The sequence below is a fragment of the Toxorhynchites rutilus genome, chromosome 2 (genome assembly GCF_029784135.1).
Source record: "Toxorhynchites rutilus septentrionalis strain SRP chromosome 2, ASM2978413v1, whole genome shotgun sequence".
Lineage (NCBI taxonomy): Eukaryota > Metazoa > Arthropoda > Insecta > Diptera > Culicidae > Toxorhynchites > Toxorhynchites rutilus.
The window spans coordinates 81,516,719-81,660,382 of record NC_073745.1 but is presented as its reverse complement, the minus strand read 5'-3'; the positions used below and the strand labels follow the sequence as shown (position 1 = coordinate 81,660,382).

General features: G+C 38.6%; 2 protein-coding genes across 12 annotated transcripts; one reads left to right on the top strand and one right to left on the bottom strand.

Moving 5' to 3' along the window:
• Positions 1–22,567: 22,567 nt before the first annotated feature.
• LOC129764893 (hyaluronidase-like) lies at positions 22,568–108,662 on the bottom strand. Of its 11 annotated transcripts, none has more exons than XM_055764504.1 (8): positions 108,515–108,662; positions 87,715–87,969; positions 53,563–53,855; positions 53,329–53,468; positions 46,755–46,936; positions 45,860–46,067; positions 22,982–23,070; positions 22,568–22,918 (listed from the first exon to the last, which is right to left on the bottom strand). In XM_055764504.1, the coding sequence occupies exons 2-8, from the start codon at positions 87,825–87,827 to the stop codon at positions 22,801–22,803; spliced, it is 1,143 nt and encodes a 380-aa protein (XP_055620479.1). In that variant the 5' UTR covers positions 87,828–87,969; positions 108,515–108,662; the 3' UTR covers positions 22,568–22,800. The 11 variants fall into 11 exon arrangements, with proteins under 11 accessions (XP_055620479.1, XP_055620474.1, XP_055620483.1 ...); XM_055764499.1 differs by having other exon boundaries at positions 87,715–88,045; positions 108,515–108,647; XM_055764508.1 differs by lacking the exons at positions 87,715–87,969; positions 108,515–108,662 and adding exons at positions 102,354–102,480; positions 107,927–108,485.
• On the top strand, positions 60,157–61,540 carry LOC129764892 (AP-1 complex subunit mu-1-like). Its single transcript, XM_055764497.1, has 3 exons — positions 60,157–60,201; positions 60,266–61,267; positions 61,331–61,540. Exons 1-3 carry the CDS (start codon positions 60,160–60,162, stop codon positions 61,523–61,525), a joined length of 1,239 nt encoding a protein of 412 aa, XP_055620472.1. The 5' UTR covers positions 60,157–60,159; the 3' UTR covers positions 61,526–61,540.
• Positions 108,663–143,664: the final 35,002 nt, after the last annotated feature.

Below are 143,664 nucleotides of genomic sequence, written 5' to 3'. Positions count from 1 at the left end.
GTACGTTTTGGGATTCATTTAAACGGAATGAGGGTTTAATTAACTTTGATTCATTGGTGACCCAAGTGTTGAAACGCTGAGGTACCAAAACAGATTACGTTTCCAATGCCATTAAATCATACGTTTCTTCACCGACACATCAGCCTTGTGGACTCATCGACAATGACCCACTGGGTTCGAATGCAAAATTGCAGTTCATCAGCATGAATACTTGAACTCCTTGAGAAGCTCGTCACTAAGCAACCAGACAGTGGTTTGGTGACTTCGCTGCAACAAAAACCCCCTTCCTTTATGCACAAGATATATCACAGACGGACGGAAGTCTGTGTTGGCGGTAATAATCCATTTAGAGCGTTATTCAGCGAATTGTGGCACTCATTATGCGATGACAAGTCCTGAGACCTGACACCGGAAGATTGAGCGCGAAAACAGACGCAGCGTGTTGGAAAGTGACGAGTCAGCCGTAGCGTATTTCTGTTTTGTATTCATGTATGTGTGTGTGTGCGGGCACATAAATTTACAAGTTGTTTTTGTTTTATGTTGATGTCTCGGCTCTGCGTGTTTCTCCACTTCGGTGATGATTCATCATGAGTCAGTTGCTCGTAAATGAGCTGTCGGTTTTTGTTTTGGTGTATTGTACGATGAACACTGTAAAATTGTTGGAAATGTATTTGGTAATTTAATTTGGCCAGAAAATTATACAAGAGTAAGGGAAAACAGAAAATTCACATGATGCCAAATCAGGTAAAAATAGGGTGATTCGTGATTCGACGCACTATCAGAAGAGCCTTGGATGTCCCGCGATTTCTAATTCTACGGGTCGATTCTGTTTGTCAAATGCTTCAAATTTCTGATATAATATTTTCCCCATAATACTAATATTAGGTTGGGGAAAAAGTAATCCATTGTTTTGGATGAGATTCTAATTTTTTTTTCTAAATTTGGCATGCACATGCACCGTTTTGTTCTAAAATATGCTGCCATCCTAAAGGTAACTTCATAATGCCTCTCTCATAGAAGTCTTGGGCCTTATTGGAGAAAACCCTAGCAAAAGATGTTAACAATCTTCTCTTCATTCCAATATCTTGTCACTCAGGAAGTTTGACAATGCGAGAAAAAGGTGGTAATCACTTGGTGCCAGGTCCGGACTATATGGTGGATACATTAACCCTTTGAGGCACAGAGTTTTAGAAAATAAAAATACCCATGTTGCACAGAAATTTTATACCATTCAAAATTGAAATAAATTAGTGTGTTTTTATTGATGAAGATATACAATGATATAAATATACAAAAATACATAAATATTTCAATTGTGTTATTTGTTATAAGGTGGGACTCTAATAGTCTCACCGTGCAGCATGAGAAGAATGCTAAATGAGCATGCTCGTGTATGATATTTATTAAAACACATATTTTTACGAAAGCACAGCGGTACTTTGCATACAGTACAAAACCATAATGCGCAAACCTCATGTTTTTTTTTGTACTGCATAGCGCACATTGTCTACGACTGGAACGTATCGGTTGATGCTTTGAACCTTTTCTTCTAATTTCTAATAAAACCGTTGGTTTATATTTACTTATTTCTACTGGTAGTGATTTGGATTTGGATATATTTTTATTTATCAATGCTTGTGCGGTTCCTTCCTTGATCTCATCGGAGAAGGACGTGTTTTTCTTTCGCTGCAGAGTGGAAAGGAAGTATCAAGTTTTTTTCTATTACTCTTTTGCTACCTATTTAAAAAAAAATTGCGTTTTTACAGGTATACATACTCGCCAGCACCCAGGATCTAAACAGGGCACCCATCGACTACCTGGACTAACATCGTCACCGGCTTGCAGTCAGCTACCCAGCTTGTTGGAGTTACTCTTCGAAAACAGGTAGGCTAAGTTCTGCTTTTTGTTACCCTTTTTTTTTGCTTTTCCTTCCTGTTGTTATCTTCTCATTAACAAGAAATTAATTTCTTGCTTTCACAATGGAAGTGGATGTTACTAAACACCACAGTCCCCCTGCCCCTCCTATTGTTAATAATGAATCAACTACCCCGGGGCCGGGGAACTCCGATCCACCATCAAAAACAGCTCCTCGGATTAAGTCCTATCCTGAAGATTCCGATTGACCTTACCATGTTTATTTTCGCCCCCGTCAGAAAGCTCTGCGAATTTGGACAATAGCCAGAGAACTCAAAAAGAATTTCAGCACGGTCGATTCGATAAAACTTATTAGACAGAACAAGCTTCGCGTGGTTGTCAAAGACCGCAAGCAAGCCACTGAGATTACGCAATGCAAACTTTTCACGCAGGAATATTTTGTTTATATTCCTTCAAAAGACGTTGAAATTGATGGTGTCATCACCGACTCTAGTCTAACGTGTGATGAAATAGTAATATATAAGGAAAAGGTCGATTCAAGAATGCTAGTATTGATCATTTGAAGATACTTGCTTGCAAGAAATTGCATTCGGTATCTCATTCCGAGAAAGGGAAAAAGTACTTCGAATCAGGTTCGTTTCGAGTAACCTTTCCCGGAAAAGCTCTTCCACAATTTGTGGAAATTGAAAAGGTTTTGCTTCCGGTGGGCCTTTACGTACCTAAAGTGATGAGTTGTATGAAATGCAAGCAATTGGGGCATACAGACTCCCACTGCAGCAACAAGATACGTTATGCAAAATGTGGGGGGATGCATGAGGATAAATCATGCTCTGAAGATGCCGATAACTGCATTTTTTGCAAAGGAGAAGCTCACGATCTTTCTGCGTGCCCAGCGTTTAAATCACGGGAGGCAAAAGTTAAGAACTCTCTCAAACAACGATCCAAGACGACCTATGCTGAAATGCTCAAAAGGGCTGTGGCAAAAGAGGCCCCTAGTCCTGGAGCACAAGAGAACCCTTATGCAATTCTGCCAACCGATGATTGTGAAAATTTTACTTCCATTGAAGAAGCATTCATGTCAATACCGGGAGGCTCAAGGAAAAGAAAAATTTCTGCTCCTCTTACTCCTCCGACTCCTCGTAAGAAGCAAGAAAACGTTAAACCAATTGAGAAATCCTCTGGAAGTGATAAAACTCCAAAACAAACACCTTCAAAGCAAACACCTCCAAAGCAAACACCTCCTGGTTTTACTTCCGCGAGAACACAAAAAGACGTGAACACTCCGTCCGGGTCTTCCAAAGCTGGGTTATTTTCCCTTCCAAGTATTGCGAGTCACATTCGAGATGCTTTAAACATTCCCGAGCCCCTCAAAAGAATTATCGTTAGTTTGGTTCCTGCATTGTTTGCATTCTTGACAGAAAAATGGCCCCTCTTTGCAACCATTTTCTCACTCGATGCCTAATTGTTCTATAAGCGATATAGATACAATTAAAGTTATTCAATGGAACTGCAGAAGTATTAAACCCAAAATCGAATCGTTAAAATTTTTAGTCAACAATATAAATTCTGACGCAATTTGTGAAACATGGCTTACCCCGGACGAGGACTTGAATTTTCTTGATTTTAAGATTATCCGTTTAGACCGAAGAGACTCACACGGTGGCGTTATTTTGGGGATCAAAAAATGCCATTCCTTCTATAAAATCCCATTACCATCGCTTCTAGGAATCGAGGTAGTTGCTTCTCAAACCACAATAAGGGGAAAAGACCTATGCATTGCTTCTGTATATATTCCTCCCAGAGTTGGAATTTCACGCAACCAACTCGATGGAATTATCGAGATTTTACCTAAACCCAAGCTAATCTTGGGTGATTTCAATTCACATGGTGTGGCCTGGGGGGCATTCTATGATGATAACCGTTCCTCAATCATCTACGATCTATGCGATAATTTCAATTTATCAATTTTTAACACTGGCGAAGCTACAAGAGTACCCAAACCCCCTGCAAGAGAAAGTACACTAGACTTGTCACTCTGTTCGCCTTCTTTATCGTTTGATTGTATGTGGGAAGTAATCCAAGATCCTCACGGTAGCGATCACTTACCAATCCTTGTTTCTATTGCCAATGAGATGTGTCCACAGAAATTGGTCGAAGTTGTATACGATCTAACCCATAATATTGACTGGGAGAAATTTGCTAGTATTATATCAGAGAGCATCAATTCGACTCCTGAACTTCCACCTCTCGAAGAATATGATTTCATTGCTAGTTTGATTTACCACACTGCCATTCAAGCTCAAACGAAACGTTTCCCTGGTGCAAAACTTCGCCGACGCCCTGGTGCTCCTTGGTGGGACAAAGAGTGCTCGGATGCTTATTTCAATAAATCCTCTGCTTTCAAAATTTTTCGCAAAAATGGCTCAATGGAAAATTTTGATAAGTATGAACTTTTGGAGACCAAATTCAAAAATCTTATTGGAGCGAAAAAACGCAGTTATTGGCGACGATGGGTTGAAGAGAATAACTTTTTATCAGATACGCAGTTCGGTTTTCGCAAGGGCAAAGGGACAAATGATTGTCTCGCGTTACTGGCTTCCGAAATTCAGACGACCTTTGGTAATAAAAAATAGATGGCTTCTGTTTTTTTATTAGACATTAAAGGGGCGTTTGACTCAGTATCTATAAGAATTTTATCCGATAAACTCCACCACCATGGATTTTCACCAATTTTAAACAACTTTTTGTTTAATCTGTTATCCGAAAAGCACATGCACTTTTCTCATGGAAATTGTGCCGTTTCTAGGACTAGCTACATAGGTCTCCCTCAAGGTTCTTGCTTAAGTCCTCTTCTGTATAATTTCTATATTAATGATATAGAGTATCATCTTGCAGATGGATGTACTTTGAGGCAACTGGCAGATGATAGTGTTGTATCCATATCAGGTACTAGAACTATTGATTTACAAAGACTGCTGCAAATTTCCTTAAATAATTTATCTACATGAGCTGTGAAGCTAGGTATTGAATTTTCAACTGAGAAAACAGAAATGGTTGTTTTTAGAGATGAACCAGCCTTTGGCTGAAAATCTCTTTAATAAAGAAAGAAAAAAAAAAAAGAAATGGTTGTATTTTCTAGGAAGCACCAACCTCCCGAACTTCTGCTTCAATTGTTCAACAAAACCATCGTTCAATCCACAAGCTTCAAATATCTTGGAGTTTGGTTTGATGCTAAATGTACATGGGGAAAACATATTGCGTATCTGAATAAAAAATGTCAACAGAGAACAAATTTTCTCCGGACAGTTACTGGAACATGGTGGAGTGCTCATCCAGAAGACCTAATACGGCTGTACAAAACTACAATGGTTCGTTTTGTTTCCGTTCTGCTGCTAAAACCCACATCATTAAACTGGAGAGGATACAGTATCGTTGCTTGCGTTTAGCCTTAGGGTGCATGCAATCAACACACAACATGAGCCTTGAAGTCTTGGCAGGTGTTTTACCATTGCAGGTTCGGTTTTGGGAACTGTCATATCGCTTCTTAATACGAAACGAAATCATGAATCCATTAGTAATTGAGAATTGTAAGAATCTTCTCGAATTGAACCAACGGTCGAGATCCATGGATCTGTACTATCATTACATTTCTCAAGAAATAAAACCTTCAGCAGACATCTTCAATAATGTTAGCTTTCCGAACTTTTGCAGATCTTCTGTTGATTTCGATCTTTCTATGAAGGACGAAACTCGAGACATTTCAGATCATCATCGATCATCGTTAATCCCTAATATTTTCGCTTCAAAATATAACCATATCAATTCTTCAAGAATGTTTTTCACTGATGGTTCAAGAATCAACGGATCCACTGGTTTTGGTATCTTTAATGAACATTACACTAGCTTTCATAAACTTGAAGACCCTTGTTCAGTGTATGTTGCCGACCTGGCTGCAATATATCATGCAATTAAGACCATTGAGTCCTTACCACCTGATCACTATTTTATTTTCTCGGATAGTCTTAGCAGTATACAAGCCAATCAATCCTAGAAACAACAGACGAAAGCATCATATTTTCTTATTGAAATTAGGAATGCGAATGCATTGAATTTTCTTGTTGATAAAAGTATTCGAATCACTTTCATTTGGATTCCTTCCCATTGCTCTATTCCTGGTAATGAGAAAGCGGATACACTCGCAAAGATGGGTAATATGTAGGGCACAGTTTTTGAAAGACAAATAGCGTATCGGGAATTCTTCTCCATTTCCTGACAGCAGTCACTCACCAGTTGGCAAAACCAATGGAACAGAGATGAGCATGGGAGATGGCTATACTCTATTATCCCCAAAGTTTCAACGAAGGCCTGGTTTAAAGGGTTAGATCTTGAGAGAAATTTCATTAGAACTATGTCCAGATTGATGTCCAATCATTCCGCGCTAAATGCGCATCTCTTCCGCATAGGTCTTGCTACTAACAATTTATGCAATTGTGGTCAAGGATATCCTGACATCGAGCATGTTGTTTGGTCATGTAATGAATTTAGCAATGAAAGAATTAAACTGGTTGCCGATTTAGAGGCTCAAGGAGTACACTCACGCATGCCAGTTCGCGATATTTTAGCTACCTAATTTTATGTTCCCCATATATGTCTTCCTAAGAAGCGCTAATGTTATTATTTAGGTCGCATCTCCTACTCCCACTGTCCATTCTCCCTTCCTTTCCTATTACACAAGCAGAACTTAGTACCCGTTGAGATAAGATCATTACAGGAGCTATTAACATAACAAGGAGGCACTCACTACCAAAGGATACCGATGCTATATCAACTGGCGATGTAGTTTTTACTACCCACCACAGGCACTGTTCAAGACAAGGATAATACCGACGAGGCAACGAAGGAATAAATTATATATTTTTTATATTGCACTGTAGTTTTAGCTAATTAGATTTGAGTTATGTATGTTATGTATTATGTAGTTATAATATATTCAAATAGTTTTAAAATGTATTGCTTGAGGGTGGCTCTTTATCTACTTGAGCCTAATTAAATCAAAAAAATGCTTGTGCAACAAACCCTTCAGCATCCTTCAGCAAATCCTTGACCTTTGAATTTTTTAATGTTATATTTTTATCCAATTGATTGTATAAAATATATCCGTTAACAACACTCGCGTCAAGCAAATAAAACAACATACGATGCCACCATTTTCTACTGCGGCGATCAAGACTGTAACTAGACATCATTTGATTGAATTTATCAACGGCATTCATATTATTATTATTATAATCCGCAATCAATGAAGTACAAGTAATGGGTATTCTAATTCCCTGACGATTTTTTCTCTGTACTATGGAGTATTGATCTGGATTGTGAAAATTTGAAACAATGATAACTTCTTTATTGTCCACCCATTTAGTGGCAAATCATTTCCGTATCACTTACTCATGATTCATATTCTCCTCGATGTTTGATATTTTTACTAAACTTAGGCAATTTTTTTCTCGTTTTATTAATTACGCCGCAAGAATTAATTTGTTTGATTTCGGGTGTTTTAGTTTGTTTTTTTCAACTTAGTCATCAAAAGCGGATCAGTTTTGGTACATTTAAGAAAATACTTCTAAACGTTGATAGCCGATTTAAAAAACTCATAAAAAGTGTTCATATAAAATTATGAAAAATCGTGTGGCATATGATGAAACCGTTAACTGTAGATACCCATATTGATGGGAGTTTGAGAAAGTATGTAATCTACAATTTTGTAGCGGCCGCCATCTTGGATTTTTAAGATCATGGAATACGCAGTTTTATAATGACTGCACAGATAAAGGTGTGTTCCAAATTTCAGATCCATCGATCAACAGTAGGGGCCAAATTTCTATTGATGTGGGGCAGCGCTACAGACGACAAACACGTTACATATAAACATACAAGCTCAACAAAACCGTTTAAAAAGATGCCAAGTCAATAATGTTAACATTTCTTTGCTATCGCGCTCTTCTTCACGGCAGAATGAGCGCACTTTTCACATTTACATTCACTGTCAGTTTTACGCATGTTCCAGTTGGATTCTACCAGTTTCTTTCCTCAATCCAGTCAAACATTTAAGGGGGTATTCTAGTGTAGAAACACGAACTGCGGACGTTTTTCCGAGCTACCAAAAATAAAACGAACCGTATTTTTACCATCCATTATATCATTATTTATTCATCTACCTATTAACAAAAAAAAATTGAACGGAAAAAATAATCATAATTAGAATAGTAACAAGCTGAAGTGAAGGGGTTCAAAAAAAAACCCCGTTGAATTTACCTTTTACTAAAAAGTTCATAGTACTTCTACCAAAACTCATCATTATAATATCAGATTATTTTCAGACACAATTCTCGTTCGAGATCTTTCAACCATTTGCAAATAACATGTTTCTCCGTTACATGGAATAAATGTTTGATACAGAAAATATTATAGAATAAGGACAGACCCCTATTCTCCCCTTAGAGAGAGGGGAGGAGTGTCTATTCACCATAGATACGTTTCGTGCCCCTAAAATCTTCACGTGCCAAATTTGACTCCATTTGCTTGATTAGTTTTCGAGTTAGCATTAGCATTAGCATTAGCATTGAGCAAGTCGCACAATATCGTAGGTGGTACAAATTCAGAACTGTTAAGTTAAAAACTAAAAATGATTGATAATACCTCTTAGATGGAAGCATGTTTTCTCCAACAGTTGAGAATGGCCACGTTCTTGCAACTGCTAAGAAAGAGGAAGGAATGTTAGTTCAACATTTACTTAAGAGAGATGCAGAGAACTCAACGACCTCACATAAATGTCTCGGGAGTTTTGGAATGTGTTAGTAGTGAAGGTATGCCATACGATACACTCAGCCGGTGTTACTGGCGTAGCTTTTAATAACTGATACTATAGTTGAACTTGATAATTACTATTACTGTTACTATTACTATTACTATTACTATTACTATTACTATTACTATTACTATTACTATTACTATTACTATTACTATTACTATTACTATTACTATTACTATTACTATTACTATTACTATTACTATTACTATTACTATTACTATTACTATTACTATTACTATTACTATTACTATTACTATTACTATTACTATTACTATTACTATTACTATTACTATTACTATTACTATTACTATTACTATTACTATTACTATTACTATTACTATTACTATTACTATTACTATTACTATTACTATTACTATTACTATTACTATTACTATTACTATTACTATTACTATTACTATTACTATTACTATTACTATTACTATTACTATTACTATTACTATTACTAAATGCAATGTACATCTAGAAACTTTATTCATTCACTTTATTCACATCAGCTCTGAACAATCCATGTTGCCGGTCAACATGTCAAACACAAACAGGCGTTGGGTTTTCGTTCGCCTTGACTGTAGGGTTTCAATATCGATCAGTCTACAGCGGCTTGCATAACCGGGGAGGTTAGACGGATCGTTCCAGGGAAGACCCCGTAGCGCGTAGCGTATAAAGCTTTTCTGCACTTTCTCAATGCGTAACATTTGCGTTGCGTGATAGGGAAACCACACACAGCTTGCATATTCAACGATACTCCTTACTAGGGAACAATACAATGTCTTCAGCGTGTATGGATCCTGAAATGTTTGTGAGTTTCGGCGAATGAATCCTAGTACTGCGAACCCTTTCGCGGCGGTAGTGCTGATATGCTCTATCTCATCTACACAGCTGATCTCCCGACCGCGCGTAACTTAATGACTACAACATTCGCAGATGACACAGCTATTCTCAGCAGTCACAAAAACAGAACGATTGCTTCACGGGATCTCCAGGAACACATAACGGTCGTGGAAAAGTGGCTTCAAAAATGGAGAATTAAAGTAAATGAAACAAAATGTGTCCACGTTACGTTCACGCTTAATAAGAACACATGCCCACAAATTAAGTTCAATAGATCTGCAGTACCTCAATCGAATGAAATTAAATATCTTGGTGTACATCTAGATCGTCGTCTAACCTGGAAGAAACACATAGATGCGAAGAAAACGCAATTGAAGATGCGAGCAAAACAAATACATTGGCTAATCGGGAGGAAGTCGAAATTAAAACTAGAGTTCAAACCAGTGTCTTAGAATATCAACAAATATTCACGAGTAACGAATATGATTTTATTTCAGTTTAAATGACTTTTTTCAGCTTGAAACACACTTCCCTCATTATATTGATGACAATAACAAACGAGTTCATTTTGTTCATATCGCTGAAGCATGAACAAATTTGCTATAATGAATGAATGCGGCATTGAGTGGGGTTTATAACTTCGCTGTTATTTATACTTCAAATATCAAAAGCAACAAATTGATATTCATCGCATTCGAAATGATATTCGTTCTGGCAGTGAATTTTCCAAAAACGGCATCTGGCAGCTGCAAAGCATCACGAGCTCAGAAATCTTTGGATAGAGACAAGCAAAAACCGCTTACGATCCCTAAACGATGTATTTACTGTATTGCAAGCAGCAATACAATAAAAATTCGAACTAAATAAAAATCATCCGCACACAGCAGCCTCAGGTTAAAAGTAAACAACAGCTGATATTCATTTAGCTAAAATGAGATTCAATTCTGACGTCTCGAATTATCAATATAAAAATGACACTGGGTGAAAAAATAACCTTCAAGACATATTGAAGAACAAAAGTTCATTTGCTCATATTTACTGGTTGTTGATTTTCTTTGGAGTATATAGGATTTCGATGCAACCTAGTCCGAAAATCTATGCATTTGAGCTTAGCTCAGCTTCAGCAAGTAATATCGAAATCATCGAAAGAGTACAAAATAAACTGCTAAGACAAATTACTGGCGCCCCTTGGTACATCCGCAATAGTGTCATACATCGAGACTTAGGGATGGCGACGGTTAAAGAAGAACTTCATAAAACGAGGAGGAAATATGCGGAAAAGCTGAAGAATCATCCAAATCCACTAGCAAGGCGACTCGGTCAACCTATGGTAACACGTCTGAAGAAAAAAACCTTAATTATTTGAACGTGATCAAACGTTAGTGTTGTGCTCCAGCACACATGTGAAATTTTAACTGTAAGAATTGACAACAAACGTAATACTTGATTATGTATAACCAATTATTGTTATTTCTACATTATGGAAGATTCAATAAATGTATGTATGACAAAAAAAATATAATAAACCACAATATAACATAATATAATAGAATATAATATAATATAATATAACAACAACAACTGTCAGCAAAACCGCCAAAAATCGAAAAATGCATCCATTCAAAAAACCCAACTACATGCCCACAAAGCACCCCTCCCCTCCTCCGATAAAACACACGAAGAGTTATGCAAAAATTTGTATTTCATTTGTATGACAGCCCATCCTAAGAGAGGGGAGAGGAGTGTGGAACCACCATAGAAAAATTTATTGCACCCAAAAACTCCACAAGCCAAATTTGGTTTCGTTTGCTTGATTATTTCTCGAGTTATGCAGAAATTTGTGTTTCATACAGTGGTAAACATTCGTTTAGCCGCATCCTATTTTTCCTCAACATTTTTAAAAATTGCTCTTTTCTTTGTTCAGTTTTGCTCATTGAAGACGATTATTGCGTATTTTCATCGAATTCATTGTGAAAAAAGTAACAATTCACTTTTTATTTTCAAAATAATTCAAATATGTGAAAGTAGGGTGGAAATTCGTTTAGCCTCACCTTCAAATTTCGATAAAAAAATGATTGTGCAGCAACGAGCTCAATCGGTAGCTTATCGGATCACTTTGAAAATTCGATTTGGCATCGGGTCAAATAGCTTTTTAAACTCGAGCGAATTCAGTATCTTTGTCTCCGTATCGCGTTGGGATGTATGCCCTCAACGCATACCATGAGTCTCGAGGTTTTGGCAGGCCTACTCCCACTAAAAGATCGCTTCAATTTATTATCTCTTCGGTTCTTCATCCGGTGTAAGGTTATGAACCCATTGGTGATCGGAAATTTTGAGCAGCTGATCGAGCTAAATTTTCACTCCGGATTCATGAGTTCATATCATGAATTCATCTCCATGCAGGTTGATCCTTCTTCGTATATTCCCAACCGTGTTTGTTTCCCTGACTACATCAATTCCTCTGTGCATTTTGATCTGTCCATGAAGCAAGATATCCATGGATATTCAGATTACCAACGATCGAGGATCGCTCCAACGATCTTCGATGAAAAGTATGGGGGTATCAATTGCGATAATATGTACTTTACTGATGGGTCCACTATAAACGAGTCCACAGGATTTGGAGTGTTCAACGAATTTTTTAGCACCTCCCAAAGTCTTCAGTTTTCTTGCTCAGTGTATATTGCTGAATTGGCAGCAATTCTTTGGGCGCTGGACAGCGTCGCCTCACGACCTGTTGAACACTATTACATTGTAACGGATAGTCTTAGCTCTGTCGAAGCTATCCGTTCAGTGAGGCCGGAAAAGCACTCGCCGTACTTCCTTGAGAGAATACGAGAAATTTTGAGTGCTTTATCCAGACGCTGTTATGTCATTACCTTTATCTGGGTCCCTTCACATTGCTCCATTCCGGGTAATGAGAGGGCTGACTCATTAGCAAAGGTAGGTGCAATTGAAGGCGATATTTATCAGCGTCAAATCGCCTTCAATGAATTTTATTCTTTAGTCCGCAAAAATACCATCGCTGACTGGCAACGCAAGTGGAATGAAGATGAATTGGGCCGGTGGTTTCACTCGATTATCCCTAAGGTTAGCCTCAAACCGTGGTTCAAAAGTCTGGACTTGAGTCGGGACTTTATTCGCACCTTCTCCCGACTCATGTCCAATCACTGTTCGTTAGATACACTACTCTTCCGTTTCAATCTTGCCAGCAGCAATCTCTGCGTTTGTGGCCAAGGTTATCACGACATCGAGCACATTGTTTGGTCGTGCGAGGTGTATCTGGTCGCCAGATCGAATTTAAAAAACTCCGTTCGGGCCCGAGGAAGACAGCCCAATGTGCCGGTGAGAGATGTGTTGGCTCGGTTAGACCTTGATTACATGTCCCATATATATGTTTTCCTTAAAGCTATAGATCTTCGTGTGTGATTGCCCCTACATCCTTATACCCTCCTTTCCTTCCTTTGCGGGTAATTCGTCCCCTTGCTATAAATAGTAGAATAAGTTGAAACTTCTCCTAAAAATATGTCACCCTTCTAAACTCGAGTACACCGCGAGTAATCGGTTTTCCACCTTACTAACCATAGATGTAAGAAAATTGTTTATATATATAGTTTTAAAATTATATTTAAGAATTCGGCTCCTTTAAACTTAAGTAACTGAGCCTGTAAAAATAAACGAATTAAAAAAAAATTGCTTTTGAAGAGTTACCAAATCGATTATAGCCAAACACTCCTGTCGTCCGCTTGCCTAGACCAGCCCGGCCAAGATTCCCCATAGTTTATCTATGGGATTGCAAGTGGGCCATTCAAGAAACGGAATATCCTTCTCAGCACACCATGCCTCTGATTGTTTCGAAACGTGGATCGATTCAGTATCTTGCTGAATAACGATGCAGCGTTATTCTCAATATGGCCAACCAACTCGTCCTCCAGAAATTCAAGATACTTTACGGAGTTCCTTCGGGTGGAGATGAAACAAATGGGAAGCTTGCTGTGATAGGAAAAGGCACCATCAAACTTCCGCCCCAAAGTTTCACTTCGATCTCACGACATGCCGTTGACTTAAATTGTACCAATAACAACTGTAACAGTCCGGGCCATTCAAGTTCCTTTTTTTGCTAGAAAACATAAATTTCGCCATTCTAGTTACCATTCTATGTATTATCGGGCGAAATTGAAACGGTTCTGCTTATGGGTGGCGGTCACTTTCAGATTTTCTTGAAGATTCTTCCACTTGATGTTTGTCTGATTCGTTCATGATGCGGAATGTCGTTTCTTGGTTGTTTCGTTTTTTATTTGGCCTATAAGACGCAAAGTAACTTTGGTTATCCCTTTTGTAGGTTGTTTTATCCCATATTTCGGGCCCTTTTTCAAGAAATTCCATACCACTTTCTCAGATCGACCAATTTTTGTTGCAATCTAGTGATTAGAAAACTTTTCTTCTTTGAACATCTTTTTTAATCTTCTACTCCACTTCCTTCAATCGAATACATTCCGCTATTCCTTTAAATTATACGTGAATCACTAATTTGATCAACTTCTTATGTTGCATATCTAATATTTACCTTGTAAATTGAACACTCCGAGGCATTTTTTCAAAAAAATCAGATAAAGGCTCGTTGATTATACGAAAACATGATTTTTATGCTCTGCGGCTAAGCGTATGTCTCGGGGAACCACATTAGAAATGTTTCTTCCCCATAAAAACTTCACATGCCAAATTTAGTTCCGTTTGCTTGATTAGTTCTTGAATTATGCGGAAATGTATGCTTCATTTGTATGGCAGCCTCCCTCCCCACTCAGAGAGATGGGAGGAGTGTCTTTTCGCCATAGAAACGTTTTGTGTCCCCTAAAACCTTCGCATGCCAAATTTGGTATTTTCTTGATTAGTTTTCGAGTCATTCAGAAATTTATCTTTCATTTGTATGACAGTTCCCCATTAGAGAGACGATGGAGTGTCTTACCTAAATGAAAACATTTATTGCGCTCTAAAACCTCCATATACCTAGTTTGGTTTCGTTTGCTTGATTAAATCTCGAGTAATGCAGAAATTTGTGTTTCATTTGTATGGTAGCCTCCCCTTCGAGGTGGGGGGGGGGGGTGGTTGTTAGAATGTCTAACCACCATAGAATCATTTATTGCACCCTAGAAACTCCACATGCAAAATGTGGTTCCATTTTCTTGATTAATTCTCGAGTAATGCAGAAATTTGAGTTTCATTTGTATGGCAGCCCCCCCCCTACCCCCTCAGAGAGAGGGGAGGAGTGTCTATTCACCATGGAAACGTTTCGTGTCCCCTAAAACCTTAGCATGCCAAGTTTGATATTTTCTTGATTTGTTTTCGAGTCATTCAGAAATTTATCTTTCATTTGTATGACAGCTCCCCATTAGAGAGACGATGGAGTGTCTTACCTAAATGAAAACATTTACTGCGCTCTAAAACCTCCATATGCCTAGTTTGGTTTCGTTTGCTTGATTAAATCTCGAGTAATGCAGAAATTTGTGTTTCATTCGTATGGCAGCCCTCCCTAAGAAAAGGGAGAGGAGTATTTAACTACCGTAAAACATTTATTGCACCCTAAAACCTTCACCACATGCCAGATTTGGTCTAGTTTGCTAGGATAATTCTCGAGTAACGCAGAAATTTTTGTTTCATTTGTATGAGAGACACCCCCTTGTATGAGAGACACCCCCTTAGAGAGGGGGGTGGAGTGTTTAAGCATCATAGAAACATTTATTGCACCCTAAAACCTCCACATGCCAAATTTCGTTTTATTTGCTTGATCAATTCCCGAGTAATGCAGCAATTTGTGTTTCATTTGTATGGCCTTTGAGAGGGGGGAGGAGTATCTAACGACCATAGAATCATTTATTGCACCCTAAAACCTCCATATGCCTAATTTGGTTTTATTTGCTTGATCAATTCTCGGGTAATGTAGAAATTTGTGTTTCATTTTTATGGCAGTCCCCCCTTAGAGAGGGGGGAGGGGTCTCAAACTATCATGAAAACCTTCCCCGGCCCCAAAAAGCCCTACATACCCATTTTCAGCCAGCCATAAGAATCAGCCAGGCAGACAGACAGACAGAAATCCATTTTTATATATATAGATGTGATAGAGAGATGTATACAAATTGTATTAATATAAATTCGGCATAAATCGGTTCAGTAGCTCAAATTCTACTATAGTTTGTACGCCAGTTTGAAAAAACTAGTTTCGAGAAAAACGCGTTTGAAGTTAATTGTTATGGCCGTATTAGATTAGATACCGCATCACTAAAATGGATATAACTCGATAATTAATGGAATTTCTGAAAAGATATTACGATTTTCGCTGTTCTTGAATGCCTAAACTTTAGAAATATGAATTTGTTTTAATTTTTTTACTTTTCTAGGCTAGAAAACTGCTCTCAACCTTAAAATGTTACAGTTTTTTAAAAATATTATCCGGTTTTATCCAGTTTGTTTTTTTTTGTTATTTTGTTATTTTGTAAATTCATAATGTATAAGTATTATCCCTCCCTCACCCTTTCTCTCCCTTTGGAAACTAGGGAAAGAACTTTTTTTTTCTGAATATAACCTCAACAAAACAGAGAATAAAACAGGCTGGAGAACATTATGATGAATAGCTAGCTACGGAAGACTGCGTTTCTTTTCACGGAAATCAAAAGAGATGAATTAAAAATAAACGAGAATATAAAGTTGGGATATAAACAAAAAATGTACGAACAGGTTAAAAGAAAAAGTGAAATCTCTAGGAAAACGCTTTGTCCATTTTCCGTCTGCCATGCAAAGGGAGAAAGGTGCCTTAAACCATGAACTGCATGGTTCATGAACCATGCTCTTTTGCATTTGTTAATTCTGGTCGATTCAAAGCCAATCGTTCTATGCAAATGTGGCAAACTGGCCTTGTCGCAAAACAAACGTCAACATGATTCATCCGTATTCGTGGAGCAATTGACTCTCTATCTCTTCCAGGTAGGCTCGAAATCAATTCTAAACTGTTTAAATTTGAATGAAAATTATTACTGGATGTCGTTTAGATACATAGAAGACATAGTCCTGACCTCAACTTAAATTTTATTTCATAAATATCCACGCATTTCCACCAAAACTTTATCCAAACTACTTTAAACTTTATAAAATCATTAGACACAATTTTCCCCACTTGCAGAGAATGTATTTACATAGAACACATTTGATAGGAAGAGCTTATTTTTCATTTCAAATATTTGTCTTAAAAGCGTGTTTATTCCACCTGAAATTCGTTCTGTATGAAAAACGCACGACGGTTGAATTATTTGAATATAATTTATACGAAAATCACGATTGAAAATTGTGCAGGTAGTTTAAATTTGTGGTTATATGAAACATATCAAACATATAGAGGTCGGACTCCATTATCCGGAATATGGATTATTTTTTTCACTCCGGATAATCGAATCCTCCGGATAATCTAATCATTAAACAAACTATTTTTTTCTCGGTAAATTTAATATAATAATGATTTGCACTTATTTATTAAACAGTTTTATCCAGCTTGGCTCGTTTGTTTGTTTGTGACTTTGTAATTTTGTAACTTTGTCGGTAGCGCTGTACCACATTAATAGAAATTTAACCCCATTCCTGTTGATCGATTGATCTGAAATTTGGAACAAATCTTTATTTCTGGTGTAATTATAAAACTGCGTATTCCATGATCTTGAAAATCCAAGATGGCGGTCGCTACAAAATGGCGGATAATACACATATTTTCTCAAAATCCCATCAATATGGGTTTTCCCAAAACCCCCTCAATATGGGTATCAAATACTTGACTAGTAGAATGTATAAATCCAATATGGCCGCTACCACAAAATGGCGCATATATTTTTTTTTTCAAAACCTCATCAATATGGGTATCAAATGAAAGTGCTCGACTAGTAGAACATAGCAGATCATGAAAAATCCAAATCCAAGGTGGCCGCAGTCTCCAAAAAACGCATTAGTTTCTAAATACTTTCATTTAGCTTGAACTGTTTGTATGTATGTATCATTAGTATACTTCTCTACAATAAAATTATTGATTTTTTTTCGATTTTTATTTATTACCTAACTTTCTTTGGAATATTTTGATGATGTACCGTATTCTATTAGTCAAATAATTTCATTTGATACCAATATTGAGGGGGTTGCAAAAAAAAACATAATCGACCATTTTTTTAGGGTGACCTTTTCGAATTTATGTTGTTCATAATATACTGTATTCTCCATATTTTAGTGGCGGTCAAATTGAATTTTCCAAGATCATGGAATACACAGTTTTAAAATGACAGTAAAATTAAAGGTATGTTCCAAATTTCAGATCAATCAGTGATCAGGAACGGGGTCAAATTTCAATTAATGTTGAACAACCTTACAAACATTCAAACATACATACAAACAGGGCAAGCAGAATGGCCATTTTGGATTTACATTTTTCATAAATAAATGTGTTCTCCTAGTCAAGTCCTTTTATTTGACGGGGTTGACGGGGTTCTGATAAAATATATAATCCGCCATTTTGTAGTGACCGCCATCTTAGATTTGCATTTTTCATAAATAACTGTGTTTTACTAAAGGGTGTGTCACATCAAATTGCATCACGGAAAAAACGCTGTAGAAATTCGCCCAGTAGACCGATCCTTTTGAAAATTTTAGACAGTAAAATAAAAACTATTAAACAACTTTTGGCATTTTCTTTTTATTCATACTTCGAGCCCAAGCCCGTATGCTCGCACCTTCCTCTTTACCCCGTCCATAAGGTTCTGTACAACGTCAGGTTGTAGTTTTTTTTGAACAGAAATCCATTTTCTCTTGAAGTCCGCCTCCGATTTGACAACTTTTGGGTTCTTCCGGAGGGCCTGCGTCATAATCGCCCAATATTTCTCTATTGGGCGAAGCTCCGGCGCGTTGGGCGGGTTCATTTCCTTTGGCACGAAGGTGACCCCGTTGGCTTCGTACCACTCCAACACGTCCTTTGAATAGTGGCACGAAGCGAGATCCGGCCAGAAGATGGTCGGGCCCTCGTGCTGCTTCAATAGTGGTAGTAAGCGCTTCTGTAGGCACTCCTTAAGGTAAAACTGCCCGTTTACCGTGGCGATCATCACGAAGGGGGCGCTCCGCTTTCCGCAAGAGCAGATCGCTTGCCACACCATGTACTTTTTGGCAAACTTGGATAGTTTCTGCTTGCGAATCTCCTCCGGAACGCTGAATTTGTCCTCTGCGGAGAAGAACAACAGGCCCGGCAGCTGACGAAAGTCCGCTTTGACGTAGGTTTCGTCGTCCATTACCAGGCAATGCGGCTTCGTCAGCATTTCGGTGTACAGCTTCCGGGCTCGCGTCTTTCCCACCATGTTTTGCCTTTCGTCGCGGTTAGGAACCTTCTGAACCTTGTATGTACGCAGGCCCTCCCGCTGCTTGGTCCGCTGGACGAATGAACTTGACAAATTCAGCTTATTGGCGACATCCCGGACCGAACTTCTCGGACCGCGTCTAAACTGCTTAACTACGCGCTTGTGATCTTTTTCACTAACGGAGCATCCATTTTTGCCGTTCTTCACCTTCCGGTCGATGGTTAGGTTCTCGAAGTACCGTTCTAGTACTCTGCTGACCGAGGATTGAACGATTCCCAACATCTTACCGATGTCCCGATGTGACAACTCCGGATTCTCGAAATGAGTGCACAGGATTAATTCACGACGCTCTTTTTCGTTCGACGACATTTTTCCAAATTTACGAAAAATTGACAGTGAAGCATGGCCAACGTGATCTATACACTCTTATCTGATTATAAGCGAAAGCTGAAGATATAATTCCTAAAAATTAAATTTCTACAGCGTTTTTTCCGTGATGCAATTTGATGTGACACACCCTTTAATCGAATCCCGGATAATCCAGTATGACCTGTACTACATTTGTATTTTACTTTTGCACGTATGAGTCTAACGACGAATCTATCGACAAATAATATATGAATTCGTTCAATCCGGTGACAAAAAGAACTAAAATCAAATAAGAATAGTCCGGTAATGATCTTGTGCATTATATACAATAAGTATTCCACGTCACTAATATTAATTTATACATTTCATTGAACAATATTCTAAAATAGGAAATAAGTCACTTGTAAGAAAAAAGATACTCCTATACTCGCGTCGTTGTCTCAGCCCGGAGGTGGTAAAAAAAGTGACACACGTCCCCTTCGTACCAACACATCTCTGCTTCTTCTTTCTTCTTATATGGCACTAACGTTCCTAGAGGAACTTCGCCGTCTCAACGTAGTATTACTTGCGTCACTTTTATTAGTAATTAGTTGAGATTTCTATGCCAAATAATACGCCTTGAATGCATTCTGAGTGGCAAGCTCCAGAATACGCGAGACCACGGTGAAAGTCGGAGAAAATCTCTTTGACGAAAAATTTACCCGTACCCCTGGCATACCAACACATGCAATACGCTAAACGATGACAAACGACGAATAACGAAGCTAGAGAGAATCGTAGAGTCGTAGAGTTGATGTTATCTGAGGAATGGACGAATAAATGATGTCTCGGTCTCACAGACCTATGCGCAAGTATAGGAGGGTTAATCACACTGCCAAGCAGTTTTGCGACGATTTGTATCATAAAATAAATCAATTATTGTTTTACAGTAATGTTCGAGTGGTGCTCCGATGATTGGTTAGCTCATGGTTTATTCTCCCATTTTATGAACTACTAATATTACAACTTAATATTACACGATGATTTGAAGGAAAATCTGTTTCTCATGCGTTGGAATTAGTAAAAAAAATCATTTCAGATAAAATAAAAAGGTTTGACAGGATCCGATTTTCGTCCAGTTTTTTTACGAGCACCCCACAAGTTTTTTGAAAAATATTAATGGCAACCCTGATGAACAATGGAAAAAAAAATAGAGAGGGCTATGTGCAAACCTCGACTGCATTGTTGGCGTAGGACTACGAAATTATTTTATTCAATTCGTTTGTTTATACTTCGGATTTTGTTTCGGTATGTATCGACACTTTAGTAGTAAATTTTGGTAACCCTGAAAAGAGCCGTTGAAGATGGTGATTGATGATTCAGTCTTGCCTACGCGCGAATAATACACAAGTCGGTCGTTTGTCGCAATTTATTTCTCTGTGTCAATGGTCCTTTTCGTATTAGACACAATCTCACTCACAACCAGACGGCAAATGCAAATCGACAACTGACGTTGTCAGTCAATCAAATCCTGATCAAAATGGTCCTCACATCTAATTCTTATTCTCATTTTTTCAACAGTGCGCAAACGGGAACCGACCGAATTACAACTGTTACCGCGGGATCGCTTGGGACAGCTCCCAACATATGTTTAGACACATTTGAATACGCAACAAGGAAGGGGCACTCATGCGAGTGAGCAAATTTGTGAGTCAATTCGCGGAAGCCAAGTAGTGTTCGCTGGTTTGCATTTTACGCTCGCCCGTGACGTGACGTGACACCACTGGAATACACGAGGGGTGAGGAGGTGGACACGGGATTGGAATCCTCCCGCACGCGGAACACGGTGTTCGTTATTTATGCATTCCAAGCTATTTCGCATTCTTCAACCGCTGCTCCGGCTCCCGTTCGCATGGATATTTGAATAATGCAGACGTTCCTTACTTTTTCACGCTTCCGCTTGCACTTTTCCTCCCACGAATGGTTTTCTTTGAGCTTGAGCAAGTACAAAAACACATATACCGTTTTGACTACTTGACGGTGGTGGGAGTGGCGGACAGGCCGGGGTGGGGAATGAAATCGTATGAATAAGGATAAGCAATCAGATCAGCGAAATGGAACATAAAATCACGCTTTGTATGAGCTTCACTGTCGATCAGAAGTTGTACATCCCGAAGGAAATGACAGTGGGCTTGATATCATGTGTTGTTTCCTATTAGATAAAATCACTTCTCGAAATTGTCAATGATATATAAGGAAGAGTTTTTTGCCCGATTCTCTGGATGTTCTTTTTTCTATAGAAGAAGGTAACTTCTCTTCGTCTTCGATCGAAAAAACGAAGCTGAAGTGGAAGTTTCCTTTCTTGCTCCAGTGCAGAATTATACACGCTTCCTGGGAGCAGCAGTGATAGCACACAAGCGGTCGGGATTACGGCTTAGCTATTTCTCATCGAACGCTGCCATCGGCATGCTTTCGCCTCCTTCCGGCTCGGAGATTAATTCCTACTTTGATCTACAGTATACGTCAAGAGACTGGCAGTTGGAATGATAATTTATTATCCAATCAAGATTGGGCTCTCCGGACGTCACAAAACCACTCAGGGAATTCTTGTTAAAAAATGACGTTTTTCCCGCCATCACACGATGGCAGAGACGTCGAAAACAATAGTGATTGGAAAATTCGAATGGAATCGTGTTTTCCTCCCCAATGGGACAAAACAAATGAGAGAGGAAAATGCCATGGTACCGTGCGGGGGCGAGATAGGCCTACAGGCTAACAAGTGGATTGGCCGAAAGTACACACTCGTGATTATCCTCCGGCACGAAGCAGGCGAAAATGGAAAGCGCATCAATTTTCAAGGATTAGTAGAAAGTGAACGAGTCGACGGGTTTCCGCTCCGATGGGCTGCCTCCGATGCCAATCGATGGTTTTGTTTTTTTCAACCACCACCAACATCACCATTCGAGCGCTGAACTAGTTCCGCTCTGCCAAATTCGAGAGCTAAGGCGCAATAAATCACAACAACTCACTTGAGTCAAGTTTGTGCGCCTAATTGGCATCTGATTTCGTGGAAATTTCCTGTGCGAGGGTGATGACGCCTAGCTTCGGGAGAAAATCGATTCAGCGTTGAACTTTTCCAGTGCAACATCCTGTCTCATTACAGTGTCACTTTTCTGACGTTCGAAAGAAGTCCATAAGTCACTTAGGTTATTTTGGGATTTCTTTTCGTTAGAATACCACCTCTTCATTCCATTTCGAGACTGTATTCCTTGAAACGTTTGCTGCCAATAAATAAAGCCTAGTTTCTTAACTCCGAACGATCTAAAGCTAGATTTGGTGATGGGGAATGTCAATCACATGCTGCCCGGGCATTTCTTCGAAAGCGCTCCGAATGTGTCTGCTTACGTGTGGTTGGTTTCGTGCTACGAAAAATACTGCCAGTTTTGGTTTGGTTGGCGTAGAGGTATGTGGTGCGCGCTCCATGCTCTAGAATGGGAGATCATCGGCCATTCGTAGCCCCTTGACGTAGTATCGCTGCTGGAGGGAATGTAGGATCGGACCCAGCGTGCTATCCAGGTAGGTTTTAAAATCGATGCATTTTTGTCTGAAAAAAAGTTTGTGTTAGCTTGGCGGATTTGGTTGCTGTCATGTCGCGGAGATGATTTACCGTGAATTGAGATCGTAGGAGCTTCCCCACAGGATGACTCCGCTGGATCCGAACTGCTTCATCGCATTGAGTGCGTTGATCCAATCGGACTGTAGATTAGAAGTAAATTGAAATAAAAAATGTTAAAATGTATAGAAAGAATTGGCAATTACTAGTTGAAAAAGTATTAGCGTCTGAACTTTTCGTCCAATCCAATATACAAATTGCATGTATGACAAAATTAGTTTTTTATCAGGTAAACTTTTTTTTGGGATGGGGATCGAACGCGAGAATCTCGGACACACCAAAATAATGCAATTTATTCATTTTATTATCAAAATGACAGTGTATTTAACAGTGTTAACAGTGTATTAAATCACAATAGGCGTTTGTTGGATAAAACCACTTGATCACATCATGGCTTCACTAGAAGAAGCGCGTCCTGGAACGATGCTACACACTCACGATCATAATCTACACCGAAAGTTAATTTTTAGCACATGGTATGGCATCCCTATTTATCACACTAACACTCCTATACTCGCGCATTGGTCTGTCGGACCGAGAAATCAATGATTCGTTCATGTCTCAGAAAATATCAACACTACGACTTTGCGATTCTCTCTAGCTTCGTTATTCGTCGTTCATCATCGTTTGGCGTATCGCATGTGTTGGTACCAATGGGACGTGTGTCACTTTTTTAACACTTTCGGTCTGACACACCGACGCGAGTATAGGAGTATCTTTTTTATTATATTCTAGAATATTGTTGAATGAAATGTATAAATTAATGTTAGTGGAGTGGAGTATTTATTAAATATAATGCGTAAGATCATTACCGGACTATTCTTATTTGATTTCAGTCCCTTTTGTAACTGGATTGAACGGATCCATATATTAACTATTCGAATTTCACTTGTGGAAGAATTGTAAACAGTAAACTGTAAACTAATCGGTAGCTTATGGTAATTTTTAACAGTTACAGTTTCGGGGATATTTTTTTTTATAATGGACAATATCGACAAGAAAATAAGAAAAAGAAAAGGAAGTTCCTAGAAATCCTTTTATATCATCTTTTTATGCCCCATCTAAAAAAAGGGATTAATTCTTAGTTTACCAAGAAAACAGAGACAAAGAATATTAGAAATATGCAAATTTTATATTCCAGAACCTTTATCATCTGGTAATTATCCAGAAGGTCGTTATACATTCTTCTCTTCGGTAAAAGACCCGAAAAACACGCAACAACTGCATCAAATGTAAAAAATATGTTTGTTTCGAGGATGCAGTTATGCTATGTTCTGATTTTTACTCCAATGAAACCACAATCGATTAATACGTTTTTATGTTATTTTATAGCTCTTTATACTTCAATGAATTATATTCAGTTGCTTACTTTTAATTGATAACAGTGAAAAATTCGAATTTCGTTATTTGGGTTGGAGTATCATAAATTACTGTATTTTGAGGAGGCTGAATTGGATGGCTATTAGAACATAATAAAGACGAAGAAAACATATGTTTTGGAGTTATTTCATTCAATCATATTCTCTTCTTCAAATAAATTTCAATAAAGCCTGAAAAATACACAATGGCAACATTACAGAGAAGTTCAATTTTCGGTCTGTGACACCGTGCGCGAGTATACGTGTTATGATTTTGCACGCAAGTACAGGAGGGTTAAATGAGCTGAAAAATAACAGAAAATGTTCTACTCCCCAATACATGTATATCATTTGTATAATATATATGCTAGAGCCAATATGAGCGAACGAAACAGGAGACACATTTAAATGAAGGCATATGGAAGCTTTTCGTATAGTTTGCCAAATACACAATCCAGACAGAGAAAGATATATTCTCGTTCATGTTCTTCTTTATACTCTTGAAAAACATTTTCCAACTTCATTTTATGATGAGGTGTAATATTATCCCGCTTCTATATAACAGCACTGGCAGCTATGTGGATAGCGTGATCGTGTGAACTAGCTTTGCATTTCAGCCGGCCTTGGTTCGATCCCCATTGACGTCGCATGAATTTATTTTTGGCACAATCCCAAATGAAATGAGAAAAGAAAACAGAAAGAGATGTCTGCTCGCATACAAACAAACTATTTCTAAGCTTTTAAAACAGCTCATCATTTGCGCATTTGACCCTCCAGCACACGAAATGGCTTCATTTCTGCTAAAGATGAAATGTTTTCTGCCAAAGCTAGTTTGGGTGTAGAGCTATATGCTGTTGAAATATCCCAAATCTACGGTGTGTAATGTCCTAGATCATCGACAAAAAAGTCTAAAGTTTTTGACGTAGAAACAGGTCACGTTTTTATGAAATAAAGTTAACGTTAATAACTATTTTTGCCGCGAACGGATTTACATACTAAACGAATCGGAAATTCCGTAAGATTTGTTTAATATGCTATACATTAGAATCCACTAGTTTGTAAATGGTTAAAATTCATGAAAACATTTGTTCTGTCCATTTGTGTGCTTTCCCGAACAGAGCTGTCAATAACGAGCAACTTATCGACGACGAACGGAGGGGAAATCATAGGATTTAGAGTCTCCGTGAACAAAGAAAAAGCAGAAGAATGAAGGGGAATACTTGCCTAGAGTATAAACAGTGGATCTTGCTGAGGCAAACTTTCATTCGGCATCGGACTGTTGAGCAATCCAGTTTACTTTGTTTTCGCTGCGCTTCAATCTAAGATTGGACTCCACGAATGGTAATCCAACTTGGATATCGTCGTTTGGTTTTTCTGTTCGTTTTTCGCGTTATTCTTATCGTGTGTTTTTCTTTCGCGTCATAAATTGGACGCTTCGCGTAGTGTGTGATGAGCAAAAAGAAGAGGAAGGCAGGCTCGAGCCCTGCAAAAAGCGAACGCATTGCCAGGGGCAATAAAATTTCGAGGCAAGCGTCATCTAATGATGCACGCGATGTTGGTGTAGTGAAAGGCGCTCGCACTGAACCGAGCCTTCGCGAGTGTGACACCGCATCGAACAACAGCGAAGAAGGCGATTTCGGCGCGTCGGTCGAAAATGAAGGTGGTCGCTCTTGACAAACTCATCAGCGAATTCGCATCGATGGGTGCTACAGCAGAGTACAAGCTGTGTGGCATAATTTAGTCTTTTTCCAAGCAGTTAACATCGTTTGTTTTCCGTCATCATAAGGGTTTCGTTGGTGCCTTTGAGAATGCATCAATGCATTAAACTGACGTTATGGCGAAGCAGGCGTTAAGGTTGTGCACCAAAAAATTATTTGAGGAATACCAAGCATATTGAATGTCTTACTGGAATGTTATTAGTTATTTGGGTTCGCGTGCCAGTCGCAAAACTGCCTTCAACTAGGATTGCATTTGCGCTAATATTGATCATAATGAAGCATTGCTACTGTTTTCGACGTCGTTATTATCAAAATGAGTTTATTTCGCTTGTTGTCACCAAGAAAGTAAATGTCGTTCTGGAATGTTGTATGTGATTAGGTTTCGCTTGCCAGTAGCAAAACTTCCTCACCTGGATTTGAGAGCTGTGCTTCTCTCGAGCATGAGAAAGTAATGTAACTTTTTTCGAAGCCAGTAATATTAACAGAAGTATTTCTTTTGAGAATAGCGCAAAATGATGAGAAGTATTTATATTCCTAGTAGTTTCAAGCCACCAATGTATGGCTCTGTATGAATGCTATGGCGAACGCTTGTTTGGCGCTTGGTTTACGTTGTACGAACGATGCACCTCTAATCGCACCTCTATCCTTTGAGGCAATACTAAATAACATGTAGCATGATATTTGATACTTGCACCCTAACTTACGTATAGTTTAGCTTGTTTTATTTTTATTTTAAAGGGTTTAAACTACAAAGTTCATTCGCTTCTGGAAAAAGGCCAATCAATCAATGAAGGGTCGTGGGATAGAACCCACAATCGTTCGCATGGTAATGAAACTCAGGTAAGCTAAAAAAACGTTTTTATTCAAAACTAGCTGACCCAGCAATCTTCATTCCGCCTAAAATTTATTTTTCGTTATCACATCCACGTTTTCTCACCAAGCGCTGTTCATGGGTCCAATCGCAGAATCATTCATTGATTGATTTTCTAATCTACCCTTTGAAAATTAACTTTTACTATAAAATTCCTAGTACATCTACCAAAACTCGACATTATAATATCAGTTTATTTTCAGACACAATTCTCGATCAAGATTTTTCAACCACTTGCAAATAACCGGTTCCTCCGTTACGTTACATGCTAAATTTGGTTTTATTTGACTGATTAAATCTCGAGTAATGCGAATTGGTGGTTCATTTGTATGGCAGAACCAGCCACCCCTCCTTCCCCTTAAGAGAGGGGGAAGGAGTATCTAATCACCATAGATCCATTTATTGCACCCTAAAACCTCCACATGCCAAATTTCATTTCATTTGTTCGATTAATTCTCGAGTAATGCAGAAATTTGTGAATGGCAGCCCTCTCTTAGAGAGGGGGTGGAGTGTCTCACTACCGTTAAAAATATTAATTGCACACTCAAACCTCCATATGCCTAATTTGGTTTCATTTGCTTGATTAATTCTCGAGTAATGCAGAAATATGTGTTTCATTTGTATTGCAGCCCCCCCTTAGAGAGGGGGGAGGGATTTCAAACTATCATGAAAACCTTTCCCGGCCCCAAAAACCCCTACTTACCAATTTTAATGTCGATCGGTTCTGTAGTTTCCGAGTCCATTCTTATATCATATTCTTATATCAGACAGACAGAAAGACAGAAAGACAGAAAGACAGAAAGACAGAAAGACAGAAAGACAGAAAGACAGAAAGACAGAAAGACAGAAAGACAGAAAGACAGAAAGACAGAAAGACAGAAAGACAGAAAGACAGGAAGACAGAAAGACAGAAAGACAGAAAGACAGAAAGACAGAAAGACAGAAAGACAGAAAGACAGAAAGACAGAAAGACAGAAAGACAGAAAGACAGAAAGACAGAAAGACAGAAAGACAGAAAGACAGAGAGGCAGAAAGACAGAAAGACAGAAAGACAGAAAGACAGAAAGACAGAAAGACAGAAAGACAGAAAGACAGAAAGACAGAAAGACAGAAAGACAGAAAGACAGACAGACATCACTCCATTTTTATATAGGGGAAAAGGGGGGAATATGGACCACCTAAGCGAATCGTCTAATATTTCCAAATCAATACGGTCTAAATAAAAAATATCACATTGTCACTAAGCTACACTTGTTTTCTCTCAATCAATAATGTTTAATCATTATATCAAGCATTAAACTACCAAATATATCATAAAATAAAAGAGATGATTTTTGGACATTAAAATTTGATGCGGGGTGATTTGGTCCAGTGTGTGTTTCATCGAAAAAAACATACTTATGTTTATGTAAGGTATTTTGGGATAATGTTACAATCAGTAACAATGTTTTGGGATCGATACCAGGTGTCTTGGCTAGATTCCAGACCAAAAAAGTTGGATTGACACCATCTCGAATTCTGCATGAATCTTTTCACTGTTGGTCGAGCATTTTCAAACAGGTTCGATGCCTGGTCAAAAAAAATCCGTTTTTGATGGCCTGCGTTGCTCTTTAAAGCTCCTCCTTCTTCCAGCGTTGTGTGCCCATCCTCTTTTTGTAATTCAGCGGTATCTGGAATCAATTAGACCAAAGAAAAACCTCAAATCTGTAGGACCAATTCACCTCACACAACATGCATAAATTAAAATGCAATTAATTTTATTTATTGTTATCAAACTTACAGTTTCACTGCATCAAATTGTTCCTCTTCTGTAGGCGAACAGAACTTTACTGCACAATACACGAAAAGTTTGTTTAATCAGCGGGAAAAATCTTAAAACCACGATCGGAAAATTTAAATTTTTTGACAATCAAAGTGCTAGCTGTGTTCATGCTACCATTTCCTCTCACCTGTCGAATTTCACCAAAGTTTTTTTTTTACGTTAGTTACACACGGTTCATTAATGAAAGAAGATAACATTATAAAAAATCCAAGTTGAGCCGTACTTTTGAGATAATTGGGTGGTCCAAATCACCCCGTATGTCCAACTCACCCCGTGACAGATTGCGGCCGTTTGAAAAAAACAACTTTTCAGTAAGATTTATTTTTTTTCAAAATAGTAAATTTTTTTTATTGGTTCCTGTGATAGAGAGATGCATAAACTTTTTTCGCATCAAATAGAAATAAATCAGCCTAGTAGCAGCAAACCGTGCTGGAAACTCTTCAATTGTTGGCATTATTCACCGTTCTCGCGAAATTGTGTAAATATAATATTCTCATTATTGAAAAAATAATAGTATATAAGTTAACGACGAAACTGCAAACCCAACTTGGAAACAAACGCCAACCGCCCCAAGCGTGTATCTCGCTTCATCAGCAGCATCAAACCTCCCACGAATAAACATCCCGTCAGCAACGCGGCCAGCCAGCCAGCCAGCCGTTCAACTATCAACGAATAACGCACAATCAGATATTCCGTCAACAAGGTGTCATATTCCGCCAGCTACCCAACTATCGATGGAATGCGCAGCGAGACCGTTGTATGCTTAGTTTAGTAAACAAGATTAGGGAAGTTATAAAAAGGCTTCAACAATTTGAATAAAGAACATTATAGTAGTAAACGTCGAGGAACGTAGTCGAGTAGTTTTTTTAAAAACCCCGAAAGGCCATCAAAGGTCTTGATTGGCGCAGTCGTGCGGATTAATCTCGTGTTTTCGAATCGCAATCGAGCGCCCGCGAGTGAATATCGTGGACTTGAATTCGTTACCGAGAAAAATCCGCGAACCGAAAGATAACTTTAGTGAACCCCGAAGTGAAGTGTATTTCCAAAACGGACATTGAAACAGCAATATAAGTGTACTGGAGCTCTTGGATCCGAGCGAACATCGGAAATCAGGTAAGCTTTTCCCATTTTTTAGAAAACTAACACAAAATCAACTGTGAAAATATTAAAAATAAAAAAAATTAACGAAAAAAGTGATTAAGCGTTGTTAACAAGTGTCAAAATATATATTCAAATTATACAAAGCGAGAAAAAAAATTATTGATTGTGTTCTAGTGCTAAGGAAAAATTAAAAATAATTAAAATGAGCCATCTTCACCAACAAGTTGCCGATTTGCAACAAGAGTTGGCAAATCGAGATGAATTAATTCATCAATTAAGAGTTGAAGCGCAAGGCGCTGCCGAAGCTGTTAACGCAGCTCGAGCAGCACAAGCCGAACACGCAGCGCAAGCAGAACAAGCTGAACAAGCAGCGCAAGCCGCGAACGAAGCCGCCGCCGCCCAGGCAGCAGCAGCAAACAATGTAATTAGAGGACAACAAATTGAAAGTGTCCTCAAATCCCTACAAACACCGCAAATTCTCCGGGACCTACCGTCTTTTGACGGCAATCCCGTAAAACTTCACTCCTTCATACGATCAATCGAAAATCTCATCCCAATAATTGATTCTGTGCGAGGAACAAATATGCACACTATTTGGACCCAAGCCATTAGATCAAAAATTGTCGGTGATGCCGATAACGTTTTAGAACTATACGGCACAAATTTATTTTTTTTTTTTTTTATTAAATCGTTTATTTTTACAGGCTCAGTTACATAAGTTTAAAGGAGCCAAACTCCTATCTGTATTGTTACAAGTATATATATTCATTTTTCATTAATTCTAGTGTTAATGAAGTAGAGAACCGATTACTCGCGGTTTGCTCGAGTTTAGAAGGGTGACATTTTTTTCAGGAAAAGGAAGGGATATAAGGATATGTTGACAATGTTCACACTCACATTCATCATACTCAATTCTTAAGCCTATCTTACATCTAACATGTATTTACATTTCACCTTATTCTATTGTTAGTAAGAAGGGATTTAATTTCTCGCGAAGGAAAAGGAAAAGGAAAATATAAGGATATAAGGACAATCACACACGAAGATCGATAGCTTTTAGGAAGACATATATTTGGGACATGTAATCAAGGTCTAACCGAGCCAACACATCTCTCACCGGCACATTGGGCTGTCTTCCTCTGGCCCGAAGAGAGTTTTCTAAATTCGATCTGGCAACAAGATACACCTCGCACGACCAAACAACGTGTTCGATGTCGTGGTAACCTTGGCCACAAGCACAGATATTGCCATCGGCAAGATTAAAACGAAAGAGTAGCGCGTCTAACGAACAGTGATTGGACATGAGTCGAGAGAAGGTGCGAATAAAGTCCCGACTCAAGTCCAGACTTTTGAACCATGGTTTGAGGCTAACCTTAGGGATAATCGAGTGAAGCCACCGGCCCAATTCATCTTCGTTCCACTTACGTTGCCATTTAACGATGGTATTTTTACGGACTAAAGAATAAAATTCATTGAAGGCGATTTGACGCTGATAAATATCGCCTTCAATTGCACCTACCTTTGCCAATGAGTCAGCCCTCTCATTACCCGGAATTGAGCAATGTGAGGGGACCCAGACAAAGGTAATGACATAACAGCGTCTGGTTAAAGCACTCAAATTTTCTCGTATTCTCTCAAGGAAGTACGGCGAGTGCTTTTCCGGCCTCACTGAACGGATAGCTTCGACAGAGCTAAGACTATCCGTTACAATGTAATAGTGTTCAACAGGTCGTGAGGCGACGCTGTCCAGCGCCCAATGTATCGCTGCCAATTCAGCAATATACACTGAGCAAGGATTCTGAAGACTGTGGGAGGTGCTAAAAAATTCGTTGAACACTCCAAATCCTGTGGACTCATTCATAGAGGACCCATCAGTAAAGTACATATTATCACAATTGATACGCCCATATTTTGCATTGAAGATCGTAGGAACGATCCCCGATCGATGATAATCTGGAATTCCATGGATTTTCTCCTTCATGAACAGATCAAAATGTACAGAGGAATTGATGTAGTCAGGAAAACAAACACGGTTGGGAATATACGAAGAAGGATCAACCTGCATGGAGATGAATTCATGATATGAAGTCATGAATCCAGAATGAAAATTTAGCCCGATCAGCTGCTCAAAATTTCCGATCACCAATGGGTTCATGACCTTACACCGGATGAAGAACCGAAGAGATAATAAATTGAAGCGATCTTTTAGTGGGAGTAGGCCTGCCAAAACCTCGAGACTCATGGTATGCGTTGAGGGCATACATCCCAACGCGATACGGAGGCAAAGATACTGAATTCGCTCGAGTTTAATGAGGTGTGTTTTGGCAGCTGATTGAAAACAGAAACTGCCATACTCCATCACTGAGAGAATAGTTGTTCGATACAACATTATAAGATCTTCTGGATGGGCTCCCCACCAGGTGCCGGTAATTGTACGGAGAAAGTTTATTCTTTGTTGGCATTTTTTACTCAGATACCTAATATGGGCCCCCCAAGTACATTTGGAGTCGAACCAGACCCCAAGATACTTGAATGACATAGCATGAGTGATTGGTTTACCCAAAAGTTGAAGCTTTGGTTTTGCTGGTCTATGCTTCCTAGAAAAAACCACCATCTCTGTTTTCTCCGTGGAGAATTCGATCCCTAGCCCAATGGCCCAGGTTGAAAAATTGTTCAATGTATCTTGTAAGGGTTCTTGCAGGTCGGATTCTTTTGATCCTACGACAGACACTACTCCATCATCTGCAAGTTGTCTTAAGCTGCAATTTTGTGTAAGGCAATTGTCAATGTCGCTTACATAGAAGTTGTACAAAAGGGGGCTTAAACATGAGCCCTGAGGGAGGCCCATGTAAGAGACCCGACTTACTGCCGAATCTCCATGAGAAAAATTCAAATGTTTCTCACAAAGCAAGTTATATAACATATTATTCAATAGAGGCGGTAGACCCCGAGAGTGTAATTTGTCTGACAAAACCTCTATTGAAACAGAATCAAATGCCCCCTTTATGTCCAAGAATACTGAAGCCATTTGTTTTTTTTCGGCGTAAGCCATTTGAATTTCTGAAGAAAGCAACGCAAGACAATCATTCGTCCCCTTGCCCCTGCGGAACCCATATTGTGTATCTGAGAGTAAGCCATTCGTTTCAACCCAACGATCAAGGCGAAACAAGATCATTTTCTCCAACAATTTCCGTATACAAGACAGCATTGCTATTGGGCGGTACGAATTGAAGTCGGACGCGGGTTTTCCGGGTTTTTGAATAGCTATAATTCGCACTTGTCTCCAATCATCTGGAACAACATTATGCTCCAGAAACTGATTGAATAAATTCAACAAGCGATGTTTCGCCACATCAGGGAGGTTTTTCAGCAAGTTGAACTTAATTCTATCTGTTCCTGGAGCCGAATTGTTACAAGAAAGGAGAGCAAGAGAGAATTCTACCATCGAAAACTCGGAATCAAGATCGCACCTATCTTGTGGTATATCTCGAACAATTTTTTGCACAGGAACGGAATCGGGACAAACTTTCCGTGCAAATTTAAAAATCCATCGATGTGAATATTCTTCGCTTTCATTCGATGAAGAGCGATTTCTCATGTTTCGAGCCACTTTCCATAATTTTTTCATTGACGTTTCTCGTGACAAACCTCCCACGAAAGTTCGCCAATAAGCACGCTTTTTCCCTTTGATCAAGTTTTTAAATTGATTTTCAAGGTCCAAATACGTTTGAAAATTCTCAATGGTTCCACGTTTTCGAAAAGCTTTAAATGCGTTCGATTTATCCTGATAAAGCTTGGAACATTGGCTATCCCACCATGGATTGGGAGGCCTTCGACGAATAGTGGAGCCTGGGATGGGTTTCGTTTGAGCGCGAACCGCGCTGTCATATATCAAACGAGAAATGAAGTTATACTCCTCCAATGGAGGCAAACCATCTCTGGAATTGATGGCTAGAGCAATCGCGTCCGCATATTTTTTCCAGTCAATGTGTCTTGTGAGGTCATATGCCATGTTTATAGATTCAGAAGAATTCGACCCAATGGTGATGGAAATTTTGATTGGCAAGTGATCACTACCGTTGGGGTCCTGGATTACATTCCACTTGCAATCTAACGATAGTGAATTCGAGCAAAGCGAGAGGTCAAGAGCACTTGGGTTAGCAGGAGGTTTAGGTACACGTGTTGTTTCCCCAGTATTCAAAACGGTCATATTGAAGCTGTTACAAAGGTCATATATCAACGATGAACGATTGTCGTCGTACTGTTCCCCCCAGGCAGTTCCGTGAGAGTTGAAGTCTCCCAAGATCAATCGTGGCTCAGGAAGGAGTGAGCACATGTCAACAAGTTGCTTGCGGCTAACCGCAGCTCTCGGAGGCCAATACAAACTGACAATACAGAGGTCTTTGCCTCTGATGTTTGCATGACAAGCAACAACTTCGATCCCTCCAATAGGTGGAAGTTCAATTCTAAAAAATGGGTGGCACTTATTAATCCCCAATAGTACCCCTCCGTATCTGTCATCGCGGTCCAAACGTATTATATTAAAATCGTGGAAAGAGAGATCATTTTGAGAAGAGAGCCAGGTTTCGGACAGAGCAAAAACATCACAATTGAATTTATGAATTAGAAATTTGAAAGTATCCAATTTAGGGATAAGACTACGACAATTCCACTGTAAAACAGTGATATCTCCGACCTCTCTATTTAAATTAGACATCAAGAGAGATAATCATTGCAAGAAGGGGCCATGTTTGCATCAATTGCTGCAAAATTGTCTTTAACACTGGAAGCATTGAGATGACAATGGTTCTGATGGAGTCGGAAACGTTAAAACACGTGAAGATTTGATCCATAAGGTCAGTCAACTTTATAAATCCCGATTGGGAAGTTGAACTAGACGGAAAAACAGGGACAGTTGGGGTTTTTGATGTCCCCTCGAGTGCTGGGCCATTCGAAGGTGAATTATTCCCGCGGAAACCAGGAGGAACCTGATTTTGCTTGTCCGCTGCACTCGATTTTTTAGACATGCTAACAGGGGGTATAACCGGTGGGGCTTGTCCTTGAACTTTGGGAGTGGTCACATTTTTGCGCCGGGGATTCCCTTGGAAAATGAACGGTGTGCCCCCGTTAGCTGTGTCCGCTTCCATTTCGTCAACGGGCAACGTGGCGAAGACATTTTGAGTGTTGATTGATTGTTGTTGGGCAAGTGGAGAAGCGCCCTTTAAAATATCCGCAAAAGTGCGTTTTGAGCGTTCCTTCAAAGAGCGCTTCTGTTTCTCCCAGCGACTCTTGTAAGTTTCACAAGCTGAGAGCACGTGTGGGGATCCCCCGCAATATGGACACTTATGCTCAGTCGCACTGCAGGATTCCCCCACATGTTGCTCTCCGCAAGTTGCACAGCGCTCCTTGTTGGCACAATAATCTGAAGTGTGACCAACTGACTTGCATTTGTTGCAAGTCATGGGCTTTGGCACGAAGAGTCGCACAGGCAGTCTCAATTTGTCCACCATGACGTAGTCAGGGAGGGCCGAACCAGCAAAAGTTACTCGAAACGAGTCTGACGGCGTGAATTTCGTTTTTCCCTCTTCTTGGGATACTTTACCTAGTTGGCGACTGTCCAAAATTTTAACGCCCACCAAAGGGAGTCTTTTGAATTTACCAACTCCTTCTTTTATCAATTGGCACGTCAGACCCGTTTCAGTTACCACCCCCGAGATTTCTACGTCATGGGAGGGCACGTAGACACGATACTCTAGGGTGAACCTCTCGTCGATCACAATTGCATTTGCGTGTTTCCGATCACTCACGACAACACGCAGTTTGTTCGGCCTAACCTTAGAGATTTCGACCACGGAGGAATAAAATCTTGCCAGATCTTTCGAAACCTGAATGACATTAATAGATTTTCCTTTAGGTTTGGGCCGGAAAAAAACAACCCATGGACCAGCTCCAGGTGCATCGTCTGGATAGACCTTGACACGAGGAGAGGAAACAACTGAGGGGGAGGACGAGGTCGATTGTTGAGCGGGAGTGGGATCAGTAGGACTGGGAGGCAAGTTCGGGAGTTGAACGGAAGCGGGAGATGGAGGGGGCGAAGAGGAAAAGTTTGCCAATTTTCTTGAGGGGGGCTTGTTGAGGTTAATTAACTCTTTCTCTGAAGAGACATCTTCTGAGGGGGGAACGCGTTTGAGCGACTTCCCAGCCCCCGTTGTAGCTAGTGAGGAGGAAACAGTAGTTTCAATCTCCATTTCAACTTGACCTTCTGCCATTACGGCAGATATGAAATAAAATAATTTTGAATTCTTCTATCTTCCTAAACCTAATATATATATATATATTATACCTAAATCGCACACCAATGCGAATGAAATGAAACGGTGTCCCAATCGAACCGCGTGGCAATCGCTCGGTACAGCTGCAACGGTAAATCGCACCACCACACGATGATGGAATCGATGACGATGATAAAGCACACACAGCGATGATACGGCACACGCACCGCGCCCGCGGTGGAGAACTTCTTCCTCACGCTGGTTGTGATTGCTGCTCTTCTCACTCGCGCAATAAAGAGAACCCCGTTAGGGCGAAATAACTTCACCAGCCACTGATAACGGTATAATCTCCACTATATGATAGACGCGAACAAATTTGCGACCGATGTCTTCGGACTGCGCGAGCTGAATGGCACAAATTTAGAATGGAGAGAAATTAAATCGAATTTAATTACTCATTACAGCGACTGAAGAGATGAAATTTCTCTTACTAGAGATCTCTTTGGAATCAGTCAAATTGGATCAGTTGAGGATTTTTATGGGAAAATATCTCACATTGTATCATTGTTAGTAAATTTGCTGAATATAAACGAACTGAACGTGCAAGTAAAAACTGCCAAAAATTTATTTTACCAACAAATGGGTTTGAAAGTCTTTTTGTCAGGCTTGAAAGATCCATTAGGTCCAATTATACGTGCGCAAGCTCCCCGAAATATGAAAGAAGCTTTACGGCTATGCTTAGAAGAAAAGAATTATCATTTTGGGAAATATACTCCTAAACCTCAACCTCCACCAATTCCCTCGAAACCTAATTCACAATATCCACCAAACCATAATGCAAAATCTTTCCCTTCATATCCAATCCAATACAGAAAACCGTTCCCACAATTTCCCCCGAGACAAAACCATAACCCCTTCCAACAATACACACCGCGACCACAGCAGCAAAATTTCCAATACAAACCCAATCCATTTAACATTCAAAAACCCCAGAACACACTTCAATTTCCCCAAAATCAATTTGTAAACAAAAATGCATTTGCTCCAAGACATATACCACAACCAAGGCCAATACCTATGGAAGTTGATCCATCGATAAGATCGCGGCGAGTAAATTATATAAACAGGCCGAATTACCAAATTCCAGAAGAAAACGCTGAAAATAAAAATTATCCACTCGAGTTCAATGATCATGAATATGATCAGCAGCAATATTATTACGAACATACAGAAGAAGAAAATATGCCAGGGTCACAACAAAATCAAACTGATGATACTGCAGAAATGACGAACGAGCCGATAGCTGAACAACAAGACGATAACGAAACTGATGATTTGAATTTTCAGACGGTCGAATATTCATGGGCACCAACATAAATAATTTCATCCCATATATCGTACTTGAAACAACAAAAGGTCCCCTACGGTTCCTTATCGATACGGGAGCCAATAAAAATTACATCGATCCCAAGTACGTTAATATTGACAAATGCAAAATCACAGCACCAATGCGCATCCGAAATGTAAGCGGTACGCACAAAATAAATCGATATGCCAAACTTAATCCTTTCCCACAAATTAAGGGAATAGAAAAACAAACATTTTTCGTATTTCGGTTCCATTCATTTTTCGATGGACTAATTGGATATGAAACCTTGAAAAATGTAAAAGCAAATATTCTGACCGAAACTAACGAACTACAATTTCCCGATGGAAAAATTAAAATGTTTCGAAAATATCCAGATATCAAGAAGGTCCATCTAAATTCAAATGAAACTAAAATAATTAATCTCACAATAGATACCGAAAACGGAGACTTTTTTCTCGAAAGTGATTATTTCATTCAACCACAAGCAGTAATTCATTCCGGATTATACAGTATATCAGACAAAAACGCTCGTGTTGTGATTACAAATTATTCAAACGAGCCATGTTCGATTAATCTAGACAAAACATTTTTGACACCAGAGATCAACAATTTTGAAACAGGGCACAGAAGTGCATGTCCATCAGGCGAAGATATGCCAAACTTAATCCTTTCCCACAAATTAAGGGAATAGAAAAACAAACATTTTTCGTATTTCGGTTCCATTCATTTTTCGATGGACTAATTGGATATGAAACCTTGAAAAATGTAAAAGCAAATATTCTGACCGAAACTAACGAACTACAATTTCCCGATGGAAAAATTAAAATGTTTCGAAAATATCCAGATATCAAGAAGGTCCATCTAAATTCAAATGAAACTAAAATAATTAATCTCACAATAGATACCGAAAACGGAGACTTTTTTCTCGAAAGTGATTATTTCATTCAACCACAAGCAGTAATTCATTCCGGATTATACAGTATATCAGACAAAAACGCTCGTGTTGTGATTACAAATTATTCAAACGAGCCATGTTCGATTAATCTAGACAAAACATTTTTGACACCAGAGATCAACAATTTTGAAACAGGGCACAGAAGTGCATGTCCATCAGGCGAAGTCATGAAAAAATCCCTTTTTGAGCAACTTAGAGTTTCGCACTTAAATGATGAGGAGCGAAACAAACTTTTAAAATTAATTCATAAAAATGAGGATGTATTTTTCATTGAAGGCGAGAATCTTACTTTTACTAGTGCCATTAAGCATGAAATAAAAACAAAGGATGATTTGCCTATACATTCTAAATCATACCGTTACCCATTTTGTCATAGGGAAGAGGTACAGCGACAGATTTGCAAAATGCTTGAGCAGGGCATCATCCAACATTCCAGTAGTCCGTGGACGTCACCTGTGTGGATAGTCCCGAAAAAAATGGATGCTTCCGGACACAAAAAGTGGCGCCTAGTAATAGATTACAGAAAGGTGAATGAAAAAACGGTTGATGACCGTTATCCGATACCCAATATCACAGATGTTCTCGACAAGTTGGGACGTTGTATGTATTTCTCAACTTTAGATCTTGCTTCCGGCTTTCATCAAGTCGAAGTAGAGAAAAAGGATATTCCTAAAACTGCATTTAGTGTCGAAAACGGGCACTATGAGTTTTTGAGAATGCCGTTCGGGTTGAAAAATGCACCTTCCACGTTACAGCGCGTAATGGACAACGTGCTAAGGGAACATATTGGTGTCATCTGCCTCGTATACATGGATGACATCATCGTTTTTTCAACTAGCCTCACAGAGCATCTTGACAATTTGGCGAAAATATTTGCAACTCTTCAGAGACATAATTTGAAAATACAATTGGACAAGAGTGAGTTCCTTCATAAGGAAGTTGCTTTCTTGGGCCATATTGTAACGTCCGATGGAGTTAAACCAAATCCGGATAAAATTAATATCATTCGGAAATGGCCTATCCCAAAAAATGAAAAGGAACTTCGAGGTTTCCTAGGTATACTAGGTTACTAAAGAAAATTTATTCGAGATTTCGCTAAAATAGCAAAACCCCTCACAAATGCTTTAAGAAAAGGAGAATCGATTACACACTCAAAAGAATTTGTTACTACTTTTGAGAAATGTAAAACAATTCTCTCTGGAAGTGATATTTTACAATATCCTGATTTTTCAAAACCATTCATATTGACAACAGACGCTTCTAATTTCGCCATTGGAGCCGTTTTATCGCAAGGTCCTATTGGAAGCGATAAACCAGTAGCCTTTGCTTCCAGAACATTGAATAAGTCTGAAGAAAAGTACTCCACAATTGAAAAGGAGCTTCTAGCAGTGGTATGGGCGTGTAAATATTTCCGGCCATATCTTTATGGACGCAAATTCATTTTGTACACCGATCATAAACCCCTTACTTATGGTTTGAATTTAAAGGACACCAACAACAGATTAGTTCATTGGCGTCTCTCTTTAAGTGAATTTGATTACGAAATTAAGTATCGACCAGGAAAACAGAACACTGTTGCTGACAGTCTTTCTCGAATACGAAACGAATTGAATGTAAACGAAAATGATTCCTCTGATGACATAAGCATGCACTCAGCTGATACGGACGACTCTGAATTTATCAAATGTACAGAACTACCACTGAACACATTTAGTAACCAGATTGTTCTCAAAATTGGTCCAGATGAACCTGACAAATATGAACAAATTTTTCCAAAAGTATTCCGAAGAACAATAACTAAGGTTGGTTTTGGAGTCCCAATACTAATTAGGATATTCAAAGATTACATGGATCTAAGGCGCGTTAATTGCATACTTTGTCCAGAAAATTTGATAAACAGTATACAGATAGTATATAAAAATTATTTCAGCAGATGCAAATCATTCAAAATAGTTAATACCCAAAAATTTTTAATCGATTTAAAAACGCCGGAAGAACAAAATCTAGTGATTGAACAAACACACGAATCAGCTCACAGAGGTGTTTGGGAAAATAAAACACAAATTTCGAAACGTTATTTCTTTCCAAAAATGAAATTCAAAATTCAACAATTCATTAAAGTTTGTGAAGTATGCAATGTCAATAAATATGATAGACATCCATATAAAATTCATCTTGGTTCTACACCACACACTAAAAAACCCTTTGAAATAGTGCATATTGACATTTTTTTGAGTCAACCCTTTATATTCTTATCAGCAATTGACAAATTTTCCAGGATTGGAACATTAATTCCTATAAAATCAAGAACAATTACAGATATAAGGAAAGCCTTGCTCAAATTATTCTCCACATATGGTACACCTGGATTGATAGTAAGTGATAATGAATCGGCTTTACGTTCCGCAGAAATTAGAGGATTAGCTAGTAATTTGAATGTCCAGATGCATTTCGTGCCCGCGAATCATAGTGAAAGCAACGGACTGGTCGAAAGGTTTCACTCAACCATAGCTGAAATCTTTCGATGCATTAAACCTCAATACACAAATCTAAACAATAAAGAAATTTTCCTAATAGCTTGTACTCTTTACAACAATACAATACATTCAGCTACAAGATTGAAACCTAGAGAAATATTTTACGGTTTGAAAGATGGACACGAACGGCCTCTCGACATTGATTTAATGCTAGAAGAAAAGAACAAATTCTATGATGAGGTTATTTTGGCGAATGAAAGAACGCAAAATAAAAATCTAACCTACCACAATAAAGGTAGAGAAATACAACCTCCCATAGAAGAAAATAAAACAGTTTATAAACTGATTCAAGGACTAAAGAAAAATATTCAAGGACTAAAGAAAAATATCACCTGACCAAAGCTATTGAGGACAAAGGAAGAGTAATTCTCGATAGGTCTGGACGGGAAATTCATAAAGAGAATATTAAAAGAATATGAACTAATATCTTTTTCTATTTTCAGGATGGACGTTTCATTAATCATTATCCTACTGTTCCTTCCCTTTTCCCACAATAAATTTATCCAATTACACGATATCACAAATAATCCTGGAGCGCTAACTTTAAGAGAGGGCAGAATTCAAGAAGGATACAATAGACTACTTCACACAGTAGATTTGCAAGAATTAGGAGTCACAATTGAAATACTGGAAAATTTAATACTGAAGGTTAATAGTTCAACAGGTGATTTTTCTAGGCTTATTTATATCAAGTTTAAGGAAATTAATAATACATACAAAGCCCTTCTCCCAAACATTCAAAGAAACAAAAGATCAATCGAAACATTAGGCAGTGTTTTAAAATTTGTTACAGGCAATTTAGACGCTGAAGATTTACGACACATTAATTCAAACATAGATGCTATTAAAAGATCTGAAAACAAACTAATGGAACAAAATAATAAACAGATTGTAATGAACCAAGAATTCAAAAATCGTATACAAACATTGACTACCTCTCGATAACTGTGCTTTACCATGGACGCCATCTCATCATTAGCATCGACATCCCAAGGGTATCACCCATAATTTACGAAAGAATGATTATCGAAGAACTCCCAATCTTAAATAAAACCGTCAATATTGATCACCAAACAGTTCTAGTGCATTCCAACGAAACAATGGCAGTCTTAGCAGAGTTTGAACAAATAGCCAAAATCCATATTTATAAACGAAAACAATTGTTGAATATTACCAACGACTTGTGTGTTGCACCTTTAGTTCGAGGACGAAGTGGGAAATGCCCCTTCAAAGAAACACCACCCACAACAGAATATAAACTTCTGACTTATGGAACATTAGTAGTCAAAGCTACGCTAGAAAACGTTGTGATGAGCAGTACTTGTGGTATAAACCGAAAAGAACTCAAAGGCAACTACCTTATCATATTTCAAAATTGCTCTGTAATTATTCAGGACAGGCTATTCGAAAATCTAGAAATGCACTTCAACCACCCGATTATTTCACCTCTCGAAATAAATCAAATAGAAGAAACCTCATTAGAAAAATACTACAACACTTCATACTTACATGAAATGCACATTGAAAACAGAAAGCATTTGGATTCGCTGAAAATACACAATTTTTCATCGATTGGAGCAATGTTTGCCTTAACCATGATAATCATCCTTGTTACAATCTACAGAAGACGCAACGCGATAGCAACATTTTTTATAAGACGCACGGGACGTGCTTCTCTTGGGGATGGAGTAGTTAACGACGAAACTGCAAACCCAACTTGGAAACAAACGCCAACCGCCCCAAGCGTGTATCTCGCTTCATCAGCAGCATCAAACCTCCCACGAATAAACATCCCGTCAGCAACGCGGCCAGCCAGCCAGCCAGCCGTTCAACTATCAACGAATAACGCACAATCAGATATTCCGTCAACAAGGTGTCATATTCCGCCAGCTACCCAACTATCGATGGAATGCGCAGCGAGACCGTTGTATGCTTAGTTTAGTAAACAAGATTAGGGAAGTTATAAAAAGGCTTCAACAATTTGAATAAAGAGCATTATAGTAGTAAACGTCGAGGAACGTAGTCGAGTAGTTTTTTTAAAAACCCCGAAAGGCCATCAAAGGTCTTGATTTATATACAAATAAGGAAGTTAATGTTAATAAATTTTATAAAACCCTCTTTTTATGTGTATTTTTTTTTCATTAATACAACTTTTGTGACCTAATCAGTTATTTGCGTTCCTTAGTATTTTTTTCAAATATATCCAAACTCATCCACATCTTTGGCATATGCTCACAAAATTTGCTCCGCACTCAAACGGTTAATGACCGTGACCACGTAGGTGTCGTCCAAGTTGAACCCCTATTGAACTGATAGGAGCCAACATATCGAGTTCCCCACTGACATTTTCCCTTTGGGTTCTCCTGAATTGAGTTCCCCACTAACAGTTCTGCTTGTGATTTTCCTAACTATCTTAGCATCAATCAAGGTACTTGGCTGACTGTCACTAATGACCCTGGCCTAAAGACCATGGTTTCTTTGTGTGTGCTTGCTACTAACTAGTAACGAAAAAAACTTCTGGTAGTGAACATAATACCCACATGACATCTTGTGCGCGCGCTCCAATTTCGAGGGACGAGTATCGATTTTCTCTTCCTCGCCATTTTTTCAAGTGCAAGCATTGACACCGGGCTATTGCACATGAGCTTGGTTTTGGCTCTTTCTCTTCTCCTTAGTAAAATATTGAGATGGGTTCGAGAATGCTTCGTCGCATTTCGGTACGAGCGAGGTATACGAGTATGTGTCATATGCATATGAGAGAGCTCGCGAATCAATGATTTTACTAATCTAATCTTCCAAATGTTGGTTCAGAGCTGTTTGTTACATGGATTGGTATTTTACAAACGAGTTGTAAAAGTTGTCGAGGTAGAAAAAATTCGGAACCAATGGACAAGTGGATTCAGGGAAGTTAAGCGGAAATTATGACCTCCAACATTTCACCGTGGAAAAGTCCATGCAAAGAATCTGTCTTTTTTTTCGGTTTGGATGGGAATAGGCTGCAGATTTTAGTAACGATCCCTCATCATTTGAAAAGTAACGGTTGATACATCACGAAGTGTCTTTTACAATCTTTCGACAACGCTCCAACCATGTCATGCTCGAATGAAGGAGTTCACGTTTTGTTGAGAAAGTAAAATAAAAATATCTTTGAAATTATGTGGATAACATTCTTTTGCTGAGCATTCACACAATGTGACATTTTTGGGACTGTTTACTTGTTTTCGTTATTTCAACTCATCACTGGAATGCTTTTGAGCGACATAAATGTGATTGCAAAAAGGTGTCGTAAACTCGACGGAGATTTATGCGAACTTCGATGGGCTGATCAATGCCAATAAAGTTTCGTGGGATTCTGAAGAAAGCTTGAATGATAGATCGAGTCCATGAGTTCCTTGTACTAGCAGTCTGTGATTCGACATTTCGAAATTTGTGCTTGTTATTATCTATATTCAAGGTGCGATGTACTACTCGAAGTAGATTTTGCGCAGACCTATCTACAAACCAGGGGATTATTTCTCGATAACGTTGTAACAAGACACAATGCCCTGGTAATTTTTCTTGCTGTGGCTCTGACCATTGATGGGAATGGCGGATCCTTCGCAGGTCTCTATATTGATAGTTCAGGAATCGGATAAATCTATTACTGGGGTCTTAAGAAAAACCGTTTGGATACAACTTTCACTAGCGAAATAAAACACACAGGAATACTAACTAAATAAATGATGGTTTATTTTCGCGATGCTCCACATGCATATGTTGGATGTGGAATGAACAATAGTATGTGGATTAATTAGTGGACTGACACTAGGGTGCCAATGAAAATGGTCATCTCGAATTTCAAAAAGTTACCCAATAAAAAATGTTTATCCCCCCGAAAAAACACCCTATGCAAAATATCAGCTCAATCGGACTTAAGGGAGAGTAGCGCAAAGCGGTCAAAGTTTCAGATTTTTGAAAATGGAAAAATCACCCAAGGAAAAATCGGAAATCGGAGTTTAAAAAAAAAGTTGATGCCAAATATCTTAAATGTCGAAATTCCATTGTACAAGTATGAAGGATGAACGCTGATGGATGACGAATCGTACGTGCTGATGGATTTTGAACAGCTCTCATGCCTGAAATTATATAAAGCCACCGCTAGAGGAGATGTCCCCAGCAAATTTACATTTGCTTTCGCTGACAAACTTGACATGAAGTTCAAGACTAAGCAAGGGATTTTGCAGCTGTGGACAGAAAACCAAGATTCTCGTTACAAACAAGACAATATACTCAAAAACGTATGGAGAAAAGTGCTTGCAGAAACATCTCCCTCCGTTTGTTAATGCTCACAAAGGTCCGGTGACGTTTTGGCCAGATTTGGCAAGCTGTCACTACAGTCGAGAGATGCTTCAGTGGGACCGTGACAATGGGGTTGATTGCATTGAAAAAGACCTCAATCCTCCCAAATGCCCCCAAAAGCGGATATTGAAGAAGCCAAAGTGACTCGGGATGCTGCAGACATCGAGAGATCGTGGAATAAAATGCTGCCGAGGTCGACCAACAGAGAATCCAAACTTTGATGGATGGTATTCGAAGAAAAGAACAAAATATCCGCATTTTGATATAAAAACAGCTTTTGTACCTTCAATCAATCTAAATGTTCCAAGCCTTGTTGCCAGAATGAAGTGCCCTATTTCTAAATGATCTATGATATTATTATCATAAATTATGATCGTTCAAGATTTTTTCACCACTTGTACCACTTGCACCATTACATAAATATAAAATAGATAAACATTGAGAACACTTCTATTGAAGGTGTTGTCCATGTTTATTATTCGTCTCATTTAATACTGAGTAAAAACACCACAAAAATGTTCTTAAACTTACCTCCGTCAAATACTTGATGCTATCCGTGTAGACATAGCGAATGTATGTCAGCACGCGCGGTTTTTGCTGCCCTTTCGTCCTTTGTGCTACCCGAGTAGCTTCCTTCACTCTCCCCCGAACCAGTTTGATACGATCGCCGGGACTGAGTTTTTCCCTCAGATAAACAGATGGAAAGATAATATCCGAACCATCAAATAGCCACTGGATGCTGGAAGTAGAGATGGTGTTAACCACATACAGACACAAACACACACATAAAGCAGCACTTATTCAGCCAACCATACGAAAACAAACGGAATGATTCATGTCAGTTTCCTAGGAAAGAAGAGAAAAAGTGAAATAGCAGGAGGAGTAGAGTGCATTTTGGTGTTCCTGCTGCCTCGGACCAAGTTTCGTTCTGTGCTTGACCAGAACTAGAAGAGCTAAAAGCTGTATGCAACGGGCTGTAATTTATTAATTCGTGTCCAGCTTACTGCACCACAGAGCACCAGTGCCAGTGCAGTGCAATGCGGGAACACAGATTCGGGAAACAGCTGAAGAGAGACCCGGATAGCAAATGGCGCAAAACCAAAAGCCATCGGATTTGGATAAAATATGTTATCATTCGCATTGATTTGAAATACGGTGTCGGAAGCGGAGCTCGACTAAATCCCACCTTGTGGAGTATAATTTCAATTCTCCAAATTACCAACCGATTGGACTGATTACACACTAATGATCGGAGATCTGATTTCGGCTCGGGTTTCATTGCGGATGCGAGAATGGTTGGAGTTTGGGGCTTTCGAAAAGGCTGCGACCGTCGCCCGGTAGCACAGAGCAATTATTTGGCCCAAAATGCAACTCCACTCCACCACGCTTCACGTTGCGATCTGTCAGACTGTCTGCAGTTTATTACCGGTCGTTTTCCCGCTGCACCTCGGCCGTGCAATCCTCCCGCTGGCTGCTGGGCGATCCGTTCATGTTGAAACAATAGGGGAAGGCGTAGTAACCCCACGCCGCCCGGGGTCGGAGCTGCTTCGCCAGCTGCAGTGTGCGGGCCATAAAGTCCTGGCCTGTTGATTCGAACCTTCTGGTGGCCTGTGTTCGGGTGCGAGGGAAAGTGAAGGATGAGATAATAAAAGTGTGAGATTCGTTTTTCTTTCTCCGTGAAGCTGGAGTTGCTTGTGCTTGTGGGATGGTGCTATGGTTTTGTGTTTGGTATATTAAAAAACTCCCTTCAATGGTCATCGGATGAAGGAGAAGTTGAAACGGGCTAAGGCTTTCAATGGCTGAGCTGGCAATAAAACATGTAGTCGATTCGTTTTCAATTGGATTGCTCAATTTACTTTAGAGTATTTAGGTCTTAATTGTAACTATGCAGCCATTCCATGCCAAACCGAAATAGTGGTTCTTAGATTTTCGTGCATAGTGGTAGTTTTGTTCCTTGTTCCTTGTTGCAAAAAATCAGACCTGTTTTTTTCATTTTCTCATTAGGGTGTCCATTTAACTTTCAAGGTAGTCCGAAAAGTTTTTACATTTTTTTCCGAAATTCATAACTTTTGAAATACTGGACCGATTCAGATGATCGACATCAGGGCCCGAAATCTTCGAAGATGAAAAAATGCAAATCAACTCTCCTCTCAGTAGTTTCGCTTCGACTAGGACTACTTCGGCATTCGTTATCAACATGACTTGAATTGACTAAAAAAATGGAGTGACGAGCGTTGAGAGCGAGGATGACTGATGAACTATTCTAACAAATAGTTATTTTAATTGACGTGACGGATGAATACAAATCTGCCTCTGCATTCAATCTGATTTCAATTCATACTACTTCTCCCCCTGACACGATTCTCGTTACCCGCATACACAATCTTAGTTTAACGTCCATATAAGGTGGAACGAAAACTTGAAAAGGGAGAATCGATTCCTCCTTTGAGCGTTTATTATATATCTCCGGCTGAACAAAACCATCCAACCCACTTCTAGTTTTTCATAGTTTACTAGTTAAAGATAGAGGGCGAAATATTTAATTTTTTTTTTCTTGGAATCTGAGTTTTTTTACATAACATATGACGAATTCGCTCCCGTGGCCGAGTTGTTAGCGTCACACCTAACATACCGCGGGTTCGGGTTCGATTTCCGTTCTGGTGGTTTCGACAAAAAATTTTCTTCGATTTGCACTGTGGTCACGCGTATTCTTGAGCTTGTCACTAAGAATGCATTCAAGGCATGTTATTTGGCATATAAATCTCAACTCAGTACTATTAAAAATGACGCAAGTAGGGGAGTCGCGGGTAAGATGGACAGTGGGGGTATAATGGACAGATGGTTGATTTGTATAGTTGCATTAGGAATTTCAAATTTCTGTTGATGGGAAACCCTTCTACATGCTATTCTATAATATTTAAACCATCCTATGACAATGAATACTGATCAAAAGTGGAATAGAGAAACAAAAACTGAAAATCGAACATGATTCCGCGTGTGTAACTTTAACTTTTGTAACTTTTGCGGCTTCGATATTAAGCATTTTGAGTGGTTCAATTGTAAAATTGAATTCGCTGATGGTTATATTTCAGTTTGACAGAGAAGCGATATTAGGTATGTACGGAAAAGTAAATTCATTCGTAAGTGGTAAATTTAAATTATTGAAATAATTGCACTAGTGGGGTTGAAATGGACTGTCAAATCCATAATCACATCCAATGCATGATGGAAAGTGAAGGGAAGAATATTGAGGTCTTTTTTATATTGCTTTCTCTTTTTGTTCTATTTCAGTTATTGGACGCAAAAACACTGAGAGAGAGAGCGAAATTATTCCTCTCGCGAGTGATAAACTTCTACGCTTCGTATATTATGAGCCTGTCCATATCCCCCCCACTACATGTCCATTATACCCGCATCGATAAAATGTTCTACTTTTCGGCTTGTTTTATTTTCACTAACAAACTGCTATTAAATTTTTGAAAACATGATATTCCAAAGATATAAAAATATTTCTGGCTTAAAATGTTCTCTGGGTTGTCTACTTTACTGAAGTTTTTTCCGATGCTTTGTTCCAAAGTTACAAGTCAATTAGTGGACCTAAGTCTGTGCGTGAGGAACGCGGATCCAAAATTTAAAACGCGTTTTTCTCGAAACTATGTTTTGTAAACTGGTGGGAGTTCAACCTCCGGAATGGTCTATCCGATTTTGATGAAATAGTTTTTCCCAGATTCCTCCACAAATTTCCTTTCATCGTGAAAATGAAATTTTGGTGAATGTTTTTGATTCGATTGTTGAGGTAAAAATGCAATTTTTTACAAAAATTGTCGCCATTTCGTCAAAAATCAATATTTTGAAAAAATCCTACTTACGATGACAGGAAATATATCCAAGATTACGTAAAAAAAATCATTGGTTGAAATCGGTCCACTAGAAAAACTTGTAGAACTCCCACCAGTTTACATGGTTTTGGCTGCAAGGATTCAACAAACCGGTTGAGGCTATTATTCAGGGGACAGTCCAATTATTTTCTCGATAAAAAAAATCGCGAAAATCACATACTTTTTATGATGTTCATAGCTACCCCCTTAAGAAGATGAAGAATTTCACGCCAACTCGACTAGCTATTGGCAGCACCATTGCAGTGAGACGTTGAGGGTATAAATACATTGGTCATTTAAGCTACGTTGCATACATGAAATCTTCGAAAAAGAATTAGACTACTTTTTGAAGAAGGCCGAATTTTTTTCTTTATTTTTTACAAAAAAAAAATCTTTAAAACTATAATATCTACAAACTTCGGGTCAAAGGATAAAATGTAGGGAATTGTTTTAATATTCATAAAACAAATTATAGGACATTGTGTCCAAGACACGACCACATTGTTGACGTAGAACTACGCTGTTATTTTGTTCTCCGCTTTGCGTTCTTCTCAACAGAAGCCCTTTCTGTTAATATTCCCGGTCTCGATCCTTGGTGGAGACAGTTTTGTTACTGTCATGCGAAACCAAATCACACACAAAATTCCTCAACAGTTATTTTCTTGGTGAGCCGATGATAGCCTAGCTTGATGATTCCCCACACAATTGTGTAATTCAGAACCTTAATGGAATGGCGTCAATTTGATGTTATGCTTGCAATACTAGAGACGTCAGCGAGTAAGTAAATTGGTCGCGTCCACAGCTCAATCCGAAACGAAGACATGCGATGACGCAATAGCGATGTTCATTGCTTCGTATATAGAACGATACTGAAAGTTTGCCTCAGCGAGATCCAATATTTATGCCCAAGGCAAATATTCCTCTTCGTTCATCATCTTCTTCTTCTCTTCTTTATTCACGAAGACTTTAAATCTTTCCTCTTCGTTGAACGCCGATAAGGTGCTCGTAACTGAAGGCATTGGTAGAGAAGTTTACAAATGACAAATGTATGGGAAAATGGAAATGCATCTAGTTTTCATCAATTCAAACCGTTTACACACCAGTGGATTGTGATATATAGCATAAGAAACAAATGTTAGGGAATTTCCGATTCGTTTGGTATGTAAATCGTCAAAATCCGCGGCAAAAATAGTTATTAACGTGAACTTTATTTCATAAAAACGAGACCTGTTTTTTGATTTGGCACCCTTAATGAAAGACGCAGTTCTACGTCAAAATACCATTATTTGAACAGCACTGAAAAACAAATACATTTTTAAATTGAAATTCATTTTTCTCAAAAACGTATTTTTTTTAAACTTTTCATAAACATTATGTGAATAGCCCTTACAATTTCCAACAAGTCACCCATATATCGGAAGACACTTTTACAGGGAAAGAGTTTCTCTTCCATTAAGAATTCCTTGAGAATTAAAAAAAACTTTTTAGAGAAAAATTAAATTCAATTTTCACAATATTTTTTTTCAGTGTAACTTTTCTTTAAATATTATAGTTTTGAAGTTATAAATTTATAGTTTTGAAGTTATAAATTTATAGTTTTGAAGTTATAAATTTATAGTTTTGTTATAGTTATAGTTATAGTTATAATTTTTTTGCAAAGAAAAAAATGTTGGCCTTTTTCAAAAAGTCTAATTCTTTTTCGAAGATTTCAAATATGCAAAGTTACCTAAATGACCAATGTATGCCACAACGTTTCACTGCTATCTGAGATGGTGCTGCCAACTCCTAAATCGAGGTGGCATGAAATCCGTCAGATTTTTTTTTTTTTTTTGTCAAGAGCGTCATAATCATTATTCGTGCACTCAAAAAATGGGAAATACATCTACGAATATACCTTAAACAATAACCAAAATACACGAACACTTCACATTATTCGTAACATCCGATCTCCGGTCCCCCCTTAAACGGGTTAGATGAGATAACGTGTTAGAATCCGGAACCACATTCTGTTCAAAAATGTACACAAAAATACCATTACTACCCTTTTCTTCTGTTCATTCAATTATGCAGAAGAAGACAAAGGGGTCATCATTTATCATTTTTAAACACAAGTCTAAATACTTAGGCTGGGCAAGTGCATTGGAGGAAGTGAAGCGGGCTTCTAAGGAGGACATATATGGGGAATATGATATTAAGATTGCGACTTCTCAAGCTATCATAATCTGATATGCGTGAGTATACCCTTTCGAACTTCTAAATCATCAGTCAGTTAAATTCCTAAATTGCATTTTTACATAACCAAACAACGTGCTCTATATTTTGACATCCTGGAGCTTGAGCTTGGGTACTGCTCAATGAGGTACATATCGAGGTGAAGCAGTAGGCGAAGAATATTTGTATTGGCGACCAAAATATGGTTTCGTAATTATTTGCGTTCTTTGCGAAGTGTATATGGAAGAAACAAAACAATGTTCAAAATACTCACAGTTTCATGATGGTTTGAGCCAAATTTCTCATGAAATCTTGCAACTTTTTGTCCTTTAACGGATGACAATTGTATTGTGGCCTATTTCCCTTATTAATATAGTTAAAAAACCCAGTGAGTAGTCGTAGTTTTAGTCTTCGAAAGCAATATCATTTTCAGTGAAACGCTGCTTAATTGAAGACTATTTTCTCATATCACACACACCCACACTGAGAGCCATAGTAATATTAATATGGTATTGTTAAAATGAGGAAAGTTCGTTTGTTTCTATGGCCGTGGGGGAGTGAAAATGTTTCACTAAAATATCACTTTTGTTGGTTTCCTTCGACGTAATTTCACAAATGTCCACTGCAAACTATCACATTATGTTTATAATACACGGGAACATCAATAAAATGTATGTTTTTCATTGATAACACACTTATTGAAAAAAGCATTTTCACACGGATGCGGTGAGCAATCAAAGATAAACACAACGAGTGAATCGTGATACGCATCCACTCACAATGTGAGATGTTTCGTATAGTGACCTCCCTATATAGAAATCAAAGACATAGTCCTATGTCAAAAATTCGAATTTTCAAGTAGATGTTGCATTTCCCATTGCTTGACAAACCAACATCATTTACCTTAAATAACTAAATAATGAATGGTTGAGGAATAAACATAAAAAAGTGTAAGTTTTTCATAGACCGAATTAAACTTTATTTTCCCTTAAGAGATGAAGGTTTGACGAATGTCATGCTTTTTGTTCCTGCTATAAAGCTGTCCAATAAATGGGCCAAATTTATACAGAAAATGGTCTGTTGCAAATATCAATTTATATTATTCTCGCATCGAACGTAAAGTCATTCCGCACGTTAGCCCCTGCCTGAATCCCGTGGCCAGAGTGAAAACTGTATCCTTTGACGAAGTTTTTTTTTTCAATCCCTGATGAGATGGTATCATTTTCCCGTGAAGCTTTTATTTCCCATGATTTGTGTCCAGCGGGCATTTTTGGGATTTCATGCAGTGGTTCGGTAGTGCGTAGTTCTGTGGCTGGCAGCCTGCCTGCCGGTTCTATGAAGAATGACGAATGACGCATGACATATCAATTTTTTAATGGATCAACAACCACTTGCCCCGAGGGGAATCGGTTTTGCTACGATGAAATCAAATTTTACCCTGGAACGGTTAGATCCGAAATTGAGAACGTGAGATTAGAAAAAAATCTAAGAAGGGTAGTAATTTGGCGTTCGATTGATTCCTGTTTTGTCTCCCTGCGGGGGATGCTATGAATTTGGTCAAGCGTCATATTCTTTATCTATCATTTGTTATGTCTGTTAAAGAAGAGCTTTGTATCTGTATTTTTTTATCCAACTGTCCCACTGATTCAATCCATGCTTATCGTCATTTTAGGCGACTAATTCAAGTCTATTTCACGATTGAATAAATTGTGCTGATTGGTTGGGTTCTCAACAAGAATACTACACGTACAGGGGATGAGATCTCTCTCCGTTTCGCGAGCCTATTCTCCGGACTAAAATGCGACGAGGGTAAAAGGATAAAGTATTCTCAGCATATCTTATCAGTAATTGAAGACAATCAGGATGGTAGAGTGCAAAAAATACCGCAACAATAGCCAAGTACCAACTTACCTCAGCTTCGAGCCACTTTTGCGGCCGAACGGGATGCCTTTCTTTCTCAATCTTCATCGAGAGATCTTTGTATGGTTGCAGGGAGCCGAAATTCTGCCGGTAAATGGGTCGCCACGACTCGAAATCTATGACGCCAATGCCTTGTTTGGGATCGGAAAGAACGGGAAAGAGTCGGGATAGGAATGTAATCCGTTTGTAATGGTGAATAAACAGATGGAAAAGCCAAATCCCTACCGGAGAAGTCGGGATCCGGCACCAGTTCGGCCATATGCGCACGGAACACCTCCAAGTGTTCGGTGATGTTACCCTCCTGGGGGACGCCACCGTTGCGCTTGTACAGCACCCGGGTGGATGATTTTTCCAGCAGCGCGGGAAATTTGCCCGGATCGTAGAGGATTGAGATGAAATTCCCGCGAAAGGAATCGTTCTGATTTTGGTACACCCCGTACCGCGACTGGATGCTGGAGAAATCCATCTGATACTGATTGCACATGAAGGTGGGAATGTTCCAGAACACCTCTAGAGCTCTGAAATGGGAATAATGAAAATGTTTCGTTTAATAGAAGGAATGAATACAATTATTCGGTAACATTTGTAACATTAAGTACTGAATGGAATCGAATACATTACATTGAAATTAAATTTTCATCGTGTTGGACCGGGAGATGTTTTACATTTTCTATCAAGCGTTCCAAAGAAAACAGTTGTTCGCAAATAACGCATTCTTGATAGCTGTTTCAATTAAAAATGTACATCTTTCGCTTGCAAACATTTTAGGAATATAAGACAAACTCACTATCGTTCGCTTAGTAGTGGGCAGACACGCACCTATAAAGACTTTCCAATCGACAACTCTTCTAATTGTATTTAAAACTATTTTTTTTGACGTGGGACTACGTCTAACCGAAATATACGGGGGTGTTGAACCAAAAACTTAATTTCGCAATAAGTGTGGTACCAGTCAAAAGGAATAAATTTTTATTAAATATACGTCTGCACAATTCTGAGGATGAACATGGAAGAAGGAACTAAATTACTATATTTTGATTTCACATTATGGAAGGACAATATGATGGTTGTATCTGTGAGATGTTCTGCGCTGGATTAGGTTGTAATGATTCAACAACGTCGCTACACCGCACGTAAGGTCGATATGCAACAGGAGATAAAATGAAAACCTAAACACAGAACATGCAGGAAAAATGAAAGATTTCGAATGCTTATAACTCGAACATTTCTCAATAGATCGGAAAGATGTTTGCATCAACTGATAGGAAATATTTCTACGCATCTATAAAAATTAAGAAAATGTTATTTTCCATGAAATAAATAATCGAATAACTCTGAAATGTCAATTGTTATCTAAACGCCCTAACTGCCACGTTTTGATTGGTTCGATTTACGGTTTTCCCAACACAGACTTCAAAACCGAGTAATATGTGGAAATTGGCATTGAAAAAACATGCAAGTCAGGGGTATTTTTGTTCCCACCGAGATGTCTTTCCCCAACACGGACTTCAAAATCAATGTGTCTGCGGAAATCGGCATTGCAATTACATGCAAGTTGGGGGCGTTTTTATTCACACCAGCATGTGTTTCCCCAACACGGACTCTGAAACCAAGGTGTATGGGGCAAACCCGCTTTGCAAATATCATTTGAAGCTGCGAGAAGTACGTACACATGAGAGATGTAATTATTTTGTTCAAATATTTAGAAAGTCCTAGGCAGGTATGGGCAAAATCGCATCGAAATTCGTTCAACAACATTCATTCACAGATAAAACTCACCCCTCCTATTCTCCGTTTATGCCTCACTTTATTTGAGACAGAAAACATTGTTTCCTGTGCACTATTGCAATGACATTTTTTTGTTTCTAAAGGGTGTGTCACATCAAATTGCATCACGGAAAAAACTCTGTAGAAATTCGCCCAGTAGACCGATCCTTTTGAAAATTTTAGACAGTAAAATAAAAACTATTGAACAACATTTGGCATTTTCTTTTTATTCATACTTCGAGCCCAAGCCCGTATGCTCGCATCTTCCTCTTTACCCTGTCCATAAGGTTCTGTACAACGTCAGGTTGTAGTTTTTTTTTGAACAGAAATCCATTTTCTCTTGTAGTCCGCCTCCGATTTGACAACCTTTGGGTTCTTCCGGAGGGCCTGCTTCATAATCGCCCAGTATTTCTCTATTGGGCGAAGCTCCGGCGCGTTGGGCGGGTTCATTTCCTTTGGCACGAAGGTGACCCCGTTGGCTTTGTACCACTCCAACACGTCCTTTGAATAGTGGCACGAAGCGAGATCCGGCCAGAAGATGGTCGGGCCCTCGTGCTGCTTCAATAGTGGTAGTAAGCGCTTCTGTAGGCACTCCTTAAGGTAAACCTGCCCGTTTACCGTGCCGGTCATCACGAAGGGGGCGCTCCGCTTTCCGCAAGAGCAGATCGCTTGCCACACCATGTACTTTTTGGCAAACTTGGATAGTTTCAGCTTGAGAATCTCCTCCGGAACGCTGAATTTGTCTTCTGCGGAGAAGAACAACAGGCCCGGCAGCTGTCGAAAGTCCGCTTTGACGTAGGTTTCGTCGTCCATTACCAGGTAATGCGGCTTCGTCAGCATTTCGGTGTACAGCTTCCGGGCTCGCGTCTTCCCCACCATATTTTGCCTTTCGTCGCGGTTAGGAGCCTTCTGAACCTTGTATGTACGACAGGCCCTCCCGCTGCTTGGTCCGTTGGACGAATGAACTTGACAAATTCAGCTTATTGGCGACATCCCGGACCGAACTTCTCGGATCACGTCTAAACTGCTTAACTACGCACTTGTGATCTTTTTCACTGACGGAGCATCCATTTTTGCCGTTCTTCACCTTCCGGTCGATGGTTAGGTTCTCGAAGTATCGTTTTAGTAATCTGCTGACCGTGGATTGGACGATTCCCAGCATCTTACCGATGTTCCGATGTGACAACTCCGGATTCTCGAAATGAGTGCACAGGATTAATTCACGACGCTCTTTTTCGTTCGACGACATTTTTCCAAATTTACGAAAAATTGACAGTAAAGCATGGCCAACGTGATCTATACACTCTTATCTGATTATAAGCGAAAGCTGAAGATATAATTCCTAAAAATTAAATTTCTACAGCGTTTTTTCCGTGATGCAATTTGATGTGACACACCCTTTAGTATGAAACGATCTAAGCCAACGCAAAAGACCATATTAACGCAAGTTATTTAGTGGATTTGGTGGATTTCATGTGCACTTGAATGCTGACAAGGGAAAATAAAATCATACATACACGCAGATTCAATCTATTTTGACTCACTTGTTATTTTGTTTCGTGCGATCCTTCCAAAGGAATATTCATTCATTGAATGTTGTTTCCCACTCTTTGTTTTGTTATGTTTTCTATCAGTCCCGAATGAAGATGGTCGGGGAGTGTAAAATGATTCATCGTGCAATCTCACGATTGTTTGTTGCATTCTTTTCGCCATGATTATTCCAAGCAGATACAAGAGTGATTTATAATCAGGTGTGGAGAAATGAGCGAATGAACTTTTCCATACTTGGTCCTAGGCATCAAATCAAACGCAAAAGGACGGTCATAGAATTTACATGTAACGAAGAACATTATCTATCATAATCAGGGTTGCCAATAATATTTTTCAAAACACTGGAAGATTGCTCTTGAAAAAACTGGATCCTGTGAAATCGTTTTATTTGAAAAAGTTTGGTTTTGATTTATCTGAAATTATTTTTTTTACTTATTCCAATGCTTGAGAAATAGGATTTCCCTCGAAGCGTATATAGTTCATAAAATAGTGAAATAAACCACTAATTAACCATTCGAGCAGATCAAAATAACGATCCCCACCACTCGAACAATACTGTAAAACAATATTTGAGAATATTTTGACGTAGGACTACGTTTAACCGGAAGATATAGGGGGTGAAATGGAAATCTAGGCACTGAACAAGTAGGAAAAAATGCAAGATTTGGAACGCTTATAACTCGAGCATTTCTCAATAGATCGCAATGGTTTTTGCAACAATTGATAGGAAATATATCTACGCATCTATCATAACGAATAACATTTCATTTTTCATGAGATAAATAATTGAATAATTGTGAAATATCAAGCATTGTCAAAATGCCCTATGTGCCCATTTTTGATTGGTCCATTTTGTGCTCCTCAAATCGTACCGACCAAAACGGGCAACCAGAGCAGCAGCGAAATAGAATGAAGCACGATTGGAAAGGAAAAAGAAAAAACTAGAAGTGGGTTATATCTTTGATATAACCGCAAAGTAGACGTAGGACTAACGTTGACTTGATCCGAAGCAGGATTATTAACTCTTGAGGAGGAATGGATTCCTCCTAGAAATTACACAGTAAAAATAGGGCCTCCTTCCCAACATTTCCGACTTCCCAATAACGACGATCGATTGCAGCATTCGTAAACAAATAATGATATGTAATATAATATCCACTACACCATATCATATCGTGTTCTCCACTATCAAATCAATAGTCAATGGCACCCATCGATACCTCGGTTTCGCTAAATGCTCCGTTAGGTCTGAAGGCAGAGGAGAAATGGTATTGAAAAGCGACAAACGGGAGAAAGAGCTGTTGGAGGTTGAAAGGAGATTGGCAGAAAACTTCAGCATTTTATCATTCAAATAATGTGATTATCATACCACTTCGTTTTGCCAGAAAGAGATAGATTAGTAATGCTTAAATGACGAATCGAGTCCTCCGAGGAAATATCCAGCGCAAATTAGAATCGACTATCGATTGCGGCATTCGTACACAAATAATGTTATATCACAAATTTCACATGATTAGTAACTATCATTAGTAACTATCATGATTAGTAACTACCAATCGTATTAATTCAACGTGCACAAAATGTTATGGCTGCGGTATGATATTGAATGTAATGAAAGTGTCCGGATCAAAAAGCGTCACTAGTGCTTGAAGATGATGATGATGATGATGTTGAATTAAAGAGGCTTTAAACTTTTCAGTTCATTCGCCTCTAGCCTTGAGAAAGGCCTTGGGTTTTTTTTTTTAAATCAAATTTCGCGCATGCTTCCTCTGCTCTCGTTTCCGGTAAATCATGTATATAGTGTAATAATTGTATAACATATGCTGGAAGAGAAGTACGTTAGTAATGGGAGGCATATTTGGTCACCTGGTAGTAGAAATAAGAAATGATTATATCAAAAACGCTGAAAGAAAATAAAATGAGAAATGATGTCTAGCCCAGGAAGCTGAAAGTGAATTATATGGTAATTAAAAGATGTTAATTGACTTGTGTGCCATCCACGCAAAATTTGAATTCGTATGTCGGAAAAGAGCCTTTTTTTTTACAAAAAATTAAAATCTGTGTATTTTGTTGTGAGTGTGTGTCTAAGTGTGTGTGTGGGTGTGTTTGGTTTGTGATATCTAACTACATATCTAACTAATTTTTTTTTTTTTTGTTTTTTGTTTTTTGTTTTTTTTTATATATATTTATTACTTTTTTTTTTATAAATAAAATGTGTGTGACCTAACATATGTAATACGTTGGTAACACATATATTAGCTCACAAGCAATAGGTGTTAGTATGAATGATGTGGTTAAGTCTGTAACATATAGTAAATAATTGTATAGTGGTTAAATAAGCTCCAAAAGATCCGTCTCCTTCAGGAAATGCAGTAATTTGTCCTCCTCCAAGTTATCTCTTGCTAGGGCTGTCCTTGGGTTGTCAGCTATCTGAAACTTAGTTCTCATAAGGTTGTAACGTGGGCAGACAAGTAGAAAATGTTCTACGGTCAGCCTGACGTTACAGGTATTACAAATGGGTGGTTCGGTTTTTTCGACCAAGAACCTGTGCGTTAATTTGGTATGTCCAATACGAAGACGTGTTAGACATACTTGAAAAGATCTTTGGTTTCTATCCATCCAAGGATGGGTAGTGTTTTTAATTTTTCTCAAAAAAGTATCTCTGCAGATGTTCCATTCGTTCTCCCAGCACGTCATCAGAGATGAGTTAACCCATCTGATTATATCATCAGATGGGACGCTTGTGCTCCATAGTTCGGATGTTCTCCCTTCTTTGGCTAGGCGATCAGCCTCTTCGTTACCGCGGATTCCACAGTGACCTGGGATCCAGCAAAAGGTGATATCATTTTGGGCAGTTTTCTCTTCAATTGCGAGTACCCATGGATGTTTGCTACTTCCGCTCTCAAGAGCAAGAAGCGCGCTAGCAGAATCGGTGAAAATAACCGTCTTTCTGTTGTGTTCGCACTTTGATGTAGCGATAAGAAGTGCCGCTAATTCAGCTGAAAATACCGAACAGATATTTGGGAGTTGGAACTTAACTTGCAGGTTATTAGCAAAAATGCCGATACCTACTTGTAAACCATCAAAGGATCCATCTGTAAAGATCTTGTGGTGAAAAAGGTATTTACTGTGGATGTGGTTGTTGAAAATGGCCAAAACTATGCTGCTGTTTTCACCAGCTCGCACAGAGTTTTTAATTGACCAATCAATCTGAGGTTCCCGTTTATACCATGGTCGAAGGTTAATAATGGGAATTGGTGCAATCGTTGGAAGAGTGGTTCGGCATGTATCCTGCAACCAGTTATTCACTCTCACAAGTGAGGATTCAAATGTTGGATGTTTCTCGAGCGTTCGTATCGCGCGCGTGCTGTAGAATCTCGTGAGGAACAATTTGAAGGGTAAATTGCCTGACTCAGCGAGTAACGCTTTACTTGGGCTAGTTCTAAAGGCCCCTGAAGCTAGTCTTATTATCTTTTGATAGCTAGGCCTCAGTTCTGCTTGAAGATGTCCTCGTCGGCGATATTTATTTTGGATGCTAAAGGGAAGGTGAGAGGCGACAGCTCGAATCATATGTGAATTGATTTTCAATGAAATAACCTTCGCAACACAGGTTCTAATCTCCCGCAACTATCGTGGACATATCGACATGAGTGTCATCGATAAATTCATGCCGCTATTGATGGAGAAGGAAGAGGAAGGTCTTATTACTCCCATCCTGCAAACACCCGAATGCACATTTGCGTATGTTAAGACCAATAATCTGTATCTGGTTTCGGTGACTCGCAGCAATGCCAATATTGCACTGGTCTTTGTGTTTCTGCACAAAGTGGTGACGGTTTTCACCGAGTACTTCAAGGAACTCGAGGAGGAGAGCATTCGGGACAATTTCGTTGTCATCTATGAGCTTCTGGATGAGCTGATTGATTTTGGTTATCCGCAAACAACAGACAGCAAGATTCTTCAGGAGTATATCACTCAGGAGGGCCATAAGCTGGAGATTCAGCCACGGATTCCGATGGCAGTGACGAACGCGGTTTCCTGGCGCTCCGAAGGGATCAAATACAGGAAGAACGAAGTCTTCCTGGATGTTATAGAGAGTGTTAATCTGTTGGCAAACGCCAATGGAAACGTGCTGCGCAGTGAAATTGTTGGGGCCATCAAAATGCGTGTGTATCTTTCTGGAATGCCGGAACTGCGGCTCGGATTGAACGATAAGGTTCTGTTCGAGAGCACTGGCCGTGGCAAATCCAAATCGGTCGAGCTGGAGGACGTAAAGTTTCACCAGTGTGTGAGGCTGTCTCGTTTCGAGAATGATCGAACCATTTCATTCATTCCACCGGACGGCGAGTTCGAACTGATGTCGTACCGACTCAATACCCATGTGAAACCGCTGATTTGGATCGAATCGGTGATCGAACGCCACGCCCATAGCCGGGTGGAGTACATGATAAAGGCGAAGTCGCAGTTCAAGCGGCGCTCGACGGCGAACAACGTTGAGATAGTCATTCCGGTGCCGGCTGATGCCGATTCGCCCAAGTTTAAGACCACGATAGGGAGCGTTAAGTACGCTCCGGAGCAGAATGCGATCACGTGGACCATTAAGTCGTTCCCGGTATGTTGGATGGGGAAGATGAAAATCTGAGAATGGGCAGTATTTCAATTTTTATTCTCGTAGGGTGGAAAGGAATATTTGATGCGTGCTCATTTTGGACTTCCCAGCGTAGAGTGTGAGGACACAGAAGGCAAGCCACCGATTCAAGTGAAGTTCGAGATTCCATACTTCACCACGTCTGGAATTCAGGTGAATATTTTTGAACAACATAATACGAGAGGCTTCGGGTTTCTCGTATTAATTAAAAACAAACATTAATCATTGAACACAGTGACAAGAATGGTTATTTTGAATTTAAATCCAACATAAAGGGGCATCCATAAAGTACGTAAAACATATAGAAGTGGGAGGGGGGTGGATTGAAGTTTTGTGACGTTACATGGAGACGATTGATGTAAAGTACATCGATTCATTGAAAAGTATAACAATAGTGCTGGAACAACTTGAAAGCAGCAATTTGCAGCACAGCTGAGACCGTCATCGGGTATGAAGAAACAGAACAACGGAAAGTTTGACGACGTTTGACGGAACGTTTGCTGCAACGAGCGACTCGACAAAACGTGGAACGATACAGACTGAAGGCAGCAATTCGACTAGTTGTTCTCTATGTGCACGAAGCAAGGACAATGCTCGAAGAGCACTCACAAGCACTTGGTGTTTTCGAACGCCGAGTGCTCAGAAAAATATACGGTAGTGTACAGGAAATCGGAGTATTTCCTGTACACGGAGTAGCCGAACCGATTTGCGCTGGACGGAATAGATAAATATAACGAGAACGTTTCTAAGAAAAATAAAATATGTATGTAACGCAGGGTTTATTTTATTGATGTATGATAATTTTTGGCAAAGCTATATATTCTCAACTTTATGTATTTTTTCAATTCCGCGTAACGTTCATATACTTCCTGATCATCAAAAAAAAAACTGGGGGAAGCTGAGGCGATTCATGAATTAGGTGAATATAAAATTTTCTACTGAGGGCAAGTTGTGAAAAAAGTTTTTTCGTTGCTTTTGATCCATTGTTACACATACACGCAGTGTTATAGTGATTGTTTGTATGTTAGGGAAAATTGAAAAGAATCGCTGCTGGGTTTTTTTCTCTGAATGAACCATTATGAAACATGATCTTACATGGAACCTGTTTGTCCTGACAGAAAATATGAAAAATTGCATATGAAATTCTTACATATACTATTGTCGGCCGATAAACATATTTTCACATACAGTTCACATATTTTTCCTATCCAATCCAACGATATCAGCGATATTAGCTGTCTATTGATGTTGGGTTCCAGCTAACATTCTATGTTGTTTTTAATAGCGCTGAACGAAAGAGCGAAAGAACGGTTCAAAAGAACTGATTCACTCAGATGAACGGTTAGTGACTGAACCGTTCATCAAAGTGAACTGTTTTGCACATCTCTAGTTTCTCACCCGACAATACTGTACAGGAAAACCTGTTTTTGTGCAGTATACGAAGAGAAGCATATTTGACGAAGTTACCGTCCATTTATTTTTTTTCGATGTTTTATATGAAATGCTTAAAAAAGCATATTTGCGTCTAAAACATCCACTTCTGTAAGACTGCTGCAAAAACGTCAAAACTGTTGCTATGGGTTATGGTAAACTGACCAGACGTCCCGCATTTCAACAAAATGTCCCGCGTAATTTTTTTGTGAGAGGAGTGGTTTATTGGAACGCGCAACCCATGGAACTTAAACGAATACAGTCGGAAACATTGTACAAAAAGGCTGCACTAGATTATTTCAACAGAGATTAGGTTAATAAACCTTTAAAAATAATAATGTTTGCTAGAACTTATGTAAATGCTTTGTAAAAATCGTTATTGACAGAAAAAAGACTTTGTCTTACGTCATGTGAAACATTTAAATAAATAAAATAAATAAATAAATAAGATTCCGTCCCGCGAAACGTCCCGCATTTGGCAAAAGAAACGAAAATGTCCCGCGATATCAATATATTTCAATTTCACAATTTGATCATGTTGATTTTCTTAAATGGATGAACCTCAAAAAAACTTTTATTTGGCAGACTGTTCAAGAGCGCTTCTAATGCATCCAAAGATTAATACGTTGAGCTGGTTTCATCGCACCGACATTGGGCTTTTTGTTTAGAGAGTGTCAACTGGAAGCGACAGCAACAAAATTGGAAAATTGTTTTTATAAAAGTCCCCTATTGATCCGCAGGGACCAACGTGAGTCAGACAAAAACAGGAAGTGGGTTATATCTATGGTATAACCGCAAGGGTGACGTAGGACTATCGTTGATTTAGAGATCATTTGTTTGAAGTTGAATCTAAATCCATTCTGAATGAATGAATAAATGAATATTTGGGAGACTTCGAAAACGAGAGCGTTACGTTGGAGGCACAAGGTTTTATCCATCCAATATAGGATACGAAAAACCTTGTTCTGAAGAATAATCTTCAGAAGCTAACCTGTTAACTGTACTTGATTGACAAATCACAAACCCAAATGTATTATATGGATATTTTATGGATAGAAAACATTCAATTAAACTCTTTCACATGAATATATTTTGAAAATTCCCAGAGGAACTGGCAGATTATTTTCAGTAACGATTAGTTATTTCCACATTTTCCTCGATACTGGAAGCCCACCAGTGGTTAATACCAACTCGATAACCACCTGTTAATAGCACTTGATTGAAACATATTTGGTCACAGTGTTACATGGATAGAAAACATTCAATTAAACTCTTTCACATGAATGTATTTTTAAATTCCCAGAGGAACTGGCAGATTATTTTCCGGATCTAGATGCTGAATGGCATCCAAACGGAAAGAATTCCGTGCGTGTATGGGTGTGTGTAGCGGCTGCTTCGATGGTCACTTTCTCTTCTCCTGAAGGATCGGCTTCTCTGTGCTCCAGGATCCAGGATCAAACAAACTGCTTGCGTTTCAGGGCAGATCTCGATCCTTCGCCGTCCAGCACCCTCAGCAACGATGTTGTCTTGTCGATGTCCTCACGAAAAATGAATGCGTCTCACCACCAGAATATCGCTTAAGTATGATATTTGTGCGTGATTGAATCGAGAGAAGGCGTGGTTTACGATGGCAATTTGGAAGGCAAACTAGAGGGGAATGAACTCTCTGAGCTCGGAACTTTCGGCGACTGAGCAACAATCGATTGCGGGCGCATACAATATTGGATACGGAAATATCCTACTGATGGGGAAGAATAATCTTCTGAAGCTATCCTGTTAATTGCGATTGATTGAAAAACCACAAAACCAAATGTATTTGGTCACAGTGTTACATGGATAGAAAACATTCAATTAAACTCTTTCACATGAATATATTTTGAAAATTCCCAAAGGAACTGGCAGATTATTTTCAGTAACGATTAGATATTTCCACATTTTCCTCGATACTGGAAGCCCACCAGTGGTTAATGCCAACTCGATAACCACCTGTTAATAGCACTTGATTGAAACATATTTGGTCACAGTGTTACATGGATAGAAAACATTCAATTAAACTCTTTCACATGAATATATTTTGAGAATTCCCAAAGGAACTGGCAGATTATTTTCCAGCAATGATTAGATCTTTCCGGAACTTTCTCGATGCTGAATGGCATCCTAACGGAAAGAGTTCTGCGCGTGTATGTGTCGATCCTTCGCCGTCCACCTCCTCCAGCACGTTAGGCAACGATGTTGTCTTGTCGATGTCCTCACAAAAAATGAATGTGTCTCACCACCAGAATATCGCTTAAGTATGCTTTTTGTGTGTGATTGAATCGAGAGAAGGTGTGGTTTACGATGGCAATTTGGAAGGCAAACTAGAGGGGAATGAACTCTCTGAGCTCGGAACTTTCGGCGACTGAGCAATAATCGATTGCGGGCGCATACAATATTGGATACGGAAATATCCTACTGATGGGGAAGAATAATCTTCTGAAGCTATCCTGTTAATTGCGATTGATTGAAAAACCACATAACCAAATTTATTTGGTCACAGTGTAACATGGATAGAAAACATTCAATTAAACTCTTTCACATGAATATATTTTGAAAATTCCCAGAGGAACTGGCAGATTATTTTCAGTAACGATTAGATATTTCCACATTTTCCTCGATACTGGAAGCCCACCAGTGGTTAATGCCAACTCGATAATCACCTGTTAATAGCCGCGCGTGTATGTGTGTGTAGCGATGTCTTCCCAGGGAACCGTTTGTGGCATCACTTTCCTCCTGATAGATTCCCTTCTGGCCTAGGGTGCACAAACAGGCTCTTGGTGACACCGTCCATCCGCGCTTTCATGATAAATAAAGAGCTTCACCGCAACAGCGACAACATGCTCCAATCGCTGTTCAATTAGAACTGAGTGGATTTCCGAGCGCCGCTCGCTTATATACCGATTGGTGATTTCAATAGCCTGTTTTGAAAGCAATTTTAAGACTATTGAAACAAGTTTTTGGATCAAAAAGTAACAAGTATATAACGCGTAGACATTTTATCTTTCGAATGAAGTGTTTATCATACCATTTCGTTCAGTTGTTTAGGAGCTATTAACGCTCAAAATCTCGGTCTCCGGCGTAACGCTTTCGTTTTCGAAACTTTGATTTTACACCCCGGTATAGAAATGAAAGACGTAGTCCTACGTCAAAAATGAACGAAACATTGGTCGCAGTCTCACACATGCGTAATTCTCGAGCCAGCCAGTCAGCTTAAAAATCCCCGCTCCGCTGCCGTAACGATCATTCTCATTCAAACCGTACACCACATCGGTTCACATCACAACACATCAACAAACCAACCCAAGCAGCCATGTCTGGACATGGTAAAGGAGGAAAAGTGAAAGGAAAGGCAAAATCCCACTCGAACCGTGTTGATCTGGAGTTCCCCGCAAGGGTAGCTAGGCCGAGCGCGTTAGTACCAGTGCACCAGTCCACCTAGCCGGCGTTATATAGTTTCGGCCGCCGAAGTGATCGAGTTAGCTGGCAAAGCTGCTCGCGACGATAAGAAAACCCGCATTCGGAACAGAACACATTCGGTTCGGTGGACATCAAGACAACAACAGGCAGTTGCAGCGAGTGGCGAGTGGCAAACGCAATCGCAAAACGGCATCAGGTAGCAGAAGAAAAAAGTTTGTTCTTTATACAAACTGCTTTGGTGGCAAATCCAGAACAAGGCGGCATCGAGGGCGTTCGAAATGTTTTTTTTCAAAACCACGAGTACTAAGTTTTCTAAATTGGAACCATTCCATAAAACAAGGCACTTTTCAGGGCCATTAAACCTTCCAAAAAAGAGTTTAGGAAATACAGTTCAATGCTTTCTAAAACATTATCCAAAATAATAATAAAACACAAATTGATTTTTTCATAATTTGTTTGCCAGGTTCTGATGAGTATGTGAATTTGGCAATTGTTCTGAGCTTATTGATAGTTGGGGACTTTCCTGATTATTCAATTTTCACCAATTCTTAAATTGTTTCCAGATTGAAAGTACAGTAATTTACAATTAGTTCGACATTTAGCTAATTGGACGGACATGTAATGCGACTTATTTAGTTGGACATTTTTGTAAACATAGAGTTCGGGGTCCAAATTATGACCCCACATTGAAAGTCGACACTGTACCACTGTCATCGCAAATGTTCAATTACAGGTTAAAATTACCTCCAATCCGATACAGAGTGGTGGTAATGTGACGTGTCATTGAATGTAATTTACTGTAAAATATGTCACAAGCTGGATGGGAAGAAATTTTCCAACTGTGAAAGCTGTGGCGAGTGGCAAATGCAATCGCTAAACAGAAAAGTTTAGCCGAACAAGATGGGGATATCGAGTAATAACAAAACAATAAACTCTTTAGATTGAAGATAATTTTGTGATCCTGAAAAGGACCCTTTTTAGCCTGCATGTGAATCCAACGAGCGAACAAATCGTAATGAATGTATTTTTTTGCCATTGCTCCCTTTTAACGCTCATTCGTTCGTCTCGTTGGACTCGCCTCTCTGGCTGAGTCTGCCGATTTGTCTCTATCCTGTGAGTGTGTACCGCTAGAGTATAAAACACGCGGACCCCAAAAAAATATCTTATTTTCTTTCAAACCGTAAACCCGTGTGGTTGTACGGCATCGGCATCGTGGACGTAACAAAGGAGGACAAGTTAAGGGAAAGGCAAAGTCTCACTCGAACCGTGCAGGTATCCAGTTCCCTATTGGTCGCATTCACTGATTGCTCCGCAAGGGTAACTAGGCCGAACGGATTGGTGCCGGAGCACCAGTATACCTAACAGCGATTATAGAGTTTCGGCCGTCGGAGTGCTCGAGTTGGCTTGCAAAGCTGCTCACGACAATCAGAACACCCGCATCAAGAACAGAGCAGCTTCGGTTCGGCGCTCATCTAGGCAACAATTAGTTTCAGTGAGTGGCAAAGTGTTTCTCCGGCACGTCGCATTAAATGTAATTTACTGAACAACATGTCACAAGCTGGATGGGAAGAAATTTTTCATCTGTGAAAGCTGTGGCGAGAGGCAAACGCAATAGCTAAACAGGAAGGTTTAACCGAACAAGATGGGAATATCAAGTGATAACAAAAACACAACACCAAAGGTTCTTTTCAGAACCATCAACATATTCATAAAGAGTAAACAGTAAACTAATCCGTTTTTCAGGTAGATAGGTAGGTATTCACATAGGAGAAGAAAATAAAACAATATATTTAAAATATATATTTAACACAAGCTGTCCCCTTTGTATAGTCCTACGTCACTCCGGTTATGTTCCCGACATTACCAACCCGTCTTTTTTTTCTAGAACTTCTAGAAAATATGGTTTTATTTGAATAAAACTTGAAAAAACTCGTATTTTGTGCTCGACAATGTGATTAATTGACGTGCATGAAATAATGAAGCAATATTTGAGGATCTTTACTTCTAGAATCTTTAGAAAATACGGTTTTATTTGGATAAAACTTGAAAAATCTCCTTTTTGCTCGACAATGTGGTTAATTGACGTACATGGTTTCTGGTTATAGATCATTGCATCAAACCCTATCTTAATCCTCTGTTCTTTTCCTTCTCGAATTTTGACATTCCTGTGATGTTTTTTGCTATCTTCGTAGCTTTTTCGCGCTCACCAAGAATATAGAATAAAAAACTCCGCCTGCGAATGACGGATGTCCGAAAAAGAACTCAAAACTATTGAGAACCAGAGCAGAGGATCCAAAGCTCCCAAAGAGAACGGTTGTTCATGGCTATTACCTAAAGAAAGATAACATTGAGAGTGTGTAAGAAAAGAAAGATCGATCCAAGGTTAATACACTTTGGATCGATCGAACGAAAAATGTCAAAAAACAAAATTGGTCAAGGAATAGGAAGAGTGAAGAAGGAATAATTTTCATGCATCGTGAATTTATTTTACAAAAACTTGGTAAAATGAAGCAATCATATAAAAACAGAATAAAACTGGACAATATTATGAAAAGCTGGAAGATTCTAGGGTTTAAGGGGGTATTCTAGTCTAGAAATCTGAAAAAATCGAAATTTTTTTTTACCATATTTCTGTAGTTTAGGCATTCATAGAAAGGACTTATCGAAAATCCTATTATTTACCTAGTTAGAGCCATCTTAGTGATGTGGTATCTAACCTGTTACGGCCATCACAATGAACTTCAAACGCGTTTCTCTCGGAACTAGTTTTTTTCTAACTGGCGTACACGATATCTCAAGTTCTACTGAACCGATTTATGTCAAATTTATATGAAAATAATCTGCATACATCTCTCTATCGCATGAACCAATAAAAAAATATAACTTTTAAATTTTACTATTTTTAAAAAATCAATCGGGAAACGCAAGAAAAAACATTTTGAACCGGATTTTGTTTTTCAAACGGCCGTCATTTTGTTAAAACCCATGTTTTTGACTTGTCCGAGGTTCATGCCATAGCGACATCTTTACTGATTCAGAATCTGTTCGATTTTTTTGTTTCAGATAACCAGAAGGACTGGAATCGTGTACGCCATGGCACAACTTTTTTTTTGAACACCCTCACTTCACCAGCATGTAACTATTCTAATTATGAATATTTTTTTTCCGTCCTATTTTTGTTTTATTGTTGAAAGATAGATAAACGAATAATGATATAATGGATAGTAAAAATATTCTTTGTTTTATTTTTACGGAGTTCGAAAAAACGTCCGAAATTCGTGTCTCTACACTAGAATACCCCCTTAAATGTTTGACTGCATCGAGGAAAAAAAGTTATTATAATTGTTGAAGAAAGTGTATTTGATCCTACATTATAGAATTTTTTTTCTAAAATAAGTCTATGTTAAATCCAATTATAGACTTGTTGACGTAGGATTACGTCTAACTGGAAGATATAGGGGGCAAAATGAAAATTTATGCACTGAACATGTAGGAGAAAATGAAAGATTTCTAACTTAACAGTGTAACAGTGGAATTTAAGCTAGCATCCAGAACAAGGCGGCATTGAGGGCGTTTATAAAATATTTCCTATCAATTGATGCAAACATCTTTCCGATCTATCAAGAAATGTCCGAGTTATAAGCATTCGGAATCTTTCATTTTTTCCTGCATGTTCTGTGTTTAGGTTTTCATTTCACCCCCATATACTCCGGTTAGACGTAGTCCCACGTTAAAAAAATTAAAAAATATGTATTTTGGATATTGCAAATTGAATTTTTATTTTGTAAATAAAAAAAAGAGTACTGATTTATTTTCTCAGTGTACATTTTTTTTCATATTCAACCATCAATACTCTATAACTTTTTCTAAGACACTATTTCGGTACGACTCATAGTTTTTGAGATATAAATTATCAAAGAATTCTCTTACTCAAATCGATACGCCCTTTTCAAAAGTTACGCCTGAGTCAAAAAATTCCCAATTGCTGTGGAAAACTCATATTTCCTCCAACCCAAACGGAATACACACTTTCATTGGAATCAAAAATACAAGTTTTTAAAAGCTGCATTTTCAGGACGATTTCATTTGGATTTGCTGTAAGGCAGTTTCGTCCTACGTCAATCCAGTTATGTTCCTAGCATTACCAACCCGTCTTTTTTTATTTATCTCATCAATTTGAGACTACAAAAAACAGGAAGTGGGTTATATCTATGGTATAATCGCAAGGGTGACGTAGGACTATCGTTGATTTAGAGATCATTATGTGAAGTTGAATCTAAATCCATTCTGAATGAATGAATGAATGAATATTTGGGAGACTTCGAAAACGAGAGCGTTACGTTGGAGGCACAAGGTTTTATGCATCCAATATAGGATACGAAAAACCTTGTTCTGAAGAATAATCTTCAGAAGCTAACATGCTAACTGTACTTGATTGACAAATCACAAACCCAAATGTATTTGATCACAGTGTTACATGGAAAGAAAACATTCAAATAAACTCTTTAACATGAATATATTTTGAAAATTCCCAAAGGAACTGGCAGATTATTTTCAGTAACGATTAGATATTTCCACATTTTCCTCGATACTGGAAGCCCACCAGTGGTTAATGCCAACTCGATAACCACCTGTTAATAGCACTTGATTGAAACATATTTGGTCACAGTGTTACATGGATAGAAAACATTCAATTAAACTCTTTCACATGAATATATTTTGAAAATTCCCAAAGGAACTGGCAGATTATTTTCCAGCAATGATTAGATCTTTCCGGAACTTTCTCGATGCTGAATGGCATCCAAACGGAAAGAGTTCTGCGCGTGTATGTGTCGATCCTTCGCCGTCCACCTCCTCCAGCACGTTAGGCAACGATGTTGTCTTGTCGATGTCCTCACGAAAAATGAATGTGTCTCACCACCAGAATATCGCTTAAGTATGCTTTTTGTGTGTGATTGAATCGAGAGAAGGTGTGGTTTACGATGGCAATTTGGAAGGCAAACTAGAGGGGAATGAACTCTCTGAGCTCGGAATTTTCGGCGACTGAGCAATAATCGATTGCGGGCGCATACAATATTGGATACGGAAATATCCTACTGATGGGGAAGAATAATCTTCTGAAGCTATCCCGTTAATTGCGATTGATTGAAAAACCACAAAACCAAATGTATTTGATCACAGTGTTACATGGAAAGAAAACATTCAAATAAACTCATTCACATGAATATATTTTGAAAATGCCCAAAGGAACTGGCAGATTATTTTCAGTAACGATTAGATATTTCCACATTTTCCTCGATACTGGAAGCCCACCAGTGGTTAATGCCAACTCGATAACCACCTGTTAATAGCACTTGATTGAAACATATTTGGTCACAGTGTTACATGGATAGAAAACATTCAATTAAACTCTTTCACATGAATATATTTTGAAAATTCCCAAAGGAACTGGCAGATTATTTTCCAGCAATGATTAGATCTTTCCGGAACTTTCTCGATGCTGAATGGCATCCAAACGGAAAGAGTTCTGCGCGTGTATGTGTCGATCCTTCGCCGTCCACCTCCTCCAGCACGTTAGGCAACGATGTTGTCTTGTCGATGTCCTCACGAAAAATGAATGTGTCTCACCACCAGAATATCGCTTAAGTATGCTTTTTGTGTGTGATTGAATCGAGAGAAGGTGTGGTTTACGATGGCAATTTGGAAGGCAAACTAGAGGGGAATGAACTCTCTGAGCTCGGAACTTTCGGCGACTGAGCAATAATCGATTGCGGGCGCATACAATATTGGATACGGAAATATCCTACTGATGGGGAAGAATAATCTTCTGAAGCTATCCTGTTAATTGCGATTGATTGAAAAACCACAAAACCAAATGTATTTGATCACAGTGTTACATGGAAAGAAAACATTCAAATAAACTCTTTAACATGAATATATTTTGAAAATTCCCAAAGGAACTGGCAGATTATTTTCAGTAACGATTAGATATTTCCACATTTTCCTCGATACTGGAAGCCCATCAGTGGTTAATGCCAACTCGATAACCACCTGTTAATAGCCGCGCGTGTATGTGTGTGTAGCGATGTCTTCCCAGGGAACCGTTTGTGGCATCACTCTCCTCCTGATAGATTCCCTTCTGGCCTAGGGTGCACAAACAGGCTCTTGGTGACACCGTTCATCCGCGCTTTCATGATAAATAAAGAGCTTCACCGCAACAGCGACAACATGCTCCAATCGCTGTTCAATTAGAACTGAGTGGATTTCCGAGCGCCGCTCGCTTATATACCGATTGGTGATTTCAATAGCCTGTTTTGAAAGCAATTTTAAGACTATTGAAACAAGTTTTTGGATCAAAAAGTAACAAGTATATAACGCGTAGACATTTTATCCTTCGAATGAAGTGTTTATCATACCATTTCGTTCAGTTGTTTAGGAGCTATTAACGCTCAAAATCTCGGTCTCCGGCGTAACGCTTTCGTTTTCGAAACTTTGATTTTACACCCCGGTATAGAAATGAAAGACGTAGTCCTACGTCAAAACGCTACATATTTAAAGTCGAATGCACCATCGAACCGAATCGTTGCTGCCTCAAACTTCACTGAAAAAACGATTTTTTTGCTCAACAACTTACTTGCTTACGAAGAAATTCTCTGGCAACTCTGGTTATCCACCGGAGTGATTGATTTTGACTGTAACTTTCTTTTCGTGACGAGTTTTTAAAGTTTAGTGCTTTTGTAGGTTTTTTGTGCGCCTAATGATTCATTGGAAAAACATTCACGTTGATCGAACACTGCTTTACAGTGAAACATAATAGATGCTTAACGTTTCATTATTCACTGTATTGCATAGATTAATTTATATCTTTGAGAGAATCTTTCTTGACTTTTTTTTTAAATCATTACGGCAGTGTGCTCCGCCGAAGTGCTACACCTGTACGGAGCACTGCGCCGAAAAGTATGCACATCGCGCTGGTGTGATCGAAGAGCAGTATGAACTTCATGTCGTCTAGAGACGACGCTCGTAACGAAAGGGTTAATTATCAGCTTAGAGCATTCGAATAAAAACGTAAGTTGGGTTTACTATTTCAATTTCACAGAGTGGTATAACTTGTTATAATGTGCCATTATCATTCCTACATAATTTATTTCAAGATACTCACCGAGTCCATCCATTTACATTTACGGTATGCTGTGGCCTATACCCAAAATTACAAGACCATCCCAGCTAAGCTGTTCACTAGTTCACTTTCCTGCTTAATTATTCACGCCAAAAGCTATCGGAAGATGAAAACAAATATTACAGCTGCACTTTCCTTCATAATCAAATTTCCATCCACAAACATAAACCATCGTTAGTGTCTGGCTGGCAGCGATAATGCCGGACGTGTTCGAAGCGTTGTATGGTGAATGCGGAATGCATCACGTTTCCCCGGAAGTGGACTAGCGGAACACAGCAGGAAAGTACTACATTATTTTCCTTTCTCGCTAGTGAATTTCAAAATCGGACAGAGTGGGATACTTAATAGAGGTGGGTGGTGGGTGTGACGGGAAGGGAAAAGGACGTTCACAACAATCCATCGGCCGAAACGGTCATTGCCAAGCGTGGTCCATCGCTGCACAAAAGAGCCGCAATCGAAATGCACACGCCGCATAGCTGCTGCTGTTTGTAAATAAATAAATCAGTAATCATTCGTCACTTCCGGCTGTGCCGAACAGATGAATCCTATTCCTTTCATCGGAATCAGTGGACTGATTCTGGCATAGATTTTGACTTCCCACTCTCACCTACCTTGAAAAGGATGCTGCTGAATAAGATCTGCCGTGAAGCATGTTAATTTAGATTTTTCGAATTGGATTTGATTTTTTGTTTACAATTGAGTTTCGCTGCAATATGTTCCAAAAACTATTTGAACTCGAAACATGTTTTATTCATACAGCGGAACTTTATTTTACTATTGGCTGACCCGGCAAACTTCGTCCCTTCAAAAATGGTTTTTTTTTTGTTATGAATACCTTCAAAAATTCACGATTTTTTACTAAGCGATTGTTCGTGGTCCCAATCGCAGAACTGTTCGTTGATTGATCTTCTAAACTCGTCATACTAATATCAAATTATTTTCAGACACAATTCTTGTTCAAGATTTTTTAATCTTTTGTAAATAACAAATAAAATAGTTATAAGATACTGGAGTGCGATTTTTCACCTGAAAATCCATTTCCACTTTCGATCAAAAATAAATTTCGTTAGCGCAAACATCAAATGTAATTGCGGAACAAATGGGAATTCAATTCTCCGAATTTTCCTATTTTCCTTCATAGTTTTCCGAAAATATTTAATTGTTATGTTCCGTTTTATTTTGTATAATATTTTTATGCTACCCCCTCCTCTTCCAGTGGAGGAAGGGGTGACCTTTTAAAAAAATAATTTTCGATCTACTACACCGATTTCGATGATCGATATATCAAATTAAAGGCAATGAGCTAGTTTTTAGTTTACAAAAATGGAGCCGATCTGGCGTGGAGGTAACATCCATACTTCTCACGCTCAAGATCACGAATTCAATTCTCACTCCCGACATGGAAGGTAAAAGTGACGAACCAGCCAGAAGCGTTGAAAGTCACTATAATACAGAAAAAAAAAGTTTACAAAAATATTTTTTGTTTTCATAATTATTGATTGTATTAAATTTTTATGGTTTTCATGGTCTCGGGACCAAGAGCGCTATATTTTTTTGTGTTTATTTGACAGCTGAGAGTTTTTACATAACATATCCAAATATCAAAGAGGTGTTTTTTTATGTTATGATTTTTCAAAGTTAACCGATGGTCCACAAAATCATTTTTTCCCTTTTTCCAGAAATGAGAAATTCAAAACCTTTGAATTACTAGACCGATTCAGATGATCGATGATGATATCAAATTGAAGCCAATGAGATAATCTTCATTAAAAGAGTATGTCACTTGAAGAAAATGGATTTTGTTTTCAAAATAACTGACAGTATTCGTTTTTTATAGTTTACATGGTTTGGGGATTAAGGACGCTATATTTTTTATATTTTTTCTTGAAAGCTGAGGTTTTTTTTCACATACGATCCCAAAAATCAGATAGGTTTTTCTTTTGCGTTTTTGAGTTATGATTTTTCAAAATTTAGTTGTTTTGGTTGCAATAGCCTAATGAACGGAGAATAGCAACATGGGAAATATAATTTTTTGCAAGAAATATATTTTTTTGCATTTTTGAAAAAAAGGAAAAGTTGAAAGATAATTTTTTGAACCACCTTAAAATGGAAATGAGCATCCTAACCAAATAATATAGATGGTGCAGAAATTTGTGTTTCATTTGTATGACAGCCCCCCTTTAGAGAGGGGGAGGGGTTTCAAACCATCGTAAGAACCTTCCCCGACCCCCAAAAACTCCAACGTACAAATTTCACGCTGATCGGTTTAGTAATTTTTATGTCTATAAGAATCAGAAAGACAGACAGAAAGACAGAAAGACAAACATAAATCCATTTATATATAGGGGAACCGTGGGTAAGACGGACAGTGGGGGTATAATGGACAGGTAGTTGATTTGTATAGTTGCATTATGCATTTCAAATTTACGTTGATGGGAACCCCTTCTACATGCTATTCTAGAATATCTATACCATCCTATAACAATGAATACTGATCAAAAGTGAAATAGGGAAATAAAAACCGAAAATCAAACATGATTCCGCGTGTGGATGTAATTTTTGCGTCTTCGATATTAGGCATTTTGAGTGATTTAATTGCAGAATCGAATTCGCTGATGGTTATATTTCGGTTTGTGAGTTGACAAAGAAGCGATATAAGGTATGTACGGAAAAGTAAATTCTTTCGTAAGTGGTAAATTTAAATTATTGAAATAATTGCATTGATGGGGTTGAAATGGACAGTCAAATCCATAATCACATCCAATGCATGATGGAAAGTGAAGGGAAGAATATTGAACTCTTTTTTATATTGCTTCCTATTTTTGTTCTATTTCAGTTACTGGACGCACAAACACTGAGCGAGAGCGAACTTATTACTCTCGCGAGCGATAAACTTCGACGCTTCGTATATTATTGACCTGTCCATATTCCCCCCACTACATGTCCATTATACCCGCATCGATAAAATGTTCTACTTTTCGGCTTGTTTTAATTTCAGTAAAAAACATGAAAAAACTCATTTTTATAAAACATTTGGCCAATTATTTCGAGAACCAGTATATAGAATTGTAAGAAACTGTCTTTAAGTTTTGGAAAACATGAGTTTCCAAAGACACAATTGAAGTTTTCCTTAACTTGTCCGACTTACCCCCATCTCCCCATACAACCATTCCATTCCAAACCGATATAGTGGTGGTCAGATTTCCGTGAAAAGTGGTAAATTTGTTTTTTATCGCCAAATTTTTAGACTGGTATTTTTTAATTTTTTTTATTGGGGCCATTTCCATTTTAAGGTGATACGAAAAATCAATGTTTTTTCATTTTTTCCAATAATGATTTTTTTCAAAAATACATAACTTTTAAATCACCGAATCGATTTAGATAGATATCTTCTTCTTCTTGAATGGTGTTAACGTTCCCTGTGGAACTTTTGCCGTCTCAACGTATGTATTAATTGGCGTCATTTATTAGTACATTGTTGAGATTTCTTAAGCCAAATAACACACCTTGAATGTATTCCGATTGGAAAGCTCTAGAATACGCGTGACCACAGTGCAAATCGAAGGAAATTTCTTTGACGAAAAGTCCAACGGGAATCGAATCCGAACACCCGGCATGATAATGTGAGACGCTAACCACTTGGCCACGGGTGCACTCTAGATAGATAGATATAACAATTGCGAAAGAAATTGAATTTGGTTTTTGTAATTTTTGATTGTATTTGTTTTTTTTAATAATTCTCATGGTCTCGGGACCACGCGCGCTATATTTTTTATATTTTTTTCTTGAAAGCTTTTTTACATAACTTTCCAAAATTCAGAGAGGCGTTGTTTTTGTTCTTGAGCTATGATTTTTCAAACCTAACCGATGGTCCTAAAGATCATTTTTTTCCCTTTTTTCCAAACATCTTTTCAAAATCTTATCTTTTGAACTACTAGGCCGATCCAGATGATCGATACATCATTTTTAAGCCAATGTTTGTTTTCTTTGAAAAATTATAGAATGTTGTGTCCTAGATACGACCGCATTGTTGACGTAGAACTACGCTGTTGTTTTATATAAGTCGCTTGTTTATAGCTTCGGATATTATTTTATAATGCTGTGAAATTTCAGAAATAACTGTTTACTAGAATGGTTTGATCGCCCTGAAATGGTTTCTTTTATTGTAAAATCAGTTGACGATAATTGTTACATGATTCATTCTTGCCCTCACAGAACAATACTAGTGTATCGCTGATCGTATGTCGCAATTTGTTTCATGTCAATGCATTGAAATTGTACCTAGGACGCTATTCTGGTGGCCTTTTTTGCAATTGACATACACTCGGCTACAGTCGATTATATACTTGTTGCACCAGCATCATTATTCCACATCTCATCAATATATCTTTGGCACGGCATGGAAATAACAACAATGACAATACTTGCAAGTATCAAATATCATGCTACATGTTATTTAGTATTGCCTCAGTGGAATCGCACCTCTAGATATCGTTCGTACAACGTAAATCAACCAGCGTCACACAAACATTCAGCATAGCATTCATACAGAGCATCCATACATTGGTGCCTTGAAGCGACTAAGAATATAAACACTTCTCATCATTTTGCACTATTCTCAAAAGAATACTGTTAACATTAGTATTATTGGTCTCAAAAAAGTTGCATTACATTCTTATGCTCAAGATAAGCGCAGCTGTCATCTTTAGTGGAGAAAGTTTTGCTACTGGAAAACGAAACCGAATCACATACAAAATTCTAGAACGACATTTACTTTCTTGGTGACTAAAGAACCGAAATAAACTCTTTCCCGACAACCCCGAAAAGAGTAGCATTGCTTCATTACGATCAAGATTAACGTAAATGCAATCCTAGTTGGAGGCAGTTTTGCGACTGGCACGCGAACCTAAATAACTTATAACATTCCTCAAATATTTTTTTTGTGCTGAACCTTTACGCCTGCTTCGCTATAGTGTCGGTTCGATGCATTGATGCAATGTCCAAGGCAACATTGAAGCCTTTATGATTATGATTGCTTTGAGCACATAACGAGACTGAAAGTTTGCCTCAGCGAGATCCACTGTTTATACTCTAGGCAAATATTCCCCTTCATTCTTCTTCCTTTCCTTTGTTCACGGAGTTTTTAAATTTTACGATTTCCCCTTCGTTGCTCAATATTGACGGCACGGGTAGAGAAGCTCAAAAATCAGCAGAACAAATGTATGGGAAAATGGAAACGCTTATAGTTTTTATGAATTTTAATCATTTACATGCCTGGGGATTGTAATGTGTAGCATATCAAACAAATCGTAGGGAATTTCCGATTCGTTTCGCTAAAATCCGTTCGCGGCAAAAATAGTTATTAACTAAGGTTGTTAAAGGAAATTTAGAAAATCGAACTTTTTTCGATACTAAATGACTTAAAAATGCATCAAAGGTTCGAGATCTGATGTCTTCTCGAAAAAAAATGGCCGAAATCGACTTTTGAGATTTGGCCAATAAATCAAAATTGATCCGGAACCTTTAATTTCTTTAAATTTGATAATTTTCCATACCTTCATTGCCACTCAGGCTTCAATCTCAGAAGGTCGATTTTCGGCCAAAACTTATTTTTATAACTGCAATCTTTGAATTTAATTTTTTTGGCAAAATATTTTTTTGTATGTAATCTTTCAATTAATTCAAGCATGAATTAACGAGTGTTTAGAGCTTAGGACTAGCATGTGTGAACAAGGTTCAATCCGATTTTTATTCATTGCTCCATGATATGGTTGCTTCATTCGCCAAAAAGATTAACTCCATTTTTTGAATATTATTAAATTTTAGTATCAAAGCACTTGATTAGCCCCTAACTGTATATATTCAAAACAAATTTCTTTATTAATAAGTGTTGACACCGCTAAATAATACAATATTTTTGGCCATTGAATAATAAATAATAATAAAACATATAATATGTTATCATTTTTCTCAACATCTTGTTTCATGGAGTAAATCGATTTGGCAATTGATGCATCCATATATTACGTCAATTTGCGTGATTGTAGTAACATTCTTTTTTTGTAGCGGCGTCAATTGCATTGGGTCCACGACCTGTGGCTCTAAATTTTCGCTTGTTGTGTGCTGGTGTGTGCTTCACCTTTCCCTTCATGTTAGGCCAAACCAATAATTTGAAAAAAACATTATTGTTTTACTGGTCATTCCAGCTTTAGCACATGGTGTAGATAGTTTTGTATAACATGGCAATAAAAAATATAATTGCTGACAAAAGTAACGTACTAATGTACGCTATCAGGAGTAAGCAGTTTTTAGGTAAGAAATTCGATTGAAAAAAAAAAAAACTAAAGAATATGATAAAATTTACATATGAAAGTTATATGTATCATAGAAGAAACACTTACTTTCTGCCATTCTAAGTCGAGACACATTGGTGGTTCCCATGCATAAAGCTCCTCACTGAATTCCTCCCACTTTCCTTAACCAGGATTCTATTCGATCTGCCTCCACGAAAGCCTCAAGTAATGTCTACATTCGCTTTCATTGGTTCAACGAGCGATTCAAACTGACAGTGATTTGTTTTTTTTCTCTTCTATCCACTCATTTTCAGTCACTGAAATATGCGCTGAAAATAAGTTCTGCATTGTAAATTTTAACATGATGAATATTAATTATTCTGGGTTGAACACTTACTCTGTCAGCACCGTAAAACAAAAACTGATCAAAACAAAACATAGAACAAAAGCAACAATCAAATCACAATTCGAAAACTTATGACAGTTGTACCGATAGCATTCACTCGGTCGATGCTATCGACTTGCTCGGTATCTATAATAGCAAAATATGGCTAACGAGCGAAATTCTTATCGCCTCGATTTCTATAATAGGGCCCATTATTGTATGTTTGTCATGTCTATTAGTATTAGTTCGATTAAGGCAACTGTATATAAATATTGTGATGAATAAATCCATGTACATGTATTGGAAAGGTGTTCGATTTTAGAACTGGTAGTGGTAGGTCCCTTTAACATTGTAATCCGGTTATCCGTCCAATTCCAATGGCGCAATTCGAAACCGATCCGGTCAAACCCGGATAATTCGAAAGCAGACTAAACCTGACGCTTTTTTCTAAATCGTGCACTGAAACACGGCCTGCGGCTGGAGAGCCACCAGCCGGGTTCAGGCTGAAAAGTTACCGCTACACGGAAGCAGCAGCCATCAACACCACCCAAGAAACATACGAGACGTGTTGTAACTGCCAGACGACGGTCGTCCACATTTGTGGGTACCAAGAGGCAATGGATCATGTGGACATCAGACATGAATAGACTCGTGATCCGCACCTATTACATCTGCACTGCTCTAGAGACGAACATGAGCGGTCGCTCTGGAATACTACCAATGCTCCAATTTCGAGATGACACCAGATCTCGACGTTTTATGCGTTTTTAAGTCATTTGGCATCGGAAAAAATCGATTTTCCAAATTTCCTTTACTTCGAGAATCAAAAAATTAAAACTTTGAGTGCTTTGAGGCACCCCTAATTCATGTCCGATTGAGTAGAAACTTTGCAAACTTTTTTGGCCAATAAATAAATTGTACATGGCCGGTTTTTGAAATTCGATGATGAAACTTTTTCAATACATCCATTGCCACCCTACTTTACAAACCCAAAGACAAAATAAAAACTACATTCCAAAAATTTCATACTCAGTCAAAGTTTCGTGGTTTTAAGATTTCAGAGAGGGGGTCTCCGTAGCCACATTGGTTGCGCGTTCGCATCGTGAGTTCAAAACTCAGGGCCCTCATTGACCATCTTTGTGTTGTTGCAGAATAACTACGTCCACGTAACAATCATCAGCGATGGAGATTGATCCACGGTCGAAATAAGATCGATTCATCCATACAACTGCTCTGCAAGACACATTGGGCTGCTGTTCTATAAATAACTCAACAATTATCAATCAACTGTCTCCGCTGTCCGGTCAAACTGGATAATGGAAGAACAGAAGGAATACTCTTACGCCTAAATGGCTACTGTGTAAATGTGTACCATATGCAATGGTATAGAAGGGAATACTCTAACGCTGAAAAATGGCAACTGTGTAATGTGCTATAAACATGTGACATGTACACGATTAAATTTCGGCTCTGTTACAGCTAGAATGCTAATGAGCCTAAAATAAACAAAAGGGATAAAAAAAATGAGTGGGTTATATATATGATATAACCGTAAGGTTCACGTGGAACTACCTTAGCTTAGCAATCATTCGTTTGTATTGATTAAATTCTTGATTGAATGAAACAGTTTCCAAATTCAATTGAGTTCAATATATTTGCTCTGTGAGTGAAAAAAATGAACAAATGCCGTGTAAAGTCAATTCATTTATTGTGATTGATTGTTCTTCGTTACAAGTAAATTTAATGACGGACCTTTTACGTTTGGTATGATGACTAGAACAAAATATATGTACGGAAGAATTATCAAACGTTTGATGAACCAGCCTAAGGCTGAAAATCTTTCCAATAAAGACAAAAAAAAATTATCAAACGATTATTTTATTTTACATTTCCCATTTTACATCCCAAAAGTGTACATACTTCTCGAATCTCGAATTTGCTTGAAATTGGGAAGTTCATTCGCTTCTAGTGGCTGCACGATTTTCCCAGGTTCCTAAGTTTAGAAGATCATGTTAGGACAGACATATTCCACTCTGCACAAAGGCAAGCGAGGACAAAAGTACTCGTAGTTTGCATTTATTTGCAGAGCCGATTTCCCCAGAAACCTCGGTTTTGAAGTCTGTGTTAGGGAAACACATTTCAATCGGAACAAAAATACCCCCGATTTGTATGAATTCGCAATGCCGATTTCCCCACGCTTCATGGATTTGAAGTCTGTGTTAGGGAAACACATTCCAGTCGGAACAAAAATACCCCCGACTTGTATGAATTTGAAATACCGATTTCTCCAGGCACCTTGGTTTAGAAATCTCTATTAGGGAACACATTTCGGTGGGAACAAAAGCTCCCCCTACTTTCGTGTGTTCTTTTTCTTCTTTTTGGCTTTAAGAGGGTTTAAACTTTTCAGTTCACTCGCCTCTAGGCTCTTTCGTGTGTTTGCAATGCCGATTTCGCTGCTTGGTTTTAAAGTCTGTGTTAGGGAACATTTTTCGATGAGAACAAAAGTCCCCCTACTTTCATGTATTTGCAATGCCGATGTCCCCGAGGCTGCTTGGTTTTGATGGCTGTGTTAGGGAAACCGTAAATCGGGTCAATCAAAACGATGCAGTTAGGGCGTTTAGATAACGCCTAATATTTTACAGTTATTCAATTGTTTATCTAATGAAAAACAACATTTTGTTAGTTGCGATAGATGCGTAGAAATATTCCCTATCAAGTGATGCAAACATCTCTCCTGTCCAGTACGAAATGTTCGAGCTATAAGCATTCGAAATCTTTCATTTTTTCCTGCATGTTCTGTGTTTAGGTTTTCATTTTACCCTCCATATATTCCGGTTAGACGTCCCACGTCGAAATGGGTGGCCTATATCTATGATATAACCGCAAGGTTGGCGTGGGACTACCTTAGCTTAGCAATCATTTGTTTGTATTGATTAGATTTTTGATTGAATGAAACAATTTCCGAATTCAATATATTTGCTTTGTGAGTAAAAAGTTTTTATAAATCCATGTAAGGTCAATTCATGCATTGTGATAGATTATGTTCTTCATTACAAGTAAATTTTTTGGCAGTCCTTTTGCGTTTGGTATGATGACATCTTGGTTTTGAAGTATGTGTTAGGTAAACACATTTCAATCGGAACAAAAATAATTGTTTATCTAATGAAAAATAGAATTTTATTAACTGCGATAGAAGCGTAGAAATATTCCCTATCAATTGATGGAAACATCTTTCCGATCCACTAAGAAATGTTCGAGTTATAAGCATTCGGAATCTTTCATTTTTTCCTGCATGTTATGTGTTTAGGTTTTCATTTAACCCCCCATATACTCCGGTTAGACGTAGTCCCACGTCAAAAAAAGATTTCAGAGCAACCAACAATGTAAAGGTGAAGCGATAAATTTTCAGAACACTATTCTGAGTTGAACTATCGAAATGACATTGTTATTTTGGTTAAAAATCGGGGTCAATGTTCAATATATTGTCAGCCTATCTTACGTATTTAGTGTTTATTATGAAAACACAGCTGAAATTCTGTCCATACATATAAAACATATGCACGAATTATACAATTTCTCCCCTCCGGGCATTCGTCGGTTGAGGTTTCTGAGGTAAAATGCCATCGACCCATAAGCAAAACCCATATTATGGATGGTTGTTTGCCAGCATCCGTGAATTTGCCGCCAAACAATGAGCTATTTGATGGCTGACAATAAATCCTGATACTCTCCCACTGTCAGAACGTTGTAATGAGGCAAGCCGCAGAAAGAAAAAAAAACGGAACCAAAACCACGAACGAGATGAGAAATGGAATTTTTAACGTGTTCATTTGCATAATGTAATATGTTGTCTCTTTGCAGCTTCTGGTTTATTGTGGGTTTTTACTGCGTCTCCTCCGTGTGCACAAAAAGTTACTTAGCTCTAACGGCTTAATTAAATCGTGCGAAAAAATTCGTTTCGAGCTGAAAAGAAAAGGAAATGGGACGGAGTTTGTGGTTGCTGTGCGCGCGTTAACTTCTTCCTCCCGGTTATTATGAAAATGTATCTTTTGGTTTCGAGATTCTCGGCTCTATCCAGGCCACACAGTAATCTGCAACACGACAATTCGGGGATTCATGTCACACCCGGAAGGTAAACGAAGCGCCTTACCACCACGTGGTGATGGATCGATGGCGCGACGGAAGAGTTGCTCGACGCAAAACTTCAAATCGCGCGGAAATCAACGATGAATAGTTTTAATTTAATTACAACTTTTCGGTACCAAACGGGTCGGGTCGCAGAATACCGTCAACGACTAGTGGGCGCCCTATTTGCGATACGTATACACTCGATGATGTTGGAGATCGAGTTTCTGCTGTGGCAGAGCGGCGAGAGGGCTTCAGGAAAAGTTATTTGCACGTGTAGTCTATTTTGCTGCCTCAACCGACGTGAACGCAGTGAACGATAGAGTTGACAGTGAAAATGATATTTAATTACAATTTTACAATGCCGGAGGAGATTACTTGAAACGTTGTGTTGTCGGGTGAAAGCTAATTAAATTCTCAAGAGGCTTATTTGTGTATCATTTCATCCCGAATAAATCCCATCGGACGTATACAGCAAGGATGCTCGATGGGAGGAATTATCTATGGTTGGGTGTCTTTGCGGAAATTCATTTTATTGTTAATTACTGTATTGTGAAGAGTTTGAAAGTACTCAATCATATCATTTCCGGACGATCTAGGTAATATAAAATTATTAAATGCTGATGCAACATTGTATATGATTCTGTGATTACTACGTTGGTTTCAAATATGAGCAACCCTTCCAATGTGAATTAGTTCACCACAATTATCACATACTTCGATAGGGACAGGTAACAAGACTTCAAATATGTTTGTGGACTGATACTTATTCGCCACGAATTATTATATCAATTCCATCGTTCTTCGGAACGATAAAAATTCACGATATTAAATTCACGCAATGTTCTACGCTCTAATTTATTCGTTTTGCCAAGTAAAATGTGAAGTGAATACATATTGATTGTTGTTTGGAAAGTTCGTCCCGATTTTATAAGAAAAAAAAAACATTTTCTAGATATACAGGGTTCTCCATTTCGGGCTTCCGAAAGTATACAGCCCTGCGCTGACAACCGTTTGACATAGCTGTCAACCAAATCGTCATATCGTTAGTTGAATGTCTGCCATTTTACAATATGGATCGTTTTAGCAACGTGTTAATTTTGTTAAATTATACTATAAAAATGATGAAAAACCGGCAAATGTTTTTCGAGCATTACGGACGGATTTTGGTCGTCATGGACGGCCTACAGAGCACACAATCGCTAATGTAGTGCGTAAATTCGTACAAACTGGATCCGTAGCGGATATTGTGAAACCTGTGCATCATCGTAATGTGCGTTCGGCCGAAAATATTGCTGCTGTTGCTGCCAGTGTGGAGGATGACCCGAATGTTTCGATTCCACGGCGTGCTCAGCAATTGGGCTTGTTAAACACATCATCGTGGCGAATTTTGCATTTGGACTTGCACCTACATCCGTATAAAGTCCAACTGATACAAAAATTAGAGCGTGGTGACCATGGAATGCGTCGGGCATACGTCGATTGGGTGAACGAACAACAGCAGCAGAATGCTGAATTTTCGCATCAAATTTTCTTCAGCGATGAGGCACATTTCGAGCTCGGTGGCTATGTGAACACCCAAAATATCCGCATATGTGAATCAGAAAATCCCCACGTGATTGTTGAGATGCCATTGCATCCGCCAAAAGTCACTGTTTGGTGCGCATTATGGTCTGGTGGAGTCATCGGGCCGTATTTATTTGAAAATAAGGACGGCGAGACGGTAACTGTGAATGGTGAGCGCTATGGCCGCATGTTAACCGATTTTTTTTTGCCACAAATTGAAGATATGGATACGGATGACATGTGGTTTCAGCAGGACGGCGCCACGTGCCACACAACACAACCGAACATGGCCATATTTCGAACGAAATTTGAGGGACGCATAATTTCGCGTTTTGGTGATGCCAATTGGCCGTCCAGATCATGCGATTTGAACCCGCTAGACTTTTTTTTGTGGGGTTATGCGAAAGACCGTGTCTATGCCAACTCTCCGCAAACTCTTGAACATTTGAAAGACAACATTCGTGAAGTTATGACCGTGATACCGCCCCAAAATTACCTGTTCCGGATCAAGGTGTGCGAGGAAGCCCTAGGTGGACATTTGAATGATGTTGTATTTCACACATAATGGCATAAACCAAACTTTAATTTGAAATAAAAGTTTCATCGAAATTCAAATTCTAAGTGTGTTTTATTTCAATTTACTTTCGGAATTTAAAGTTGGAATACCCTGCATAAAAATGGATTTCTGTCTGTCTGTCTATCTATCTGTCTGTCTGTCTTATTCTTATAGAATCGGAAACTACTGAACTGATGGACATGAAAATTGGTATGTAGGGGTTTTTGGGTCCGGGGAAGGTTTTCATGATAGTTTGAGACTCCTCCCCCCTCTCTAAGGGGGGGCTGCCATTCAAATGAAACACAAATTTCTACATTACTCGAGAACTAATCAAACAAATAAAACGAAATTTGGCATGTGAAGGTTTTATGGTGCAATAAATGTTTCTATGGTGGTTCGACACTCCTCGTCCCTCTCCTAGAGTGGGCTGTCATATAAACGAAAACCAAATTTCTGCATAACTCGAAAACTAATCAAGCAAATGGGGCCAAATTTGGCATGTGAAGATTTTAGGGGACACGAAATGTTTCTGTGGTGAATAGACACTCCTCCCCACTCTCTAAGGGGAGAAGAGGAGAGGGGTCTGTCTTTATTCTATCATATTTTCTGTATCAAACATTTATTCCATGTAACGGAGAAACATGTTATTTGCAAGTGGTTGAAAAATCCTGAACCAGAATTATGTCTGAAAATAATCTGATATTATAATGATGTGTTTTGGTAGAAGTACTAGGAATTTTATAGTAAAATGTAAAAAAAAATTAACGGGGTCTATTAGAAGACCAATCAATGAACAGTTCTGCGATTGGACTCATGAACTTGCACTTAGTAAGAAAACGTGAATGTTTGAAGGTATTGATAACAAAAAACAAATTTTGGGCGGGACGAAGTTTGCCGGGTCAGCTAGTAAAATATAAAAAATTCAATCAAAATCCAAAAATGGCGATATAAATGTTTTGTGTTTTCAAATGTATTTTTTTGTTGAAATTACTAGAATGTACTTGTGTGGAAAAACGCAGCCATGATCTAATTTGGTTGACAGCCTTAATCAGAATTAATCTATTCGGGATTAAAAACAGTTTGGCTTCTGATTTTGCGTACACAAACACATATTCGTATCACGAAACTCTTCACTTTACAGCTTTTGAGTTCATTAATGATTTTCGCGTCCACTGATTACAATTCGTCACACTTTTTATGTTTTGTTTTTCTCCTTCTTCTCTCTTCCAATCGAGAAATCTTGAACGAGGGGAGATGTTTTGTCACTTATATGGCATTAGCGAATGCATTCAAATCGTCGCTAATTGATGTTGCCTCACACGAAGCTGACCTTGGAAGTTGATCTTGAATCTTTTTTTTTGTCGAGAATGCACGTGATTCCACTTATAGGAGAAGCATTTTTTTTAAAACAGAATAACTCACCTGGAGCCGGTAACGTTGATGTACACAACAGCGAGCGCCGACAGAATCGTCCCTCCGAACTTATCGAACATTTTCCCACATCTGCCAATCGCTGGTACCGGGTTGCTCTGCATCGGAATTTTTTCCGTTTCAATCCGTTGCCACACCACGCTGATTCAGATTAATGGTGTTCCGCTTAATTCTCACTTCTGGTTCCCCCCGCGGACATCAGCTTTTTATGTTGTTATGCTTTTTAATTGCTGTGTACGTACATCACTTGAGCACCACACACACAAACACACAAAAACAAACTAAGCCGTTACTTTCGTACTTCATTCACCCGTAGCGCTCCCTATCGGAAGGATCCAGCGAATTGTGATAAACGACCGAACGTGGCGTTGTGTCACTGACCGACGACTCGCGGACCCAAACTCTGCGCTGCTCCGATACTGTGCCTCCTGATGCAATAAATAATAAATACCCGCCTTGTCCGAAAATCAGAAACAAAAAACCAAAACAACAAAAACAAAAATACCGAAGCGACCCGTTCTTCGTCCGAGCTGCCGCTGCCACCGAATGCTGCTGCAAATTTGAACTGTATCAATCGCTTCTCGCTGGGAAACATATTTAAAATCCATTAAAAAGACGGTCTCTCTCTCGGCTCATTGCCACCGCGGCTGACTCTGGCTGCTGCTGATAATAATCGCCAGTTGTGCGCTTCATCGCGCCCAGCTGCGGCCGCACTCTTCTCAATGGTCGTATGTGTAATTTCGAAATTCTAATGATTCCTGCGGTTCGGTCCGGCCGCCGCCGCCGCCGTCACCGCGGTGGATTCCTTCAATCAGGTTGACGCTGGATTGTCTCAAGCGGTCGCCCTTGTTCGCAGAACGCCAATAACGAACAATTAGAGTAGCCGCGTGGTTGGGAATGATGGGAGTCACTTGGTCTACTTGGGTACTACCAGGCGGCGGTCTGTGTAGTATATGCAAATCAGAAGCGCTAGATCTCTCGACTGAGGGTCCATGCGGCGCAGAGGAGACAACGTAGCGATTCTAGTAAAAGTGCGCGCGTAACCTTTGCCATGGAGAGAGAGAGAGAGAGAGAGAGAGCGAGCGAATGAATTGCCCATCATTCAGCAAATTCGCTGATGATGCGAAGAAGGTTACTTTGTCTTGCGGTTTGGATGTTTTTGTTTACTGCAAAGGCAGCGCCACAGTTACGATAAACCAGAAGTGACTTCCCAGGTCTGGTTGCAAAACAAACTGAAAGGGGAACTTCAATGGGTACACATGAGTAACAAGTGTGACCCGAGTGATCGAATGCACAGAATACTAAGAAGTATATGATCATGCGATATATGATCATCATTGAATATGATCTAGCAATGTTCCTTTGCGGGAGATTACTCACTTTCGCAATTCATAATCGTTTGTCACGCCTTTACTTGATTTATCTTGATCTTAATACTTTCTGTGGAAGACATGATCAGTCATTGAGTTTAAGCTGTGTGATGTGTTTCGGAATTGATGAATAACCTACTACGGAATGTCCCACGTATATTGTCTAATTTCTTATTTATTGACGTCTTTCATTTCTGTACCGGGGTGTAAGTTCAAAGTTTCGAAAACGAGAGAGTGACGCTGGAGTGCAAGGTTTTGCACGTTAATACCTCTTTACCGGCTGAATGGAGCGGTATAATAATCACTTCATCCAAAAGATAAAATATCAACGAGTTATATGATTGTCACTTATTGGTCTAAAAAATTGTTTCAACAGCTTAAAAATTGCTTTGAAAGCAAGCTATTAAAATCATCATTGCTCATTGATGATGATTGGTGATCGCAATGTGTTCCCGAACACGGACGCAAAATCTAGGCACCTGGAGAAACCGTCATAGCGAATACATGCAAGCTGCGACTTCTTTTGCTCGATTGCATTAGTGTTTGGGAAACCATAGCGGACACATGAAAGGCGTAAGTACTTTTATTCGCATCAGTTTCTGTTCTGCTTTCGCATGGAACAGTCATGAAAAATTCGTTGCGTGTGAATGCGTCCAAGCGAAGGAATATTCGCATTTATGCATTCGACTTGGTGTTCCCGTGATGCAATTAAATTGACGAATTTACGCAAAGCTGAATCAACTCATGCGACACCTATATTAGAGTTCAGAACCACAAAAGTGATGATTTTGGTTTATTCTACGCACTGAAATACAAGATTCGGTCGTGATTATTCATTTTATTTCTATTTAGATACATTTCAACCATTAAATATCTTCAGTATATGGTAAGAAAGTTAGGACTTTGTATATTTACGATGATTTCAACATGCGATTGGACCAAAATTGTTGATAATCTTCAAAAATTTTGAGTTTGATAATGCATACAGGTTATGAATACTGTGGATAATGGTGATGGAATCGATATCACATTAAGTTGGATTATATCATTAATAATGTAAGGGCCGATACAAGAAGGATTTGCAGTATTTTTAGCGCAACACATGCTACTCATCGTTTATCTAGTTGAAAAAAAAATTGAGTTACAATACTTATACCAAGCCATCCTTCAAAATATACATACCACATTGTAAAATGGCGAATTTTATGCAAGGTTATATAGACTTTATTTCGTTTTCACCATGAAGTGGCGCCCTCGGTTGTATCAAACATCTTCAGTTACTTTTACAAGGCCACTCAAATTCCATCGGTTCGTTTCAGGACCACCAACAAGTTCGAAAGAGTTGACTTTTATGTTAATAACAATTCCATACTTTTACTCATAAAGCCACAAACTAACAAGAAAACTTTCAGCATCTTTCAACATATTCATTCATTCATTTAGAATTGATTCAGATGCAATTTCAAATAAATGATTACCGAGCCAACGGTAGTCCTACGTTTACCTTGCGGTTGTATCACAGATATAACCCACTTCTTGTTTTCTCATTTATTCCATCTGACTATATGTTGTCATACAAAAATTGGATGGGGAAAGCCAAAATGGCGTAGAAACCCCACATCCTTACGTTACACATAATACATCAATCGATAATAGTGTTTTAAGAAAAAAATTAATAAAATAAAAAGTTGGCATTATCCATCATTGAAAACATTTTGGTTCTCCGTGATCCAATGCAGAGGCGTCTCGTCCGCCTGTTCAAACTGTTCATAGGACAGGTAGACAATCTCAGAATAAAATGTATATTATTTCACATTTGTAACTTGAATGAGGAATTATAGAAGGTAATTCCCCCCGCTTCAACTTCAACCCGCGCGCAACTCAGCTTTAACGCTACGAAATAAGCAGTAATGACTACCGGGTTCGAACCATTCATCTGAACACGCCGTCATTCAAACACAGGGCAAACACAGTCAACTACGTATGAAAAGATCACTACTACTAATGCGCCGCCTTGCGTAAAAATGACGTCTTCGGTTCAATATTTCTGCTGAACAAAACCGATGCAAACGATGGAAAATACACACCACCATTCTTCAGTGTTTGTTCGTAGTTGTCATGGTTTCCCTATCTGTTTCACTTCCTATTCCTGACGCCATTAAAATTTGAGACAGGGCACGAGACCGCGAGAGTACACATCGTGTTGGCTACAAAAATCGTGTTCGCTAAATAATTTGAAAAAAAAAAACATTTTTGTTATGTGGTGGATAGGGACCGCATGAAAAAAATTACAGGAGGTTGTGTCCAAGATACGACCACATTGTTGACGTAGAACTACGCTGTTATTTTATATAAGTCGCTTGTTTATATCTTCGGATATCATTCTATAACGCTTTGGCGCACAATCTTAACGTCTGCTTCGCCATAACGTCAGTTTAATGCATTGATGCATCCTCAAAGGCACCAACGAAGCCCTTATGATGACGGAAAACAAACAATGTTAACTGCTTGGAAAAGGACTGAATTATGCCACACAGCTTGTACCCTGCTGTAACACCCTTCGAAGCGAATTCGCTGATGAGTTTGTCAAGAGCGACCGCCTTCACCACCAGCGGGGAGAGCTTGATTTGGTTGCTGCCTGGGTAACGGCGTTTACATGTTCGACCGACGCGCCGAAATCGCCTACTTCGCTGTTGTTCGATGCGGTGTCACACTCGCGAAGGCTCGTTCAGTGCGAGCGCTTTTCACTGCACCAACATCGCGTGCATTATTTGATGACGTTTACCTCGAAATTTTATTGCTCCTGGCAATGCGTTCGTTTTTTTGCAGGGCTCGAGCCTGCCTTCCTCTTCTTCTTGCTCATCACAGACTACGCGAAGTGTCCAATTTATGACGCGGAAAGAAAAACACACGATACAAATAACGCCAAAAACGAACTGAAAAAACCACACGACGATATCCAAGTTCGATTACCACTGGTGGGGTCCAATCTTAGATCGAAGCGCAGCGAAACAAAGTGAACCGGATTGCTCAACAGTCCGATGCCGAATGAAAGTTTGCCTCAGTGAGATCCACTGTTTATACTCTAAGCAAAAATTCCCCTTCATTCTTCTGCTTTTTCTTTGTTCACGGAGACTTGAAATCCTACGACTTCCCCTCCGTTGGTCGTCGATAAGTTGCTCGTTACTGACTGCTCTGTTCGGGAAAGCACACAAATGTACAAGCAAATGTATAGGAAAATGAAAACGCTAAAAGTTTTCATGATTTTGAACCATTTACAAACCAGGGAATTCTAATGTATAACATATTAAACAAATCTTACGGAATTTCCGATTCGTTTAGTATGCAAATCACCAAAATCCTTTCGCGGCAAAAATAGTTATTAACGTTAACTTTATTTCATAAAAACTTGACCTGTTTTCTGATTTGGCACCCTTAATGAAAGACGTAGTTCTACGTCAAAAAATTCCTTAAGAAAATAACCCAAAACCTAATGATTCCATTCGTGATCAACATTCGATTTTCTTTTTTCACTTTCATAAGCGATCTACTCACTTGCGCAGATTATAAAATCAACTCTTTGCTCCTGTCAATAAGCTCCTACTGACACCTTAAAACAAACAAAACAAAACATGAGAATGGGAATTAACTGATGTAGAGCGATAAAATACATATCAAAGATAGAAAAAAATTAGCGATTACTTCATTTTCTTCTAAATACCGCACAAAAACAAGTCGCACCAAAAAATCGCATAAAAAACTGGTTTTACTGTCTATATAAATGTTGAGAAATAAAAATGTTAAAATCTGTCATCGCAATACTGTTGTTTTAATGTTGCAAATGAAATTGAACAGGTAGCTAAGTTGGTCACGCGTCGCCTCTGATCCAATGGCCCTCATTGGATTATACTACTAAATACTTCAGCAGAAGTCGAAGTGTCCGTGAAACTGTTCGAATCGCGCCGACATGAAGCGAAATGGGTAAATTATGTCGTAAATAGCAAAACGGGGCTCAAGATGAAGAAAACCGAGTCCTTCTTGACCGAAGGACTCTTTCAGGTGCATGCAAGTTCAGTTCCGCAAGAATACCAAGACATTCTTTTTCACGCAACAGTGCTTTAACTGCAAACATTGCCTGACCTACCGTTCTTTTATGATTAATCGTTTCAAGACCTAGTAATTAATAGCATAGTGAGGAATCAATCCATGACGGAGGGCCTAGCGAACATATTTTTTTCGATTGGAATCAATCCTGAGCAATTCCAATACTTTGCGAAATAGTATCTCTTTAAGTAATGAAAAATGAAATCTATATGCGATTCTACATGCGACTCTTCGCGAAAAACTATGCTAAACGTTGTATCGTATCGTGGGCAATTTTATATAATAAAAATAATTTTCATGAAATAATAGAGAGTCCATCCTGCTGCTGGACATTACGGTTGAAGTTCCGGCACTGTGCAGAAATTTCATAAACGTTATTTTCATTTTATAAAATTAGTCATATCTCTAGAACGTTTAGTCCTAGGTTAAAACAACTACAAAATACTGCGGTCGCTTCTTATGCGGGGGATTCGGACCGCGTAAAAAACCGGGTAGATTACAAATGTTTCGCTCGCTCATATTAATCTTATTTGCCGTACCATATCTATATATACAGCGGTTGTCCGCTAACTGGGCGGATGGCACAGCCCAGTTATCGAATTATGCTCGTCAACTGGGCTGACCTTTCAAACGTCAAAAACCACCGAGGGGAACGTCAATAATGCACTCCACAAATATTAATTGAAAAATATGGAAGCGCAATACAAAAACTACACTGAAAGAAATAATTAGTAAATATAACGAACTTTTCGAAAAATGCAATCAATCTAGTCATTTTTTACCCTGATAATAATTGATTTAGTCTACAATGAGAAATTGTTAAACATATATGTCAACCAACACCATGATTCGAAAAGGCGAATATCGGCTACATTTACAATTACAATTAAATAAATATTCTTACCTCCGTATTGCTTTATGAAAACAATAAAAATATTTAATACGCGCTTTACTCACCACAGTTTTCAGATATGACACATTCAAATTTACGTATGCTATCGAGTAAAATAGACTAACCTATGGTAGGGACATTCATTTTACATACCACAGCAAACATTGAATCGTTTAACTTGGCATATTAGAAGTCGTATATAAAGTGAGATCGAATCGAAACCATATACAATGTCGATCAAACGATACATTGTGTACATTTAAAATCGTATAGAATGCGAAAACCACTATTTTATTGATCACCACAGATTAAGTCTTAATCCGGTGTACCAAATATCGGTTTTATGATATACACTATCGTAAAATGGATCTACGCGAAATCATTTATGCATATCAGGATGATGCAGTTTGTAATTCGCAAGAACATATTAATTGAATCAATCGCCTAAAAATTGTGTTGCCCCAGCAACCATTAAATCGTATAACTTTTGCGCATATTAGGTCGCATATAAATTAGTATCAAATAACAATCGTATAAAATATCAATCAAAGGATGCATCATGTATATCCGCTATCGTATAGAATGCCAAAACACGATTTTCTATATCATTAATGAAGTCGTATATCGGTAAACAATCATCCTAGTATCGCGATATGCAGCATTATACACGCACATTCTATTTATTTTACACAGCAATGTCGAGTCAAATCGCATATCAGTGTAAACAGCATCGTATATCCTCATATACGGTGTTGTATGCGTATAAAATATATCATATAGGTATATCGCTTCCATTTTTGCGTGTATATGCCAGTTATATGCATCATATATCATCCAAACGTGTTTTCGATGTATGTATATCGCCTCCAATTATGGCTGCTCATACGATGTTTGCTGGGACATGCTATGGGAATTCGGTTTACAGTAAAACATATTAGATCGTAAATGAGGCCATATTACCTCGTATTAGGAATTTGTCGCATCTAGATTCGTGATGTCGTATGTACAGTGCCGACGTCTGGTGATTTAGAGAGCAAATTAATCTCAGCAAACTGCATGCAGTCTTTATGCGTGCTATCGTATCTCTCTCACGCAGGCTGCCAGAGTGTGCTCCACCTTGCTTCCAACATCCGTGACCACATTAGATGCACCCATCGTGCTCTCGTTCGTACGGAACCACCAAAGCACAGGTGAGTAAAAACTTTTACAAAGTCCTGATACATCATTCATATCCCATAAATATTCTCATACATACAAATGACGATCACAGTTGACGTAAATATTTTTCGCCATATGTTTTTTTTTTTTCTAAGACTGTAATAAATCGTATATTCGAATGACAATATTTATTTATTTGTGCTAGTTAGGTGCATCATATACCACCCAAAATATTGGATACGATTTAATGTTTGCTGGGTTCATCAATAAGTCTTCAACTGGCGGCATATTGTGCCAGTGAAATTCTTCCAATTCTTGTGCTAATCAAACACTCTAGACGGCACCGGAAACAAAATGCCAGCGCAGATATGCATTACCAACTCGCCAATCACTCAGCAGCTAAACACTTCGAGCGTGTTAGTGAACCCATCGAAAATTGTGCCAGCATAAACAAGTGCCCAAGTTCGAAAAAACTCGGACCATCCCACAAAACTCATTTGTATCAAGTTCCGATTTTCTGTTTCTCAAATTAATCGATTACATTTTGTATGTTGAAATTTTATTTGATGGAAATAGATGAACAAAACATAACCAAACATAAACATTCAATAACAATACAAAAGCAACACGATATTGATAAATTGGATGTTGGTTCGAAGTCCCTAAAACTGGATCGATGTTGAGCCGATATTCTACTATAAATGTTGACATTTGTATTTACCATTCACTCACGTAGAATGTACGAATAGGCTGCAGCCCATTTTCGTTTCATAAAAATGAAACACAAATTTCTGCATTACTCGAGAATTAATTAAGCAAATGAAACCAAATTAGGCATATGGAGGTTTTAGGGTGCAATAAATGTTTCTATGATGATTAGACACTCCACCCCCTCTCTAAGGGGGTGCTGCCATACAAATTAAACACAAATTTCCACATTACTCGAGAATTAATCAAGCAAATGAAACCAAATTAAGCATCTGGAGATTTCAGGATGCAATAAATGTTTCTATGGTGAAAAGACACTCCACCCTCCTCTCTAAGGGAGGCTAACATACAAATGAAACACAAATTTCTACATTACTCGAGAATTAATCAAGCAAATGCAACTAAATTAGGCATCTGGAGGTTTTAGGGTACAATAAATTATTATATGGTGGTTCGATACTCCTCCCCGTCTCTTAGGGCGGTCTGCCATACAAATGAAACCCAAATTTTAGCATTAGTAGAGAATTAATCAAGCAAATGAAACCAAATAAGGTATATGGAGGTTTAGGGCGCAATAAATGTTTTCACGGTGGTTAGACACTCCACCTCCTCTCTAAGGGGGAGCTGTCATACAAGTGAAAGACAAATTTCTGTATGACTCGAAAACTAATCAAGAAAATACCAAATTTGGCATGCGAAGGATTTAAGGGACACAATACGTTTCTATGGCGAATAGACCCTCCTCCCGTCTCTCTGAGGGGGTCTCCCACAAAAATGAAACACATTTCTGCATAACTCGAGAACTAATCAAGCAAACGAAACCAAATTTGGCATGTGGGAGTTTTAGGATGCAATAAATGTTTTATGGTGGTTCGACACTACTTCCTCTTATAGGGTGAGCTGTCATACAAATGAAAAACAAATTTCTGCATAACTCGAAAACTGGTTAAGCAAATGAAGCCAAATTTTGCATGTGAAGATTTTAGGGGGCACGAAACGTTTCTACGATGAATAGACACTCCTCCTGTATTTATGCTATCATATTTTCTGTATCAAAAATTTATTCCATGTAACGGAGAAACATGTTATTTGCAAGTGGTTGAAAAATCTTGAACGAGGATTGTGTCTCAAAATAATCTGATATTATAATGATGAGTTTTGGTAGAAGTACTAGGAATTTTATAGTAAAAGGTAAATTCAACGGTCGCGATTAGAAGATCAATCAATGAACAGTTTTGCGATTGGACTCATGAACTTGCGCTTAGGAAGAAAACGTGAATGTTTGAAGGTATTGATAACAAAAAACGAATTTTGGGCGGGACGAAGTTTGCCGGGTCAGCTAGTGATTATATACAGCCATTCCATATCAAACCGATATAGTGGTTCTTAGATTTTCGTGAGAAGTGGTAGTTTTGTTCTTTATCGCAAAACATTAGATTCGTATTTTCTATTATTAGGATGATCATTTCCATTTTAGGGTTGCCAAAAATCAATTGTTTCCCATTTTTTTCAAAGATGACTTTTTATTTTAAATTCGTAACTTTTGAACTACTGTACCGATTCGGATGATCTACATAATGATTTTTCAAAATTAACCAATGGTCCGAAAAATCATTTTCCCTTTTTTTTCTTGAAAATGACTTTTTCTTAAATTCATAACTTTTAAAATACCAGGCTCATTCAGATGATCGATAAACCAGTTTGAAGTCACATGATATACCACATATTCATAAAAATTGAATTCTGGTCGAAACGAAAAAACACCTCTCTGATATTCGGATATGTTATGTAAAAAACAGGAAGTGGGTTATATCTATGGTATAACCGCAAGGGTGACGTAGGACTATCGTTGATTTAGAGATCATTTGTATGAAGTTGAATCTGAATTCATTCTGAATGAATGAATATTTGGAGAACTTCGAAAACGAGAGCGTTACGTTGGAGGCACAAGGTTTTATGCATCCAATATTGGATACGGAAATATCCTACTGATGGGGAAGAATAATCTTCAGAAGCTATCCTGTTGATTGCGATTGATTGAAAAACCACAAAACCAAATGTATTTGGTCACAGTGTTACATGGATAGAAAACATTCAATTAAACTCTTTCACATGAATATATTTTGAAAACTCCCAAAGGAACTGGCAGATTATTTTCAGTAACGATTAGATATTTCCACATTTTCCTCGAAACTGGAAGCCCACCAGTGGTTAATACCAACTCGATAACCACCTGTTAATAGCACTTGATTGGAACATATTTGGTCACAGTGTTACATGGATAGAAAACATTCAATTAAACTCTTTCACATGAATATATTTTGAAAATTCCCAGAGGAACTGGCAGATTATTTTCAGTAACGATTAGTTATTTCCACATTTTCCTCGATACTGGAAGCCCACCAGTGGTTAATGCCAACTCGATAACCACCTGTTAATAGCACTTGATTGAAACATATTTGGTCACAGTGTTACATGGATAGAAAACATTCAATTGAATTCTTTCACATGAACATATTTTGAAAATTCCCAAAGGAACTGGCATATTATTTTCAGTAACGATTAGATATTTCCACATTTTCCTCGATACTGGAAGCCCACCAGTGGTTAATACCAACTCGATAACCACCTGTTAATAGCACTTGATTGAAACATATTCGGTCACAGTGTTACATGGATAGAAAACATTCAATTAAACTCTTTCACATGAATATATTTTGAAAATTCCCAAAGGAACTGGCAGATTATTTTCCAGCAATGATTAGATCTTTCCGGAACTTTCTCGATGCTGAATGGCATCCTAACGGAAAGAGTTCTGCGCGTGTATGTGTCGATCCTTCGTCGTCCACCTCCTCCAGCACGTTAGGCAACGATGTTGTCTTGTCGATGTCCTCACGAAAAAAGAATGTGTCTCACCACCAGAATATCGCTTAAGTATGCTTTTTGTGTGTGATTGAATCGAGAGAAGGTGTGGTTTACGATGGCAATTTGGAAGGCAAACTAGAGGGGAATGAACTCTCTGAGCTCGGAACTTTCGGCGACTGAGCAATAATCGATTGCGGGCGCATACAATATTGGATACGGAAATATCCTACTGATGGGGAAGAATAATCTTCTGAAGCTATCCTGTTAATTGCGATTGATTGAAAAACCACAAAACCAAATGTATTTGGTCACAGTGTTACATGGATAGAAAACATTCAATTAAACTCTTTCACATGAATATATTTTGAAAATTCCCAGAGGAACTGGCAGATTATTTTCAGTAACGATTAGTTATTTCCATATTTCCTCGATACTGGAAGCCCACCAGTGGTTAATGCCAACTCGATAACCACCTGTTAATAGCACTTGATTGAAACATATTTGGTCACAGTGTTACATGGATAGAAAACATTCAATTAAACTCTTTCACATGAATATATTTTGAAAATTCCCAGAGGAACTGGCAGATTATTTTCAGTAACGATTAGTTATTTCCACATTTTCCTCGATACTGGAAGCCCACCAGTGGTTAATACCAACTCGATAACCACCTGTTAATAGCACTTGATTGAAACATATTTGGTCACAGTGTTACATGGATAGAAAACATTCAATTAAACTCTTTCACATGAATATATTTTGAAAATTCCCAAAGGAACTGGCAGATTATTTTCCAGCAATGATTAGATCTTTCCGGAACTTTCTCGATGCTGAATGGCATCCTAACGGAAAGAGTTCTGCGCGTGTATGTGTCGATCCTTCGCCGTCCACCTCCTCCAGCACGTTAGGCAACGATGTTGTCTTGTCGATGTCCTCACGAAAAATGAATGTGTCTCACCATCAGAATATCGCTTAAGTATGCTTTTTGTGTGTGATTGAATCGAGAGAAGGTGTGGTTTACGATGGCAATTTGGAAGGCAAACTAGAGGGGAATGAACTCTCTGAGCTCGGAACTTTCGGCGACTGAGCAATAATCGATTGCGGGCGCATACAATATTGGATACGGAAATATCCTACTGATGGGGAAGAATAATCTTCTGAAGCTATCCTGTTGATTGCGATTGATTGAAAAACCACAAAACCAAATGTATTTGGTCACAGTGTTACATGGATAGAAAACATTCAATTAAACTCTTTCACATGAATATATTTTGAAAATTCCCAGAGGAACTGGCAGATTATTTTCAGTAACGATTAGTTATTTCCACATTTTCCTCGATACTGGAAGCCCACCAGTGGTTAATGCCAACTCGATAACCACCTGTTAATAGCACTTGATTGAAACATATTTGGTCACAGTGTTACATGGATAGAAAACATTCAATTAAACTCTTTCACATGAATATATTTTGAAAATTCCCAGAGGAACTGGCAGATTATTTTCAGTAACGATTAGTTATTTCCACATTTTCCTCGATACTGGAAGCCCACCAGTGGTTAATGCCAACTCGATAACCACCTGTTAATAGCCGCGCGTGTATGTGTGTGTAGCGATGTCTTCCCAGGGAACCGTTTGTGGCATCACTCTCCTCCTGATAGATTCCCTTCTGGCCTAGGGTGCACAAACAGGCTCTTGGTGACACCGTTCATCCGCGCTTTCATGATAAATAAAGAGCTTCACCGCAACAGCGACAACATGCTCCAATCGCTTTTCAATTTGAACTGAGTGGATTTCCGAGCGCCGCTCGCTTATATACCGATTGGTGATTTCAATAGCCTGTTTTGAAAGCAATTTTAAGACTATTGAAACAAGTTTTTGGATCAAAAAGTAACAAGTATATAACGCGTAGACATTTTATCTTTCGAATGAAGTGTTTATCATACCATTTCGTTCAGTTGTTTAGGAGCTATTAACGCTCAAAATCTCGGTCTCCGGCGTAACGCTTTCGTTTTCGAAACTTTAATTTTACACCCCGGTATAGAAATGAAAGACGTAGTCCTACGTCAAAAACCTCAGTAAATTTAATAATGAACTTTCATTCATCATTTCATTTCATAACTTACAACGGAAGAATTGTTAAATTTTCATTGAAATTCCATCCCATTCTTTGTTTTTGAGAGGCTTTAAACTTGCATTTTATTCGCCTCTAACAGTGAAAAAAAATGGAGACTGTATATAAACGTGTCCATCCTGTATTGTACACCTTTTAGCACCCTACTATCCTCGGACCACTACTGGGTCGCATGCGAATAAAAGCTGTTGTTATTATGATTTAATTAACAGTACAATTTACGAAACAACATATGAAAACAGACAGCAATTCTCGTTGCGTTCCATCGCTTCGCGAACAGCTTTATTCACTTGATTCGGCGACATGACACCCAACAAAAAGTGTCTTTTTTGTGCTACATCAGATGGCGCTGATTTTTTTTATTTCTCGCTATAATCACATTCGCAGAATTTAATTATGGAACGAAAATCATGTTTATCGTTCTCTCTCGCAAACGGAGTGCTGTGTAGATCAATGTAACTTTTTGATTGAAGTGGCTGTGCTCCACCAAACGCGTGATTGAAAACATTTTCTTTCCAAATGTCAATCCTCATCCTCGAAGTGTCACGTTGACATTCACTGAAACGCGGGGCGCACTTCAACGACGCGACGACAGGACTTCTGCGATAGTTTTGGTTTAATTGTTTAATTGATGCTAAATGGGGAGCGAATGAATGAGTTGCGTGCGCGACGGGAGTTCCAACGGGGGGCGAGCCAAGCTGGCCTGACAGCGGGAAAAAAGCGTTTGAAATGTTTTGCTCACTTGTGTTGTCACAAATTAACGATTCATTAGCAATACAAGTGCGCTCGTTTGTTTTATTATTGGTGCTATTATCGAGATATTTTTTCCCCTGTGTTGTCGTATGAGTGACGTGGGTTGAGTGCCAACCGCGGTAGGGTTACCAAACCGCTTTTGCGGTCAAGAACATTTCTCCTTTTTTTTGGAGTGAAGTATATTGACTTCTGCTACTCAAGGAGGACACTGTGTGCAGATACGGTGATGACGAATGCGAAACTCTTGAAGGCTCAAAAGAGCGAGATTTTGCTTTGACCATATTCAGTGAGTTGCCATTATCATTGCTGGTGTCCCTATATAAGCTCGATCGTTTCCTCCTCAGTAGCAATCCATTGTAGCATTGGTTAGCATATGTTTCAGGGAAACGGATTATAATCTTTTCCACTAATTATTCCGTTTTTATGTATTTGCATACATGAATTAAAACATGGACTTGAATATCTCCACTGGTGTAATTTATGTTCACAATTATTGAAATCGACCCTCGAGTGGAAATATTTCACTCGAATAATTCAAATATTCAATTTTCAACAATAACGATATGCAACGTTGTTACACACAATGGGTGGCTTCATTTATCAATTTGTTCAAGCGTGTTAATAGCAACATAATCACATTCTACATACCTGAAGCACTCATGGGCTACCAGTTCTTCATCAAAAACGTGTTACTCTCGCTAGCGTGACCATAATAAAGTTCGGCTGGTTTATCCTAGATGTTTTCCATATGAGAAACTACAGAGCACAGAGAACACTGGGGGGAAAAAAAATGCCAAGTTGTACATTTCAATGATGCTCACAGGTGGAGTGCTCTCCACAGTTATAGAGTTGCGGAATGTGTTCGTTCATAATAAAATGATACAATTCTACAGAAGAGTGGTCCAGCACACAAGAGGCATAGGAGCAGTAGCAGGAGATTCTATCTCTAAAATTAAATTCTTGTAATTCCTGCACACGTAACCGGATTAAATCGTTTCGTGTGATTTTAGATTCGATTCCGTTATTGTTTCCTGTCGGTCGGTATACGTTATATTGTTGGAGTGTGCAGGTTTATTTTTCTCTGCGGAATTTCACTACTGAATTGTGTAGATTCATAAACCTTATCAAAAATTGCAAAACGAATGCAACTTCAAATGTTGTTTATCGAATTAATTTGGTTCTCAGTATTTCATATCGAATGTTATATTGTTGGAGTGTGCAGGTTTATTTTTCTCTGCGGAATTTCACTACTGAATTGTGTAGATTCATAAACCTTATCAAAACGAATGCAACTTCAAGTGTTGTTTATCGAATTAATTTGGTTCTCAGTATTTCATATCGAATGTATTTTTTTATGATGATGATGACCCACCTCATACCCCTACAAAGGTTTGAACTGGCCGATTTATGTGAGGCTCAATATGTTGGTAAGCGGAAAATCCGAAGAAGGGATGGTTCGTATTTAGCCTCCTGTATTTTGTTGTATTCGTCTCTTCCCGTAGATCAATAAAGTGGAGAGGAAAATCGGAAAATTTTTGGAAAACTCTGAAGGAAGGTCGGAAAATTCGGAAAATTGAATTCCCATGTAATCGAAAACTACATCATGATGAGCGCTTTTAGTCCATTCGATGTTTGCGCTATCGAAATTGATCTTTGTTCGTAAGTGGAAATGGATTTTCAGGCGAAATAACGCATTTCCATATCTCATATCTATATAAATAATCTATATAAATAAAAATATAAGGCTAAATCTGTTGGTAAGCGGAAAACCCGAAGAAGGGATGGTCCGATTCTAGCCTCCTGTATTTTTTTGTATTCATCTCTACCCGTAGAACAATATAGTGGAGAGAAAATTCGGAAAATTTTCGAAAAACTCTGAAGGAAGGTCAGAAAAATCGGAAAATTGAATTCCAAATTTCTGCATTACTCGAAAACTAATCAAGCAAATGGAGCCAAATTTGGCATGTGCTGGTTTTACGGGGCACAAAACGTTTCTATGGTGAGTACACTCCTCCTCCTCTCTAACGGGGGCTGCCATACAAACGAATCACAAACTTCTGCATAACTCGAGAACTAATCAACGCAAAATGGGATGTGAGGGTTTTTAGGTATGAGAAATGTTTCTATAATAGTATGAAACCCCTCCCTCCTCTGGAATGGAGAGGGGGTTCCATAAAAATATTACACATATTTCAACCAAAAATATTCCAACCGAACATGACCAATTCCAACCGAACATGACCATTGAACATGACCAATGACCAAATTTTTAATCGTGTACATGTCACATATTTATCATATCTATAATTAGCACATTACACAGTTGCCATTTTTCGGCGTTAGAGTATTCCCTTCTATACCATTGCAAATGGTACACATTTACACAGTAGCCATTTAGGCGTAAGAGTTTTTCTATCTGTTCTTCCATTATTCAGTTAAGACTGGACAGCGGAGACAGTCGTTGATCCATTGTTGAGTTATTTATAGAACAGCAGCCCGATGTTTCTTGCAGAGCAGAGCAGTTGTATAGATGAATCGATCTTATTTCGACCGTGGATCGATCTCCATCGCTGATGATTGTTGCGTGGACGTAGTTATTCTGTAACAACACAAAGATGGTCAATGGGGGCCCTGAGTTTTGAACTCACGATCGATCGCTTAGTAAGCGAACGCGCAACCAATGTGGCTACGGAGACCCCAAAAAAAAAACAAAATTTGTTATGTGAAGGTTTTCGGGTGCAGTAAATGTTTTTACGATGGTTAGATACTTCTCCGCCCTCTCTAAGGGGGCAGTCATGCAAATGAAACAGAAATTTCTGCAGTATTCTAGAATTAATCTGGCAAATGAAACGAAGTTTGACATGTGGAGGTTTAAGATGGTTAGATACTTCAGATCAAGCAAACGAAACCACATTGCGTATGTGGTGATTTTAGGATGCAATAAATGTTTCTATGGTGGTTAGATACTCCTACCCTCTCTCTTAGGGTGGGTTGTCATACAAATGAAAAACAAATTTCTACATAACTCGAAAACTAATCAAGCAAATGGAGCCAAATTTGGCATGTGAAGATTTTAGGGAGCACGAAACGTTTCTATGGTGAATAGACACTTCTCTCCCCTCTCTAAGGGGAGAAGAGGGAAGGGGTCTGTCTTTATTCTATCATATTTTCTGTATCAAACATTTATTCCATGTAATGGAGAAACATGTTATCTGCAAGTGGTTCAAAATGTTGAACGAGAATTGTGTCTGAAAATAATCTGATATTATAATGATTAGTTTTGGTAGAAGTACCAGGAATAAAAACAAATTTTGGGCGGGACGAATTTTGCCGGATCAGCTAGTTTATTATGAAGCGCAGACGCAGACGTTCGCATCTTTTTGCCTTAGATTGAACATGAAAAGGCAGTATTACACGCTACATCTTCTTGAATGGCGTTAACGTTCCCTGTGGAACTTTTGCCGTCTCACCGCATGCATTAACTAGCGTCATTAATTCATACATAGTTGAGATTTCTTAAGCCAAATAACACGCCTTGAATGTATTCCGAGGGGCAAGCTATTGAATACGCGTGTCCACAGTGCAAGTCGAAGTAAATTTCTTTGACGAAAAATCACCCGGCCAGAACGGGAATCGAATCCGAACACCCGGCATGATAATGTGAGACGCTAACCACTCGGCCACGGGTGCACTATTACACGCTACATATGAATGCCAAAATGACTCTCATTCAGACTACTTCGAATGCTATAGGGATAAAATTGGTAAGTTGAGGAAAAATATTATTGATATCAAGTCATAACTAATTTTGGATCGTTATTTTGGAAAATTTATAAATCTGTATGAAAACCAAAAAATCTGTAATCTATATCTACAGATTCTTGGTTTTGAAAAAGTCTGAAAAATCTGTATAAATTCAGATTATTCTGTAGATCTGGTAACCCTGGTAGGAACCCTTTTCAATATGGATATGAATGGTTTAATGATTTCTGTAGTGATGAAACAACGTTTTCATGTTGAAATATTTTTCATGGTGTTTGCAGCTTATTTTGGAGAATTATTGTGTTTTCCGCGATTTTCGTTATCCGTGGTGACCCTGCCACTCAATCTCAGGGAAAAAAATGGCTGAATCTAATGTATGTAGAAAACAGAAAAATGTTTTAAATGATTGGTTTTAGAAAAGAATAATTGAAAAATATTGTTTTTTATCCCAACAGAGCCCGAAATCATTCGTGTACATTTTTTATCTTAAGATAACTTTTGTTGTACATTATACTGTTACCATTTTGAGGCGTAAAAGTATCGCTATCTATCGATAAACATTTGTTTTATCTATAACACAGTAGCCGTTTAGGCGCAAGAGAATTCCTATTCTATTCATGCACAACACATGTCGCCTTTTTCGGCGTAAGAATATTGCTATTGTTCGAATGTTCAAAGTTGGGCTGTTCACAGCGGGACTGTTGATATGAGGCTTCTATTGTTGCGTTATTAATAGTGCCAAATTCCGATGCAGCAGACCGAAAATGTGAGCGGTAAGCTGCCGTAATCTTGCAAAGTGACGCAAGCGCCAGAGGGAAGAATTTTCAGTACGAGACTTTTCGTAAAATTGCATGTATAATTTGCTTACGCGTACATTACGAAAATCTGATCTGTTCAAATTGTGTACACTTGATGGAAAAACATTGCCATCGACTTGATTTTTGAAAAAATGCCTTTTTATTTAAGCTATTTTACCAACGCCAATTTGTTGTGGAAACAGCAATTTTTAATCGCTGTTTCCACAACCGATTGGCGTTCATTCATAAAAGTATGCGAGAATCTGTTTCCAATTATTTTATCCAAAATGTTGCCGTTGAGCGGAGCATGAGAAAGCATCAGGGAGAAAAGTTCTACACATTTTCCGACTTTGTAACATGCGTTGAACAGGCTAACATAGTTGAGAACCCGATTGTAACAATTATGGACAGTACCATTTTTTTCCAATCCAAAATACAATTGAAAACATTGAAAACATAAGATAATCCCGTCCAGAATCATCCGATGTAAAGCAGATACAGTTTATGCGAGTATGTTTTAAGTTTGGTTACAAGATGCGTTTCGATGGAGGATTTGGAAAAGTGCAACTTTTCACCAAATCCGATATTTACCCTTCAATCAATACTCAGCTTCAATCCATCCGAAAGAGAAATGAGCATGTGAGAAAGTAGACAGCGTTAAGAAGCTTTATCGCTTGATACCTGAGGATAGAAGATATCATTGCCATCAAAAGACATCAATTCTGCTAATCAACAATTAAATTGATGAGTTTAAACTAATTAGTTACAATTTTTATGTACAATATGTGATCGATCAAGGAACATTTTTTCCTTTCAAGTGAGTTTGATTTTATGAATTTAAATATTTGACGAGATTTATAAACAGAGCAAAATACAATGACGAGCTTTTCGGAAAAGTAATTTTCATTATGCTAAATGTTCATTACGGAAGATGATTTTATGTGAAATTTGCTGTCCCTGCTAATCCATTCTATACTATCAGATCAAATAGAAAATCACTTCCTATCACAATCAAATCACGTCACACCATAGGGAAAATGGCGCTTGCGCCACTCCGTTTTTAGACTTTCACGGGTCATTTTTTCACATTTCTGTAAAACTTCGCAGTTGTTTGAAAGCATTTGGAATTCTTCATCGATCTAAAACAAAAAAAGGAAAATGTCAATTTTGGCGCTTGCGTCACTTTGCGAGATTACGGCAGTAAGGAACTGGGATTACCGTCACATAGTAGCTAGAATAACACACCAAGATGGTCAGTTGAGGGGCCCTGAGTTATGAGCTCATGATCGTTCGCTTAGTTGCGGACACGCAACCAATTAGGCTACGAAGACCCCCGAAAAATATTGTTCATAAGAGTCATTGTACTACCTGTATAATAACATCATGTAAAGAAGGACCGCATAAATAGGTGATTAGACATTCATGTCAACTCCTGAAGCAATTTATCATACGAAGGTTGAATTGTTTTTTAGCCAATCAAAATCCTGTACACATACTACATAATTGATTACCTAACCTCAAAGAAGATAATACAAATTTTGATTTTTGATCATCATAAACTGATAAAAATACTTGCACTAATAACCATGTTATACTGCGAATAACACATAAAACATTAAGTTGAACTATGAGTAAAAACAAACAAGTCGGCCAGTGACATACCCAAGATCCGCCTATCCTTACACAATAATTATGAATGCACAATATCGGGCATTGTCACTATTCTACTGAAATACGATTCAATTTTCTCCATTAACACTGTCTTGAATGAATTACGAGAGTTTATGTCGCACCCCGCAAATACACTTGCTGTTTCACTGAGTCAGTAGTTCAGCTTTGCTTATAGGTCGGTTCGAATCCCACCGTTTTCCCACCTTCGCTTCGGCTCGGCGTTTCTATCCAATCCCAAGCCTGTTTTGTTTTGTTGATATTGCACTGCACTGCACTCAAACCACAAACCACCGCGCCGCACCGTATTGTCTTTACCCGTCTTATATCACGGTTTTTCCTACGACCAAGTTTCCCGCACCACCCCCAACAAAGGCACCTAGTGAGCGGGTGGGTTCGGTTTCTTCTGGCTTTTCTCCTCTAACTATACGAGAGGTCGCCGTCGTTGGCACCGGATTAAGCGAGGGAAAACTGAGAAACTTTTACGCCACTTGAATCACCTGAGAGCACCGACTGAGGTGGGAGGACTAAGCCATTTCAATATTTATACACGCTGCATCGTTGTTTGTTTTTTTTTCTTACTTTTCGCGTTTTTCGAACTGCGTAACAGCTCGATTTTGATAGTGGCTCGAAGGTAATTCCGAATGTGAACTCTTTCCGGCACTAATCGGAACGAAAGAACTGGAAACTAAGACTGATAAGGGTCGTCTTTTTTATATTTTGGGTGAGAGGGTGGATATGGTTAATTGAAATGCGACATACCGACCGAGTTTGAAGCGCCGCGTGTGCAAATATGGAACAGCTGGTGCTGGGTGCTATGCACTCGGAGCTGTCGGCCTGCCGCCACCACAAATGTGTGTGAAGTTACCGAATTGATGGTTATGGGGGTTCCCAAGGGTAGTGTCGACCTTGGGGCTCGAGCCGGACGAAAAGAGAAATTAATTTTCGATGGAAATTAGATGCAGTTTGTTTGTTTGTTTGTGATGTGCGCCATATTGTGCAATTGTATAAATAGTGGGTAAGTTGTTTATTGGAGTGAACCGTTCTTACCTGTTTTTACTATGTCAATAAACTTTGCTCCACGTGTAAATCGCACATTCTCGATGTGTTCGATGTGTTTGATCAGGGTTTGCTGGGTAAACAGTTATAATGAACCGGTTAAGCCCGAAATTTGAAAATCAAATAAGCAACAAAATAATAAAGTGTTTTTGTGGGGTTATGTTGGATGCGATTATATGGAGTATTGCAGAAAAACGCAGAAGGTCACTCTATGCTGGTACTTTAATTACCTTTTCGGTACATTTTTATGGCAGCGGTATGTAAAACAATGAGTTAGCTAGTGTTGACCTTGCGGTAACTGCATTTTGAAACGCCATTACAGAGCAGATGAGTTAATGTGGCGTTTGGAACGGGTGGTCTCTTACCAAATACAATCAGCCACCCTACATTCGATAACAAAAATTAGAGAAGCAAAGTGTAACATTGAAAATTTAAGTGTTTTTTTTGCATATCTTACACACAGATTAGAACCTTATTATATGTACGTTTAGCGCTAGCAAATATTGACAAGAAAGCATTATTTTCCATTTTTTAGAGTTTCTGTAGACTTAACAATTATAGAATTCATCTTCTATATATATTAGGCTGTCAAAAAAGTCCTGCGGTATTTCCGCGAGGTGTCGTTGTAAGCGCGTAGTTCTAGTTGTATTCATTGTATCGAGTCATACTATAGCTTGTTGGAAAGGTATTTTTGTCCTTGACAGTGTTTTGTTTGGTTAAGTCGTTCGTGAGTTATAGTGTCGCAAATATGGAGCAAAATAAAGAGAAAATCCGACATATTTTACAGTACTACTATGACAAAGGCAAAAATGCATCTCAAGCTGCCAATAAAATTTGTGCAATTTATGGACCCGATACAGTTTCCATTTCCACCGCACAACGATGGTTTCAACGTTTTCGTTCTGGTGTAGAGTTCGTCGAAGATGCGCCACGCTCCGGAAGGCCTGTCGTCGAAAATTGCGACAAAATCGCTGAATTAGCAGAGAAAGACCGGCATAGTAGCAGCCGTAGCATCGGCCAAGAGCTGGAGATAAGTCATCAAACCGTTATTAACCATTTGAAGAAGCTTGGATTCACAAAGAAGCTCGATGTATGGGTGCCACACACGTTGACGCAAAAAACATCTTTGACCGTATCCGTATCTTTGACCGTACAAAATCGACCCGTTTCTGAAGCGGATGGTGACTGGCGATGAAAAGTGGGTCACTTACGACAACGTGAAGCGCAAACGGTCGTGGTCGAAGCCCGCTGAAGCGGCTCAGACAGTGGCCAAGCCCTCATTAACGGCTAGGAAGGTTCTGCTGTGTGTTTGGTGGGATTGTCAAGGAATAATCTATTATGAGCTGCTTCCCTATGGCCAAACGCTCAATTCGGACCTGTACTGCCAACAACTGGACCGCTTGAAGGGAGGTGCTACTATGCACTCATGAAGAAGAGGCCATCTTTGATAAACAGAGGCCGCATTGTCTTCCATCAGGACAACGCCAGGCCACACACTTCTTTGGTGACGCGCCAGAAGCTCCAGGAGCTCGGATGGGAGGTTCTTTTGCATCCGCCGTATAGTCCGGACCTTGCACCAAGTGACTACCACCTGTTTTTGTCCATGGCGAACGAGCTAGGTAGTTAGAAGTTAGCCACAAAAGAGGCCTGTAAAAATTGGCTATCCGAAGTTGGCATCTCGTTGGGAACAAGTCATCGAACAAAACGGCGCATATTTGACTTAAAACAGATGATTGTAACTAATTTTATGAACAAATGAAAATTCCAAAAAAATACCGCAGGACTTTTTTGACAGCCTAATATAAAAATCTCGTGTCACGGTGTTTGTTACCGAACTCCTCCAAAACGGCTCGACCGATTCTGTTGAAATTAGCAAACTTGGTAGAGATGAGAATAGGTTGTAACCTATATACGATACTGCTAGGATACCGATTACTATATATTTAATACCGATTATAGTGGCCCTATGCAAAAAAACATTTGAATATTTTTTTTCTTAAATTTTGCTTCAAAAAATACATATAACCACAAATTTAAATCCCTATACCCTATTTTAAATAACAATTTTTGTATGTTTTGTATAAACAATATTCAAATAATTTAACCGTCGGTCGTTTTTCTAACAGTACGAATTTATTTGTGTTGTTAAATGACAGATGGCGTCCGCTACATCGAACTTTCATCCCCATATTCGCAATTAACCTTACTTCGTCTAAAGCCAGGCGTATCGCCGGCGAGCTGGAAGTATTTTTGAATGAATACGAATTATTGAAATATTCCAAATCACACATGCTCGACTTACAAAAGGATAATCACGCTATTGTCATCGATCCTGATAAAACTCCTGCTGAAGAGCACGTGTCTAGATTCAAGCGTGACCAGAATCATAGAAGGCGATTGCACAATGACGCGAGAAATTGTGATTCGAGGAAAAAACAATAATCTGGAATTTATCTTTGATGGACATCGACTCACCCCATGTTCTTCTGCAATAGTACTAACGTTCCCAACGTTCGTCTTCTCATCGTAGTATTACTTGCATGATTTTTAGTAGTACTTAGTTGAGATTTCTGTACCAAGCAACACGCCTTGAATGTGTTCTAAGTAGCAAGCTCTAAAATGTGTGTGACCACAATGCAAATCAGAAGAAATATATTGGACGAAAAATGCCCGGCCTTTCTGAATGGGAAATCAATTGGGGGAAAATCCTGAACGAAAATTGCGTCCGACGATGATTTTATGTTGTGGATGAAGTTTGGTTTGAATGCAAGGTAATTTATACACAAAAAAGTTGAGTTGGGGTCAGGACTACGTCTTCTATGTATTTAAACGACATCGAGTGATAATTTTTATACAAATTTCAACAACTCAAAATTGATGGAACCAATGGCACGATCACAATCGTATGCGAATATCTAATATATCAACCCAGGGTACGTATATGACAAGGTAGTCTGAACTGACTAGTGCATCGGTAATAGTGAGGCTGTGACGTGTTAGCTTTGCAAGTATCATGGGCGGTATAATGAATTTGTCTAAATCAGTTTATTTATTTTGAATTTTAGCTAAATGTGTACATTTATTCATTGCTACGTAATGATAATCTATATAGTTTTTTTTTCTAATCATAACCTAGGGGAAATTGTGGTTCGGTAATACAGAGTTTAGCTTCTTGAAGCTCTCTGTAGCTCTCCGTTACCTCCTACTGCAGTGCTTGAATTAAGCTATCAGAACTAGCATAATCACTAAGTTTTTCATTAGAGATATTGATAGTGCTGCTCCCGATTTTATTTGACGAAACACCCTCTCGGGATAGTCATGTTTCGTCCCATTAGAAAACTGGACTAATTCCGCGGATGTTATGGATGATTTATGATTTTTTACTCTTGCTTGATATCAATCAAGACCTTTCGGCGAGCCGTCCGGTTTTGATTTCCCGAGGCATGAGAATCGTTGGCCTTTCTGACAGTAGGAACATCTAAAAATAAACAGTTTTGTGTAATTATTTTAACTATAATATGGATTTGTTCAAATTTACCTGTTTGTATCAGTTCTCGACGATATTGTACTTCCAAGCCATCGATATGAATGAAACAATCTGGTATGAAGTGAAGCGAGCAAATGTTTTTAGTAGGGGAAAGTAGGTAAAGACGGACACTGCGGGTAAGATGGACACTTTTAATATTTCATTAACTAAAATTTTTTGAAATATTTTAGTTATGCAAATACTTTCAATAAAGTGTATCAACACTTTCGAGACACACTGTTGATTTCCAGCGAGCGAACTGTCAAGCTTGTAAACAAAACAAAAATTATCTTCGCGGGTGCACCATTTTTACTCCGTAGAAAATAGCGAAAAGTTCATGATTTTTTGTTCTTTACGTGTTCCTCCAACGGGTAAGTGTTTATTTAGTCCATCATTAACTATCCTGTGATAAATCAGAGGTTTTTCAACGCTTATAGGAAGAGCTACGGTCATTCAAAAAAAAAAGCAGCCAGTTCGGGCAAGACGGACACATTAAGGTAAGGAAAGACGGACACTAGTATTTTCCTAGGGTATTTAACAAAACTTTTTGGTTTTACTATAAAGATGCCTACAAATTACAAGCGCAAGAGTAACCGGCAGTCATGGACCGCTCAGTAGTTGGAACAAGCCTTTAAGGCTGTAAAAAGTGGATCGCCGGTGAAGACAGTAGCAAGAAGTTACGCAATTCCAAGATCCACACTGATTCGCCACCTGTATCAACTCGACCAACTGTATCAACTCGGCTAGGACCTTTTGATTCCGTATTCAATTCTCAACAAGAAGAGGAGCTGGTACAACATCTGTTGGATTTGGAAAAGAAGTTCTATGGAATAACGATGACTAATGTTCGAGAGCTTGCTTTTGATCTGGCCGAAAAGAATGGATTGCCACACCCGTTCAACAAGTCTACCAAGATGGCTGGAAAAGCTTGGCTAAGCAATTTTCTGAAACGAAATCCCAAATTGTCGTTCCGTAAACCTGAAGCTACCTCTGCCGCCCGAGCCAGAGGCTTCAATAAGCCAGCAGTATCTGTGTTTTACTATTTGCTGGAAGAAGCGCTGAAAGATCCCAAATTGACGCCAGATCGTGTTTTGAACGCCGATGAGACTAGTGTTTGTACCGTTAGTATTTGTTTTGGCATTGTAGTTAGTTTAAAAATCAGTTTAATTTTTTATTCATACTTGCTTACAGGTTCCTCCGAAGAAGTCTAAAGCAAATTGAAAGGCATAAAACAGGTTGGTGGTATTACATCTGCGGAACGCGGAGAAACAGCTACGGCAGTAATGTGCATGTCCGCAACCGGACAGCACCTTCCACCGTTCTTCATTTTTATTCGCATGCGGATGCACGAAGCTTTGAAGAAAGGGGCATCACGTGGAAGCAAATTTGCCTGTAATGCATCGGGTTACATGACGGTCGAAATATTCAATGAGTGGTTCGATCACTTTTTGGAGCATGTAAAACCTTCTGAAGACAGTCCTGACTTGCTCATAATTGATGACCACTCGTCGCACACGAAGAACCTAGCTTTTACCGAGAAAGCTAGAGCTAACTTTGTTAAGGTTTTAGTTTTACCACCTCACACTAGCAACAAACTTCAACCGCTTGATGTATCCTTTATGGCACCTTTCAAGACGTACTACGCACAGGAAGTAGAGCGTTTCCTACAACAGAATCCAGGTAAAGTCGTCAGCCAATATGACGTTGCCGAGCTCATAAAACCTGCATTCATCAAGGCGGCTACTACGGAAATTGCTGAGAATGGGTTCGAAAAAACAGGAATTTGGCCATTTGATCGCAAAATTTTTTCCGATGATGACTTAGCCCCGGCCACGGTGACTGATCAACCCGATTCTGAGATTCTTCGTGAAGAAGAGACGTTTCGATTGCATCTTGAAGGTGCACCTAGTCAATCGACCGTAAATCACATTTCCTGTGAGGATAAAGAAGTTCAAGTGCTTCCTGAAGACATCATGGCTGATTTCGCAGAACCGGACAGCATCTCAACGGCCAATAACCCGGTGTTTGAAATATCTCCGTCGATCATACTTCCGTTACCGAAAATGGTCACCCCGAGAGTCACGAAGAGAAAACGCCAAGCAGAAAAGGCAGCTGACATAACGTCTGCTCAATACGCTGACACTTTGAAGAAGGCGAAAGAATCGTAAAGACATTAAATCCATCAAAAAAGAACAAAAACAACGCTCTTCGAAGAAGCCTAAGCAATATAAGGGCAAAGGGGACACCTCATCTGATAATCTATGCGAGAAATGCGGAAGCCAGTTTTCTGATTCAGATTTCGGGACAGGTTGGACAATATGCTTACAATGCCTTTCATGGTTCCACGCTGAATGCTTTACTTCTGCTGCAACTATTTGTCAGAACTGCTCTTGATTCTTCTTTTTTTCTTGTTTTTTTATTCCCACTGAAAATTGAATTAATTTAAATACTCAAATGAACTTAAACCATCGATGAATTGTTTTTAATGCTTTATAAATAAACTTTCGTTTTGAAATATTTATAAGTGTATATTTATAAGTGTATCATTAAACTTTACAAATGAATTATCGTCTTCCTAGGAGGTCATTTAAAATATGCGTGGACAGGTTGTTGGCTATTTCAGATCCTTTTCCTTCCTTTTCGAGGACAATGGCCCGCAAAAATCCAGAAATTTGTGCATGGAGTATATGTATTTGACCTCTTCTGTCGTTCCCTTCCAAGGATGAAACTGTCCACGAACAACATGAGTAGCTATTCGAATCGTAGCGTAATTCAAGAACACTCCCCAATGCTGAAAACACTAAAATACGTACAAAAACTACAACTTTTCCGTAAGTGTCCATCTTTCCCACCTTAGTGTCCGTCTTACCCATTCCAGATGTCCGTCTTTCCCGACCATGTGAAGAAATAGTATTTCAATGCATTTTTTTCAATGACCCAGAATACATCAATGTTGGAATAAATTTACTAGTATCAACGGTAATTATGATAGAAAAGGACCTGTAGTTTCAATTTGTACAACAACTACGATCATGAAAGCTATATATGTGTAAAAATTGAGATTACACCTTAGGGTGTCCGTCTTTACCTACTTTCCCCTATTGTTGTATAGGTCCTGTCCAAAGAATCGAAGCCATTTCTTCCGAATAGTCACATCCCTTGGGAATCGATCGAATGATAACTTGTGGGATATGTTTTCATGATTCGAAAATTGAGCATCAATGACCAAACGCTCACGCATCCGGGTGCCACACATCGAGCCATAGAGTTATCTGAAAATAGAAATATTTTATACATATTCCTTTGCAGTCGAGCCGCCGTAAAAAGACTACATTAAAAAGCAACACAGAAACAACACATCCTGGGTACTAGTTCCGTTATTTTAACTTTAATGGTTCACTAACTCCTCTATCTAACGTATTATTGACGTATTTTCAAATAAAAAGTAGCAAAACACGTAATATTCGCGACAAAAAAAGACACTTGTTATGAATTGCTTTGCGATCGCTACTTTCCGTCAAAGCTAAGATGTCATAGTTGAGAGTGTATAAGTGAATCGTGTCGGACACACTTCGAGTCCAGGATACCTTGTCATAAACGTACCCTGATATCAACCAAAAAAACTAGAAGTGGGTTATATCTTTGATAGAACCGCAAGGTGGACGTAGAACTAACGTTGACTTAGCGATCAATAAGTAACAAGCATATGAATCTTAGACGTTTCATCTTTCGAATAAAGTGATTATCATACCACTTCGTTTAGCTGGAAAAGAATTATTAACGTTCAAAGGGGAAATTGATTCCTCCTCGCAAATAGTACTCACTCCCCAAACCCCGACAATTAGAATCATCGTTGATCCGGATCAGGATTATCAACGCTTGAGAAAAATGGATTCCTCCTCGGAATTACACAGCGAAAATAAGACCCCCTTCCCAACAATTCCAACTTCCCTATAACGACGATCGATTGCAGCATTCGTAAGCAAATAATTTGATCTCGCTGCTTTTATAAATGTGATTTCTTTAATATGTAATATAATATCCACTTTGATAATATCCACTGCACCGTATCATACCATATCAAATCTATAGTCAATCCGAGTACAATAGTGCTCGCTGCTTGCATCTAATTTGCTATGCCAATTTCCCCTGGCTCCATGCTTTTAAAGTCTGTGTTAGGAAAGCACTCCGATTTCCAGAAACACAAACGAGTACAAAAGTACCAGCAGCTCGCATCTATTTTGCAATGCCGATACCCCAAGCTTCATGATTTTGAAGTCTGTGTTAGGGAAACATTCTAATTTGCAGAAACGCAAACGAATACAAAACTACCCGCTGCTTGCATCTAATTTGCTATGCCAATGTTCCCTGACTTCATGGTTTTGAAGTCGGTGTTAGGGAAACATTCCAATTTCCAGATACGCAATCTAGTACAAAAGTACTCACTGCTTACATCTATTTTGCAATCTCTTCTTCTTCTTTGTTTTAAAGAGGCTTTAAACTTTCCAGTTCATTCGCCTCTAATATCGCAATGCCGATTTCCCCTGGCTACATGGTTTTGTTAGGGAAACATCCATCCATTCCAGCGATCGTACCTCAATCGTTGCGCAATTTGAGTGTATTTCCGAGCGGCACTCGCTTATATACCGATTGGTGTGATTTTAATAGCCTGTTTTGAAAGCAATTTTAGGGCTATTGAAACACATTTTTGGATCAAAAAGTAACAATCATATAACGCGTAGACATTTTATCTTTCGAATGAAGTGTTTATCATACTATTTAATTCAGTTGTTTAGGAGCTATTAACGCTCAAATCTCGTTCTCCGGCGTAACGCTTTCGTTTTCGAAAGTTTGAACTTACATCCCAGTATAGAAATGAAAGACGTAGTTCTACGTCAAAATACCGATAATGACGGACAATCGTTCACAAATATCAACAACGCAGACATTGAAATTGAAAATCGATGAGTAGTACCGTATTCGTCTCAGCTGAGCAGAGCATTCTATGTTCATATTAATGTTGAGTTCTGCAGATCGGTGAAGATCAATTGATACATTTGCAATACCGTGGAAAAAGGGTCTTATTCCCGAATACACTACACGTGTAAACAATGTGGAGTGCGTAAAACCTTATTCCGGACTGCACCCCACTGTAAACATTTGGTAGAATTCAATATGAATACACCGAATTCATCCACCGATGTTAATCTGGTTTACACTTCACGCTCTCGTTTGTGTGAACAGAGCGATTCCTCGTGCTCATCATAATCGCCGATCGTACACTCTCCCGAAAAGTTGGTATATATGACAAGTATATATGGTATATACAAATATTTAGTAAATTTTCGCAATACGAATTCTTCGTACACATTACGCGATAACAATGGTAAACAATTGTCAAATCGGCCAGTATAACCCAGTGTAAGCAGTCAAAATCGTTATTGCGACATATGTTGTGTTATACACAGGAAATATATCCAGCATTTTTTTTTGCCTAAAACATGAACAGTGAATATAGTAGAAAAAGTTAACGATTAGACGATTAAAATGGGTATGTTTTCTCTCGATTGCCATTTAACCATTTGTTTTCTTTCCCGACTTTCTTTTTTTGCCTAAATTCGGGAGTAAATTTACAATGTGAGTTGGTGCGTATAATAAATTATCTCCATTTACCGATTATAGGCATTTATCAGTTGTTGTATTGTATGTTAATAATGATGACTCCTTGTCTTCTTCTGCATAATTGAATAAACAGAAGAAAACGGTAGTAATGGCTTTAATGGTATTTTTGTGTACATTTTTGTACATTTGTGTACATTCCGGATTCTATCACGTTATCTCATCTAACTCGTCAAAAGATACAAGTTCAAACAGGAAACGGTTTTTTTTGATCTATTAAAAGAAAAAAATACAGATGATGACGAACAATGAGTTCTTGGAGCGGTGTAATGAGCGTGTTGATGTTATTGTGCTATGCGAGACCTGGATAAAAGATGATCGTATTCAATTGTACAGGATAAATGGATTCGATGGAACGTTTTCGTGTCGAGACGACTCTCACGGAGGGCTAGCAATTTTCGTTCGAGATGAGCTGAAAGCGAACGTGAGTGTGAACGGAACTGTGGATGGATTTCACCATATTCATTGCCAATTGAAAACATATGAGAAACCGATAGATTTGCATGCTGTCTATAGGCCCCTTGGATTTAACGTTAGAAGATTCCTTATGGAGCTAGAAAATATGACTTCAGCTGTTAGGAGTGGACATAGCTGTATAATTGTAGGGGATACAAATATCCCAACCAATTTTAGCTCCAACAATATTGTACGTGAATACACCCGACTGTTGGCGTCGTATAGCTTGTTAGTCACAAATACAATTACCACAAGGCCTTCGAGTAATAATGTACTCGACCATGTTGTGTGTTCCGATTGTTTAGCTGATTCAGTTGTGAATGACACTATTGGCACCGATTTGAGCGACCATTGTTTAATATTTTCTTCTTTTGACATGGTTTGCCACACCTCGAAGAAGCTCCTGACGAAGCAAATCATCACAGACCATAGCCGATTGAATGAACTTTTCCATCAATCGATGCTGAACTTACCGTTGACAATGACTGCTAATGAGTAGCTGGAATACATAATTGATCGTTACAATGCTCACGTCAGAGATTGTACAAGGACGGTTACGCTGCAGGCCAGAATTAAAGGACACTGTCCCTGGATGGCGCTCGATTTGTGGAGGCTAATACGCATTAAAGACAATCACTTGAAAAAGTCTCGGGCTAATCCGAACAATGCACGTGCAGCCGAGCTGTTGACCCACGTATCGAAGATGTTGCAAGTGAGAAAAGCAGGTTGCAAACGAGAATATTACCAGCGTGTGCTTGATGGGAACAAACCAGCCAGTGCTTGGAAGTTGATAAAACAAACAATTGGAAAATCGGATGCACATATTCATGTGACGGCGATTCGAATGAATGGGAGCATCACCACGGACTCGCAGCAGATTTGCACGACTTTCAACGAATATTTTTGTAAAATTGGTTCTGACCTAGCTGCTTCCATCGCAAGTAACCGTAACATTTATCGTTTTGGAACAATGCAATCTTCTTCATCGTCCATGTTCATGAGACCAACCACCATGAATGAGATAGTACTGCTCATAAACAATTTAGACCCAAAAAAGCGGCCGGAGCAGATAAAATAACAGCGAACTTCTTTAAAATCCATCACGAGTTCTTCGTATGGATATTAATGGATATATTCAATGAAATTATCGAAACTGGACAGTATCCGGACTGTCTAAAAATAGCTCGGGTGGTCCCTGTTTTCATGTCAAGGGACACGAAGGAACTGAACAACTATCGGCCAATTTCTACGCTGTCTACTATCGATAAAATTATCGAGAAGCTCATTGTATCCAGGCTGGTTGAGTACACTTCCCGCTTCAATATAATCGACAACCACCAGTATGGTTTCAGGGAAGGCTCTAACACGCTCGCAGCTTTAAATGACTTGGTGGAGGTTATTTATAGCTCGCTCGACAATAATCGCTTCAGTGGAATTCTGTCCATTGATATGAAGAAAGCATTCGACACCGTTGATCATAAGCTACTGATACTGAAGCTTGAATCCTATGGAATAAGAGGAACGGCTAAGATATTGTTGGATAGTTACCTGACGAACCGGACTCAATTTGTGTCTATTGGAAAATACTGCAGTCCTCAGTATCCCATATCGATTGGGGTACCACAGGGCAGTAATTTATGTCTTGTGCTCTTTTTATTGTTCATCAATGATCTATGCAAGTTGAAGATACACGGGAAGGTGCGACTATTTGCAGACGATACTTCCGTATCCTACGCGGCGACCGACTGTGGAAGAATTGCAAGACTAATACAGGAGGATGTCACGCGTCTTATGGACTTTTTCAACGAAAATATGCTATCTCTCAATCTTAGTAAGACAAAATACATGCTGATACACTCCATGCGAAGGCGAATTCCAGACCCTATTCCTGTTTCAGTCCAAGGTGTAACGATTGAAAAGGTTAACGAATACTGTTATTTGGGTCTGACAATTGACACTACTGTAAGCTGGACTGCACACAATAGTGCATCGAAGAAAAAGTTGAGTTCATTGTGTGGAATACTTCGGAGAGTTTCACCGTTTCTGCCGCGTACGTGTCTTAAGAAGATATATTTCTCCCTGGTACACTCTCGAATCCAGTATCTCGTTGCGAACTGGGGTTCAGCGAGCAAAGCAAATAGAACTAGAACTACAAGTACTACAAAACAGGTGTCTAAAAACTGTTTTCAAAAAGCCAAAAGGCCATTCTACCAACATGCTATACTCCAACGTCATTGATTCGGTGCTACCGATAAGGGCCCTCTATGAACTCCAAATATTGGTACGAATGTGGAAAATTATGAATGATCCAAAACACCACCACAATACAACATTAGTTAGAAATTAACGATACCGCGCTTCTCGACAAGCTGGGGATTTCATACTCCCTCGCTCTAGAACAGAGTATGGCCGTAAAAAGTTTTCCTTTATTGGAAGTAAACTTTTCAACCAGTTGCCATCAACGTGTAAAATTTGTCCAACTCTGGTCGGATTCAAAACTGCTGTGAAGAACTTGTTCAAGCTGAGGATTCTACAGTTTCTGTAGTCTTCCAACCTCTAATACCACCGGCATGCAACGTCATCGACCGCCACCAGCCACCATCAACAGCAACCCACCAATAGTGCAGAAAATGATTAGAGAATACGAATGTTGTAATACAAATTCAATGTGAATAACCTCATGTAGATGTGATTAGATAAGGTTAGGCACTTCCTTAAAAGAGCATTTCGCTCGCTGGAAAGTGCGTGCACACAAAAAACTTACAGCTAATAAATTACAATTGTTCAATATATATATATATATATATATATATATATATATATATATATAAATTAGAGATCCTGCTGTTCATTCGGGCGAGGCCCCGCTCATCCAGTAATATCGATAGTTGCTAAGGTAGACTAGATTTTGGGAACGGAGCTGAAGTCGTGGGATTTGTTGAGTAACGCTGCGGAATCGAAACTCGTCCATAACACAATTTTGTCCATATCGCACATAATGCCATTAATCCCCGATAGTTGATGTGAATATGTGTGAGTAGGATAATGTGTGTAATGTTGTGTATTTTTTAGGACCAGGGAGGTGTATCTTGTTAATAGTGAACGTAAACGAAAACAAAACCGATTGGTCCACAAACAATCGGATTGTCAGGAAACGCAACATAAAATATTTTTTTTCAATGACAATGCCCCGTCAAACCGATCAAGACAGGCCAAGGAAAAAAGGAGCTCGAACAAGGGTTCGACTACCACATGCGGCTTATTCGCCGAATTTGGCTCCTTTTGATAACCAATTGTATCCATTGGTGGGACTCGCACTCGTTGAGCAGCACTTCAATTCTTACAAAAAGATGTGAAAATGACTCAAAACACAAAGACTTTTTTTTCTGACGATGCCTTCATAAATTTTCTGAAAAAAAGGGAGAAATGTACAACTGCCGATGACCATTACTTTGAATAAAATATTTAAGGGGCTCAGAATGCAAGGGGTGTAAGTGACTTGATCGTTTTCTCTTCATCAACTTTTCATTTAGTTAATAACTCAACTGCAAAAACTTTCCAATTTAAGTTTACTATAGAATCCGATAGATGAGGTTCTGACCTATTTTCCACGTTGGTAAATACAGCTGGGAATGTATTTGCAGCTATGTTATGACCCAAAAAGAGAGTCGATGTAGAGAAATCGATCAAATCACTTACATCCTTTTCATTCTAAGCCCCTCATTTTGAATCATTCAAGAACAATAAACCTGTATTTTCTATGAACTGAAATGAACTGAAAATGGGGTATGAAATCCAGGAACGTTCTATGTTTAATGTGATGACCAAAGTTGAACCAAGAACGATTCGCAAATGCAATATTATAAACATGAAGTAACAAAGGGAAAATTTTACGCAGAAAACCACAATTTCTATGATTCTGTTTTTATTGTACACTTCGATTACTCGTTGCAATTGAGACTTTCCTTTGTAAATGCTAAAGTTGTTCAACATGGTTGATTACGTAGAAATTATAAAGCTTTCTGAAATTTCATTGAAATCGTTCAACACGCGTGCATTGAATGCGTGTTAATGCGGACCAAGCATGCAAATTTATTAATATTTAAAAAAACCTTATTAATTACAGTACCACTTCAAACTTGAATGCTCACGACAATGCACTGCTAATTAATTGCATCATCGAAACGCAAGTGGCATCGTTCCGAAAACAAAAGCATTTCTGATAAATCACATCAACTTGCAATTCGCTCTGTTTGTATACACCCGTCGATCCATCCGACCATCCTCCCCCCCTCCAGAATGGCAAGAATCAACTATCTTTGCGCTAATTGAAATCGTAACCACTTCATAGCCCCACGTGCCTCGTTTGGGAACCGTCGTATAGCCCATTGCAGCGAATAGTTTTGCATAGCATTCCGCCACATAATGGACCACTTTATCTTCCCATTGTTGGTGGAGGCAGCTGTGGCTGAAGAAAGTCGTACGCAATGGTAGCAGCGCAAACTTTATCATAATTAGCTATTACCAAGTCAAGTGAACAAGATGGTAATGGTAATGAAGTGCCCACTTGCCACCTGGAGTGGTTCGACGTTTGCGTTGGCAATAGACAAGCCACCAAAAGTGGTTCTCCAGAATTGTATGACGACGTGAATCAACGAGAAAGAGCCATGTCAAATTGGTTCGTTTCCACCACTTATCACTTCACAAAACAAACAATTGAAAGCATTCGCTCCCAATTTGAACTTCACCCCCCGCTTGAACTGTCAATGTTAACCTACACTCCATCGTAAACTTATCGTTGCGCTGCTTTTTTTTTACGACACGCAAAGCAAACTTACATATTTGCCGTGGAGTTTGTCTGTTGTCGGTGATAACAAAACCTCGAACTTCAAAGCCACAGGCAGACAGAAGGCAGGCAGACGGGTTCGAAGGTGTAAAACAGCCCTGGTAGTGTCACAGCCGGTCACAGTTATGCTTCTTGAACAGCAGTGGCAACAGCAGCACCCTCTTGACAGAATACATCGTGTCTGTGTTACATGTTTTGTCACTAAACACCGGAATCGTTATGTTACGATCAAATGCAAATGAAGATGAAGATAGCGAGACAATGTGTGTGTGTGTGTGTGTTGGACCAATGAAGCTGACTTGTATTTCAATTAACTAAATGGTCTAATCTCAATCGCATGGAGGAGAATGCAAAGCATTGTCATGTGGATGGCATTGGTTGCAAATAGATTGGACACACGTAGCACATCAATCGTATCAAATAAATGCCAAGAATTTCCGATGCATCGAAGGGTGAAATGATGGATCGCAATGAGCGGAACGGAATTCTTGCAGCTCGAAGTAAATCCAAGAATCGGAAAGATAAAGAAAATTGGTATGGATGCGTAGAAACATTTCCAATCGATTGATGCAAACATCTCTGGGATCCGACAAGTAAGGGTGCAGTTTGGAGCATTTGAAATCTTTCAAAATTTCGTTACATGTTCAATTTTTAGATATTAAATTTATTTATTTTATGTTCAACGTAGTCCTACATCAAAAATTTAAAATCATAAGTAATTTCTCACTGATTCTGAATCTCACCTATAATTTTGCGATTTTTAATTATTCTAGATTGCGAAATAAAAACTCACATCAGATAAATCACAAAAATGACAGCGTCTTCAAGGAAAGCTCATAAAACTATTCCAGTGTATAACACTTTTTCCGTAGCTGATGCGAGCGGCGGAAAAAATCACATTATTTTTATCATGAAAACTTTTCTTTTCGGTGATGAAACTTTCTTTCCCTGCATTACCCGCGCGCACGACAAAAGTTCGTGCTCGAAATGCTTTGCGAGTGAAAAGATACCACACTTCATCATTTAATTTTTATATTTCGTTGCGAAGCTTCTCTTACGGTCATAACTAAGCGTCCGTTCTGTCCTGTTTTGCTTTCTTTTCTTTTTTTTGGTTCTCTCACTGCAATATTTGCACTTTTCAGTGGCATATCATTTAAGGGAAAGTTTTCATTACACTTCCAAGCTTTCCATTAGATGCGGTGTTGGATGAGTGGATGAAAATGGCCAAGTGCTGAGCATTTTCGCATTAGATTGGGTAGTGCAAGAATGCTGTTTGAAATGGTTTCTTGATGTGAAAGTGTACTAACCACTGCTTTGGCTGATGTTATTACCCGTGCAATGCGGGATGGGAAGTGCTGGAAGGGACAAGTGGGAATTTCAGCTCGACATCGTTCTTCCCATCAACTTAATGCGGTTATGGGCACTCGAAGCTTCCAGCAGAGGAGATGAAAGGTAAATGAGCGCAACAGTTATATTTAGCTATCCCGAAATTGATTATCCTAGATGCTACATTGCACAGGAAATGTAAAGAAAATGAAATAAAATTTCGAAAATACGCATTTGACAACCAGTATATTTAAACAAATGTTTGAAATCGACCCTCGAAAATCGAAAGCGAAAGATCTGAAAAACAACTTACAATTCGAACATTGAAGAAACTTTATCCACGATAAAAGTTACACAAACAAATGAGTATGAAAAAAACCTTTTGCAGAAATCGTTGAATTTTGACGTAGTAATATATCTAACTTTCCAATGTTTCGATTGGGAGAAGTGTGTACATTTTGAACATTAATATTTTGACGTGGGACTACGTCTAACCGGAATATATGGAGGGTAAAATGAAAACCTAAACACAGAACATGCAGGAAAAAATGAAAGATTTCGAATGCTTATAGCTCGAACATTTCGTACTGGATAGGAGAGATGTTTGCATCACTTGATAGGGAATATTTCTACGCATCTATCGCAACTAACAAAATGTTGTTTTTCATTAGATAAACAATTGAATAACTGTAAAATATTAGGCGTTATCTAAACGCCCTAACTGCATCAAAACCAAGCAGCCTTGGGGAAATCGGCATTGCAAATACATGAAAGTAGGGGGACTTTTGTTCTCATCGAAAAATGTTCCCTAACACAGACTTTAAAACCAAGCAGCGAAATCGGCATTGCAAACACACGAAAGAGCCTAGAGGCGAGTGAACTGAAAAGTTTAAACCCTCTTAAAGCCAAAAAGAAGAAAAAGAATACACGAAAGTAGGGGGAGCTTTTGTTCCCACCGAAATGTGTTCCCTAATAGAGATTTCTAAACCAAGGTGCCTGGAGAAATCGGTATTTCAAATTCATGCAAGTCGGGGGTACTTTTGTTCCGACTGGAATGTGTTTCCCTAACACAGACTTCAAATCCATGAAGCGTGGGGAAATCGGCATTGCGAATTCATACAAATCGGGGGTATTTTTGTTCCGATTGAAATTTGTTTCCCTAACACAGACTTCAAAACCGAGGTTTCTGGGGAAATCGGCTCTGCAAATAAATGCAAACTGCGAGTACTTTTGTCCTCGCTTGCCTTTGTGCAGAGTGGAATATGTCTGTCCTAACATGATCTTCTAAACTTAGGAACCTGGGAAAATCGTGCAGTCACTAGAAGCGAATGAACTTCCCAGTTTCAAGCAAATTCGAGATTCGAGAAGTATGTACACTTTTGGGATGTAAACTTCAGAGGGAAATGTAAAATAAAATAATCGTTTGATAATTTTTTTTTGTCTTTATTGGAAAGATTTTCAGCCTTAGGCTGGTTCATCAAACGTTTGATAATTCTTCCGTACAAATATTTTGTTCTAGTCATCATACCAAACGTAAAAGGTCCGTCATTAAATTTACTTGTAACGAAGAACAATCAATCACAATAAATGAATTGACTTTACACGGCATTTGTTCATTTTTTTCACTCACAGAGCAAATATATTGAACTCAATTGAATTTGGAAACTGTTTCATTCAATCAAGAATTTAATCAATACAAACGAATGATTGCTAAGCTAAGGTAGTTCCACGTGAACCTTGCGGTCATATCATAGATATAACCCACTCATTTTTTTTTCAATTAATGGATGAATTATGATTCCAAACACTTGACACATTGTTGTACGAGAAAGTTGAATAGGATTTTCAAACGAAATTTGATGGAACAATCTATACAGGCAAACATTTCAACGTAGGATTACGTCTTTTAGTAACATATTGGGGTACAAATTAAAAATCGAAAATTGAGCACATCGTGAAAATTGTCCAATTTAAAACGCTTATTGCTCAGTCATTTCATGATGGATTGATGAGATTTTTGCGTCAATCAATTTCGGCACTCCATTTTTTACATTGAATCAAATAATATATGTCATGAAACTAACTATCGAATAATTGGAAAATCTCAACCGCTATCCTAACGTAAATACCCACTTCTGATTGGTCGAAACTGACGACACATGCAGCGGCTCATGTACTTACAATTATTGGTCAGTTATTTCCTGATGGATTTACGAGATATTTGCATCAATCGATCTGAGCACTCCATAACAATTCATCACAATTGATAAAATAATATATCATATGAAACTAACTAGCAAACAATCAAAAAATCTCCAAACGGAAATATCTCGTTCTGATAGTTGAACTAACGACGCGCACAAATGGATAGTGCTCATTGTAGCTAGCGTGGGCATTGCTGATTGCATACGTGCTGGCGAATAAGTAGGGAGCGATGAATGAGTGTGAAAACTTGATCATTGTGTTCGATAATTATAATTATCTTATATTACATTGATGAGTTTGTTTTTCTTTATTCCATCCATACAGGAGCCAGCTCGTTCAGGGCCACAGAGGGCGGCTTTCATCATATCTCATTCCACTTAGGCATCTTCTATCGTGATACGTACCATCAAATGACTAATCACCATCTTTCTATCATTATCACTCGGTTATGAACTTTAGTGGAGTGAACCAAGAATACCTAACAACCAGACAAAACGGCTCTTTTCAGGGCCACCAAATCACTATAGAAGGGGTTAACAATGTAATTCTTCAAACATATCCAAAATCAGCATGTAAGAGAAAACCCTAACCCGTCTTTCAGGAAAGTGTCAAATCAGAAAACAGGTCACGTTTTTATGAAATAAACTTAACGTTAATAACTATTTTCACTATGAACGAATTCTCATAATTTGCCTACCAATCGAATTGGAAATTCTCTAAGATTTGTTTGATATGCTATACATTACAATTCGCTAATCTCTAAACGGTTCAAATTTATGAAAACTGGAAGAACTTTCTTTTTTCCCATACATTTGTTCTGCCGATTGTGTGCTAACCCTGCCTGTGTTTCGAATGCTTATAACTCGAACATTCCTAAACAGATTGGAAACATGTTTGCATCAATGTATAAGAAATATTTCAACGCGTCTATCACAATTAATAAAATATTATTTTTCATGAGATGGACAATTGAAATGTCAAGCGTTATCTAAACGCCCTTACTGCCAAGTTTTGATTGGCCCGATTGATGGTTTCCCCAACACAGACTGCAAAATCGATGTATCTGTGGAAATCCGCTCTGCAAATATACATGTGAGGGGAAGGGGGTATTTCTGTTCCCACCGAGCTGTGTTTCCCTAACACGGACTTCAAAATCAATGTGCCTGAGGCGATCCGCTTTGCAAATACATGCAAGTCGGGGGCGGCTGCCATACAAATGAAACACAAATTTCTGCGTTACTCGAGAATTGATCAAGAATATAAAACCAAATTTGGCATGCGGTGGTTTTAGGGTACAATAAATGTTTTTACGGTGGTTAGACACTCCATCCCCCTCTCTAAGGGAGAGCTGCCATACAAATGAGACACAAATTTCTGCATTACACGAGAATTATTCAAGCAAACGAAATAGAATTTGGCATGTGGAGGTTTTAGGATGCAATAAATGTTTCTATGGTGGTTAGATACTCCTCTCTCCTCTCTTAGGGGGGGCTGCCATACAAATGAAACACAATTTTCTGCATTACTCGGAAATTAATCAAGTAAATAAAACCAAATTAGGTATATGGAGGTTTTAGGGTGCAATAAATGTGTGTATGGCGGTTAGGCACCCCATCCCCCTCTCTAAGGGGGGGCTGCCATACAAATGAAACACAAATTTCTGCATTACTCGAGAATTGATCAAGAATATAAAACCGAATTTAGCATGTGTAGGTTTCAGGGTACAATAAATGTTTGTACGGTGGTTAGACACTCCACCCCCTCTGTAAGGGGGAGCTGTCATACAAATGAAACACAAAATACTGCATAACTCGAAAACTATTCAAGCAAATGGAGCCGAATTCGGCATGTGAAGGTTCTAGGGGACTCGAAACGTTCCTATGGTAGATAGACACTGCTCCCCTCCCTCTGAAGGAAAGGGGGCTGATAGTGTGATAAAACGCACTCCTATATTATCTTCTATCTATATAAATATAAATGGATCACCAAATGTCAGAAATTATTACTATCCATACTTTTAAAAAGCTTTTTTTGTTTTAAATCACATCAGAATTCATAATTTGTGGCTAAAAATGATTGTTAACAAACAAAAATTCCATGTTTCGAAAACTCATAAAAATTTGATGTTCCACAAAGTTCGTCAAAAATAGTTTTACCATCTTGTACCCATTCTTTAAATTTTCTACATGACTTCTATTTTATATGACAAATTTAAAAAAATAAGAAATAGGTATTTTAGATATTGCAAATTAAAGTTTTTTTGTAAATAAAAAAAATGAGTACTATTTTTTTTCTCAATGTATTTTTTTCACATTTGGACATCAATACTCTATATCTTTTTCTAAGACAGTATTTCGGTAGAACTCATAGTTTTTGAGATATAAATTATCATTGATTTCTCTTACTAAAATCGATACGCCTTTTGTAAAACTAACACTTTAGTCAAAAAAGTCCCAAATGCTGTGAAAAACTCATATTTCCTCCAACCCAAACGGAATACAAACTTTCATTCGAATCAAAAATACTCATGTTTTGTCATTTGTCGATTTCATTTGGAATTGCTCTACACTAGACTACCCCCTTAAAGAACCACAAATAAAAATTGCATTTGTTTTTAAGCATTTAGTGCTAATTTATTTTCGCATGCCCATTCATAAATTCTAGCTTCCTGAGATATTTCAATTGCATCGGCGAAGAGACGGATTTCACCATTCTGAATTACACAAAGGAGGTCATTTATGTTTAAGGAAAATAAAATAGGTCCTAATATTGGACCCCGAGGAACTCCTGATGTTATTGAGATAAATGACGAACAAACTTCATTATTAAAAACCTCCTGCGATCTAATAAGGTTTAAGGTTTAATACAATTTAATAAAGTTAACTGCATGATTTAAAAATTTAAAAAATAAAAAAAAAATAATTTGTGCCACAGTATTTCATGAGATCGGTGTCAAATGCTTCAGAAAAATCTAAAAGAACTTGGTATATCATCGAATATTTTGAGCTCAATTGGTTTTTTTTCTCTTCATAGGCACAGTAAAACCTGTTTTTGTGCAGTTTTTTTTGTGCGATTTTTTTTGTGTGCGATTTTTTTGTGCGGTTTTCTGTTCTTGTGCGGTATTTGAAAAGAAGCACATTCGACGAAGTTATCGTCCATTTAGTTTTTTTCGATGGTTTATATGCATTTCAATGCGAAAAAAGCATATCTGCGTCTCAATTATCCACTTCTGAAATCATTCCCCTCCTCCCATCAAATGCTCTAAGTCAGGGGTTTTCAGATTTTTTTATGGCAGAGCACTTTTTATAGCAAAAATATTTGACGGAACACTTACGTCTTTTAATCAATAAAACGAGTCCTATTTAATTGACGTCACCCAATTGGTAACGTGTCGCAGTTACACGACATCTGACTCGAAATAAACAAGATAATTCACTAAATGCTCAGTGAAATTAATTTGAAGAATGTTTTTTTCAAGGTGGGTTTTCAAGCGGAGCACAAATTTCCCGCGGAGCACCATTTAAAACCCCTGTTCTTAGTTTTTCTAAGTTTTTGCTTGACATGATATCTAACAGCATTACGTTTTGGCATGCAACTAAAAGCACAAAATAATTTCTACAAAAGTGAATCGATTTTTATTTTTAAAAAAAACGAAAATAAAGCTTATTTTATGAGGTTTTGATTTACCACCCCTTTTTTGATTTTTTTTTATCCAAAATATATATTTTTTATTAAGGCTCATATGGCGTCAACCTGACGGGGCCGGGAGTTCAATATTTCGACAATGGTTGTCTTATAACTATGTTAGTAATATGTAACTGATTACTCGCGGTTGGCTCGAGGTTAGTATTACAAGTGTTTTCGTAATTGTGATGTTGCTGTCTCCAATGCTCTGTACCTGTTTTTTTTTAAAATCAGAATTTATCTTCAAATATTCCGGTTTCACGTATTCTTTCTACGCTAAAAAGGTTAGAAAATCGCCATTTTACAATGTGGTATGTGTATTTTAAGGAATGGCTTGGTATAAGTGTAGTAACTTTAATTTTTTTCAACTAGATAAACGATGAGTAGCATGTGTTGCGCTGAACATACTGCAAATCCTCCGTGTATCGGCCTTACATTATCAATGATATAATCCAACTTAAGATGATATTGATTTCATCACCATTATCCACAGTATTTATTACCTGCATGCATTATCAAACTCAAAATTTTCAAAGATTATCAATGACTTTGGTCCAATCGCTTGTTGAAATCATCGTAAATATACAAAGCCCTAACTTTCTTACCATATACTGAAGACATTTAATGGTTGACATAAATCTAAATAGAAATAAAATGAATAATCACGACCGAATCTTGCTTTTCAGTGCGTAGAATAAACAAACATCATCACTTTTGTGGTTCTGAACTCTAGTGTAGGTGTCGCATGAGCTGATCCAGTAAAGAGGTATTAACGTGCAAAACCTTGCACTCCAGCGTCACTCTCTCATTTTCGAAAATTTGAACTTACACCCCGGTACAGAAATGAAAGACGTAGTCCTACGTTAAAATTCTTCCTGCACAATTCTAACATTACGACTTCGATGCTGTTGAAAATCCGAGTTATTTCTTCTTTAAGTTCCTTCAAATTTTGAGGCTTATTAACATAGCAACGGTCCTTCACGTACCCCCAGAGGAAATAAGCGACGACGAGAAATATTGAAATTCTTATCCTAAGAGGACGAAGTTTCATTAAGGCTTCGGTTGCTCAAGTAATACAAACCCCAACAGAATGCAAATGATACTCAAGTGCTATCGCCGGCCACTGAGATACTATGCGCACGTAACCACTGTGGTGTCGCCGGCATTCAGGCGCTAGTTTGCGTGCGTAACCACTGTGGTGTCGCCGGACGCCAAAGTGTTAAGCATTTTAGTGGTTGGATTCCAAAATTCAATTCTTTGATGGTTATATTTCGGTTTGTAAATTAACAGAGAAGCGATATTAGGTATGTACGGAAAAGTAAATTAATTTTTGAGTTGAAAATTTAATTTATTGAAATGAATGTACTGGTGGGGTAAAACGGACAGTTGCCAGTGAGAGTGAGATGGACTGAGAAAAGTCTGTTTATTCTATTCCTAAGGAATGCTTTGCATCTATAAACGGAAATCAAATCTGCAAAGGTGGACTGTCTAGAAGCTAACTGGAACCAGAAGCAAAATGGGGGTATGTCTGTTTATACTGCTTAAAAGCATAATATCACTTCTAGATGGATTAATTCGTTTTTTCATCATTTAACGGAAATTCGTGATCAACCATGGTCTCAAGGTTGAATAAAACTATTACTCTCACGAGCGATAAACTACTACGTTTGTATATTACAAACCTGTCCGTATTCCCCCACTATATGTCCATTAGGGTGCCAATGAATGTATGGGAAAAAATCGACCCTAAAATTTCAAAAAGCTACCCTATACAAAATGTTCACCACTTCGAAAAACACTCTATGCCGAATTTCAGCTCAATCCGACTTAAGGGAGAGTGGCGCAAAGCGGTCAAAATTTGAGTTTTTTGAAAATCGAGAAATCACCCAAGGGGGGGAGTAAAGGAATCGGGGTTTTAGAATTTTTATTTTGATGCCAAATGTCTTAAAATTGCATGAAACGTCGAGATCAAGTGTCATCTCGAATAAAGTTTTTCTGTCAAAAATCGGCACTCTGGGTTTTTTTGGTGTACGAAACGAAAAGTATGGTTTTGGGTACGAATAAAAATAGTTATCTCTATTTTTCATTCGGAACTTGCTACGAAGTGCTGATTTGCACGATAATATACTTTATGCAAAATATTAGCTCTTTCGGACTTAATTTACTAGTGCCGCAGACGTTAAAATTTGAGTTTCTTGAAAATCAAAAAATCACCGGAAATTATTTAAAAATTTTTTTAAAAAATAATTTTGGTTTCAAATTTCTTAAAATTGCATGACACATTGAGATTTACAGTTATCTCAGAAAATTTTTTTTTGTGTCAAAAATCGATTTTTCTCCAAAAACGTACAAGTGCCAAAAATCAAATTTCTTATGACAAAAAAATTCGAGATAACTGTAAATCTCGACAGTTTATGCAATTTTAAGATATTTGGCATCAAACTTTTTTTTAAATCCCCGATTTTCGGTTATTTTTGGTTTTTCAAAAAAACTCAAGTTTTTTTGTGACACCAGTAAATGAAGTCCGAATGAGCTAATATTTTGCATAGGGTATATTGTCGTGCAAATCAATATTTCGTAGCATGTTCTGAATGAAAAATCGAGATAACTATTTTTATTGGCACCGAAAATTATACTTTTCGTTTCGTACTCTGGAAAAAAACTAGAATGCCGATTTTTGATAATTTTTTTTTCGAGATGACTCTAGATCTCTACGTTTCATGCAATTTGAAGAAATTTGGCATGAACAATTTTTTTTCGAAAACCCCGATTTCCTTTATTCCCCCCTTGGGTGATTTTTCGATTTTCAAAATCTCAAACTTTGACCGTTTTGCGCCACTCTTCCTAAAGTCCAATTGAGCTGAAATTCGGCATAGAGTGTTTTCTCGGGGTGGTGAACATTTTTTATGGGGTGACATTTTGGAATCCGAGATGACCATTTTCATTGGTACCCTAATGTCCATATTCTTCTTCTTAAATGGCTCTAACGTTCCTAGAGGAACTTCGCCGTCTCAACGTAGTATTACTTGCGTCATTTTTATTAGTTCTTAGTTGAGATTTCTATGCCGAATAACACGCCTTGAATGTATTCTGAGTGGCAAGCTGTAGAATACGCGTGACCACAGTGCAAGTCGGAGAAAATTTCTTTGACGATTCCCGTTCTCCCGACCAGAACGGGAATCGAACCCGAACCCCCGGCATGATAATGTGTGACGCTAACCACTCGACCACAGGAGCACCTAATGTCCATATTACCTACATCGAAAAAAATGTTGTACTTTTTTGTCTGTTCTAATTTGTGATACATGAGAAAGAGAAACGTATTCAGTCTAGGGAGAGTTACTTCAATAGGTAATCAAGTCCATTTGACGGGGAAAATGAAATGAGATAGTCGAGTCGAAGAAGGAGCTGGCACTTAAACGCCCGAATGACTGTTGAATCATGTTCTCGGAGAAACTGCTGGAAGATGCAAAAAATCATTTCCACTTGAAATCAAAGGCGGTTCATAGTCCCCTGACTATCCTCAGTAGAATATGACTTTGTCGAGCCCTGCCTGGCTGAATGCCCCGACCGAGGGTATGTCGTACTACCCAAAGTTAGGCTCAAGCTGAAAATATCGAATCGAGAAGGAAATGTATCGTTTCTTTACGTTTCCTCCATCTGAGATATCCATTGACCATTCAACTTAATGAATACAATTTACAGTTATCGCCTCAGAATCGTTTCTAACCAACAAAAAAACTTACAGAGATGATGTAGAACATTTCATCAAAAAACGCTTCGAGCGATAATTATTTTTATAATGTTTTCGAAGCATGTTACAAATGTCAAACTTGCATAATAGGATACTGTCATCATTTATCAGGTGTGCCCATAATTCTTACTGGTTTCCGAGAAATTCAAGCTGATCAAATCGCCCGGTAGGCGTGTTTTAGACTCATCTCCTCTAATACGAAAATGTGTTGAACATTTGCTGTTGCAGAAATCATGCTGTTTGTTAAAATATAGCTCATTTACACTGACTTTGTAATGTTCGAATTATTATAGCCAGTTTCATCAATACGATTGCATTTACCATCTAGAACATTCATGTAAATGCTATATGGCCGGTGCTTCATATTATACAATTTAAACAGAAAAAAACCTTTGCCAGAAAAACAACACCGTCTTGGGGTTGCCCCCATGAATCATTTTGCATTAAAAGTTAAACTATCATTCTGATCTAAATGTCCAGTTCTTTTTTTTCAATTCCATCTCGGGGGAATCAAACGACTGTTGAATCTGTCCGAGCTTGACAAAGTCGGAATCAGAACATTCCTCAAACCACACGAGCGCATATAACTGGATTATCCCACGTGCCATAATCTCCTTCTGTCGTGACTCTTGACAGAGAAACATAAAGTTGTGCACCATCTGCTGCTGCTGCTACGAGGAGAAATTTATACGTGCTTGCATAATATGATACCTTTTGATGTTTTCGGTGTTGTACCACGTCTTGCGAAACCATGTCCGACCGAAAGCGCATCGTCGTAAAATTCAGAGGATGCTAAGAAGAATGCACCGTAACTTATCTGCGATTCGCATGAGAAAATCGGAAATTTCTTGTTAAAGCTTCGCAGTTCGATGGCGGGTTTTTAGTGGAAGAAAATAACAAAAATAATCTGAATATCATATCTACTTGGTTTTGCGACATTTTACTCAAGTGAGACATGACAACGTTCGAGCTCTCGTTCCGATCTGCTCTGGATTCTTCCGACCACAGCTTGAGCAATATATTGTATGCGGAAGAATTTAAATCGTTGCCCTGCTTCGGAAGTAATGCACCGAGCAGATTTATGTTTCTCCAAATACAGCAGCAGCAGCAGCAGCTCCTGAGCTGCGGACAAAACTCCCTGAAGCTGAAAATTCAGTGGTCCGAAAAAGGACCGTCTCGCTCTTTTGTTATTTGCATGTTTCATAGCGTACCGAACATGAATTGAATATCAGACATTCCATTTGGTGGACAACAATTTGCCCTGGTAGAGAAGAAGTTCAGCGAGGCGAGTCGAATTTGACGAAAATTAAACCGACACCGGAGACCGAGTAATCCGCTGAGAAAGCACGTATTTTTTTAGCGTGAATTTAAAGTAATCAAGTTTGTTGATATTTCACCTCAAATGATGACCAGAGCTAAATTTTATATTACAATGCAGTCGCTCTCGAAAGATTGCGACGAAAACTTTTCCACTTTCTTTCGTTCCTGCACCGGATGCAGACAAAATTCTGGTATAAGTGAACCCCCATTAAAAACCCCCCAGAGACTTTATATTCATCCAAATAACATTTAACAGTTCTCTACCCGGAAATCACACCTCGGATTCGTCCATGACTTCACCCTCATCTCTCTGTGCCAAAGCATTAGAAGAAGCTGGACCGGAAAATGCCGAAAATACCGCTCGGATTGTTCAAAACAATCAAATAATGGAGGCAAACGGAGGAAAACGGCACCCTCGGACGATAAAGTCTCCACCTGACATTTGACAATATCCTGACGGCAGGAAGATTGGAGCCGGTACGTGATCCCGTTGTATTGCACGAAGGAGCGGCAAAAGTCTCGGTTCGCTTTATGAGGGTCAGCAGCGAAAATATGGCACTTTAGCTGAGCATATATAACAACTGAAGGGAACCGAACAGTGAGTGCCTCGTAAAGCATGAATCCGGTAGAAATGCTTCAAATTGTTTGCGGTAGCTCGAAGCGGCTGTGGAGCGTACAAAATAGCAGCGTTTTCGGAAGCGAATTCACCCTTTCTCCTTCGCGGAAAACTGCTGAATATTTCCGTGTTTTCCGTGTCCTGTCGATACCGGGGGAGGGTGAAAAGTCAACGAAGCTTAGCATTTTGGTGGGGTGCGCGGAAACTGATCCTAATCTTCGAATAATTAAGGTACATTTAGATGAAATCATGTCATAAAAGTTCCCTGAAAGGGATTATTGTTTCAGCCTCAATCAGCTGCGCGACAATGAGGAATTGTGGCTTTGGATGTGACCAGAATCATTAAATTGATTTGGGGTTTGTGGAGAAAGTTTACCTTTTAATGAATTTGAATGATTTATTTCACATCATTTCATCGTTTCATATTCGGGATCTCAAGGTGAAGGTGGAAGGAAGCCACAAATGGCTGCCACAATGGCGCTCATTTCTTTCACCTCCCTCCCTCGCCCCTCGCCCGTAAATCAATTATTCTGCGAAACAGTGTGAAAAAGATGATCGTTTTCGCACACTTCCCATCAAGTAGTATCAACAAACTTTAATCGAATACTCACAAGATATTAGATTTTCATCTGCCGTCGCAATGTATAGTGGAAAACGTCGGAAAACTCGAGCTAGTGCTCTGAAAGTTAAATTTTCATCTTGAAATTTTCTGCAAAGGTTTTGTTTGTATTGGTGAAAGCATCGTTTTTTTTTCCACACTGATGCCAGACAACATCATCTAAACAGCTATAAAAAACCACTCAAAAAATGTTATTCCTGAGCCATAGCGTTTCATGTCATGAAAAACAATACAATAAAATTGTATTGATATCAACACAATTATTATTTTTACGTTTAATAGGTCTGTAATGTAAGTTTTAGCAACTTTAACATTGGTTAAGAAAATTGTATTGCAAAGCTCGGAACCCTGCCACGGTTGCCTATACTTTCAAAATGGTAAACGGAAAAGTATTACATTCAATCAAAATGCCTCGGCCAAAGAAAGAATTATCAACATCGAGTTACTGTGCGGAAGAACTTGTTAATATATAATCATAATCAGATATTTTACTTCATATGCAAATACACGCCACACAGTCTGATAAGTGAATTGATCTACTTACGTGTGCTTTGCTCTTCTCTCACAAACACTATTACCCCATTTTTACACGTGCTTTTACCTATACTACTACAATGGCTTCCTTCCACCTTCACCCTAACTTTTATACTTTTATGCTGGTGTTGTTGTATTAGATTTATTAGATAGTTTTTATTTTATTTCTATATAATTTTCCAATTGCTTCTCACTATTTTTTGCGCGATGCGGCGGTGCGTGATGTTTTGGCGAGTGATTGAGTGTTTGATTATAGAAACTTAAAACGGAGACACTGAAGTAATTAAAAAAAATCAATATCTCCTGGCAAAATTTATTTTCCAACGCCGAAAAATATTATTCTCAAAGTAATAATTCACAAATAAAATAGAAGAAGTGCGTAATACGCATCCCCTAAGCGAGAATGGATTTATCTTGACCGTGCTCTTGAAATTTAAGGCAACAACTGCGTCAGTACGTAGATTAGTTAACCCTCAGTCATCTGTAATCGTTCTGTATTTTAGATACTGAATAACAAAAGTGCTACGAATTTTATTTTGTAAGGCGCCCAAATTCTAAATTTTCAACCATACGGTGTTAGTATAATATGCTCACAAGTTTTTTCTCTCATAGACTATAAAGCTCACATAAACAGCTTGTATGAATGAGAGATTCTATCAATCTATTTCCTTCGAAGAGAATAAACCGTTTCTCCATTGAGCGTGTTCTCCCAGTATTCGTGCATTAATTCTCCAGTCCGCGCTCTTGTTTTCCTGCATTCTCAGAGCACATAATATAGATGCCAGATGTGAAGACATGTTTTCGTTTTGAAGACAATTAATTTTGTGAAAACTTACTGAGGTGTTTTCAAAGTATGTGAAAACAATTGTTTGTGTGATTTATCGAACATGATTTAGAAATATCGTGATGGTCTGCTCAATTTTGTTCATTATGATTATAGGAGAAGTGCGTAATACGCATCCCCTAAGCGAGAATGGATTTATCTTGACCGTGCTCTTAAAATTTAAGGCAACAACTGCGTCAGTACGTAGATTAGTTAACCCTCAGTCATCTGTAATCGTTCTGTATTTTAGATACTGAATAACAAAAGTGCTACGAATTTTATTTTGTAAGGCAAATTCTAAATTTCCAATCATATGTTGTTAAATGGCCCAGCAGAATTATAATATGCCCATGAGTTGTTTTTTTCAGAGACTATAAAGCTCAGAGAAACAGCTTGTATGAATGAGAGATGCCATCAATCTATTCCCTTCATGCCCACCAGCGAAGAGAAAAAATCGTTCCTCCGGTGAGCGTGTTCTCCCAGTATTCGTGCATTAATTCTCCAGTTCGCGCTCTTGTTTTCGTGCATTCTCTGAGCACATAATATAGATGCCAGATGTGAAGACATGTTTTCGTTTTGAAGACATTTAATTTTGTTCAAACATTTTTGTTCACTATGATTACATTTGAAGACATTTATTCGTGCCATGCAGAGATATTTGAAAAAATCATCTGGCATCCCTCACATACAAGCTATTTCTATCGTGAGAATGTTTACGGCCGAAAGCGAGCAAATTGCCCCGATCGAGGGTATGCCATACTGCCCGATGGTAAGCTGATACGGAAAATAGCAAATTGAGAAATAAAAGAATCTTTTCTTACCATTTTCTTCATCTGAGATAGTCACTGGGAACTCGACTCAATGAATATGATCCACAGTTATCACCTCTGAATCGGTTTTTTTTTATAAATTCGTTTATTTTTACAGGCTCAGTTACATAAGTTTAAAGGAGCCGAAATCTTAAATATATTTTTAAAACTATATATATGAACAATTTTCTTAAATCTATGGTTAGTAATGTGGGAAACCGATTACTCTCGGTGGACTCGAGATTAGAAGGGTGACATATTTTTCTCAGGAAAACGATGGAGTATAAGGAAATTATTACAATGTTGATAATCACACACACTCAATTCTTAAATCTATTCGTACATCTGTTGTGAATTTACATTTCATTCTCCTGTTTATAGCAAGCGGGCCAATTACTCACAAAGGAAGAAAAGGAGGGTATTAGGATATAAGGATAATCACACACGAACATCGATATATTTAAGGAAAACATATATTTGGGACATGTAATCAAGGTCTAACCGAGCCAACACATCTCTCACCGGCACATTGAGCTGCCTTCCTCTAGCCCGAAGGGAGTTCTCTAAATTCGATCTGGCAACAAGATACACCTCACACGAACAAACAACGTATTCGATGTCGTTGTAACCTCGGCCACAAACGCAGATATTGCTGCCGGCCAAATTGAAACGAAAGAGTAGCGCGTCTAACGAACAATGATTGGACATGAGTCGGGAGAAGGTGCGAATAAAGTCCCGACTCAAGTCCAGACTTTTGAACCATGGTTTGAGGCTAACCTTAGGGATAATCGAGTGAAGCCACCGGCCCAATTCATCTTCGTTCCATTTGCGTTGCCAGTTAGCGATGGTATTTTTACGGACTAAAGAGTAAAATTCATTGAAGGCGATTTGACGCTGATAAATATCGCCTTCAATCGCACCTACCTTTGCTAATGAGTCAGCCCTCTCATTACCCGGAATTGAGCAATGAGAAGGGACCCACACAAAGGTAATGACATAACAGCGTCTGGATAAAGCACTCAAAATTTCTCGTATTCTCTGAAGGAAGTACGGCGAGTGCTTTTCGGCCTCACTGAACGGATAGCTTCGACGGAGCTAAGACTATCCGTTACAATGTAATAGTGTTCAACAGGTCGTGAGGCGACGCTGTCCAGCGCCCAGTGTATTGCTGCCAATTCAGCAATATACACTGAGCAAGGAAACTGAAGACTATGGGAGGTGCTGAAAATTTTGTTGAACACTCCAAATCCTGTGAACTCGTTTATAGTGGACCCATCAGTAAAGTACATATTATCACAATTGATACCCCCATACTTTGCATCGAGGATCGTTGGAGCGATCCTCGATCGTGGATAATCTGAATATTCATGGATATCTTGCTTCCTGGACAGATCAAAATGTACAGAGGAATTGATGTAGTCAGGAAAACAAACACGGTTGGGAATATACGAAGAAGGATCAACCTGCATGGAGATGAATTCATGATATGGGCTCATGAATCCAGAGTGAGAATTTAGCTCGATCAGCTGCTCAAAATTTCCGATCACCAATGGGTTCATAACCTTACACCGGATGAGGAACCGAAGAGATAATAAATTGAAGCGATCTTTTAGTGGGAGTACGCCTGCCAAAACCTCGAGACTCATGGTATGCGTTGAGGGCATACATCCCAACGCAATACGGAGACAAAGATACTGAATTCGCTCGAGTTTAATTAAGTGTGTTTTGGCAGCTGATTGAAAACAGAAACTGCCATACTCCATCACTGAGAGAATAGTTGTTCTATACAACATTATAAGATCTTCGGGATAGGCTCCCCACCAGGTGCCGATAATTGTACGGAGAAAGTTTATTCTTTGTTGACATTTTTTACTCAGATACCTAATATGGGCCCCTAAGTACATTTGGAGTCGAACCAGACCCCAAGATACTTGAATGACATAGCATGAGTGATCGGTTTACCCAAAAGTTGAAGCTTTGGTTTTGCTGGTCTATGCTTCCTAGAAAAAACCACCATCTCTGTTTTCTCCGTGGAGAATTCGATCCCTAGCCCAATGGCCCAGGTTGAAAAATTGTTCAAAGTATCTTGTAAGGGTTCTTGTAGGTCGGATTCTGTTGATCCTACGACAGAGACCACTCCATCATCTGCAAGTTGTCTTAGGCTGCAATTTTGTGTAAGGCAATTGTCGATGTCGCTTACATAGAAGTTGTACAAAAGGGGGCTTAAACATGAGCCCTGGGGGAGGCCCATGTAAGAGACCCGACTTACTGCCGAATCTCCGTGAGAAAAGTTCAAATGCTTCTCACAAAGCAAGTTATATAACATATTATTCAATAGAGGCGGCAGACCCCGAGAGTGTAATTTGTCTGTCAAAACCTCTATTGAAACATAATCAAAGGCCCCCTTTATGTCCAAGAATACTGAAGCCATTTGTTTTTTTCCGGCGTAAGCCATTTGAATTTCTGAAGAAAGCAACGCAAGACAATCATTCGTCCCCTTGCTCCTGCGGAACCCATATTGTGTATCTGAGAGTAGGCCATTCGTTTCAACCCATCGATCAAGGCGAAACAAGATGATTTTCTCCAACAATTTCCGTATACAAGACAGCATTGCTATTGGGCGGTACGAATTGAAGTCGGACGCGGGTTTTCCGGGTTTTTGAATAGCTATAACTCGTACTTGTCTCCAATCATCTGGAACAATATTATGCTCCAGAAACCGATTGAATAAATTCAACAAGTGATGTTTCGCCACATCAGGGAGGTTTTTCAGCAAGTTGAACTTAATTCTATCCGATCCCGGAGCAGAATTGTTACATGAAAGGAGAGCAAGAGAGAATTCTACCATCGAAAACTCGGAATCAAGATCGCACCTATCTTGTGGTATATCTCGAACAATTTTTTGCACAGGAGCGGAATCAGGACAATCCTTCCGTGCAAAATTAAAAATCCATCGATGTGAATATTCTTCGCTTTCATTTGTTGAAGAGCGATTTCTCATGTTTCGAGCCACTTTCCATAATTTTTTCATTGACGTTTCTCGTGAGAAACCTCCCACGAAATTTCGCCAATAAGCACGTTTTTTCCCTTTGATCATGTTTTTAAATTGATTTTCAAGGTCCAAATACGATTGAAAATTTTCAATGGTTCCACGTTTCCGAAAAGCTTTGAATGCGTTCGATTTATCCTGATAAAGCTTGGAACATTGGCTATCCCACCATGGATTGGGAGGCCTTCGACGAATAGTGGAGCCTGGGATGGGTTTCGTTTGAGCGCAAACCGCGCTGTCATAGATCAAACGAGAAAGGAAGTTATACTCCTCCAATGGAGGTAAACCATCTCTGGAATTGATGGCTAGAGCAATCGCGTCCGCATATTTTTTCCAGTCAATGTGTCTTGTGAGGTCATATGCCATGTTTATAGATTCAGAAGAATTCGACCCAATGGTGATGGAAATTTTGATTGGCAAGTGATCACTACCGTTGGGGTCCTGGATTACATTCCACTTGCAATCTAACGATAGTGAATTCGAGCAAAGCGAGAGGTCAAGAGCACTTGGGTTAGCAGGAGGTTTAGGTACACGTGTTGTTTCCCCAGTGTTCAAAAGTGTCATATTGAAGCTGTTACAAAGATCATATATCAACAGTGAACGATTGTCGTCGTACTGTCCCCCCAGGCAGTTCCGTGAGAGTTGAAGTCTCCCAAGATCAATCGTGACTCAGGAAGGAGTGAGCACATGTCAACAAGTTGCTTGCGGCTAACCGCAGCTCTCGGAGGCCAATACAAGCTGACAATACAGAGGTCTTTTCCTCTGATGTTTGCATGACAAACAACTGCTTCAATCCCTCCAATAGGTGGAAGGTCAATTCGAAAAATTGAGTGGCACTTATTGATCCCCAATAGCACCCCTCCGTATCTGTCATCACGGTCCAAGCGTATAATATTAAAACCTGATTTTGCTTGTCCGCTGCACTCGATTTTTTAGGCATGCTAACAGAGGGTATAACCGGAGGTGCTTGTCCTTGAACTTTGGGAGTGGTCACATTTTTGCGCCGGGGATTCCCTTGGAAGATGTACGGTGTGCCCTCGTTAGCTGTATCCGCTTCCATTTCGTCAACTGGCAGCGAAGCGAAAACATTGTTTGCGGTTAAAGGTTGTTGTTCTTGAGCCAGTGGAGAAGCGCCCTTCAAAATTTCCGCAAAAGTGCGCTTCGAGCGTTCCTTTAAAGAGCGCTTCTGCTTCTCCCAGCGACTCTTGTAAGTTTCACAAGCCGAGAGCACGCGCGGAGTTCCTCCGCAATATGGACACTTTTGCTCAATCGCACTGCAGGATTTGTCCACATGTTGCTCTCCGCAAGTGGCACAGCGCTCCTTGTTGGCGCAGTAAGCTGCTGTGTGACCAACTGACTTGCATTTCAGGCAAGTCATGGGCTTTGGCACGAAGAGTCGCAGCGGTAGCCTCAATTTGTCCACCATA

What these genes read in the sequence shown, in the direction of transcription:
- LOC129764893 (XM_055764504.1), bottom strand. Translation starts at nt 87,827, where the DNA reads ATGCAGAGCAACCCGGTACCAGCGATTGGCAGATGTGGGAAAATGTTC. An exon ending in ATCAACGTTACCGGCTCCAG is followed by an intron (nt 53,856 to 87,714) that starts GTGAGTTATTCT and finishes TTCCCATTTCAG; the next exon opens with AGCTCTAGAGGTGTTCTGGA. An exon ending in TCCTACGATCTCAATTCACG is followed by an intron (nt 22,919 to 22,981) that starts GTAAATCATCTC and finishes ACTTTTTTTCAG; the next exon opens with ACAAAAATGCATCGATTTTA.
- LOC129764892 (XM_055764497.1), top strand. Translation starts at nt 60,160, where the DNA reads ATGTCCTCGTCGGCGATATTTATTTTGGATGCTAAAGGGAAG. An exon ending in TTTTGGATGCTAAAGGGAAG is followed by an intron (nt 60,202 to 60,265) that starts GTGAGAGGCGAC and finishes TTCGCAACACAG; the next exon opens with GTTCTAATCTCCCGCAACTA. An exon ending in GGACCATTAAGTCGTTCCCG is followed by an intron (nt 61,268 to 61,330) that starts GTATGTTGGATG and finishes TTATTCTCGTAG; the next exon opens with GGTGGAAAGGAATATTTGAT.